At 41.5% G+C, this 144,179-nt stretch overlaps 1 protein-coding gene and 1 long non-coding RNA gene across 3 annotated transcripts; both read left to right on the top strand.

Annotated features, from left to right (window-relative positions):
- The first annotated feature begins 37,230 nt into the window (after positions 1 to 37,230).
- On the top strand, positions 37,231 to 109,660 carry CHST15 (carbohydrate sulfotransferase 15). Of its 2 annotated transcripts, none has more exons than XM_083439696.1 (8): positions 37,231 to 38,192; positions 82,717 to 83,725; positions 87,095 to 87,434; positions 91,444 to 91,581; positions 94,302 to 94,458; positions 104,176 to 104,332; positions 105,425 to 105,572; positions 109,045 to 109,660. In XM_083439696.1, exons 2-8 carry the CDS (start codon positions 83,180 to 83,182, stop codon positions 109,233 to 109,235), a joined length of 1,677 nt encoding a protein of 558 aa, XP_083295822.1. In that variant the 5' UTR covers positions 37,231 to 38,192; positions 82,717 to 83,179; the 3' UTR covers positions 109,236 to 109,660. The 2 variants fall into 2 exon arrangements, with proteins under 2 accessions (XP_083295822.1, XP_083295823.1); XM_083439697.1 differs by lacking the exon at positions 37,231 to 38,192 and adding an exon at positions 38,556 to 38,738.
- A 21,890-nt stretch (positions 109,661 to 131,550) lies between these two features.
- Positions 131,551 to 134,235, top strand: LOC310677211. The gene is made up of 3 exons (XR_014510990.1): positions 131,551 to 131,662; positions 132,704 to 132,964; positions 134,066 to 134,235. It is a non-coding gene; the product is annotated as an uncharacterized lncRNA (long non-coding RNA).
- Positions 134,236 to 144,179: the final 9,944 nt, after the last annotated feature.

The following is a 144,179-nucleotide window of genomic DNA, read 5'->3' as shown; positions in this document are numbered from 1 at the left end:
TCCCCTTCACATGGGAACATTACCTCAGACATAAAATAGCTCCCGACAAGCTCTGCCTAACTGCAAGCCATGCAAAGGGTAAAAAACAACTACAGACAGCTAACATGCAGTGCATCCAAAAAAACGAGATTCCACCCCCTTTTGGATCACAGCACCAAAGCTTTTGAGCTGCACAAACGCTGTGTGTGTGTGTTTTGGCAGAAACAAAATAACTTCTGCAAAATAGATATATTGCTGCACGATCTTTTCCTCATAAAAGAATGATGCCTTCATGAATAAGAAGAACAAAAGAGCAGAAGGCAGCTAAAAACAAAGAGGCACATTTCATTCTTTTCAGACAAATAGTAAGGAGAATCACACTGGGCTTGAGGCCGAGGCAGCCTTCTTCATTTTGAAAATGGTGAACAGACTGTTATGCATTAACGTTGAGGTTGTAAGCTGAAGAACGTTCAGTTGTGCCACGCTGGTAATGCAATTGCAATGTACTTATGCTTGCCAGTGGGGTACATGTAACTGACTACTTAAGAATCCCATTCTCTGATCTGGCAACAACCATTGTGGAATGAAATTCTCTGCCTGACCCATGTTATATTTGCCTCCATGCCACGGAAGGAAGAGAAGAGATAGCATTTAGGTTTAAATTGCACCAGAGCTTTATCAAACACTACATTATCTGCAAAAGCGTAGAGTTAGGCCAATTTAATTTAGTGCAACCTAGCATGGGCATCTGCAGATACCATATGCCTCACACAAGACAGTCGCTTAAACAGGGATGTGAGTCATGATGTGGTTTGCGCGTGTAGGTCCCCAGGCCACCCCTCAAATAACTTCACACATAACACGTAATTTAGTTTTGGTTTTTGGGCACTATTTTGGCCACAACTTTATTAAAATACAAAATCAGTGAGTGGTTGTTTAGACATTGGTTATGACTATCTGTCCCCCCGCCTGGGACAGAACTGGCATCCCGAGGTCCGATCGGTAGCCAGTAGAAGAGAAAGTCAAACTGGGGGGTCACCTGAGCTAAGCGTCGGACCCACGCCGCTCTCCCCAGCAGCTCCCCGAAAGCTTGCCTGCCCGGTCCTATAACAAGGATTCCCATAACAGGGATTGAGCGGCCCTGGTCCCATAACAGGGATTCCCATAACAGGGATTGGGCGGCCCTGGTCCCATAACAGGGATTCCCATAACAGGGATTGGGCGGCCCTGGTCCCATAACAGGGATTGGACGAAATCATGGCAAGCCCCAGGATTCCTTTAACAGAATTCCCTTCATCGCAATAGGAGGGGCAGGCACCGCCTGTTCAGCCCCCTCCAACACCAGCATATTATAACCAATGCCTAACCGCAACCTTACAAGTTGTGACGAATTGCAGAGTAGTAGGCAAAAACCAAATGGCACAGCCAATCACCAAATGGCAAAATTCCTACTAGGCCCCTGCGCCAAGGCAGACGACCCCCATGACAGGCAAAGCAAGGTCAACCGGAAAAGAGGGCGGGTGGGCGGGTGATCCGATGCACTCTGCAAAGAGAAAGAGAAACCAGAGTGCACCAATATTTAAAGACTATGGTCCCACCCACTCAATTTGCAACATACAATTTGCCCCAGCAACCCGGTTATCCAATCACAGATGCCAGGCAATAACTATTAACCAGCCTGGCAACAAGAGGCCTGGCCCGGTGGCCCACACCGCAACACGTGCTCTCATTTATTGGAGAACACGCTTTGTCACAATGTGGCTCCATCTTCTCACAGATTTTTATTGTCTGCTAAACTAAGGTTTGCTTCAAGTAGACCCATTTAAATTGATGAACATGGCTGAGTTGAGTTCACTTATTATTTATTTATTCATCCATTCATATTTATTACTTGCTACCTCTACCCCTTCCTTTTCTTCCAGTAAACTATAGGCAGCTGACATTGCTTTCCTTGTCTCCATTTTATCCTCAGAATAACCTTGTGTGATAGGATAGGCTGAGAGGTAGTAACTGGTTCAAGTACATCCAGGGAGCTTTGTAGGTGAGTGAAGATTTGAACCCAAGTTTTCTGGATCCAACTCCAACACTAACCACTACACTATGACTAACTAAAAGTATGTTTTTAAAAGTGCATAACAGCACAGCCCTGCACATGTTTGGTTGAACACTTTATATTCAATGGGACTTACTCCCTAGTAAGTGTATTTAGGTTTGCAGTCTAAACTACTAACCAGCTTGTGCTGTGGTTCATAAAAAAAAACCATTAAAAGCTTTCTGGGAAACAGACATATGGAAACTGGTGGACAACTGCCATTGAAATAGATACTTTACTGCAGGTTCCATGAAAATTAATTCATACTTTAAAAATTGCATTTATGATTATTATCATTGTAGGCAGGGATTTTTTCTTTCTTTCTAAAAAAAAGTTTAGGGGTACTCTCATTTTCCTACTCATATTGAAATACTGCCCCTCAATGAAGCCAAAGTTAGATTCACAAAATGTTTAGGGGTATGCGTACCCCTGCGTGCCCGCAGAAAAAATCCTAAGAAAAAATATAATAAGTTTTGTCTGAGAGGCATGGAAAGATCTTCCAGTAAGTCATGACTGACACCCTGTCAAAAGTAAGAAGACAGGGCAATGAAAGTACAGCATTTTACTCATAGCAAACTTTCAGGAAACTGAAATAAGCTTAACTGCTGACTCAACCACTGTCCTTCATGGAGGAAATAATAAACAGGAAATAGGGTGTGGGCAGATAATAGGAGATGGAAGAGGACAAAAATACGAAATAGAAAAAGGTGGAAAAAAACATGTATTTTTCAAGCACTTTAAACATTCAAATATTTCCAGCTTCCCCTGTTAAAAAATGCCCATCTCTTATCCTTGGCCAGTCACAAGGACTTTGTGAAATAGTCTACCCTGCAACGATATGATTGCCAAAACTGGCGTTTCCTCCTCCTTCACTCAGAAATAAGTTGTTATGATCTCACAAAGCCATCTTATACTTGAATTATTTTCCTGTAATAAAATGAAGGACATTTCAATGGGCCGAAATATCTCTTGTGACATAGACATATTGTCAGTGCTGGTTTTGTGTTGTAGCAATACACCCAAACAAAAGAAGTTCTGATGTCACTTGAAAGTTTGCATAACAATCTTTATTATGTTTCCTCTGTAAAGACTGGCCTATGGCTTCCCCAGTTTGCTTGGGAGATAGCGAGAAGAGATTGGTACAGCTGCTGTGTGCATTTGAGGGCAGGAGTAGGGCTTCATGCACTAGATCAAACTGAATTTAGTAAAATGGAAACAACCATTCTGACCAATATTATATTTGTATTTGGTGAATGGTGATCACAGTTTGGAGGGGAGTGGATGGCCCTGCATTAGTCTGAGCCCACATAACTCTAGGCATCCAAAAACTCCTAATTTGGAAAGAGATGATAGAGATGACTTGACCACTGTATTCCATGCACTGGTGACTTCCAAATTGCATTATTGCAATTTGTGAGGCTGCCCCCAAAGATGACTTGGAAACACCAACTGCTCCTAAAGGCAGTGACCAGGCTGCCAGCCAAGTGGCATGTAAGGCTTTTAGAACAAATGTTTTGAAACAGCTGCACTGATTTCCAGCTTGTTTCCACACCCAATTCAAGATACTCACATTCATGCTCAAAGCCAGATATCTGAAAGACTGCCTCCTTCCCTATGGATTCTCTTAGTTGTTAAGATTGGCAGAGGAGGCCCTTTGTAGTTCTGCCGTCTGCAGAATGGGGTCCTGGGAGAGGAAACTCTCCTTGAATTGTGAAATTTCCTGTCCACAGAGGTGCATCTAGTATCACCATTGTATATACCCTGCTGTGTGCTGAAGATACACCTTTCCCCCCTGACTTTTGTCACTTGATTAGACCCATCCTATTCTTCTGGTGGTAAATTGTTTTAATTGATTGTTTTAATTGAAGTTTAATTGAATTGCAACTTATTACCAAACTTAAAACCATGGAGAGACCTGGTCTGAATAGAGACATTGGATTCTTATCTTATTATGCATGATAAAGCTATTTTTAGCCATCTCACCCCTTACTTTTTCCTGTAAGACCAATTGCAGTCGTTAACAGTCATCAACAGGTTCACCACACCTATCAGCCATTCCCGCCACCCTTCTGAGTAATACCCCTCCCCACCCTCTCACTATATATACGGGTCTGGTGACTTCTGTTTCAGTGTATCTGAAGAAGTGTGCATACACACGAAAGCTCATACCAATAACTAACTTAGTTGGTCTCTAAGGTGCTACTGGAAGGAATTTTTTATTTTATTATTTTATTTTATTTTGTTTGTTTTAATTGAAGCTACATATTTATAATGTAACATGTCCTGGGACCATATGAGGAAGGGTGGGTATGAGTTGTTGTTTTTTTAAAATTGCATGGTTAGTGGAGTTTTACATGACTAACTTTTTCTCAAGTCCTAACTTTGGTGTGGTGGGCAAGGAGAAGCTCATAAGCAGGGATTTCCCCAGAACAGCAGGTCAAGGAGTCAGTATTCTTCCATTTCTTGCCAGTAACTATAGGCGCCTTCTACTGTTCATGTTGGCTTCTTCTCCCAATTTCCTCCTTTTCCTTCCTAGCTTAACCCCTGTAATGACAGTAATTGATGGGTGGTGGCGGCTGGCCTGATTGATTCACAGTCCTGCATCACTTCACATAGACACATTCAGGATGTGCTTTTCAAAAAAGAATGTATAGTGCACATATAATATTTTGGTTTTACAATATTCTATAAAAAGTTAAAATGAGCCTATTGAACTTGGGGGTATATTGTCAGCATTGAAGGATTTTTGTCTAGGGACTAAATAAAAATGATGAAACAAGATTTGCCAAATGGGATTCCTATTTAATGTAACAATTTGGGATGTGATTTACTCAAGTCGTCCATCTCATGCAGCACTGATTCTCACATTACAGGTAGAAGTTGGCATGTCAGAATTTGCAGCTCTGCATCTCCATTCTGTTAACAGTGATTCATGTATATAAAAGCCCATGCTCAGGCATAGAGATGCATGCAAGTGGCAAGCCTAAAACACTAAGTGTGGCAATACATTTTAAATGCCAAAATTATCCCTTGGACAGCCAAGTGATTGGCTTTGTCTGATTTGCTCTGTGTAGTCAGTAATTATGAGGCAAAGACAGCGGATGACCATCTGTGGTAGCATATGGCAATCAGTGGCCTTTGCCTCTGAATAACTCCAAGCTCAGTGACTGCGCATCTATCGCCTGTTTTCCATCTTTACAAATTGCTTCTTTGTTTGGAAAATTCACATAGCATGAAGTTAGACAGGGGCAGACCTTGGCAATATGGCACCCTGAGCATGGCTGAAATTTGACATCCAACCCTGAGCCCTCACGCTGCCTTCCCAAAGCTGGCTAAGTGAGGTAACTGGGCTTTGTGAAGAAGGTGTGAGGCTCTGACAGGGTCCTAGAGCCCTGCCAGCTCCCTCACGAATCTGGGAAAGCACTATCTAGGCTTTGGAAAGGATGAAGGATGACTCTAGGACCTCATCCCTCCTTCCTGAAGCAAGCACTTACTAGGCTTTAGGAAGGAGGCTGGAAGGTGCCCTCTCAGGTCAGTGCCCTGTGAGGGGGAACCGATCATGGTGCCCTAAATTTGCCTCCGAGTTAGAACAGAGTGCAGTCACCATTTGCCCACCATAAAATCAAACTCTATGTTCCCTGCCTCCTCCAAGTTCTTGGATAAGAATAACGTATCTGTGCTCATTAAATTCTTAGATCCTTTGGCATAGGAAGAAATGATGAGTCCGGGTCAAGTCATTAAAATGTCTACTGATTTATTAAACAGAAACTAAAAGCATTGGCAAAGCTGCAAGTTCTTCAGCAGACAATGCTCTGCAATGCTCGCCATCTTTTGGCAACAGACAGCATGTTCCGATGGCTCTCTTTAAAGCTTTATGACTGTAAACTACTTGTGAATACCTAATATTGGAGTGCATTTCGTTCCTATTTGGCACACAGGTCTGCTCCATTAAAGAAGCAATGTGGGTGCAGAGTACTTCCTTCATTGCACATTATGGGTGCTATCCCAAGTCATTTACACCCTACTGAAGATTGATTTTCCACAGGCATTATGTGGGAAGGTTATATGAGAGGCTGTCTTTGTGAATTTTGCTCCAAAATCTGTATCCAAATCATTTCAATTTCTAAGAGTTCTCCATTTCAGTTTCAAACAGGATCAGAGTAAATATTTGAAGAGGACACCACCTTTGATTATTTTAATAAATTTTCATAGCATGTAAATTTGGATTACATAGCATGAGTTTGGATTCAGAGTCATTACTAACCTGATATAACTAAAACTTTCTAAACACTTTGATCAGAATTTATGCATTTCAAATCCAAATCCAAATTTGTTTCAACAAAAGTATAAAAACACACACATGGAAATATAGGTACTTGGATACCCCTCCCCACACATGAGAATACAACCTTTTCTTGTCACAGATAGATCAAACCTGAGCTTTAAGGTATACAAACTAGAGTTACAAACATGGAGGGAATTGATGTGTTCTGTAATGACAAGCTCATGTGAAGGATCAAGCAGATCAACATAATACAGAGTCTGTCATCTCTGAAGTAGGGGATAATCTTAAAACCCTTTTATTGAAAAGAAGAAGCATTCTTATAAGATTACAGATTGGAAACAGATTTGTCCCTCTCTGTTCTTGTTGGATCAGTGTGCTAATTATCACAGATATCTACTATCCAAGTGTTTTCTGAAGTCCGCCTCCTCCATTTCAAATGTATTTTACTAGAGCCAGTGTGGTGTAGTGGTTAAGAGCGATAGACTCGTAATCTGGGGAACCGGGTTCGCATCTCTGCTCCTCCACATGCAGCTGCTGGGTGACCTTGGGCTAGTCACACTTCTCTGAAGTCTCTCAGCCCCACTCACCTCACAGGGTGTTTGTTGTGGGGGAGGAAGGGAAAGGAGAATGTTAGCCACTTTGAGACTCCTTCGGGTAGTGATAAAGTGGGATATCAAATCCAAACTCCTCTTCTTCTTCTTCTTAGACCAAAAGCTAAACATGAGTGAGCAGTGTGATGTGATAGCTAAAAGTCTAACACAATTGTAAGGTACATCAACAGTAATAGTTCAGATCACTAGCTTCCTAAGATTCTCCCCTTTGTATACATTGTTTGAACCTTTTAAATAAAAAGAGATTATTATTATTTTGCCATACTTCATCAGGAACACTATGTAAAGTTATGGACATCACAGTTGCTGCAGGATAACAGCAAATTGCATGGAGGCCGTCTAGAGGATGGAGACAAAGATGGGAAGGGTCTTAGTGTGACTCATACCTGTAACACTTTGACTTTTGCTATTTGCTTCCTGGTTTTGGACTAAGGTTACCAGATGTCCCCATTTCCCTGGGACAGTCCCCGGATTTACAAATCAGTCTCCATGCAAAATCCCTTGAAGTTGAAAAGTGTCCCCGGATTAATTGAAAAAAAATCTGGTAACCTTATTTTGGACACCATGTGTACACAAAAACAATCCTCACCCTTTCTTAGGACCCTTGTACATTGTTTCCCCTTCTACTAAAATTTGCACTGGCTTCCTGACATCCCCCACTTGGTCATTTCTAATAAAAATACTAGTAATACATTTTGTAAATAACTAAATAAAGAATGGTGCGTTATTCTGGCACAGTATCTGCTACTGCTACCCAGTTGATGTGGAGGATGTAAACTAATTTATGTCAGCAACAGTGTGATATGAATAAATTGCACTCCTTTGAAAATTAGCCTCTTACTCTAGCCTCAGAGCCATTTTGATAGCAGCTCTATTACTGTTAGGAAACTACCATGGTTACTAATGCCTGTCAAGAGACATTCTATGAATAGGCACCATGGAATATATTAGTAATGTTAAAAACTGCTGTTGTCAATTGGCGAGCACTTCCACAGCCAAAGGGTAAGTACATATATCATAGGAGTAAGGGAACAGGGGAACAGGCAAATCCTGACATATCCATTAATTGGCTTCAGGATAATGATCGCTACAAGTGAAATCAGAAAATAACTACCGGGCCTTTACACAAATAACGCTGAAAGGGGAACTCATATGCTGCTCCTGTGTTTAATCCTGGTCTCAGCACTAGTGTAGGCTAGGAAATGCATTTTTGCTGCAGCAGTAGACGAAAGGGACTTTTTATTCTGAGCACTTCTTTTGTTCCACAGTAAGAGTGAGCAAAAAGTGAGTCCCAGTCAAAGTGTGAGTGATGAGAAGCAACATGTTATAAAATGGTTGGGGATGAGAGAAATTGTTATTATTATTATATGGAAGTGAAGCTGTTAAACTCTCCTGGCTCCCTCCCGAACCAAGTGGGGATGGGACACAAGAATGGGGAGGAGACAGGGAAATGCTCCATGCTCTAGGGACTTCTTGTGTTGGCTCCTGCTAGTGCAACTATTATGTTGAATCCAGTGCAAAATAGTAAAAATATCTGTAAAGTCCGTAAGATAACTGTGGGGAAGAGACCTGCCAGAAGACTTCAGGTGACGCGATGTAATCAGCCAGTGATTTAACTGCGGTGGAGCTAAATATACCTCGGGTTAAGTTCTTAATTCATTCCGGAGGTCTGTTCTTAACCTGAAACTGTTCTTAACCTGAAGCACAACCTGAAGCACCATGCCGCGCCGCCAGAGCACGATTTCTGTTCTCGTCCTGAAGCAAAGTTCTTAACCTGAAGCACTATTTCTGGATTAGCGGAGTCTGTAAACTGAAGCCTATGTAACCTGAAGTGTATGTAACCTGAGGTACCACTGTAATCAGCTAATGGTTTAGTTGTAGAGATAGAAATTCTTATAAAGCACCAGTAACATCAGTGAAGTGAAAGTAATTTCTTTACAGCAGCTGTGGTATATTTAAGCAGTTAAGCAGTTAAGTATTGTTATACAACAAATCTGCAAACAAACATTTTATGTTACGGTAAGCTTTAATAAGTCATACCTGTTTGATTTTCAAACCCTGGTCTGTTTGCCCTATGCCTATAGCCACCTACTGCATGTGAAAAGACATTAGAACCTGGAATTGACACAGCACAAACCAAGTAAATAACAGGATGCCCCCTCTGCTCTGGCTGGGCAGTTCTGCTCATTCAACCCCACTGCTTCCTGGCTGGGAGTTAGGATTGCTTCATTAAATGCCATTTTTTTTTTACATAGCACAATGCCTTGAGGATACTGTACTTCCCTGAGATACAGTGATATTTAGCTTGGGAGAGAAAAATGTCCCCCAAAACTATTCATATTCTTTCTTCTTCTTCAGGGGTTTGAATTGCTGTTAAGCTTCTGGGAATTTGAAAGGAGCATGTGTTGCAAGATCACCATCTCCTGAAATTCTCCATCCTAAGTGCAGTAGGTGAAATGGTGCGGGGGTGTACATTCCACAGTATATTCTCTTGGGTCGTGGAATTCTTCTCCAGTTGCAGGGTGAGGGAGATAACATTCTCAGAAAATTCTTTTCTGAGAAGTTTTGGTTCAATACTGAGAAGTTTGCAGTAATGAAGGCAAAGAGTAAGTTCACTGAACTGTATCTTGCATGGGAGAATGCTTCATGGTTTCTTTGTTCCGGGCAGAGTCAGAAATGCCTGAAAACACCAAGGACAAACTTAACATGTTGTGTCTGTCAGCTTATCTAAGTTTTGGACATGCCTGAGCAAAACATTTTTGTTTTTCCCACTGCCGGGAGATTGCTTTTTGTACAAGACAACATGTGGTACTTCATCTTTATGGAGCATCATTTCTGTCATAATACACTTGGAGTGGGAAACAGGGATTAATTTTACAGCATGGTCGTTGTTGCTGACTAGCATGTATATGCATGCAACTAGCAAATCAAAATGGTACATATTTGAAGGCTGAAATACTCCCTGTTAAAAAGAGGCAGAGTAGAGGCCCTAGAGTAGCCCAAATTGCTGTCAATGTAAAAACAGACAGCTATGATGCTTGCTTTCTCTTTAGTGATGCTCTGGTTTCGATAATCTTTTTGCTTCACTGTCCCCACATTCAGGCATGGGCATACATCTCTTATTGGGTAAAGTACAAAATTCCTTACCCAGTAAACATCCAGGGACCATTCTCACAATGTGCTACAATTTGCACAGGAAAGGTGACAAGCAATCTCTCCCCATTTAGAGGCTGTAAGTAAGAAGATAAGCAGGTGGGGCTGGTTGAAGGCAGACCCAGCTTGGTGGGGCAGTGCCCCATTTGCCCAGCAACCACTGGGCAAACTAGGGATAACAATCAGGGATTTCCTCCCAATGCAGATACAAGTTTGAGATCCCTTCCAACGGTTTGATTCTATGACCTAGTGAAGGTATTTCTCTCCAGGTTGAAGCAGGGTTAAATTCCCTCACCATACCTGTTCTGGTCCAGCTAACAATCAGATCCACCAGTTGATGCAATTTCCATTTTTAAAAACCCACCATGCATGTAACATCAATTGTAGTTTGGCCCCAAAGCCCATTTCTGTTTTATATCTTTGACTGAAAAGAATGTCTACAGAAGATTAGTTGTACTGGGGAGAATGAAAGCTGAACCTGTAATACAAAAGCAGAAATGAATTCAGAAGGCTAACCATCTGGGATACACACAATACAGACATTTTTTAAAAAGTTATTCACCTGCATCACCCACCCATCTTATGCTTAATGTCATATAAATGTGAATCAGCATTTCAAAGAAGATGACCCTGCATTAAAATAGTTTTAAAATGTAATCTCCTCAAAGTATCATTTAAAATGAATTTAGAGATAGAAATACATTAGATGTAATATTTGGGGGGAAAATAATAAAAATGTTCATAAATTAAAAAGCTATTCCATTTCTCTGCCTTAGAGCTCCATAAACAAGAGCTGAATATAACAAATTATGGAAATATTTGACATGAAGATTGGCTATTTGGAAGCCAAAGCAAAAAATTAATGAATAAGAATAATGATCCAAGATATTGCATCTTTTAATTGCAGCAGTGTTTGAAACTGCTTACATTATTTGCAAATGGCTCATCATTGTGGCTATTCATTAGTGAGCAACTTTAGGCCCAGATCTTTTTAAATCAATCTGTCTTTGTTGCAGTATAGAGAAGGAAGCTGCACTTGCTTGTTTTGGGAATTGTACCAATATTCAAAAGAAGCTGAAGGCTACAGCATTGGGGCAGGAACCACTTTCCCATAGCTTCATTCCACAGTGTTTTTGTCCCATTCAAAAAGGCCAGCCTCACATGCCCCTCATCCAGCCTACTAGGCAATGATTTCATGGGGGAAGACCTGAGCAGATGGCATGGGGTGCTACAGCTGTGCCATCAGACGAAGGTAATTCCCACTCTGATGCTATAGGGACATTTTAATAGTCTTATCCACATCACAGCTATCACATTTAAACTGATTTGGCCTCGCTGAAATCACAAGGATCCCGGCTCAACTATGCTTTGGGGCTGAGCTGCATTAGCGGAAGTATAATCTACTTTGAACTGTACAACACCACCAATCATGCCATGGAGGTCCTCTTTGCTCTTCACTCATTACAGAGGATCATGTCACAGATAAAGCCCATAAAGTAGATGTAAGAGGCTGAAATCTGGAGAACAAAAAGCATCATTAGTTTTAAAAGAGCTAGATAATTGTACGGAGGGCATTGTTTGATAAATTTTAATCTGATTTCCCAGTAAGAGCATCTAGGATCCAGGAAACATTTACTTCCAAAAGATTTGCCCAGTCAATTCCCATCTCTTCATCTAAGCAGTAAAGAATGACGTTCTGAATGCTTAGCTTTAGGCTAATGGGTTTAGGGAATTTTCCATCTAGTGGTTTTAGAGGCAATGTTTCCTCCATGCTTTGCCTTCTTCTTGTGGACACTTCCCCATCCTTTGTCTATTCATAGCGAGGGAGTCTGCCCCTTTCAGGATCTCCTTCTGGATGCTGTTTACTTTGCCACATTTGTCATGTCTTAGTTGCTATGGAGCAGTGTTAGGGATTCCTCTCCTGCTTCCTAGTTTAATTTGGTTTTGTATGATATAGCTGATATAGCATTGATAAATTTGCAAGCTGTATCTACAATATGACCAGGGCTGGCTCAAGACACCTTGGTGCCTGCATCAGAAAATCAGAAAGATAAAAAATAAAAATAAATTGTGTAACTGGAAGTTTACCATATTGAATGTTGCCCATCATCTACTGCTTACTCTTCCTCATAGTTGCTTCAAGCCTGAATGTGATTGACAAGAGTGGTGAACTAACCTTCTTCTGAAACAGAGTAAAGTAGAGCAAGTCTAGTTGTAGTAAAGGTAAACGGACCCCTGACCATTACGTCCAGTTGTGACCGACTCTGGGGTTGCGCGCTCATCTTGCTCTATAGGCTGAGGGAGCCGGCGTTTGTCCACAGACAGCTTCCGGGTCATGTGACCAGCATGACTAAGCCACTTCTGGTGAACCAGAGCAGCACATGGAAATGCCATTTACCTTCCCGCCGGAGCGGTACCTATTTATCTACTTGCACTTTGACGTGCTTTCGAACTGCTAGGATGGCAGGAGCTGGGATCGAGCAACGGGAGCTCACCCCGTCACGGGGATTCGAACCGCCGACCTTCTGACCGGCAAGTCCTAGGCTCTGTCCTACACATTCTCTTATTTGTAAGCAAGCAGTGACATTTTAAATGAAATAATACTGCAGGACAGGTTCTCCCTGAAGTCATGGAAGTCATTGTCTCCTAGAAAAGGACCCCCCCCCCATTCAAGTCTTTTTCATGGGCAGCTTGAATATTCCAAACACTTGCAAATTCTGATGAATTCAGTTCGGTGTTATCTTGCTTGGCTCCTCTGAAGCTGCTGAAAAGAATGAGAAATCCATATTATTTTTCCTAGAGGCTCCTTTGCATTGTACTTTGCCATGTTCCATCATCTTACCAATTTGCTCTGTGCATGCTTTCAATGAATACGCATTGTTGAGAAAGATAGGAAGACTCTTATCACATTAACGACTTTGCAATAGTGTAAATGAAAATGAATACTAATAAAGTCAGAAGTAACCTTGATACAAAAGAAAATTCAATGTTGGGAGAAGTGTTCATATTCAAATAGAATTTGTGGCATTCTCCCTCCCTGTCTTCAGTACGCACATCGCATGTGAAAATTTGGGTGAAGATCATTTTGTTAGCTGTGAAAAGAATACAATGAGTATCTGTATGTAATGATTTCATGTGTGCAATAATGGAAATACCTTTGGGCCAGATTCTCTTGTAGAATAATTCCATTATCTTTCAGTGATTCCTTTAATATATTAGTGTCAGAAATGAAATTGAACTGATGGAATTTTTAATGGAAAAAATTGCAGGATGTCACCAGCACTCCACGCATCAGCATTGGTGACCACATGCTTGAGATGGTAGGCAATTTTGTCTGCCTGGTTCCACCATAACCAGCAGCCTCTCCATCGATGCTGAGTTGGACAAATGAATTGGCAAGGCAGCTACAGCAATGGCTCACCTCTCCAAAAGGGTGTGGGAGAATGTGATGCTAATGTCCAGTACCAAGATGAAGGTATACCAGGTTTACATGTTGAGCATGCTGCTTTATGGAAGTGAGTCGTGGGCAACTTACAACCACCAGGAATGATGCCTCAATGCCTTCCACATCTGCTGTGTCAGGAAAATTTTGGACAGTCTCCTACAAAGATGTGTTCTCCCAAGCCCCATTCCCAGCATGTTCACACACATGTCTCAGTGACATCTACGCTGGCTTGGTCATATTCACAGAATAGAAGATGGCACAATCCCCAAGGATGAGCTGTATGAGGAGTTGGCATCAGGCACCAGGTGAATTGGTGGACCAGCTCTGTGTTACAAAGATGTCTGCAAGCATGGCATGAAGGCTGGCAACATCAGCCTTGCCATGTGGGAGTCCCTTGGCTGAAGACAGACAGTCTTCTCTAGCAGTGACCAGAGAAGAAATGACTGCTGGGTGGAGCGCAGAGAGAAGAAACACTGTGGTGAATCTGCAGCAGCACAACAGGATGGCTTCATCTGCCCCAGCTGCAACAAAACATCTCTCCCGTCTCTACAGCCATAACAGGCCCTGCAACCTTCCAGCTGTTTGACTTCACCCCCTAAATCACACTCCTGTTGTCTTCCAAGACAGGTGGATGCCATCAACAATTGTGACATCATTGTGTTTACAGGTGGCTGTTGGGATTTTCATTCCTCCCGTCGCTGGATGTGTGATTGTTTTCATCACAAGTCTGTGTTGACATTCCGTACCATTGGAGTCATGAGAACGGAAGTTCAGTTACACCGTTCCGTTATGTTGTACTATTGTTTTTTCCTCTTCTCTCTCGGAGAAGAAGAAGGAGAGAGGGGCCATTTTTTTTGTTCTGTAACACTTGATTTTTGTACATAATAAATTAGCTTAGATTTCTAACCCTCAAATGCCTAGTTTCTGCTGCTTGGACTCTGCTACAGTATTGTGTGCATATATCTTTGGATGTGTGTCACAGAAGCGCATTGGGACAGAAGAGTGATGAATCATCCTGAGGGTGCTTGTGGGGGAGAACGCAGCTGCCTGGTGTTTTCCAAGTTGATTCAGAAGCCCAGTGTGGTTTACATCCCAACAGTGGCAGGGATGCCCACCAACTTGGATGGTTAGACATATTCATGGAAGATAAGGCTACTAATGGCTACTAGTCATTATGGCTATGTTCTGTCTCCACAGTTGGAGGTAGTATGCTTCTGAATACCAGTTGCTGGAAACCACAGCAGGGGAGATGCTCTTGTGCTTGGGTTCTGCTTGAGGGCTTCGTACAGGCTTCTGCTTGGCCACTGTGAGAACAGGATGGGTCATTGGCTTGGTCCATCAGGCTCTTCTTACATCCTTATGTAAAGGTCCATATATTCAAACCAGGCTCCCCATACCTGCTTTATAGGATGCTGATATTTGACCAGGTTCTGGCATTGCTACTGTTATTGCTTCTGCTTTTGCTTTTACCTGCTCCAGATTTTATGAATTATTATTGAGATGTGTAGCTTCAATTCCATTTTATTGTATCTCACTCTGGGATTGTGATGAAAAGAGGGCTAAAAAATCGAGCCATTTTACAAACTTTTTTTCAAGCATCCTAGCACAACCCCTAATATCAGGTTTTCAGTAAGTTGACAATAAACAGATTCTTTGCAATTTTTATGTCAGCAAATTCTTTAGATGTCCCTAAACAGTTTATTAGAGACCTGAGAAGCATATCACTAAAGTTCACAGCAAATGTTATAAGGTATTAATTAAACTGCATAAACAGACATCACCCAGTGTATTTCTGTACATACAGTCTGGGTACACAGTGCTTCTAAAAAGAGGCAACCATTAGAATTTACAAACATTTAAAATTATAGGGCAGATGAGAGCTTCACCATAAGTGTATGAAGTTTTCTTGGCTCTGCTTTCTTCACAAAAGATACAGCAAGCAAGATACTAAGCACAGAAGTTCAATTGTTTATCAACCTCATTTACCTTGAGATGGTGGCTACCAGTGTGACCAGATATCAAGGAGGACAGGCTACTTCACCTTTGCTGGAGTGGGGAGCTATAGCTCAGTGACAGAGCACATGTTTTTAATAGAGAAGATTCAGTGCTCAGTAGGCTAGATTCAATTGTTCTACTCCTGTGGCAGAAGCCAGCACAAGGACTCCTGCACCTCCCGCAAATCCACTCTGGATGGCCTAGAGAACTTCTAGAACAATGTGCAGGAGGAGGATAGGGGAGATTGTTCCACTGGGCAAACAGTAATGTTTGCACTGATGGAACAATCCCCTTAGTGCTTTGTTGAAGTCCATCTGGTGTCTGGCATCTGCAACTGAATGGGTCTGAAGTAGCAGAGGTGGGAAATCCCCTGGCAACCTGCTGTTGGTTGGAGTATACCTGTCTTCCGAAGCCTGCTATTCTCCTGATGTTTGGGATTACAACTCCCATCATCCCTGTAGATTGGTCATGCTGGCTGGGGCTGATGGGAATTGTAGGCCAAAACATAGCGTGGGTGCCAGGTTGAGGTAGGCAGCAATGACAATACTGGACCAGTAGTGCTTGGAGGTACTTGGAGAAGTGCTTCCTTCCATATCAACCAAGGCAGGTGCCTAACCCATGGTCCCACCGATGGGCTCCAGTTTCCATCAGCAAGACCAATGGTCAACATTCCACTGCCATGAGTGGCCAGGCTGCAGTTGTAGTGCAAGCTTGGTAGAGCTGTGACAATGGCAAGTTTGGATTGCTCTGCCAATTAAAAAAAAAGTTTTATGTTATGTATTTATGATTTCAATTTGTAAACTGCCCTGTGACTCTTTGGTAAAGAGTGGTCTGGGCGGTACTTACTTACTTACTTACTTACTAAATAAATAAATAACGGAGATCGGCTCATGCAGTTTGAAACTGACTGTAGTTTACCAGGATGGTATATAATGCATTTTAGGTACCTAAAAAAAAGTTATTTGAAGTTTCTTTTAAAATATATCTTTCTTTTTATTTATTTAATAAAAAATATAACCCAATAGCATTAACATAAAGAAGAAACTATTCAGTTGCATGAAAATTAATTGAAGCTTAGATAATGGGTGTTGCAATAATGTGCAAAGAAAGCATGGCACTGTGATTATAGCACATTCAATACACAATTACTGATGGAAGCAAGTGATGCATTTCACTTATGGGGTGGGAAATTGTTTCTGAAAGGTTCCAGGCACAGCTATGTTAACATTTGCATGGAAGGGAGGAAGCATTGCTGGTAACAGAGCACTATGCATGTTTCTCGGCAGAGACAAGTGAGGAGGACTAATATGATAACTTAAACAGATAGTAAGCTAGTATCAGTGTCAAAGTGTCATGTCATCTTTGATTGGAACACCACCCATGCAACATTGCAAGCCATAATTACTGAACAGCTAAAAAGAGTCACTGTACTGGGACAGGCAAATTGCATGTATGCCGTCTTCTGTTTGTATCTTAGTCTTTTAATATTGTCATCTTCAAAGCACTCTAGCAAACTTAAGTTGTGAGAGCCTGAACATGAGGACAACCAGATAAAATAAAAGAGATTGATGAGAGCAGGCAAATGTGTCTGACACCTTATGTTTAATCTGTATGTATATCTTATGTATACAAGAATATCCTCAAGTTGAGAACCTGTTCCTTCACAGGGAATGCAGTTCCAGCCAGAACTGATTGAATACCATCAGCAGTACCAGCCGTGCCAAATGGAAACTCCTCAAAGGCATTCAGGATCCCACTGGATTTATAAGAAACCTTCATGGGGAGGCTGATCTAGCTGGTCCTTCAACACTGTGCCACAGAAAAATACCATATGAGCAAGTGAAACATTTTATGCAGGAGATGGGGAACTCAACAGCTCCTTAAACTCTGTCTATACAACAGCAGCTAGAAAAGATTCCTTCTCCTCCTTCTCTGGTCACCCTGGCTTTCAGCTGAATTGCACCAGTAACTTGGAAAATCTCTGGTTCTATGAGAACATTGGTTACTACATAGCCTGGGAATCTGAGAACATGCATGGCAAAACAATGATTTTGGCTGCAAGTCAACCACTGTACAGAGGAAGCAATCTGACACAATCGTAATATCTTGCCCTCTACTTTGTCTCTCTGAAACCTCTACATATCCACCTGAATTGTATATGGTTTATGAATAAAGTCATAAAAATACACAAGTTTAGCACTTCCATGTTTAGCACTTCATGGGAATTTCGTCACCGTGGGTCCTGTTGCTTAGAAATCTAGCTGACTACACTCCTTCAGACACAAAGGACTAAGGCCCTCAGATTGAACTTTGCAACATCCTTATTCTTTTTATAGTACTGTTGCAATACTTCTCAGTATTGTGGCTGCAGAACCAACCACTTCCTTCAATGCAAATCAGTTAAGAAAACCTCTTGCTACTCTGATTCTTGACAAATGAGTTCATTCAGTGAGGTTGAATGCAATGCTTTTGAAAGAAAAAGAAGTCCCATGAAGAATAGCTATTGGACCCTAATGAAAATCACAGTTAAAAAAGAAAGATAGTTGTGATGATTCCAAAAATATGCTGGCTTTTTGCAGTCTACATATCAAGATATTAGGTGAGTATATATAGTGATGGCTCACTAAGGAAGATAAAACCAAAATCTTTTTTCTTTGTGACATCATAATAGCTGATTTTACTCTCTTTTTTCAAATCATGTTCAGACCCTCATGGACTGCTGATGTTAATGAGTGCCTATGTACCTATGCATATGTACCATAGTCTTTTATAAATTAAGGTAAATTAACAGAAGTTATATATGCAGGGCCACGGATCTTTTAAAAAACCTTCAATATCTGTGTTTTCATGGTACTCAATGTCTAAAAGGAGCCTCAGATTTCTTCCTGTCTCAACCAATGACAAGCTCCATGAAAGACCCTGCAAGAACATTTTAAGACAACATAGGGGGAGAGCTGGATGACCAACACACTTCCTGTATCTTGAATAGTAGAGATGAGCATATGTCACAAGGGCAACTTTTTAATGTAGGGGTAGAGAAAAACATCAACTGCTAAAACTGTAACAGAAAACAAACCTCTGTCATTATATAAGCCAATTTTCTGGATTCTCCTTAAAGTTCTGGTGACTTTCAGTCCTTTAAAAGTTATGCTGACATTGGACAAGTAAGAAAAGGCAAGACAATGCACATCACACATCTGGTGAACGAAAAAGGAGGGAGTCACATGAGACAGTCTGTGGGTGAAGAAGAGCCTCCATCTTGATTTGTATCAAACTTGCCTTTCCAAACACAAGGCAGTCACAAAGAAACACACTGAACTATTGTGTGTGTCTGAGAGGAGGCAGGCAGGATGGAAAGGAATACACCTCCTTTGCCCTATGAAGCCAGACCTCCATTTCCCTACTTCCACTTCTTATTCCAATTTCCCTCTTTGCATCGCTCATGGGGGCTGCAGAGGAACTGGACCTGGTTGACCATTTGCCAAGTTCAGATGAGAAGGAAAGCTGACTTTGGTCTGAGGGTAATTTGAAAGCACATCCTGTGGTTGCCTAGCAACTACAGCTCTGATTTCCCCGTCCCCCTCCTCCTCCCTTGGATGACCAAATGTCTAGCTTGGCTGAATAGAAGCAGGAGAGGCTGGCTGCTTAATATCTGGAATAAATATCCCATCCGTCTATTAGGCAGGGCATCCCTGCATTCAAAGTTCTGTTCAGCAATTGCCATTTCTCATGCAAGGTTGAGGAATTGCAGAAATTGGATCTATACCAGGCTGCCTGATTCAGCAAGAAATTAGCCACTGTGCAGGAGCCCTTCAATTCTCCTTTGTTCTTTCAGCCACTAAGTTTGGATTAGCACACGAAGCTGCATTATACTGAGTCAGGTCAATGGCCCATCTTCCCCAGGACTTTCTATTCTGAGCAGGAAGGGCTTGCAAGGGTCTTGGAGAGAGTGGGCTTTCCCAGCCACCATACATGGGAGATGCCAGAGATTGAGCCTGGAGCCTTCTGCATGTTGAGCTAAGGCTCCCTCCACCACCTTAAGAATTGTAAACTGCCTCATAACTTATTGGATCAGGCAACTGGTCCATCAAACTTGGTATTGTCCATATTCAGGGCCCATCTGTATATATTTCAAGCATCATCATACCACTTTAAACAGTCATTCCCCAAGCAATCCTGGAAATAGAGGTGTTAATGGTGTTGAGGAGACCCCTATTTCCCTCATATAACTATAATGTTCAGAGTGTTTTAACTATCAATCCCTCTTCCCAGGGAACTCTGGGAATTGTGGCTATGTTGTGGGTATAGGGGTCCCCTAACAACTCTAAACACCCATGGCAAAGTAGACTTCTCAGGGTTGGTGGGGGAGAGCCATGGTTCTGCAAAGTGGTGTGACACTGCTTTAAATGTATAGTGTGGATGGGGCCTGACTAGTAGGAGCTCTCCAGGGATTCAGGCAGGAATCTCTCCCAATCCTATCTGGAGGTGCCAGCGATTAACTGGTTATTTAATTTTTTTAATGTCTCTAATGGCCCAAATTATATTGTTAGCAGAGCAACAGGGTCCAGTCACACCCTCATCCAAAATCCTGCTGCGAGTCTCCAAACTAACCATCTCTCCCTCCCTTCCACCCACTTAGCTGGTTCCCACTCCCTCAATCAGCAAAGTCAGAAGGCAGGAAAGAAAGAAGACTCCTTCCTCACTCCCTTCCATCTCCAGGACCTCTGCAATACCAGTAGGCCTAGAGAATGTAGTTGTCCCAGGGCAACCAATAACCCTCAAGTGTCAGTAGGCCTGGGAAATTGTCATTCTCAGGGCTGGTGTTGTTGCTGATGCAGCTGTGCTCCAGATGTCAGGGATCAAGATGGCATTACAGTCACCAAGGTTTATCTTCTGAAGCAAGGCGGTATGGACTTCATCAACATCTCTAGTCTGTACCCAGGGCCTCTCACAGTCTAAATGAGAGCCAGGCCCCTCTCATGCATAGCATATACAAATAAGCCAATGCTACTGTTTTCAGCCTATTGATAGAAAAAAAGCAGCACTCCTGTCTATGCAACAACAAAACATTAGGCATTTATGGTTTAATCCATTCTCCCACAATCGCCCTGGCAAAACCCCCAACACTCCTAAATTCTTTCTCAATCCCATTTTGCAGTTCTCTGAGAAAAAGTTTAGCAAGAGCCTGCTTTCCCATGTTTCTATTAATATTCTAAAGAAACACAATTCATGACAACGAGGAATGATATCCAGAAATGACTACATGATTGAAAAGATGTGTCAAAAATTAATAGATATTCAATAAGTGCATCCTTGAAATAGTATTCAGGGAACTGTTGCAAAATGAAACTATTTAATCAAAGCTGCTCTTGGGTGAATATGCTGTTTGGAAGGGCAGGGTGGCATATAATGGGGGCATTTTTTTGTATGCGTCCACCATCTTTTGCATACAAAATGGGAGAATCATAGGAGCATATAGGAGAGGGAAACTGAATCTTCCCTTTGCTGTGCCTTCACTTTCCACAAATTGTTGCTTCAAGCATTTTTCTCTCTACCTGGTTTGGATACAGGAAGTGAGCTGGGAGCAGAGAAAAGGCTTGTTTCTATGTGTGAGGATAGGCTGTTGGGTCAGATTAGCCATATTGATTTGTATGCTGTTGGGGTGAGGGGTAGGTCATTGTCCTGCTGTGCTATGTACCGTATGTGATAAATGGGAACCATACCGGGGTGAAGCACTGATGGAGGAAGAGGTGTGCAGGGGGAGCGCACCGCCCTGGCAGCGCGATCCCGGTAGCGCGCCAGGCGGCTGCCCCCCCCCCACGCTGGGCCCCAAGCCCCCAGGACGCACGTCAGCCCCACCCCTGCCTGCTCTCTGCCCCTGGGGTGAAGGCATCCTCCTTGCTAATTTAAGTTTGTTTGTTGGTTAACTTCTCTAGGAGGGTGGTTTACCATACATTTTGGTAGCAGTGGTCTATGTTCACTCCTGATAGGTCCTTCCAGTGTCTAGTTACAATATTCTAATGTGTGTGTGTTGTCCTGGAAGATATTTAATAGGATCTCAGCAGATAGTTGAATCTTATTTCAACATCCTCCACTTCACCCTAAGGGCAGTGACCTGATTTAGTGGGTTCAGGACAGGTTGCAATGCACACACAGAACTGTCCCCACTCGCTGCCCTTCAATATTTACCTCCCAAGGCAGCTGCCTCACTCGCCTCATGTTAGGGCTGGACCTGTGTACAGCTCATGGCTGTGACTGGGTTTATAAAGTGGCTTATGAAAGGAAGATTGGCATCAAACCTTAGAAATGGAATGTACATTTTGCTAAGATTTAGTTTGGAGGACTTTTGATTATTGGGATGATTTGCACATTTTAAATCTCCAGATCCCTCATAGAAATAAATGGAAGAGTGTTCCAGCAGCAGTCAAGCCATGGAAAAAAGAGGCAGAAAAAAGACAGGACAAAAATTGTCGCAATACAAAGTAATATATAGAATGCACCACATAGCTATGACTTGAACAAGCGTGGGCAGAAGGGGTTAAGGAAAGATAGGCAAGTAGCAAGGAGGTGGGTTGGCAGATAAGCTGTGCGATTCAAGGACAACTCATAATACATCTCTGATCAAATTTTAAAGGCAGCATTTTGTATTCAGGAGATGGGGAGGAATAATAAATGAATTAGGAAGGACAAATTATGCTGGGTACTGAAGTGCACACAAAATGGCCCAATGACCTACAATTCCTTACCTGGGGCACAAGATTAAGTACATTCACATATATTACATTTCCGTGGAAATGAAAAGGCTGCACATATGAGTGGAACACATTATTCCAAAAAATGTTTTTTTTTAAAGCTGTACGTCTCAAATTTTGTATTGCTTTAAAAAAGTGTGTGTGTGTGTGTGTGTGTGTGTGTGTGAAAGAGAGAGAGAGAGAGAGAGAGAGAGAGAGAATGCCATGTGTATCCTTCCAGCTGTATTACTGACATAAGTGTTGGGTGTTGCTGTGGTATATTTCCACCCCAGAGCTGAATGTTGTTGTATCAATCCCATGTGGAGTGACATCAAAGCTTTGGGCGGCCCTTACAGAGAAGCAGAGATGGGGAATGCATTAAATTTGGTTTGCTTTTTAATGACAAACCACCTAATTTGCACTTCTCAAACCTTTTTTTTCTCGTGGAGAGAAAAACAACAACACCCAATTGGGAATGATATGAACGGATGAAAACAGAGAAGGAAGGGGTTAAATATCTTCCCTCCTCCCTCCCAACCTGAAGCTAACTGCAGCTGTTTTACATGATTAAATGAAAGCCCTCTGTAAACATGGAACTACATGCCCTTACTCCACAAACATAACAAGGAGGGTAGGGCAAGTAGTTGGCTGGTGTGATTCCTACTTGCCCTACCCTCCTTGTTATGCTTGCTGTTTTTGCTGCCTGGGGGGCAGAGCAGGTAGGGGAGGTGGGAAGAAAGTGTGCAACAAAAGTGTTTATGCTTTATGTGCAAGCAAAATAAACTGTTTATGATGTTTTACTAAATTTCAATCATGCACAGTGCAAAAGATAGGTAGTGATACACAGCTCCCGATCACCGATGGGTGGAAATTGCAGGGAAGCACAATTCAGCAAAGTATCAGGAGAAACTTCCTAACTGCAAGAGCTGTTTGATTAGAGCAGAGCAAAGAAGTGGTGGACCCTCCTTTGCTGGAGGCATTTAGGCAAATGCTGTATCTCCATCTCTCAAGGATGTTGTAGCTGCACCCTGTACTGCAGATCTTGCCCTGAGCACATGACTGGAATAGATGGTCTCCAAGTTCTGTGTTTCTGTGATGGACTTAGCAAGGCAGACAAACCGGTTTCATTCTGCTAAATCCCTTGCAAGTTTTCCCGTTGGAAGTGCAGGAAAACACCTGTTTAGGAAACCATTCAAAGCCACTGCGAACAGCCTTTTGAAAAAGCAAGGGCTGTGTTGTTGAACATGCAGCATTTACAAAAGGTCACTCCACCCTCACACGTGTGCCGCTGGAAAATTGGCAGCGTAATTTTCCCCCAGACTGTTTTTGAGATTGCCATGCTCGCTTGGCCAAAGGAAAGTTGCTGCATGTAAAGGGTTCAGCAGACAGACAAACAAAACCCGCTGCTTTATTCAGACTGCTTCTCTCTGATTAACAGCAACAGAATATAAAATGTTTTGGGATGAACCATCTGTAGGACTTGTTCATACTAGAAACCACCTTGGGGCAAGGAGGGGTCAAGAATCTGAGCTGGTTTCCTCTGCCTTTGTAACACCATCCTGTTCCCAAAGCTTCAGCAAGAGACTGCAGCACCCTTCCCTTCCTCCTTCCAGGCTTTTGGAGAAAATGTCTCAATGTACACGTGGCTGGCCAGGGTCCACAAATGGCTCACAACCAGGTGCTTTAAGAAAAGAGCATCAGCATCAGACAGGCTAGGCTTCTTCTTCACTGGTCCTGTAAGTACCATTTCTGGACAGTGATAGAAGAATAGATCCTTAGGCTTTCATATGCTCCCCCCTTTTATTTTTTAACACAGTCTTGATGTTCTCATAATTGTCCTTGGCCACCACTATTCTTACTTTGGATGGCCAAAGTAAAATCTAGGTTGATGCCCAGACAAGTGAGTTCTTCATTACCACACTGCTTCAGATAGTTGAGGAAGACCTGGCTTTTTAAGAAAGGCTGTAATAATAATAATAATAATAATAATAATAATAATAATAATAATAATAATAATAATTTATTATTTATACCCCGCCCATCTGGCTGGGTTTCCTCAGCCACTCTGGGTGGCTTCCAACAAAATATTAAAATACAATAGTCCTTCAGATATTAAAAGCTTCCCTAAACAGGGCTGCCTTCAGATGTCTTCTGAAAGTCTGTTAGTTGTTTTTTCCTTTGACATCTGGTGGGAGGGCGTTCCACAGGGCGGGTGCCACTACTGAGAAGGCCCTCTGCCTGGTTCCCTGTAGCTTCGCTTCTCACAGTGAGGGAACTGTTGGTTTATTATGCAATTTTTATTGGCTCAGGGCCAACTTTGCTTCTCATGTAGGATATTATTAACTTATTAATCTGAATGCATATTGGGGTGGGGGGTGGGGTTTGTGTGGAAGCAATTCACTTTAGCAGAGCTCTGCTTTAGCTTGCCAGCAAATGGGTTGCTTTTGCTTAGCAGGAGGGGCGAGTGTGTCAACATGATGTAAATGCACCAGCAGGAGCACTCAGTCAGTTCCACCAATGTGTTTGCACCATGCAGACCTCTTCGCTTCTCCTCCTCTTTCCAGTAAGCAATAAATATCCATCGACTGGCATGCTAGTGTAGTGGGTCTGCCCCAACCCACAAACCACTTCTAGTTTTTGTTTTTAAGGAATTTTATTCATTTTAGTCTATCTAGTCACCTTTATTTGTGGGTCAAAATAGCTTCAAAATAATAAATGAATAAGCAAAAAAGGCCAGAGGAAGACAATAGAATGAAACAGAGTCTTTCTCCTTTTTTCTAGCGCTGAGCAAGAGTCCTGCAAGTGAGCATCCTGAACATTCTGTGGTGCAATGGGCCAGTGTGTCTGGCTGTTAACAAGAAAGTTGGTGGTTCGAGCCCACCTAGGGACAGCTGTGGGTAGAATTCCTGCATTGCAGGGGTTGGACTTGAGTTCCCTTCCAATGCTACAATTCTATGTCTGAATGGAGGTCTCTGGCTATTACAAAACATTCCATGTATTAGTCAGGAAATCCTTCACAACCATTGCTTCTGGTTCTTGGACTAATACTACATCTAGGGACAATGTAATAATCGTACATTGCATAGCAACTACTCCTTCTGCTGGTGCCCAGAGTGATAATAACTGACACAAAGCAGCTGAGTAAGTGCTTGTCTCATTACATTCATCCAATGGAATTAGCACATCTACTTCAGGAGGGCTGTTGATATGTTATTTTGCCACCACTGAACATCTGGAATGGGTTTTCTTGAACCTTGAGGAATGCAGCTTTGCCCTGGCAGGCATTTGGCTGGCCATAGTTGAAGGAAGAGTACTGTACCAACCAGATGGAGCGAAAGCAATGCTTTTCTCAGTCTTACCATCCTGAATATGCAACCACAAAATTTCTATCTGCCTGTGTTGATTTGGTGCCAATTGTAGCTCCATATAGTAACTATCGATATTCCTTCAGATGGTTATTCTCAATTTCTTTGGGTTATTTCTTAAGAAGTAAGTAAGGGTGCTTCCAGAAATCTCATAAGTGGGTCTTTGGCGACAAGATGTATGTTTCACAACATTTAAATGCCTTTTGGTTGTAATGAAACGCACTGTTAGCTTCATAGGAGAAAACATATTGTTTCCTTTTATGTTTCCACCTGCAGAAATAACAGAGAGCACCTGTGTTGTGTACGTGTTGCTAGAGAGAGCTGGGTTCAAATCTCCACTCAGACATGATCTTTCGCCAGTCATGTTCTCTCAGCTTAACCTATATCACAGCATTTTGAAAGGTTAAAATGGGGGGGGGGGGGGACCAGCCAGTACATTAAGCTCTGTATTAAGCAGTCAGTTATGATAATGTGATGAATCTTAAATATATAATTTTTCCTTGATTGACTGACAATTCTATGGTCCTGGATCACGGCCACTGCCGGTATAAGTCTACGCACTTAAGTCTGTAATGATGCCATCAGCACATAATAATTAGAATCACTTAAATCGGATTTAAAACCGAGATTAAAAAAAAGAAAAGAATGGGCTTTTCTATTAATGAAGTTATTAAGGCTCCTATCTCTCAACTTGCACATTAAAATTTTGTTTTTAATAGTATTTTATGCCACTGAAAAAGGAGTGTGCAGTGTTCCTTAATATAAGCGGAGCCCTTAAATCTCTACAGCATTTATGCCATCTTTATCGCTTTGAAGCTTTCTGGATCAATTCCCACTGACTCTATAATTCTAAAACACTGATAAAATTCTAATAATTAATTAAAGGTCTCTTGAAAATAATGCTCCCTGTCTATAGTGATGTGATGAGATTATGTCAAGTATGTCTTATTTTACTCTGGGAACTTTATTGCCTGCAAGAGACAGACAAATTGAAGTGAATTCATGGAGCAGCAATAAAAATGATTTAGGGTCTGAGGACAGTGGTTTATGAGAAAAGATTAGAAAGGGCTAAATATGTATAACTTCTCTCAGTGAGGGCTATGAAAGAAATGATGCTGATCAACAAGTTGTTGAAGGATGTAAACATTATGTCAAAGCAGTTATTTAAGCTGCAGGTCTATAGCCCTTTACCTGGGAACAATGGGCCGGACTGACGTAGACGTGTATAGAGTTGCAGCTTTAGTGTCATTGTTATGAATAAGGAATAAAAGGATGAAACTAAGCACCATATCATGGAAAGTGAAAGCTCTTTAAAAACAAGTGATGGATTTCATATTGGATTTTCCTTGTTGCATATTGCCTCAGCCTTTGTTTAGAACAAACTTGCACAGAGTTTGGATTGAATATCTAGGCTCCAGGATTCAGTCCAGAATTTACGAGCCTACAAATGTGATTCCCAAGGGCAATTTTGTAAGGGAAAAATCTGGTTTTTAAGATTTAAAACATTTCCACTGAAAGAAGGCTAGTAACCTGTCTGGAGTTTGCTTATTACATTTCTCCCTGAGTGAGGCATAGGTAGTGGGCATAATTTGCCTCAGTGCTATGTAACTGTACTGAGAGAAGGAAAGATAGACAGGAATTCCCTTTCTTTCAATTTTTGTAGCACCAAAACATACGTAGGTCTTGGGCTGCTTCCAATATACCGGTATTAACAATTTTCATTCACGGCAAGTTATTTCCTTGGTGTACATCATAGCATTCGGAAGGCTCTTAGGCTCCATTTTGGCTTGTAAATGAGACATGGGTAGGCTGAGGCACCTGTGGGATTCGCACTTTGCTCATTTCTGCTCCACAAATAAATCTGAGATATGAATCCTTTGGTTGTTATTTTCTTTTCAGAAGAAAAACAATCTCTCTCTGTCCCTTTCTCGCTGTCTCTCGGTCTCTCTTGTGCTAGATTTGTTAGCCATCATTCAGTGTGATGAAAATTTGGTTTAAAGGTGGGATGCTCTCCTTTTCTGAAGCATATTAGTATGCTTGTGTCTGTGGACAAACAACCTAATGAGAGTTCTCCAAGAATACAGATAGAAATAGTTGGATCTACATATATATTTTTTACTATGCTAATCACTTATCCCTTGGCAACTTAATTCACATAAGATAATTAATCTGAAATGTGTAATTTTGAAAACACCCTCCGGCAGCCTAATCATACAGAGCAGGCTTCATCAGCCAGATGCCTTCCAGATGTTTTGGACTACAACTGCCATTGGCCCCAGTCAGCAGTGACTGGGACTGATAAGAGTTGGCATCTGACTTCAAAATATATGATGAGCACCAGGTTGGTGAAGGCTGATATCAAGTTACAGGTTGCAAGAAAGTGAATGGCATGTGCTGCTGCAGCTGCTAGTAAACTTGCCTCTAATCACTTAATGTCACCACTGGTTGATGGAGATGTGTGTTAGAGTTATCTGGCTCCTGTTAATTTGTTTAAATGTTAAAAGCATACTTATTCACTGAAATATTCTCACATTGGTATCTCTCCTCTGTCTTTTCACGCCTCTCCTTTTCTTGAGTATCACTTGTTTCAAACTGTAAGTCTGAGAAAAAATTCTTAAATTTTGTTTCATTTTCCAGTACCTTGTTAATCTATGAACTTCAGAAATAACAAATAGTAATTAACATTATTACTCACATATTTGCTGTGAGTCCAGGGAGACCTATTCCCTGCCTTGCTGGCCTTTTCCCACCTGGCTGTGGGTGGTGGGACCCTAACCGACTCCAGCTACAAAAGCTGAGGCTACTTGGGTTGAGGTATTGTTTAGGGTTTCTTTGTATATTGATTTTTAGATCATAGAACGATTTATGTGGAAATTGATTATGGTTGTGTACTTTTTGATGTGTTTTATTTATTGTTTAAGGCTACTTTTGTTATGCTTGCAATTATGTAAATTGTCTCATGTTGTGAGCCACCTTGAGCATGCTTTGATATATGGAAAGGCGACATACTGTACATACAGATGAAATGTTGATGGTCATACTAATAATTAGTACACTGCTGATACCAATGTGTACACTGGGTGTTTTAGTTGAGAGTTGCAAAAGGTGGCTCCTCTCTTAAGTGGATTTCTTACTAGTAAGTAATTTAAATTAAAGAGTCACTAGCTGCATTGGGATTATTGTATCCTGGCTTAATAAACTGAGATATGGATGATACTTTTGCCCATGTGCACAACCCTTAAACTTCTCCCTTTCATTCAAGCTGACAAACAAACCAGGGGTGAAGCCACAGTCATTGGTTATAACGTTAAAAATGCATTATAAAAATGTGACATCAGAGGCACTGCAGAGCAGTGATTCGTCGGCAATGGGAAATTGCTTTGAGAGCTATATAACTTTTTTTAATAGCCTTTAATAGCGTTTTTACAAATCAGTGTAGATCCAGCCCAGGAACCCTTTAATTAACTGTAGTTTCCTATTTCACCGAAACTGATTAACGACTTTAGAGCATGCCAGTATAAACCAGCTGCAAACTGCTTTAACATCCTAGTTCATTCTGAAGTTTTTAATTATTGCTTCTCCACTTGTTTGCCTGCTTACATGAAGGGAGGAGTGAAGGTGTTGTATGCATGGACAAAAGGATTATTAGGCAGAGGGATGATCATTCACTCTCCTGCTATGGTGTAGTGGTTAGAATGTTGTTGTTTTTTTAAATAATTTTTATTAACAGGCCAATCACATCACATTAATTCCAAATCACAATAATTCCAAATTACACAGCCAATTTTTAAAAAATTTTGTTGGGGGTACCCATGCTTCGAGCTCCGAAAGGGATCCGATCATCTCTCTTGCTGCTGCTTTAGTTACACAGTTCTGTCAAAATAATATTCACAGTTCTGTTCAATCTTCTGTTTGTTGTTTTCCTCATCTTTTTGTTGTTATCTCCTTTCTCTGTGATCTCTGATAATCTCCACAAGCGGGTTGAAGACAAACGTTATTATATCCTGTGTGGATTTTACACTCATCCAAGAGCCATAAAAGTAGACAGACGCCATTTCAACACTTCCGTACAAAACATTCCGACAGTCTGTCCTGATCTCCCCAGGCCCGCCGCTTCCTCATAAATTTTCTCAGGCGGCTCTGCTAGGCCGAACCCACACTCCAACATAGTAACAACCATAGTCCTCCTCCCCCTGGATTCCTGCGGGCAGGCCTGCCATGGTAAATCTCTTTTTATGACTGCGTCACAAAGGACTTACTTTCGTTTCCCGATGCTCCCATAAGCCACATCCTTGCATAGTAATTAATTTCCACACAGTTCTTATTCCTCCTGCTTGTGATCAGTAATTGCAACGATTCTTTTTTTGGGGGGATTATTGGGTACTCACATAAGACAAAAAAAGAAAAGTTTTTCTCCCCCCCTCCTTTTCAGTCTCGCTCCGACAGAATCTTCTTCTTGCTTTATTCTTCTTCTTGATTTATTGTTAAGTCCAGCCCGTCGCTCCTCTTCCCAGAGATCCCTTTAGTTAGCAGTCCTTACTCCCGATCATTGCTTGAAGTATGTGTGTTTGCTTCTGTTCTGATTGTTTATTTTGAGCTCCTGCAACTAGCTGCGCAGATCAGAGACAGCGTCCAGGAGAGCCGACCCACACGAGGGCTTTTGTGCCTAGTGCCCTCACCCCCTTTCGAATCTGGGGCTGAATTATGGGCACAGCAGGCAAGGCAGCGTTCTCCATTCCTTGGGGTAACGAGGGAGGCTGCATACTCCCATAACAGCCTCTTAATTACCTCATGTGAGCCGGAGAGATGGTATTGTCAGCCATCTTCCGATGTGCCCCCTAGCACCCCCCCCCCCGTTAGAATGTTGGATTAGGGTTGGGAAACCAAGGTTCAACTCTTTACTCAGCCATGAAGCTCTCAGCCTAAACCACCTAACAGGGGTGTTAAGAGGAAAAAGTGTGTGTTTGGGGCAGGGGGAGAAAGGAGAATAATTGATGCTGCTTTGTGCTGTTTGGAGGAAGAAAGTAATATAGATAACAAAACAGAATTAAATACATGTTCCCAGGATTGGTACTAACAACCTTAAGTGGTATTAAATATTTTGCTCCAATATGATTTAGGGAAAATAGACTTTATATCATCATTATTTTTTAAAAAATAAATAAATCAGAAAGTGTGTGCTAAAATATGTGTACATAAGTTGCTTTCTAAAGAATAATCATGTTCATGATTTATTCTGTGATGCACACCCTTCTTTTGAAGAGGCAACATATCTAATTCAAAGCAGGAACAGAAAAAAATGTAAGTTTTTCAAATTACAGGTTTAATTAGTGTCGCAGTCAGGTGTTTTACTGAGAGACGAGAAACTCGACTACACAGTTGAAAATAAACGTTTTAAATGTGTTGTGAAATGCCATATACAAATGTGAAACTAGATGGTGAAAGTGAGAAATGGCAAATTCAATATATTTTTCAAAATGTTTTTTTAAAAAAGCATTTTCACAGCTTTTTAAAATATGTGTACACTTAAAGTACACCCAAGTACACTTAAAATCCACTGTGGTAAATGTGAATTTGATCCTGCCATTTAAACCTTTTTTTAAACCATGAGAGTAGGTGGTAGCTACTTTTCAAACAAAGTTCGTCTGATCTTGATCCACCCAGAACTATACATAACCAGAGGAGGATGAAAGCTGAATTTGTGAGAGTTGCAGTTACTGCAAACGATTCTTTTAAGCAAAACACTAACTTAAAATGTTGATTCTTAGATCAATGCTGTAATAGGAAACAAAGCAGTGATAATATCAGTGTTGTACAGTGCACAGCATTTTATGAGATGGGATGAAAAAGTTCAGGTTTCAAATCCATACCCATCTCTGCAGCTCAGTGACTGACCTTGGGCAATCTCTCAGCCAACTCACTCTCAGTTGTTTGTGAGGATAAAGAAATTTGGTGATGTGTTTTACACGCTATCAAGCATGGTGGTAGCAAAACAACATTGAAGGGAGGCACCCACTTCTGCCACCAGTACCTGGTAATCTCCACCCCATGACTGAAACACATTTTGCCCTGCATCCTGGAAAAAGGTTTCTGAAATGTTTCTGCAAATTTACCACCTGCAAAGGGGATGGTGATTTTGGGAGGGGCAAGAGGAAAGCAATGAGGAAGAGATGAGGGAATAGGAAGAATGAAGCTATGGGGAAGAAGATTTCCAGGTTTGTGCAGAGCAGCAAGGACTTGGATGGAATAGTGGGATGAATGCTGTGAAAAACAGAATGACTACTGTCTGAGCAGAAAGAGTTATTGCGAGAAATGATAAGAGAGAATCGGGAGCACTTCAATCATTCATTCTGCTCTGTTCCATAGCTGCCTCCCTCCCATACAGTTCCGCTGTATTCTTTTACAGTCACTTCCTGGGATCTGTGAATGATTATAGGGTTTATTTCCACATTGGCATTGCTGCCTCATTCATTTCTTTCAACGGCATTCCATGGCACTAATTCCATCATGTATCAAATTCGTATTGGACATTTGTAAAGCATCAGCTTCTTTCCTCTAAACCTGCAGAGAGAGAGAGAGGAATGGAAATGTGTGCAAATGAAATATATAAGGAAAGCAGGGGGTGATGGTGGTTAGGAAAGGAAGCTGAAAGTGCCTACTGTCCCCATGCTCACCCTAGCCTGCAGAGAAACAGGATTGGAGCTGAAAAACCAATGCAAAGTGTAGATACATGGAGCCAGGGCAATATGTGAGATGGCTGAGTACTTTTATCAATCACTTGATGTGCAGATTTAGGCAGGAGTCCTCACATTCTCTGTGAGCAAAATGGTAAGAGTTTTAAACTCTTTGCTGCAGCAATGGGTTTTTAAAAAAGAAAATGTGCTAGAATTTGTAAAATGCCTTTTTATGCATACCATTGCAGAAATAGTTATAATGGAGCTGGGCCGCACAATTCCCCTTGTTCTCGCCTCCTATGTAGAGCGAACTAATTTTAGTCAGACTTGTGAATTGCATAAAGAGAAGCCTTAGGAGCCTTCAATGGAGCCAGCTGTTTCCATCAAGATTTCTGGGATGCTTTGAAAGTCTGCGTCTATCTACTCTATCCTATGGCTATTGAGAAGTAGATTTATCTCTATATCTCAGTGCTGCATTATACCTATTACAGCCCTCTTTAGGCATCTTTCAGAAGTGTGTTAAAGCATGGTGGGGATGTGGGTGTGGGTGCGTGTGCGTGTGTGCCAGCCCCATCCCAGCATTCTGGTCCCATCCATTTCATCCCTGAACTTTCTGCATTGCACAAAAAAATCTGAAGGGATCTTCTACCTGGATTCAAGTGAGTGTGCTTAGGATCCTTCTAGTGATCAGGAACTCTGCATTATCAGGGGTGATTCTAAGCATGTTTGGCTACCATACAAAGAATCGCCCTTCAGACCTTCCTACCCAACATGCAAAGGAACCAGCAGGAACAGAAACACTGGCCATGGGCTGCTATATGCAGCCTTGCACTCCGAGACTCTATATTCTCACACGCTTATGACGAACACATAAAGAAGGCTCTGGATGCCTTGAATTAAACAGAAAAGCTATTTTGGCCTCAGCCTGAAACAAGATCCCTTAGATTGGGAGTAAGCCCCATTGAACTTAGTGGGACTTACTTTTGAGTGGACATGGTATGGGATTGCAGTGTTGGCAAGGCTGAAGCATATGTTCTCTGATTAACAGTGATTTGCTTTGTTCTAAGGAGCAAAAGACTCAGACTGGTAGGTTACAACTTGAGCATGTGACACAATCGACTTTTATTGTGCTTTGCTTTCCACTGAATTGCTGCTTTTTGAAGAAATGTTAGACTGCTTTGTTTTGAGTGATCTCTAAAGCCAGAGGTTAAGTTTGCGGTGTTCTGTTCTGTGTATAGTTATTTGTTACTAGCTCTTATTTGATAAACACTGTGGTTTTCAAATTATGGTCTGGTAGACCCTAAATTTCCTTAAAAGCGTATTGGAGTGCTTGAAATTCCCAAGGTGCCGGGCACATTTTGCAACTGGTGCAGGTCCAGTAGAATAGGTTATTTATTTCATTTGTATCCCAGCTTTTTCTCCAAGGAGTACATGGTTCACCCCTCTCCTCAGTTAATGCCTACAATGACCTTGCGTGATAGATTAAGAGGCTGTGATTGGCTCAAGGTCACCCAGTGAGCTTCATGAATGAATGGGGATTTGAACCGTGATCTCCCAGGACCTAGACTGACACTCTAACCACTACACCACACTGGCTGCCTAGAGTACTTCTGCTGTGGGGCTATATAATTTAAGTAGGTAGGTAGGTAGGTAGGTAGGTAAGTAAGTAAGTAAGTAAGTAAATAAATGGGGAACAACATGTCTCTTAGAGAAGGATCTAAAATATTTTCCTTGAAGCTTGAATTTGTTTTTATTCTGGATTGTTTTATTTGCTGTTTCAATGCGTTGTGAACTGCTTTGAGTCCGTCCCCCCCATTAAAATATAAAGTGCTATAGAAATGAATCGAATAATAAAAATAAGAATAAGAAGAAATTCTACTGCAAAACGAAATGGCACCTAGACATTCCATTGTGATGACAGTAACCTAGCTTTAAGGTCCCATTTGGCAATGAGCTTATACACCTGAGTTTCTAACACTGGTTCATTGGTGGTGGACATGCTTCCTTGAAAGAAGCTGCAGGGAAGTGTTGAGCAGGTATACTCTCAGCCGATGAGTGGCAAACAGTTGACAGGTGAGTTGCTGCTGCTTACTAGCAAAGAGAGGGGAGCAGTATCGACTCATATGTTGGGAAGATGTGAGTGCCCAGAGGTTCTTCATTGGAAAGGGTTTTCAGAAGGTTTACAATTTCAAAACTGGGCCAAGAATTTGGGTAAGGCCCAAAGTTCAAATGGTTAGACAGAAGCATGGAGTGAATAGATGGCCAAATAAAAGCCTTGTGTTGTTTCACTTTCTAGGATCAGATGCTCTTCATAACAAGTACATCCACTTCTGTGCTTTTACTCAATCTTTCATGCTGTTACTGTGCTTTTCAAATTATAAAACGGAATTGATTTTCTTCAGAATGGAGACATCTTGTTTCTTATAAGGATTACATTTGCTTTGCTTTCAAACGGTAATCCCTGAAGCAGGAATTTAAAGCAATCCAAGAAACCACATTTTATGGTATATGCAGCTGGAAGTCACTGGAACAGAGACATATGTATTCATCAATAAGAAAGTGGTTTATAATCAAAAGATCCCATTGGACTGATGGCTCTGTAGCAAAGGACCTGAGGTATACCTGTAAGACAGAAATACTTCCACCTAGTAGAAGATCTGAAATGGGCTTGAAGTGAAGGCCTATGCTGGGTGGGGATTTACACTCCTTGAAATATTCAACATTTGGGAGTGTTGTAGGATGGCAAAGACCTTTAAAAAAACAAACCCTCCAAAAACCCCACTGCCATGCTTTTAACATGTGCTACCTGCTGTGGCAACGTATGTATTTTTAAACCGACCTATTTGTTTTATGCTCCTCTCTTGCAGCTGTTTTTAATGATTTAAGTGGTGTATTTGTTTTTATCTCATTACTTTTTAATGTGTTTTTGCATTTTTAATCTGGAAGCTGCCTTGGGCGCTGAAAGGTGGGGTAGAAATTTAATACAATAAAATAAAGGCAAGGGGTCCATTACGTGACAAACTGGTTGGAAGCCATTGCACTTGATCACCCATATTTTAAATAAACGTTTTGCAGATTTCACTTTTCCTACCACTAGGGTAGAGAAACAAGGAAAAAATAGCAAAGGTTTCTGCTTGTTTGAATAGATATGACATGCAAAGGCAGCTTCAGGTGCTCTGAAAGTTATTTTCAAACTGCAGGTACAGAAGAGTAGCATCCAGAATGGTCTATGGATGCTCAATGAAGTTAGTCTGTAAGGCCATAGTTTGGCATGTTGCTTGGTCTTGATGAAGGAGATTTAGTTAGCACAAGGATGCCTATCTTTCTAACTAATTCCTATGCATGTTTCTATGGAAATAAGTCAAACGGGGGCTTATTTTCTAGTTAACCTATTATTGCAGCCTTAGCCATTAAAAATAAATAAATGACATCCAAGAAAGCGGCAGGAATTTTCAATTTCCTTTACACACAGTTAAAATTAGGAAACAAATGCTTTAATAAACACTGTTGAAAATAGTGGATGCAGTTTAGAGCAGTCATTGATGTGTGTCTTGGGCTGATTCATCTAAGATAAAGAGTTGGTTGTTATTGAATGACAAATGGCACCTACAACAAAATACTAGAGTGTGAAATACCCTTTTTTCAGGATTCAAGCCACTAACCGCAGCCTCCCCCCAATGTTCTGTGGCCACTTAGCATACTGAGACCTTAATAAGATTTGTTAGGGTCTCTCTATTTGGGGCTTTTTTCTAAGGATATTTCACACTTCTGCAAACCTTGCTGTTCTCTCAGGCCTACTGATTCTTTTGTTTAGTATATGGATCTCAGCCAGCGTACCAGATGGAGCTGGTAGACAGCTGCCCTGGACACAGAGTTAACCTGCGCTTCCACGGACAGCTGTGAATCCAAAATGATTCCTAGGCTGTGCACCTGAACGTTCAGCAGCACATGCATTCAGGACCAGGGAGTCCCCCACACCTGCCTGCCTCCTATCTCCCAGAAACAGTACTTCTGTCTTGTTGGGATTCAACCTCAATCCTAGTCTTTTACATCTGTTCAGATGCAAATTCAGATAGAGGGTGACTGAAGAAGAAGAAGAGTTTGGATTTGATATCCCGCCTTTCACTCCCTTTAAGGAGTCTCAAAACGGCTAACATTCTCCTTTCCCTTCCTCCCCCACAACAAACACTCTGTGAGGTGAGTGGGGCTGAGAGACTTTTTGTTTTTCAATATGGGGACAAAGTAATATTGAATCACTCAATTAATGAATCGTTAAAGAGGGCTAATCATCAAGAAACTCTGCTACTAAATCAACAGCTCTAACTGAAACGAGTGTAATTTGGAGAAATGGCAGTTCTCGGATGAACTTTCTTTTATTTCTTGAGTAAAGATAACATCTGAATGGATTTTCAGGTTTTGCTTCCAAAATATGCACTAAGTTTTCTCATGTCCTGGAAACTTGACAAAGCCGGGCATCTTCCAGAAGCAGTGTAATACATTTCAGTCCAAACTTTTGGTGGTTCAGAATAGAGAGGCAGAGCCAGAGAATTCAGGAATTACTGTATTAACCCCCATGGGATGGGGCTGGCCATACCTTTGGTTGAACTAAAACAAACAAAAAAGTGTTCCTTTTTCTGTTCTTTGCACTGCACAACCTAAGATACCTTGTACCCCACTGCATTTCCTGCACAACTGTCAAATGCACCGAACAAGCATTTCTACACAAATAATTCGCCTGCATGCTGCATTTAGATCATTGCATATGACAGCAGCACACTTAGGTGATTTTTTTTTTGTTGCCTGGCCGTTCAGCAACATCTTACACATGTGATAGTGAAGGCATGGGTTGCATGCCAATTCCGACTTTTCAGTAAGGATCTTGTGACAGGTGAAGCAGCCTTCAGATCTGCTCTCCTCAGGCAAAGATAAGGAAACCTCTTTCAGGATTTTGACACTGCAATCGGTGAGTGGAAGTGCTTGAAAAGAAGAAGGGAGGCGGCGGCGGCGGCAGCGGCAGCTTAGGTTACGCGGCGTGTATATCTCCTCGCACACGCGCTGGGAAGAGGTATATGGCGCTAGGAACTGGATTGGCCCAGGCTCCCAGCATCTCATCTCTGTAGGGAGAAACGTGCCTTTGCTTTTCTTTCCTCAGAGCCCGGGCTTCGGCGCCTCGAGGAAGGGTCCAAGCTAGCCTCTCCTCTCCTTCCCTTCGCGGCGGCGCTGTGGCGAGGGTGCCACCCTGGGTTGGGCAGCTGCGGCGGCTGCTCCGAAGAGCGCCAAGGAACTTTAATCAAACTTCTTTATTTTTAGCCTCGTGGAGACTCACTCGCTCCCCGTCCTCTGGGGACTCGAGAGCGGCGGCCGCGGGCTCGGAAAGTATCAGCCCGCAGCTTTGGGCTGGGCTCTCTTGGCGCTCGGCTCGTGGCACTCGTCGCCGCCGCCGCCGCCGGTAACCGCCTGAAACGCCTTCATTCTTTCAGCCCGGAACGAGCGCGAGGGAAGCAGCCCCAGCCGCCGCCGCTCTCCCTGTAACAGCAGGCAATTAGCTTCGCGCCCGTTCGCTGAGGAAAGGCGGCAGGTCCGAGGCACTACGTCTCCCTCCCTCCCTCCCTCGGGCTCCGGCTCCGCCCCGCCCCTCCTTCCCCTCAGCCGCTGCCCGGCGTGTGGTGCAGAGCGCGGCTTCGCGAGCGAACAAGCGGCTGGAGGCGCGACAGCACCGCCGCCAGCCGGAGCCGGGAGGCTTAGGCTGCGCTGCCTGCGAAGCGGAGCGAACTCCTCCACCACCCTCCTCCTCCTCCCCATCCCGCCGTCCCCTCGTCAGGAAAGTGTGAGGAGGAGAAGAAAGGGGCGAACAAGAGCGAGGTAAGTGGAGGCGAGGCGGGGCGCGGGCGGCGAGAGATGCTGGCCGTGGAGGCTCGACGAGGCGACGCCGAGGGGAAAGAAGTTGAGGGGAAGGAGGCCGCGGCACGTGCCGCCCCCCCGCCGCCGCCGGGTCTCGTTTGGGACCCGCATTGGTGAGCGCGCGGCGCCGCCGCCGCCGGGGAAGCGCCCCAAGGTCAGCGGCGGCAGAGAGGGGCCAGCAGGCGAGAGCTCCGGCGTCCGCGTGAACTGGGGCTCCACCCCGGCTCTCGTCTCCACTTTGTGGGAAGAAGTTGTGTGGAGCAAGTCGAGAAGGGGGTGGGGTGCTGGGCAGGAGGGGGGGGCTCGGCCTCAGTGCGCAGGCGTAGGAGCGCGAGACCTGCCCGGGAAGGTGGCAGCGCGCGGTGCCCCTCTGGAGAGCCCAAGGGGCACGGAGGGAAGCGGAGCCAGGCACCGGCGGCTGGGCGTGGGGCAGAGGCGCTGAAGACGCCCGGGGCGCCTTGGGAGTCGTCTCTGCACCCTCCTGGCAGGAGGCGCAGTCTGGCACAGGTGTAGCAACAAAAGGAAACTTTGCCCCTGCTGTTTTGATTGTACTCTGCCCTCCTTCCCAGCAGCTGAAGGCACTTTGTAGGATCTTAGCCCCTATTTCCCTTCCTCCAGAGCCTTTTGCCATAGGCTGGCTTTTTGAGAGACTGGCTTGCCCAAAGCTACCCAGGGAGCGCAGGAATTTTGACCAGGGTGCCCTCTAACCACTATACCGGGCTGACAGTCAACAGGCTAAGGAGATGTAGTAGCTGAAATCCTCAGAAATTAAGAGACGTTAGAATAACCGTGCACTCATCCAAACCGGGTTATTGGGGTACTGTAAGGAACATGGATCAGTTATTTTGGGAGAACTCTGTCATAATGCACTGGCTCTTTCTGCCTTTCTTCTCCTGCCCGCTTAGTGCCGCTGATAGTTGTACTTCTGACATCTATTTAGCACCAGCCATATCCAAGGCAGGCTATAGGGCTCTGATAAGTGCTGCCCTCTCTTTGGACTTCCAAGGTATATTAGACCAGTATGATAAGAAGGGATGGGAGCAAAGGCATAACGCATGCACATGGCACATTACCAGAAGCACAGTCGTGATTGGGATATTTGTCCTGACACTCTCAAACGCTGAGTTGGCGTGCTGCAGGCTTGGCTGCTTGTAGGAGTTCTTTGTACAGGAGTGTGGTGTGGTCGATAGTATTTGTGTAAAATCCTTGGGAAGCATGTAGATTAGGCATTCTGTCAATGCAGTAGCATATATTTAAACAGGATCATATAAGCCCTCGCTGCTTCATAAACCTATATGACTATATTTTACTGTTATATATTAGAACAAGCACGAAACATACTGTATTGCTAACTGGAAGCATTTACTTCTTTTTATTGCCTTGAGGGTGTATAGAGATACACACATTTTTGGATGAAGTTTTGCTAAATCATTCTGGCTTTTGAATGAATGCCAGCTTTTATAAGCCTATCTGAAATAATAATCATTCTAACGTATCGTTTGATCTGACAATCCTATTATAAGGATATGGAAATTTCTGTATGGACCCATTTATATATGAATGCATATGTGTTTGAGTTGGTGAATGTGTCTATAAGTGGCCTTTATATATTAGCACAGTTTGTGGAGAACTGTGTTTCTTGACATAGTATCATTCGGTTGCTTGATTAGACTGCTTGCCAAAAAGCTTTCTGCCATGACAATATCGGCCACAGCATCTGTAGAGGAGACGATTTGTGGATTCATCTGACACAGAGACACTGGTCAGTCATTGACTTGTGCTTTCTGCTAGTGGTAGTCACTGTTCAGCAACAACTTGGTGATGAACTTGAAATGCTTTTAACTTTCCCCTCATTTCCGTCTTCTCCTGTAAAGCAACACAGGATAGCAATTTCCTGGGGGGGAAAGCATTGAAAAGTCAGAAAAGCAGGCACATTGTTTTGCATTTGGCATGTGAACCTTTAAAATCCTCTTTTAAGCAGAGTTTTAAAATTGCCCTTCTCACTGCTTCTTACGTTATTGATAATAACAGTGAGGCGTGCAGTGCGTTGTGTCTGTTTCTTAATACACACATCCATTAATTCAGTAGACAGGCTGTGCTACTCAGCATTTACACTCTGTGAAATGAAAAGGATACTTGATTTTTCTTTTTTAAAGAAAAAAAATTGCCCTTTCAAAATGTTGTGTGTCTGAATCAAGGCCTTAGAAGAGTTGCATAATAACTTAAGATAATGCAATTTTGTTGCCACCTCGCTGGGTTGCCTGTTGGGCTCACCACTATAAAACTGAGAATTGCTGATTGGCTAATTACAGCATTTTTATGGTGATTTGTCAGGAAAGAATTGTGAAATAGCCTGTATCTCAAGTGCGGCTTGGCTGTTCTTCCTGCTGCCACCCTCATTTAACTCAAATCAAGATAGATATGTCTTCCAGAAAAAGTGTTTATGGGGATAAAACTAGTAAATATATTCTGATAATAATGAAATATTCACATCAAACTGATGAACTTAATAGTTGTCTGTTGCTGCTGAAACTGGCTTCAGAGTTCATTAACAAGTTCTTATGTACAGTGGTACCTCTACTTACGAACTCAATTCATTCCGGAGGTCCGTTCTTAAACTGAAACTGTTCTTAACTAGAGGCGTGCTTTCACTAATGGGGCCTCTTGCTACTGCTGCGCCACTGGCACACAATTTCTGTTCTCATCCTGGCACAAAGTTCTCAACTTGAGGTAACTCTTCCAGGTTAGTGGAGTTTGTAACCTGAAGCGTTTGTAACCTGAGGTGTTTGTAACTTGAGGTACCACTGTAACACAAAAACTTTAAGCATCTAATCACCATTAAATTTAACCATTGCTATATTGGTGATAAATGTTTTCATTTTACTATTATGATACTTTGTTCTGTAGACATCTGACCCTTTAGATCATAATTATTGGTAGACTTGAAAGACAAATACTGGTATCTTTAGCAAAGTCATTCAAGTCTTCACATAAAGAATACTGTCACTTATTGTTCATTTCATAAACTATGGCTTCAATACTTCTTCCAACAGTTTCAGATCTTATGTCAGTGAATATCCATTCTGAATTTATATAGCAGTGAATTACCTTCATTAAGTGAAGCATATCTAAGATATATATCTCTTGTTTCTGACATATAAAGCCATTGGCAACTTGTAAATCTGGGCTAATCAAAGAATGACTCAATTTTGCACATTACTGGTTAGCAATGATTTTTCATGAAGAGTAAATATTTTGGAGAGATGACAGAATAAGATGTGCTTGTTTATTCATTTCTGTAGACAAACATTTCATTGAACAACATTAGTCTTCTGCTTACCGTAATTACGGAGGGGAATTCCTGAAATCACCAGTCACTATAATTACCAGTTTTCATGAAATGTGCTGAATATAATTGCTCAAAACTGGCTGTCTTATGATATCTTAAAAGTTTCAGTCCTACTCTCTGCCACTATCTTACTTTTTCCTACAGTTGGGCACTGAGTCAAAATAGTCATTTGGCTTGTTACAAGCCAAGAGAAGAAAATTAATTTACATGCTGAAAAGAATGCTTTGCTTATATAAAGGTCACTGAACACAACAGTATTTATTGTGCTTGGACCCTGAGGGTATCCTGAAAACCATTCCAGTGTTTATAAATATACTCAATATGGAGCCAAAGCCTAATGTCTGAAGTCAGTAATTGTACAGTTTGGAACAGGGGTAAGGAATTTCAGGCTGGATGTGTGGATAAATGTGCCCCCCACAATCCTTTCTGTCCAGCCTGAGGGTATCCTGAAAACCATTCCAGTGTTTATAAATATACTCAATATGGAGCCAAAGCCTAATGTCTGAAGTCAGTAATTGTACAGTTTGGAACAGGGGTAAGGAATTTCAGGCTGGATGTGTGGATAAATGTGCCCCCCACAATCCTTTCTGTCCAGCCTTTGGGACTCTTAGGCCATGCCCCTCTCTCCTGCCCATGGTACTCACTGGCCCTGCTCTTCATTCTCCTTGAGTATTTTTGCCTGACTGTCAAGCATCCTTGAAATGGTGATGTCTCTTCCTTGTCTGGATGGAAGCTGGAGGTGTGTGGGTGTAGGAACCGCTGACTTTTGCATGACTGGAATGTAGTCACGTTCAAAGATAAGAATCACATCTGTTGCTCTCGGCACTTTTGGTTCTGGCTGCCTTCACTTTTGCCTTTGGACCTACCCACCAATGACATATGGCTCCCGAAAGGTTATCCATGAGAAAATGTGGCCCCAAGGCTGGTAAAGGTTCTCCAGCCCTTGTTTAGAAACTGATACAAAATTTAACATCAAAACCAACTTTTATTTACCTTAACTGAAATAAGAATAGGTTAAAACTTCGAATTTGCATTATAAAATGCTTCCAATTGCAATATGAAATCCTGTAACAGGTTTTGTTATCTTTGCCCAACAAGAAGTGACTTAAGGCTAGCAAGTGAGCAAATTAAGAAATTTCGACTATGATATTTCAAATATTTCTTAACAGTCAAAGAAAAATATGAAACTGTATAACTCAAAAGCATTATACAGTAAATAAAAGCCACATTTTAAATATACCTCTTATTTGATAGAAATATGCATTTACAAATAGTTTTAGTTAACTTGACTAATTCTCTGCTGCATGTACTGCTTTTGTTGACATTGGCTTTTGATACAATTGATATATTGATAACTTTGCATTTAGTTCTTTGTTGGGGAAGACAAGAAAGTAACAGAAAATGTGGAAACACTGTGAAAATAACATTCAACATTAGGGTAGTAGTTGTTTTGAGAAACAAAATATTGAAAGTAGTTTCTGCATTGCAGAGAGCATTTTCCATGTCTACCAATATGTTGAAGACATAAAACAGATTAAAATATAAGTAACTGAACTGAGGACAGGAGATCCTGATGAAAACTGCTTATCATCAAGTTGGTGGGGAACAGTGACCTATTCAGTCTTGCCTGTGTTCCACTTGAAATGCATATTTTGTGAGAGAATATGCTCAAAATACACATTTAAATGTAGTTTTTCATGCTGGCCAAAGAAAAGCTCTCCGATTAATGTGAAAATGAGACAGAGAGGATTTGTGGATGAACACATACAAAAGTGACATGAACTGGAAATAGCTTGATCCATCCACCTCTACTTTCAACGCTCAGAAAATACTATATAATTGCTAAGTGGTGTTATAATTATAGAATGCCCAGTAGTTCCAGCTGACGAAAAAACCTGCTTGTTTTGAGGATAGTAGTTCTCAGCTGGCAGCCATCATCATCAAATTCCAAAGCAGCAGCTGTGACAAAACACCAGGGATTGATACCTTTTTTTTTGGGGGGGGGGGAGAATTATTAGGAATAATAATTTACTAGCTTCATCCAACATGATTGCAGTGTGCTTTATTGAGGTGATAATGATGCCCCTGGTACCTTTTGGCTGAGCAGATGCTATGCCACAGAATGTTCATATATATTCTGTCTGCTGAGTAAAATTGTCTGTGATTTCAGGTTTGGCTAAGGAAACCTCATTTCAAACCCAAAGGACAGGCTGACCTGTTTGGACAAGGCAGGTAGACTGAGTACTAGGAAGCTCAAAAGAAAGAGGTTTAGGAAGAAAGGGAAGGTAGTGGCTGGGAAAAAAAGGGAGTGGTGGCTGGAGGATAGAAGTTCAGCAGGCACTGAAATGAAAAATAAGAGCTGGAAGGAGAATATATTACAGGGGTACCTCGGGTTACAGATGCTTCAGGTTACAGACACTTCAGGTTACAGACTCTGCTAACCCAGAAATAGTACCTTGGGTTAAGAACTTTGCTTCAGGATGGGAACAGAAATCGTGCAGCGGCAGCGGGAGACTCCATTAGCTAAAGTGGTGTCTCAGGTTAAGAACAGTTTCAGGTTAAGAACGGACCTCCAGAAAGAATTAAGTTCTTAATCTGAGGTACCACTGTACTACTACTACTACTTACTACTACTATATTTAATTATTTTCTTACCCATTCTCCAACATGAGCTCAGGTTAGAACTATTTAAAAATGCAGTATTAAAACCTAGAGGTTACCAGAGCATAGGCAACAGACATTAGGCTATCCCTGTTCAGATGGAAGTGTAGCTGGGCCACCAGCCAAGGTGAATGGAAGGCACTCTACACCACTGAGGTCGTCTGAGCCTCAAGAGACAGCGATGGTTTCAGAAGAAATGCCAAGCTATGTACCTACTCCTTCAAAGGGAGTGTAACCCCATCGGGAGCAGGCCACCTGCTAGCCATTCATTCTAGGGAACCACTCACTAACACTGCTTCAGTCTAGATTGTGCTTCAGTTTATTGGCTCTCATTGTGTCCATTACCAAGGCAATACATTGGTTCAGCACTCACAATTAGGTCCCCACTTCTCTCCCTCCCTCCCTCCCTCCCTCCCTCCCTCCCTCCCTCCCTCCCTCTCCCTGTTAATATCTTCCCCTGTCTCCATAAATCTTTCCCTCCATTTCTGTTGCTGGGGGGACAGATTACTTCAGTGGACAACCCTTTTCTGGCTCCCAAAGAAGTCAATAGGAATCATTGACTTTAGTTTTAGGAGAAAATGTACTGAAGACATAATTTTGATGAAGACTGAATTTGCACCTCAGGTCTGTGACCTTGGGAAGTGTCAGGAACACTCCCTCCTTGTAAGTGCCCTCAGTTGCATCTCCTTGTGCTTTATCTGAAAAGAGTGACTCCCATTGATTTATGGGCAAGAAAATAACGTTAGATTGGCATACGGACAATTAGTTTGCTATTTTTATATATGTTTAGCTGCATATGTCTAGGTATAATTAGAATCCATCCAGTGAAAACCTACTTATATATTCAGACTAATGACATAATCTCTCTTGCATCCGTGCAGAACCTGTGCATGTTTAGCTCTTACAATTACCCCCCCTTCACCCTAAGGTCCCAGGGCTGATTACAACCTTGAAACACAGTTTTAAAACACCTTGCAATCTGAAAAATAATGTGACCTAAAGTGTCAGAAGCCAGGGTAAAGAGGTGCACTTTAAGTATTTACCGGAAACTGTATAATGAAGATTTGGGTTGGGTGTGCCATAACTCATATGTCCATATATCTGATGTGGATCTCCCTCCTTCCTACCTGCCCTGAGCTTGGTTGGCTGTCACTATGCGGGGTCACATAGGATTATGCTCAGTGCTTCACTAATAACTTTGTACCCTTCACGTCCAACCATCAAGCAGCTCAGTTCTCTTCAAATTCCCAATACATGTTGGCTGTTGGGTTGCTGAATGTGGGGGATAGGAGTACCACGTGCGCACTGGCAGGGTGTGCTGCATTGCCCTTGGCGAAGCAGCACACAGCTTCAGAATGGCAACAGGGAGGGGAAGGATCATGCTGTCAGGTTGTCAGCTAATTCGTAGCATTGTTGTGTTTATAGAAAGGTTGCTGATTCTAATCTGCCCTTTGTGTTCCAAGTGCAAGTGATCCTTGAGAAAGTAAATCTGTTAACCTTAATGAAACAATTGTTTTTCTTGGCAGTTCCATAAAAACAGTTTTTCCACATTGCATTTATTAAAGGATGCTTTCTTTGGGAAAAAATAATTTTAAAATAATAATACAATGGAAATCATAATTATTTAGATTCCTTGAATATCATCATTACTGAAACATGGAGAATATCCATTTAATTGCTTGGGCTTTAGTACAGCAAACACATTTGATTTCCTTGTATCTCCTGTAATAAATTATAGTACAACATTTCGTTCAAACACTACAGGGAATGCTGCTTTGCCCTGCTAACTATGATTCATGATATGGTGTTCAAAATTAATTTTATTTATCTCTCAGGATAAAAGGAAGCACTTTATAAATGAGTTTTCAGTCTTAGCTTTTTCTTGATTCAAGTCATCTACTCCTACTCTACATTTACTTCTAACTTAACTGAAACATCTCACTTCTTACCTTCCTTAGTGCTAACTTTTCTGTTGTTGTGTATTCAAGGCATAATTACCCGTAATTTTGGATAAAGGGAGTAGGTGTGCTTCTCCTAGCAGTCATGAGAATCAATTGGGTCTACTTCTGATGTTCCTTAGTCAAGTTAGTTTTAATGCCATACTTGGTTGGTAACTCAAGGTTGGTTGGCTGTTCATTGGAACTGTTATAAAATCAGTGTGGTTTTCCCCCTCGGTGCTTGTAAGCATATATCATAGACTCATAGAGTTTATTTTTTTCAAAATGTTTAAGTTGAGAGGGGTGCTTCAAACAGAACTCCTGGGGCATTGCCTAGGGACGAATCATTATGAAAAAAGTCATATCAGTCTAATCTGCAGATTATTTTCTATTTCCCATCTTGCTCCTTGATCTTGGTTCAACCTGTTCTGTTAAAATACACAATTTTAATTAATAGTTAAAATAGTAGGTTTGTATACAAACATTTTGTATTGCATTTGTCCCTGTAATAACTATTTTCATCACCTTCGACTCCTAAAAAATTATTGGCGTATACAGCAGTATTGGTGAATAGTCCTTTTCTGTATGGACCTTGTTTTAAATTAAGAAAATCTTACTGAATTAAGTGGATATTTTGTGTTGAATAGGCCTTTCCTTGCACTACCGGAATATTCTGAAGATAACCAGCTACTTAGTTTTGGTGTGAACTTCTAAGGTGCTATAAAACATAACCTCAAGATTAAAGGTAAAGGTAAAGGGACCCCCGACCATTAGGTCCAGTTGTGGTCGACTCTGGGGTTGCGATGCTCATCTCGCTTTATTGGCCCAGGGAGCCGGCGTACAGCTTCCGGGTCATGCGGCCAGCATGACTAAGCCTCTTCTGGTGAACCAGAGCAGCGCACACAAACGCCATTTACCTTCCCTTATTTACTTGCACTTTGACGTGCTTTCGAACTGCTAGGTTGGCAGGAGCAGGGACCAAGCAACGAGAGCTCACCCCGTCACGGGGATCTGAACCGCCGACCTTCTGATCGGCAAGTCCTAGGCTCTGTGGTTTAGCCCATAGTGCCACCCGCGTCCCTAACCTCAATATTACTGTAATGTTATTTCATTACTTGAGATAAGTGGCCTAGAAAATGGGTTGTAAGGGTCATTTGTCCAACACCTGCTATGGAGAATCTTTTGACCAATATGGGGCTCCAACCTTGAAATTAGGATGGGTTTAGTGTTCACAATGTTGAATGATTTGACAAAGATTGTGAGGCTCATAAGCAGTCCTATTGTTTATTAACTTTGAATTTCTGCTTGGTAAGTACAAAAATTACCAGTAGGTGCCAAGAAGGCCTCTCTTGATTTTTTTTTTTTTTGGTGTCATTTCCCAGAGCTGTTATTGCTCTTAGTGCTATTCATGTCTCCCCCAAGTTTAATTGAGTTGTTTCTGTAGTTGTACTGTGTCATGGTCTGTGAAGGGCAGATTGTGTCATCTTATGACTGCCTGCATTGTTTCCTTTGGTGTATGTAAGGATCTGGTAGTTGAACTTTCTCAAGAATAATATGCAATCACATAAAAATAGGCAAAAAGGAACGATTTTTGCTGGGAGTGATGGGGAAAGCTCTAACTAACTGACTAATTATATGAGCTTACAAAGCAGCCTTCTAGCATTCAGAAGACACATGGAAGTTCATTAATTACATTCCTGTTTTTGACATGTTATTGATCATGGTGTGTGAGACACACACTTAATATAACCAGGGCACAAGCTGTATTAGTTGCACAGGCTTGCTCAATGTTTTGGTTTAGTGCCAGCAGATTAGGTTTGTGCCTTTTTTTGCCACTCACATAGCTATTATGTGAAGGCAAACTTGCGCCAGATGGTAAATGTTATTTCCTGTGAGGTTAAGGGTGGGATCCGTGATGCTATTATCATGGACATTAAGAGGAAAAGACAAATGTATACTGCACTTTCCGGGGATTACTTTTAAGAAACACATCCTGAAAATTATTGGCAGATCTCTCCCATCCCCTTCTATTCCTGAAATGCTGTGAAAAATTGTGACTCTTTTAAGAAGAATGAGTTCTTGAGAAGACACACCAACTCTAATGGCCATAGCTTTAGAGAATTAACTGTTTGGGATCTAGGAAAGGTAAAACGAATAGATGAAAATGGCTAAAAAGTAAACGTATGGTGTGTGCCTGTAATGCTAACATCTCACTTGCTATATACTGTATGTGTTCTGCTTTCAAAGGGTAGAGAAGCACTCACACCAGTGCAGTAGGCAAGCATTTGATTTAACAAAGGTGTTGCCTTGTCCCCATCCCTGCTATCTGCACACTAGAAATCATAATCACATAAATTGCTTATTTTCTTCAAAACGCTTATATAATTCATCAAAGTTTCCAGTGTGCTTCACAAAAACCGTGGTAAAATACAAAACTGAATTACAATAAAATAAATAACAACACAATAAACAAATACAGTTAAAAGCCTTGGGGAATACAAGGTGCTGTGAGAGGTAAGCATGTTGCAGCCAGGCAGGTCTCCCTGGGGAGGGAATTCAGATTGAGTAGATTCAATCTGTGGTCACCCAATAGCCTTGCCTTATCCTTATATTGTTTAATCCCTATGCTGCACTGAACTTTGTAGCACTGTATTTGTGTGGAATTGTATTGAGTAGTGTCTGTTCTTTGCTTGCTTAAAATAGAATTTCCCCCTCCCCAACTAGCTTACTGGCTGGTTGTGCCCTTGAAGTCTTCCTTGACATATTGTCAGAATTTAAGTTTTAAAAGTTGTAGATTCCTAACTTGACAAAGAAAACAGAGCCATTTCCTGAACAAGGAAAAATGAATAGTTCAGTTAAATTGGGGCAGCCATTCCACTACTGAGGAGATTATCCAGATTATGATCTTCTATCACATTTGCAGTGAACATGAACTGTTTCTCTTTCTAACTTTGTATAGTTACAAAGCATGCATGGCAGTTCTTTCCTTTATGCTGTGAAAAAAGATGTCACCAGTTTCTGTTAAGTCTTCTAGATTTGATAACAACAGTAGCTGGAATCTGCAACGTCTTTTTGCCAGTTTTTGACAACAAACTATGTTGGTTCGAAATGTGATAATTTTTGCATTGAGTTGCTGACTTTTATCTACCCTGTAATGTGTGCTTTTTGGACATTGCCGTTTCATGATATGAACACATCGTGCAATTCCACTCCTCCTTCCTCTGTTTTTCCTACCGTGGGGAATGTGTGTTTTGACCAAACAAGAAAAAAACAAACAAATCTGGTTCAACCATTAATTTTAAAATAGATTCAGGAGCTGATATCACAGTTATTTCAGATAAGGCCTACACAAGGTTCAAGGATCCAAGTCATGCATATGGCAGAAACCATTTTACATAGTTCTACATAATTCACCACAATACTTCTTGTAAGGCTTTTTGCAATACATTCTCCATCTGTTCAAATAGTTTCGATATTATAGACACACACACATACATTTAGAAGGCCACAAAACACAAACTATCTCAGGTTGAAGAAATGAGTCAGAATAAATCTGGCTAGCAGTAAAGAGTTCACATTTGTGAATACACTGTCACACTTGACAGTTTTCCCTTGTAGGTGTTTCCCTCCCCTCTTTCCAAAACTATATTAGCTTTTAAACTGTTTCAGTCAATTGCTAGATGTGTAATCAAGTAACATGAGCTTCAGGTGACTCAGAGATGCATAAAAATAAGCATTTTGTAAGGCTATTTTAAATACATATATTGACAGTAATCTGCAAGGAAGTCTTCAAACATTTTTGGATAACAAATTCTGAAAATATGCCTAAGAAAGGTATGGCTGTTTTAGTGCAAAGTAAAGCATCTTGGCATGCATATATGAATCAAAGTTTCCTTCCACAATGGTGCTATCACCACATACCCCAAAAGCATATGGTACAGCAGTGGCAGATCTTGGGGTCTCAAATTTCAGCAGCACCCTGTGCAATGCCAAAATCCAGCACCCCCAACTCTCATTCTGCCTCTCACCTTCCAGTCTATATAATAGTTGTGGTGCCCCTGTGATGCCCCCGAAGCTCTAGGCCCAGTGCGACTAAATCGGTCATGCTCCCCTCAGTCTGCCTATGGGTACAGACCTGCTCCCACAGTACCTCATCTCCAGCAATTATCTGAGGTTGATGAAGTGATGAGGCTTCCAATTGATTTTTTAATTCAACCCCCCCCCCCCCGGATTAACCTGACCCAGCAAGGAAACCTTAATATCTGATGCAGAGAGAGTAAGGGAGTATGGGCTGGCATTTTGATGATAGTGATATATCATTACTGTGAAAAACGTTTTGAGCACGAGCCACACCATGTCCACAATAAACTGCCATGTGGAAGACCATCTGGAAGACCGCTTTCTGTATCCTATACGCAGACAAAGATACTAAGCAGGATCACTTGTAGGTTAGGTCTGTAGTCCCATACTATAGAACAAAGTAGGATGAAAAGATAAAGAGAACGGAGTGAAAGAAACAACAGAGGGTGAAAAAGAAAAAAAGTGGAGAGTTATTTTTTTATGCATAGGAGTATGCAGCTATAAGTCCAGTAATAAGTAACTAAAATACATATTGTGCAGTTACAATGTTTAACTTCAGAAGCCAGATATGGTGTTACCTTTCAATGTAGTCTGATAGATGGCATAATTCACTTTTCGCTACAGAGCTTAGCAGTAACACTTAAAATGCCACTTTTCTCCTTCATCTCAGTCCATATGTCTTTTGTTTCCCCAGTCATCAGAGATAGTCATTTTCCATAACAGAATTTACAGCTGCTGTTGTTTCCCAGGTACTATTTAGTTAAGTAGTTGTAGGACGCGGGTGGCGCTGTGGGTTAAACCACAGAGGCTAGGACATGCTGATCAGAAGGTCGGCAGTTCGAATCCCCGCGGCAGGGTGAGCTCCCATTGCTCGGTCCCTGCTCCTGCCAACCTAGCAGTTTGAAAGCACATCAAAGTGCAAGTAGATAAATAGGTACCACTGCTGCGGGAAGGTAAACGGCGTTTCTGTGCGCTGCTCTGGTTCGCCAGAAGTGGCTTAGTCATGCTGGCCACATGACCCGGAAGCTGTGCGCCAGCTCCCTCGGCCAACCCCAGAGTTGGCCATGACTGGACCTTTACCTTTACCTGTAGGATGTGGGTACAAACTATTGTGGGATTCCTACTTGGCGGGGGGGGGGGGAGTTCTCCATCTGTGCTATGGCCAGCTTTTGATTACAGAGACCTAAAGTCTGTGTGCAGATAATGTGTGATGAATTTATAGACGTACTATGTGTCTCAGAAACATCATGGATTCAGTGGCAGCTGATAAGGTGGGGGCAGTAAACACCAGTGACCAATATCTGCAGAGACCGAGCGGCAAGAGAGTTTGGATCCTTTCTGATAAGCATCTGTTGGAGGAAGGAAGTGTCTTTTGCAGGATGACACAAGAGCACAGCTGGTGAATAGCCAGCAGCACCCTGAAATTGTATCTTCCAATGGTCTTGGGGACCTGTGGCCGTTCAAATGTTGTTGGACATCAACTCCCATCAGTGCCAGCCAGCATGGCCAAAGGCTCATGACTATGAGAGTTGTAATCCAGCAACAACCTCATCATTGGTGTATAGGGTGCTGCCTGAATTGCCACCAGCAATTGGTTCCCCTAAGGTTACTGGCAAATTCATAGGGCTCCTTCCCCCTCTTATAGCCACTCAGAGGCTGTGGCTGTTTACAATTTTCTGCCCTACCTCATGGGCTGCCACTGCATGAGTAAAGTGCTTGTCTTTATCAGCAAGGTAGTGAAAGCATAAGAGCAGTGTGTTGTAACTGTTCCTTTAGGTTTCTTGATATTTTATGAGTAGCTTTTATCTGAATGTCACTGCAATTCAGTTTTGTTAAATCAAATTTAAGTAATTTTATGATTGAAGCATTTTCCGTGAATGTCTCCTCCACAGCCACTCACTAACAATTATCCAACACAGTTTTAGCACATCAAAATGTTCTCACTAAATAATATATAATTTTTGGATGGCACAAGCTACAATTTGGAGATATCTCATTCTGGCACTATACAATGAAATGTATAAAAAGCTTCTGCCAGGATTTAATAGTTACTTAATAGTAGCCTTTTAAGTGGGCACAATAATTTCCTAGTCTTTCAGGCTTTTATCCTCCAGCACTGGAACATTGGGTTGTAAATTGCAAAAGCATTCCAGAATCTGTTCTAAAATATTTTGTGTGCATTTGTATACTCATCCCTGAGGAGGTTTTTTTCTCGTTTAATTTGATCCCCTTTATTTTAAAGTTATTAGGGGTGGGGGTGGGAGATAAATGTAAGATAAAGACAGAGCACATCATTGTCTGCATCAGCTGGAAGTACCACAATAATGTTGTGCTTCTGTTACACAGTTGCAATTATCAAGATAATTTTTAGTTAATGTACAGTTATACCTTTAAAAAAGATATTTGCATATATGTTAGGATGTAGAATCATTTCACAATATCTACACAATTTAGAGTGGTAGAACTGTGCACTTTCCAATTGAATCAAGATTTCTTACATATTAGGAATATAGGAAGTAGCCTTCTACCAGGTCAGATTATTTGTACATCTGATTCAGTGCTGTCCCCTTGACAAGCAGCAGTTCTCCAGGGTCTCTGGCCAGGGATATTTCCCATCATTTGAAGAAGAGTTTGGATTTGATATCCCACTATATCACTACCCTAAGGAGTCTCAAAGCGGCTAACATTCTCTTTTCCCTACCTCCCCCACAACAAACACTGTGAGGTGAGTGAGACTTCATAGAAGTGTGACTAGCCCAAGGTCACCCAGTAGCTGCATGTGGAGGAGCGGGGACGCGAACCCTGTTCACCAGATTATGAGTCCACTGCTCTTAACCACTGCACCACATGGCAGTTCTCTGATCCTTTTAAGCAGAAATGCCAAGTATTGATCTGCATGCAAAGCACATGCGACTCCATTAAGCTATGGTCCCTTGTCCTGTTGTATCTTGAAAGAGGAATAAAAATATAGCCACAACACATAATATATGTGGAATTATTAACAAGTCAGTACAGTATCGCTTCAAGCATTTAAAGGCAGCAGACTGTAGGTAAAACCCTGGTCTTACTGAAATCCAGTGTGTGCTACCAAAGGAAATAAAGGCAAAGGTAAAGGTACCCCTGCCCGTACGGTCTTGTCCGACTCTGGGGTTGTGCGCCCATCTCACTTAAGAGGCCGGGGGCCAGCGCTGTCCGGAGACACTTCCGGGTCACATGGCCAGTGTGATGAAGCTGCTCTGGCAAGCCGGCACCAGCGCAGCACACGGAAACGCCGTTTACCTTCCCGCTATAAAGCGGTACCTATTTATCTACTTGCACTTGAGGGTGCTTTCGAACTGCTGGGTGGGCAGGAGCTGGGACCGAAGACGGGAGCTCACCCCGCCGTGGGGATTCGAACCGCCGACCATGCGATCGGCAAGCCTTAGGCACTGAGGTTTTACCCACAGCGCCACCCGCGTCCCAATAGCAAAGGAAATAGGGATGTGTATATTCCAAGGACACAGAGAGTTTGCACATCATTAGCCATTACAGAGGGTGTAGCTATAGAGTCTGAAATCTGTTCAAAGCCAGAAATTGGGAATCCATGAGCATGGCATGTTTAGAAAGTTGGCAATGCTTGGGTGTACCAAAGTTCATACATTGCTCTCTTTTTCAGAATCTGGAAAAGCAAATCTTTTTTCCAATATCTGGTTCTAGAGCTCATGACTACAGATTTAAAGGCCATTTATTTTAAACAAACATAAAAGTGGCCTAAGTGTAGGTCTAGTCCAAGATAACTACACTTAGTTTCCATTTGAAGCAATGAGATTTAAGATGATGCTAATTTTCCCATTGATTTTATTGGGACCTAAGTTCAACTAACTCCCTTTGAACCCAACTTTAGATAAGAAGACTAGCCATCTGGCCTGGTTCTGACCAACACTTAGAGCAACAACCAGTTGTCATTGGACTCCATCTCCCGTCAGCCCCAGTTAGCATGGGCATTGGTTAGGGATATTGAGAGATGGAGTTGGGCAACACATGGAGGGCACTAAAGTGGCTGTCCTTGAGCTATAGTACGGGAACAACCATGGATAAGACTATTTGGTTACATGCTACACCAGTGTTGCTCTGTAGAAAATGAGTATGTCAGGAAAAAGGCTAAGCCCAGGTAGGTCCAAAACATGCTATTTTTTTGTGTTCCCAGATGACTTATTTATTTTGGTAAGGGTACATTTATATATGTAATTCCCACATGTAGCCTTAAACTGGAGGTGGCCAATGTGGTGTCCTCCAGATGATATGTACTACAACTCTCATCATCTGTGACTATTGGTCATGCAGGTTGGAGCTGTTGGGAGTTGTAGTCCAAATTACATGGAGGGTACCTTATTAGCTACCCCTGCCTTAAAGAGTATAGGCCAGGAAATGTTTCACCTCTTGATTTGCATTAATTCACACATGATAATCTGCACAACAGCCTGCTATCATCATCATCATCATCATCATCATCACTTTTATTACTACCATCACCACCAACTGAGTTCATGACTGAGGTAAGATATGACTCACAAATCTGCTCATATCTTAGTGTCTATAACATAAGGCTGCACTAACTTTTAGTTTTTGCTGCACTTTTATTTAGGACTAGTTGTGATTTTACATTTAGTATGGTTCTAGTTAACATCAGCAGTGAGCAAAGGAAATAACTGTTGTTTTTGTGTTTAATCAGAAGTGGAAAGATTGTTCCCTCTTTCAGGAATCAGGAACATTCAGCACTGAATGGATATTCCATGAGGCCGGCTGTTAATTTGCATATTTTGGTTCCATGTGGTTTTGCACAATTTGCATATTGATGCAAAGCTGGAGATGGAGAACATGTTGTACCATGTTCTTGTTCTAATTCAAGAAAGTGAAAAATATGAGTCTCTCCTTTGAGAATCTTCATATGGGTTTAGAGATCATGCATTTATTTGAACTTTAAAAACTTTTCAGACCTTTTAGTGCCTCCCCTGTTTTATTCCAAAACTTAGCTCTGTTATTCTTAATGTACGTCCCAAAGGTCATCAGTTGTTCAGTATCTAGGTGGCAAACCTCTTGCATCTCCTTCCACAAGGATATTTGTAGAGCTTTTATTAACATTTAGATATTTATTATATTATTTTAAGCTAGACGCTACCATATTTTAAGTAAGTTTGAATAGCTGACCTCTCTCCCTCTTCTGGTTGAACTGTTTAAAGACAACTTTGCTGTTTTAACTATATAATATAATATAATTTCTATACTAATTCCAAATTGAGTCTTCCTGTGCTTATGTACCGTATTTTTCGCCCTATAGGACGCACTTTTTCCCCTCCAAAAATGAAGGGGAAATCTGGGTGCGTCCTATGGGGCGAATGCAGGCATCGCGGACCTCTCCGCAAACAGCAGGAGCGCTCCCGCTGCTTGTAGAGAGGTGCCTGCATGCTGAAGCCTGCGCGCGCTGAGCTCAGCGCGTCCAGGCTTCGCGAACCTCTCCGCCAGCAGCGGGAGCGCTCCCGCTGCTGGCGGAGAGGTGTCTGCATGCTGAAGCCTGCGCGCGCTGAGCTCAGCGCGTCCAGGCTTCGCGGACCTCTCCGCTAGCAGCGGGAGCCAGCACTGGGCTCCCACGGCTTGCAGAGAGCTGCCTGTTTGGGGGCTGGGGTCGGGGGAAGCTCGGGCTTCCCCAACCCCGCGCCTGGGGGGGAAATAATTTTTTTCCTTTATTTCCCCCCCCCAAAAACTAGGTGCGCCTTATGGGACGGAGCGTCCTATAGGGCGAAAAATACGGTAGTTATAACTGCATTAATTATGGACAGGCGAGGCAGACCAGAAGACGTGGGGTAAGTTTGAGATACTCACAAGTAAATAAGACTTGCAGGAAAAATTCCCAATAAGCAAGAGAGACCTGGTCTGAATAGAGACATTGGATTCTTATCTCATTATACACGATAAAGCTATTTTTAGCCATCTCATCCCTTGCTTTTTCCTGTAAGACCAATTGCAGTTGTTAACAGTCGTCAACAGTCATCAATGTTTACCACACCTATCAGCCAATCACCCATCCCCACCACCCTTCTGAGTAATACCCCTCCCCACCCTCTCACTCTATATAAGGGTCTGGTGACTTCTGTTTCAGTGTATCTGAAGAAGTGTGCACACACACGAAAGCTCATACCAATAACAAACTTAGTTGGTCTCTAAGGTGCTACTGGAAGGAATTTTTTTACCCCAATAAGCAAATTACTCAAAAGAGTCCCATGATAGCTCAATGGATTGGAAGGTTGAGAGATGAAGAGGGGTGGGTGGAAACTGACATCTTGATGGGAGGGAAGATACACTGAAGCTGCTAGAGCAGGAGAACAGGGGCATTCTGAGTACCATCTCATTATGATAAATAGCTTCCTGGTTCACATCAAGAAGCTGTTTTTATTGTTCCCCAGAGGTGAAAAAGGGAGCTGACATAAATAGAGAAATTAAATAATTTAATGTATTTGGGAGCATAAGTACGTTCATCTTACCTTATGCTCTCCCTTCCACATACAAAAAAAACCCAAAGAAACCCAAAATGGGGGTGGGAAGCGACACACATGTTCAAATGGCGATCACGCCCTCAGAACAGTCCAGTGAGGACCGAGCATGGTCTGTGTGCATGGAATGCTGGCTGCTTGACTGCAGGGGAACAAAAATATGAGAAAGTAGGGATGGAATGGAGTGGCTTGAAACCTGAACAGAAGCACTCAAATTTCAGCATTTTGTTGCAGGGTTCCACTTTTAATTGCTTAGTGTGTAAAAATACACTTGACTTTGGTGCCAGGGTTCAAGATTCCAGTTTTGGTAGGGGTATATGATTTGAAGAGAACTAGCATGCCCATATGAAAAAAACAGTAGCAAAGATGTATATGTTCCCAAAATATTCACATTTTGCTCACAAAATATTGTGCTAGTGGTGTCAGCATGAAAATTGCAGCTGCTGTGTATGTAGGAGTTCTCAGAAAAGATAATAGTGTTCTGAAAACATGAAATTGGTATTAGATTAATTAAATTCCTAAACTCAATGTTCTAATCAGGATTATTGTTGCATATCTTCAGTTGACTTTAATTGGAGTTGCATGACTGAGATCCAGTTTGTAATATGTTCAAAAATTTAACTTACAGAAATTGTATTTACTCAATGAGTAAATGCTATTCCCATTTAAGGCCATACATGCCATTTAGTTAGCATTTTAAATAATAATTTAATTAAGCTTCACACATAAACATGCTAAGCTCACCTGCTTACACTATTCCATATTATGCCCACATTCACTTTGTCGGACATTAACATCTTCAGTAGGGCTTTGGGGGTACTCAAGAGCAGGTCAAATTCTAGAGGTTGGTCTGAAGGCACATGAGATGGCCACCTTACTGAAGCTAAGCAAGTCTGCATATGTGTCCATATGTGGAATCCAGATGTATGCTGCTTTGGGCTCTATCGCAGTAGAAAGGTGGGATAAATGTAGGAGATGAAATGAGAGGCAGCTCAGGGAGCTACAGGGGCAATGAATGATTGGTGACATTCGCTTCCATGCTTCCTCTAGCAGGGAGCCTTTACTCTGTATCTCAGGAACTTTCATAAATAGTACACAAAAGGAATCCTTCTATTGCCAGAATGGCTAAACTGGATGCAACGCATTGTTTTGCACAAGTTGCTATATTTTCAGAATATTAAAAATCACATTTATGTCTGGAATCAGGAACAGAAATATTAGTCATGTGTCCCTGTGGTGCCAGGATTATGGAGGTGGCATTTCTTGTTCGAATCCTTGGCCTTCACTATGAGCTTGGGGGACTTCAGCTCCCTCAGTATTGTTTGGCAGACGGCTGTGCCCCCCCCCCCATATTGAGAGGGCTGACACCCCTCCATGTGCCACAACCCCAGTTTCCACCAAGTAACCTGGCGGTGGCTGGGACAAGTGCGGAAGATCTTTGCTTCACTCGTCCCAGCCATAGCCCGGCTTCTGAGCTGCTGGGCTGTGATTGTGACAAGCAAACATGGCAGCATGTGACATGACATGTCACATGACCACACCCTCTCAATGTGGGAGGCAAGTCGGCACCCCTGGCCTTCACTGTGGTTTTCCTTTTACTTCCTCTGCCTGCTAGGTGGCAGAACCCACTGAGGTCATGTGAGGCAAGGGGTGGGGCTGAACAGCTAGGATTCGCTTAGCCCATGATGGAGGCTGATATTTCCTTGCAGCCATTTGCTAATCTCTATCCTCGAAGTGCCAGGTCCTTCAACAAAGTTATGGTTTTATAAATCAGATTTTAAAATGTTTCACTAAGTGGCACCTGGATTTGCTGACATATCACTCTTGACATTCTCTCTCTCTTTTTCATCACTTTTCTTTTAATAATTCTCCTTGTCAGCTTCTCACCTTTTGTGCCCTGCTATGGTGACTATATACAGTGGAAAACATATGCACATAATTTAGACCTGCCTGTGACAGCACTAAGGAATGAGACATTAATTTATAGACATAGTGCTCCAGAACTGATTGTTGGTAAAGTGTTTTTTTTCCAAAATGCAAGGTAAAAACAATTCCCTGCTTCCACTGCAGCTAAGCCTGTGAAGTGAGTGGGAGGTTGCTGGGAGAGCAGAAGTGGCGGATTTGGATGTCCTCTTTACATTTTGCAAGAGCCAAGGCCTGGTCCTGTGTCTTGCAAGTGTTGGGAACAAGTGGCACAACAGGGACTTATACAAGCCCACTTCCTGCCTTTTCTAGACATCAGTTAGTACAGGCAAGCTTCAACGTAAAAATGGTAGCTAATCCCAAATAAGTAGACATCAATCTAAAGCAATAATTCTACACTTTTGGGCAGTCCTCTTGGAGCTGCCATACAGGGCTGCTGTGATCAGGCTTGGGTTGGTAAGCTTTGACATAGGAGCGGAAAGAAATGGTGGGAAACTGGTTTGGAGTAGTCCAAGAGGAACAATGTGGTATTCTTAAAAATACAGCTTTATGACTGGGTTTAAAATTCCATGTGGCCAAGTATTTGAAACAGGTGAAATAGAACAGAGAAAGAGACAAAATGGAGCAGGATATTGGAAGAACATCAGGTACTTTCTATGCTAGATTTGTACACCTTGCCCCCGCAAGAAGGTTCCAGGTGGATACAAACTCAAACACCAACTCTCTCATATCTGAAGGCATAATTTGTTAATGATGCCATAGATCAAGAATTATAGCTATGGTGCATGTGTTATGCCCAGTGCTCTTATGGCAGAATTTGGATAATATAAAATCTGCTTTCTCACTTTTGATTTTGAATCCTGAGGACTTTGATCATCTGTGATTTGCTTTTAGAATAGGTTTTATTTTGAAAAGTGCTCCCAGTGGGAAGTTCTATTTCTCATTCAGCCTTTGGGCAATTTAGTTTTTTTTTTTTTTTAATTGAGTTTGAAAGAAAGAACAGGGAACGTGACTGTGGGCACATTTATTAGCTTTAGATTTTATGGTTGGTGGTGGAGAAGGGACTGTGAAATCAATATAGGGAATCAAACAGGGATTCAGGGGGAAGATCAAGAAAGAGAGGAAAGAGGAGCAATATTTTTTACCTTTGTGTCAGGTTGGTTGAGGACATTAGGGGTTACCTAGTTCAGGAAAAGGATGCAGGGACTGGCCACCAAGAAAGACACTCATAAGGTTGGAATGGGGTTGCTATTCATGGTTGTGGAGGTTTGTCCAAAACAGAAGAGTTGCAGCTTACTTCAGCTTCCTACAGGTCGATTGTGTAATCTATCTAGTGTAGTTTTGGTTTGATCTGAGTAGTGCTGCGGGACATCTTAACTAGCAGCCAACGCCAGTCTTTCCCAGCATTTAGCAGGATAAATGGCACCCACTCTTCCACATATCAGTTTTAGTAGGTAATGGTAGTGGCCCTACCATTAGGGAGAGTGAGGCAACTGCCTCAGGCAGCAGATACTGGAGGTGAGGATTGCAGCAAGGTGTTGGAAAATATGGCTGTTCTGTATCCACTAAGCCTGCCCTGCATCCTTTTAAGCTGGGTGCTGCCTGTAGGAATATGATCTCTTGTCCCTAGTCTGATACCAGTGTGGTGGTGGAGACAGCGTTCCAGGCCTCAGGCAGCAAAATACCTATGTTGCTGGTGTATTTTGCCATACTTCTTTATCAGTCCCACCTGTTGCTTTCTGCCCTTTTATTCCTCCCCCGCCCTTCAAAGCAATTCTCATTTGATTTGTAGCAAAGATATTTGTAAGCATGACAGAAGTCCTTGTCTCTTAGCTGTAGCCTTTGCTCTTTTTCTGTGTAATCAACACCACCAGTTTTCTTTTAATCATTGCCATATATTTAGATTTTTATGTTGATAATTGCTGCAGAACAAGCTATAAGTGACAGAACATTTTGGTGAAGATATCTTTCAAAAGACAGATAATGTTTGCAAATACTAAAATATATCTATAAAGTGAGCAGTATGAAACATCACGTTTCTAGGATATCAGATGAATGAACACCCTGTTTCTTTCCCCATCTCTGCTATAACAATACCACAGACACGCCTCTTGATCTATTTATGTGGCAAATCTATGAAGAAGCTAGTTTCTGCATCTGCATGCATAGTTGAGTGATGGTGTTCTTGCACAAATGGGTGATGCAAATCAGTGCCACAATTAGATACTTGTATACCCTGCATGGGCTACCAATTTTGCACACATGTCCTCTTGGTAAGCATGGCTTCAAAAGGACTGAGAAATTAATAGAAAAAGTGTACAAGTTACAAAAGTCTAAGTTTAAAGTGTACAACTAGAATTAAGCTTGGTAAAACCTGTAGCAATTAAGGAATTATATATCTTTAAATGTACTGCTGCTAAAATCTCAAGGTCAAACTGCATATGATGACAGCAGGTGTACATTTGCCAAATTACATGTAAAGCAGCAGTTGTGATTTATAGCTCAAGAAGTGTATAGATAGTGTTGTTCTTTCTCCACCTGCTGCTTACACACTTCTGGCTTATCTGCTGAAGTCATTTGTACCTTTTCTGCTGGTCTCCAGTGCTAGAAGCGGACAGAAGAAAAGTGGCTGAAGGGATGGTTTCAGAGAGTGGTAGTCAAAGTGCCCAGAGTAGACCCACTGAAATTAATGAATGTAAGTTACTCGTGTCCATTAACTTCAATGAGTAGGATTAGCATTAAGTATTACCTTGTATAAGTATGTGTGATGTGAGGAAAGGCTCATCAGCTTCCCTGACATGCTGTCCTTACTGCCACTGGTATACTTGGTTCAGTTACTGCCATTGCATTCCTCCCCAAGATATAGCTCAGTATTTCCAAGAGCACAGCCTCCCCCATGGCCACTGGGCTCCTCTACCTAGCTGAATCCACATTCTCATCCCATTTATCTTTCCCCTCTGACCAGTTTCACCAAGATGTCTCTATAGGAGCCATGACTCGCATTCCCATTTGCACTGTAAATCTCCCCATATTCAAGTTACCAGGGCAGACCCATGATTAAAGAGCAGGGTCTCTTGCCAGCATGAAGTTTGGCTCTGAATATATGAACTTAGAAGCAGACCATCATCTGATACAATACCTAATTAAACAGGTACTGGCGGGTAGGGGGAGTTCAATTTTAGCAGCGGTTTCAATATATACCACTTCATACTTTGGAGCAAGATGCATTCCCACATGCGAGGACACCTTGCTACAAGAAGTGAACAATTGGTAGCTCACTTTAAGCTAAAAGAATTGTTCTGCTGCAGCCATGTTGGTAACTACCTTACGCTGATGTCACTTCTGAATTCATTTTCTTTCAAAAGTGAAGCAATCACAAAGTATATTAAATCCATCATTCCACATCCTTTTTTTATTCTTGTAAGGAAAACATCTTTGGAACCTTGAGAAATGTTTTATGTTAAATTGCTTCATAAATTGTATGCTTTGGAAGGAATTCGGGGACGTAGTCTCTCAAGGGGTTCCAGAAACGAGGTTCATATAAAGTGGGATAATAGAGGTACATGGGACTATAATTATTACAAGTGTTAGTTTTGAAGCTAGCTCTGCAGAAGTGGAGAGTTAAGTAACAATGAGAACGACACTGTTGACAATAGTAGCTTAAAATATATCCCATGTTTCAGCTAAGTATAGTGAAAGTTTATTTTAAAAAGAAAAGAGTAGAGCAATTTTCACAATGCTTGAAGATATTCTTCTGTCACTTTATATCCATGTAATAACATCACCAGAGCCTGTTGTTGTTTCCATTATCTGCCACTCTTTTTTCTGATTGTTGCTCTTTTTACTCACATGGGTGACTAGTGCAGCCCAATCAGGGATTATATGGTGAATGTGATGACATCACAATGCTATAAAGCCAATAAATTTGGGTACCTGCTGAAATAATTAAGGATAACTATGGACAACTCAAAGTGAGAGAGTAATACTTTGATTTTAAAGCAATTATGAGGAAAGGTCAGAAGGGAAGGAGACAAGCTTTGAACCTGTCAAAAATGTTCACAAAAAAATCTATACAGGACAGGACATTTACTATTTTGTAATATATAGAGTGTTTGGCTTTACACTTCTGCATATCAGTGCAGTGGTTCTCTTGCATGAGTTAAAGTGAAGTAACTTATTATTAGCCAGTTTAGTTCTTAGTTCAGCTCAGTTGAGATTAGTTAGAAATGTAGTTGCAGTGTCTGGTTTGATTTTATTGTATGTTTAGTGCTAAGAGGTTTGGTAGCTTTTAAGTGTTGTGAGTCTACAGAAACCGAGATTAGTGTGAATGAGGCTACTGCAACTACGCATGTTACCAAAAATGTAGTAAGTATAACCATTGTAGGCCCCACACTGGCCATGCCTGAATGTTGCACTAAACTATAGGTTGTTTAAAGATGTGACAATTTGTTTCAAATCTATTCACTTGTTTGAAACAACTACTAGTTAACATTAAACATGGTTTGTTGGGTTTGATGATGTGTGTGCCTAAGCAAAACTGGAAGTGAACACTTCTGAACTGTTCCTTGTGACTGTACTGGAAGAGAAACATAAGAGCACATAAGCCCGAGGCTTCCTGAAGTTTATTCTTTTCATAATAAACTGGTTTTGCATTATAGACCAGTGACTTTAATTGCTTACTTTAGAAATGTGTTTGCAAATGCCTTTCTGCTATTATTTGTCATATTTTATATCATGCCTTTTCTGTTTGGATATTGGATGAACATGGATCTTGCTTCAGCTTTCTCTTCTTTTCAGCAGTAATGTTACTGTTCTCCCCTGTGACTTCAGATGTGTCTTTTTCAAGGGGGAAACAAAACACTTTCTTGAATTCCTTTCCCTTTTAAATTCGATTCACATTAGTTATTTCTTGCCATCCCCTAGCTCCATTAAATCAGTTTTTTTTTTAAATAGAAAGGGAACAAGGCTTCTTCCCTTTCTTGCCTTCTTCAGAGTCACAATTTCAGTCATCACATGACTGGTTTTGTCCAGCTACATTCTATATTTTCATTTACCAGTTAGTCCTTATTTGTGAGAACAAGATACATAAAGTTCTGCATCTTCAGACCATCTAATACAGCACCATCGGTGTGCATGGCACTTTGCAGAGTACAAGGGAAAGAGGAGCTTACAATCTAAAATTCAGAAAAGTCAAGCTATAAAGGGAAGGGGGAAGCAAGTGGTGGCAGTGGTAAACAGTGGGCTGGACTCACTAAATGGTGGTACTATCAGGAGCCAGTGGCACAAGTCCTGCTAGTGCTACAGGGCTGCCGTCCTCTCCTCCCCCATGCGCCCCTATTTTGGTTCAAGGGTACACATGTGAACACCCTCTGAACAGCATGTGAGGGGGGGGGGAGAGTCCATTTCATCTGGTAAACAGAACTGCATGCACTGAGGAAACAATGGTAATACTGTGGTATTGAATTCCTCCTAGTGAAGCAATCTGTTTCAGCGTCACATGCTTAGAATTAGTTACAGACCAATTTACAGGCCAGTTTGCAGCAGAACATGGGGATTTAGGGGGTTGTGCCAAAAGCTTCATGAAAAGTGGGTTTTGAGGGAGGATTTCAAAAAACGAAGAGGTGGCATCCTGCAGGTGTTTTAGGAGGCAGATGCAAGTATATGAGGAAACAAGAGAAGGCGTGGAGTCTTTTGAAGGAACAGGGCATGGTGGAGAGCATGGGCATTGTGGCTTCAAAATGACAGAGAAAAGGGGGCGAGACAAATGGAGTCTGTGAGGTGCAAATGGCAAAGACAAGTAGCTTGTGCTGAATCTAGGAATGGACTGGAATCCAGTGTAAGGAGGATCTTCATGTAATTAGTGCAATGTGAAAGGTGGGATATTTTGGAGTGTTGGACAGATGTGAGGTGACCAAGGTGGGACTACTCAAGTGCCGAGAAGATATTAGTAGGTGATATATGACCAAGGCAGTAGCAGTCAGTGGGGTGGTGCAGGTAGGGGGGGTGACATTGAGCACCTGCTTTCCAAACAAGAAGTGTCAGTGCTGATTCCTGAGAGGGAGATGGGGCAAGGTATGGAGAGATCAGTGTGGTGCAGCAGCAGAGTAAATATGATCCTTGTTCTGCCATGCCTGCACCACCCTGAGCTCCCTGAACCTTGCCCCTATCCTTTCCCTCACAGGAACTGATGTTCTTTGCTCAGAAGCCAGGAGAGCAATATAGCCCTATCTACACTGCCCTACTGTCTGCTACTGAACTAGAGCATGAACCATATCTTTTTAAGAGAATGGAGAAGAAGGGTCATGTCTGCACATTTGGAATTCAGCATACAGTATAAAACATCTAGTATGATTTGGCTTTTATTGTATGGCTTATCACAATAGCTCATAATGCTAAACCATGGTGATTGATTGATTGATTGATTGATGGTACTTCTAGACTGAATTTCATTCCATAGGATTCCAGTATGGCGTAGGATTCCAGCAGTGTACATTAAAGTAGCCATGCCTCGTCTTAATAATAATAATAATAATATATATATATATATATATATATATATATATATATATATATATATTTGTGACTGTGCAAAATCATCAGCTGTGCCTTCAGAGGGAGGAAGTTGCACAAATAGTCTGCCACCAAAGAGAAAGCCCTAACACAAGTCACAGTGCAATGAGCCATACCTTTTGATGGGAAGTGCCTCTTCTGCAGGCCCCAAGGCTGGCTTGGCAAACATGGAACTCCATCAAGTGCTTGTGTCCTAGGTCAATCAGGGCTTTGTATGTTCAAAGTTGACACCTTGAATGGGGCCTGGTTGCACATAAGCAGACAGTGCAGCTCCTGGGAAATTTGTGTTATCACTTTGCTGTGTCACTCAAAATTCTTGGAGAGGTTCATGGGTTGGGGGGAAAGACTTGACAAGCCTGTATTGGTGTAGACATTTTTCTGCATTAATAAGAGTGAAGTGGTTAACACCACAGGAAAAGAATCATTTTAAAAACACGTTAATGAGCTTGCCTTGGCTTAGTTACTGATGACAAAATAACTCTACCTGATCTGCTGTTGTGGAATTTGTCTTTTCAGCAAAAGGGCAAGCCAGAATCTTTCTGGCTCATTAAAATCTGTGCAGAATTAGTGAAGCTTTTCCTCTGGCTTCTATTCAGCTGCACTAAGTGTGGAAGAGGTCAAAATATTAATAGTCTGTAATTAGCATTTATTGTCCTGTAAAGTCATCTCTCTTAGGCTTCAGATCATGACATGCCCAGATTTAATTCATAATGCTATTCCATACATGTAAAGACATTTAATTAGACACATGTAAATGATGTTACTCATCCAGAGGGTTTACTTCTGATGGAACAAGCCTACCCCCCCTCCAAGTGTTCTGAGAATTGTAGAAGGTGACATTAGGACCAGAAATGTTTGATAGTTGTTTTAAAAATAGGTGTGTGTTGCAGGATGCAGGGAGAGGCAGGATAAACTCATGTTTGAACATAAACATAAAATTGCAGCCTGAATGTGCCTACCAGCTTTCAGGATAATATGTTAGTCTCTAAGACAGGGGTCAGCAACCTTTTTCAGCCATGGGCCTGAAAAATCTGTCTCTCAGATCATGTGGTGGGCCAGACTATATTTTGAAAAAAAAATAAAAATGAACAAATTCCTGTGCCCCACAAATAAACCAGAGATGTATTTTAAATAAAAGGACACATTCTATTCATCTAAAAACACACTGATTCCCGGACCATCACGGGCCGGATTGTGAAGGTGATTGGGCCGCATCCGGCTCCCAGGCCTTAGGTTGCCTACCCCTGCTCTAAGACATATATCGTACTACAACATATTTTACATGCTTCGTTTCTGTGCCTTTGGAAAGACATGCATAGGCCAAGCAGTTATGGAAAATTATGGTTCTCACAACATGGTAAGCAAAACCATGGTTTACTTACACTGTGTGAATGTGCAGAAGCTGCGACCAAGGCTTATCCTGTCATGTGGATAAGGCTACTTTAAGTGAAATTTTGCTTTGTGCTGCAATAAACTGTCCCAGTTTATGTTGCAGTTCATAGCTGGAATGAGTATGATGCCTTGAAAATGCACACCATATTTTATTTTGACTATTCAACATTGAGGGAAGTAGTGCATTGAATTTTGTTTTGCCTTAAGAATGGATGCAGAATTGGGGAGAGGTCAAAGCTTATTGGCAGAACACATGCTCTGCATGCATGCAATGACTCTTGGCTGAAACCCTGGAGAGTCACTGCCAGTCAGAGTAGACAATATTGAACTAGGTGTACTAGTGGCCTGACTTGGTATAAGGCAGCAGCATGTGTTCAAACTGAAGTTTTCACAAATATGGAAAGGGTATTGAGCATGTACTTCACCTTTTAATTCTGACCTTCAAGGCAGGTCTGGCATTGCATTCTATTTTTGGATTACCACACCACTTTGAAGATGCATATAGAGGCTAAGGTGGTGATTGAATCTGAAATATGTAATTTTGTCCTGAAAATGTTTACTAAATGTCATTACAGTATCTAAGTTTTCAACTGAGTATCATTGCATTGCAGACAAACAGAATGTTAATTACCTATGCATGTATAGAAATCAAGCTCAGGATTCAAAAAGGGGGAGAGGGAGATTTATAAAAAATACTGTATCTTCAGGTCAGGAAATGCCTTGAGTAACTTAAAGTTTTTGTAGCAAAAACGCAAAATGAGCACAAGAAATTGTTCAAAGCTAATATTACAATATGTCAAATCATGGGTACTACCAATACGATGTTGGTGCTGTTATATCACTTACAAAGCTAATCATTTTTGTTACATCTTGTTCTTGCATGAATTAAATGGAATCCAGTTAGTTGAAAAATGGAAAGAAATGTATTTCCACAAATTCATTGTAATATCTTCTCTTTCTGTCCAACTTGTGTTTGGACTTCATGTACATATGCTAGGAAGAAAGGGGATAAGAAGTCTATCATGTACGACTAGGTGTCTATATAATTGTCAATTCAAAATTGCCCAAGCACTTCAAGAGCTGATGGCAGCTATGGATTGTATGCTTCACATATATCATTGTAAAAGGCATGAGTCTAAGATCAAATGCTATCTCATTTCCCCAGCTATTAAAAGTTTATGTATTCAGTTCATATCATATACTCATATCATATGAAGTCAGTCTAGGTTAAAAATCCCTTGTTAGCTGTCTCCTGATCTTTATTCTTAACAATTTAATGGTTTATTGTGAGACTAATGAATGATAATTCTGTCTCTTCAGAATTTTCTTTTTTAAAAAATGGAATTAATACCCTCTCCCGGTGTTCTTCTCCTAATGGCAAATGCAAATGAGCAAAACTGCTCTGCATTTTGGAGGATCTAGATCTATGTTGCGGGATTAAAGCATACACCATCTAGTCTCCAAGATTCAAATAAAAAACAATGTCCATAGGTCCCACTGCTGTCTTTCTTGCTAATTAAAAAAAAAAAAAGATTTAACAATGCAACTAGAACCTGTATGTAGAAGAAGACACCATTGCATATGCACCTGCAACATTTATAGAACAGTGCCAGGGATGCAGGTCTTCAAAGATTCTAGTCTAGAACACAATAGGAGATCCACAGAAGAAATGGGAAATGAAGCAAGAAAGAGGCAAAATAATAGGATTCGGTCTAGAAATACAAAAACCAACAGGCCAGTAAATAATCAAGATTCGGAAGGAATATAGAAAAGGTAGCATGTTCTGTGGAAGGATGCATAGAAACTGCAAAGGCTTATAAACACATATACTTTCAGGAAAATAGACTCTTGTGCAATTTTAATACACAACAGTGTATTTTCCCACACACAGGAAAATATATGTGTAGGCAATATGCAGTATATTAAGCAGCTCTAAGTTCCAAAAGTGCCCCCCCTTTCCACCCTTTGTTAAACACTATAGGCCCTCTTCCTTCAAATCTTTTGTTGGATGTATATATCGGTCATTGATTTCCCACCCACTGGCCCAACCCAGGTATAGATCAAGTGGAAGCCCTTTGAGCTCAGATAAAATGAAGTAATCATCTTTCATATGAAAATGAGTTAAGTAAGGGGGAAATGTTATATTTTGTCCCAGTTCCTATAGAAGATGTCCTTTAGCTCTCCTAAGGAACTGTGTTTGGAGACTTGAGAACTACAGTGCTCTAGAAACCTATTGAAATTCACCTACTATAATAGGTCTCAGAAGATGCAAGTGATTTTATTCTAAAAGTGCTTTGCAAAAGATTTGCAGTGGGCCTGGCCCATGCAGAGCTTGGGTGAGGTCCATGGAAGGAGTCTTGTTAGAAACAAAAAAAGCAGCCAGTCCCTGGCAGTGTCTGCCAGCCAGCTGAGTCTTTTGATGCCAAAGGCAAGTGTACCTGCTTCCCCCACCCTGCCCTGCATGGGCCTGCATGGGCCTGCATTGGACCACTGTTGGTTCTTCCCCCTCCTTCAGGCCAGACTTTAAAAGACCCCCTATTGCCCACATACTACTGAAAGGCATAGTAAGCATACAAGGAAAGGAGTGAAGTGCTGCTTCTTTGCTGCCTTCCCTGCCACTGAGTAGACTCAGTAGTGGGTTCTTACCAGTGTTCAGTTGCATTCTTCTGGAGTTTTCCTCCACTTGTTTTCTAGCCATATCCTAGCTTGTTTCATTGCTCTCCCCGATGTGTACCAGGTGCATACCAAGGAGACGGTTAGGCTACATCAAGCGGGAGAGGGTGCTCATGAGTGATTGTGTAAATGGCCCAGGTCATCTGTGTATTCCACAGATCAACCCGGACTTCAACAGCAGTGCCAGTTATATCAGCCAGAAAATCCCCCCAGAGCCAACTGAAAATCAATTAGTTCCATCAGCTTCCAAGGATGAACCATTCTAATATGTCTCCCAGCTCCGTAGAGCAGGAAAACCACCGAAAATCTAAATCTTACTGGAAGGTGATCTGACCATGACAAGGGATAGTTGCTAAAATCGTTCACCCCAGACCACTTTCTTCTATACTGATGGAGATTATAATCACAGAGTATAGGAATAACAGGTTCTGAGTTTATATATCACAAGTAGGTGATAGTATTTTAGTGACCTTTCAGAAAGTATTGCAACTTCACAGTGTTTTTGTAATGGATCAGTTGTGCCATTTCTGTCCATTCCAGTTTAATCTGGCTTTTGGAAGGTCTCTCTATCATTTTGTTACATTCCAAAAAAAAAAAGGAGATAGATTTGCTTAAAACAGCAGCACAACCCTCGGTAGTACTAAACTCATGAATATGCAAATTACTTTGGTATAATTTGTATCATAATTTGTTTCCAGTTGGTCTCTGTGCATTTTCTAGCTGTCATTCTGTATCAGTTGAATACTTCAATGAGTAGGGAGTGAAAATTAATTACCATAAACAGCATATTATAACATTTAAGCCTGTGGTGTATTTAGTTTCCATTGAAGAGGAACTGAAATATTGCAAGCTTTCAGCACTATTTAAACAGACACAAAGTTTGTGCTGTAAAAATGTATGGTTTGTTATGAATTTGTTGCAGCAATATATCCAAGCTGTCTTTGTGAGATTGCAGATGGAATGTGTTTTTAACCCCAACCCCTAGTTTTAGTGTATAATCTCCAGGGTAGCGTGGGATGCTTGGGAAGATTGCTCAGTGTGGCTGCAGAAGTAGAAAGTCTATATATATTTTCAAACACACATAATTTTGAGCATTTTTACCAACATGTGCCAATTGTGCTCTTTCGTGAATTTACAAGCTGAAAAAAAAATCATGCAAGAGGTGAATATTTACTACACTAAGCATTTTTAATGTTTAGTTTTAATTTTGTAATTTTAATTTTAATTTTTAAAAATAAATTTTTATTTTTTAAAAAAATGTACCTTTGATGCCAGGGTCAGTTAGCTTAGTTTATACCAGGCATAGGCAAACTCGGCCCTCCAGATGTTTAGGGACTACAACTCCCATCACCCCTAGCTAACAGGACCATAGTCTCAAAACATCTGGAGGGCCATGTTTGCCTATACCCGGTTTATACTTTGGTATCCTGGGTGAGTTTTAATTACTCTATCAAGCTACTGTGTAAGAGACATGTAATCACCCTGAATCACAGGCTGATATGGCAGCTGCCACAGAAGGTTGCGTTACTGCGGCTTTGAGGGAGTAGGGCAACAGTTAAGAACTAGTTCATTTTGGGATGTGTGAGGAGAGGTAGTACACACAATGCTCCTTCTGGGGTAGTTTGTCCACCTCTGGTCCTCATTCTGCACTCAGCTCTTACCTGTGGCTCCTAGAAGCTGTCAGCATGTGACAGCAGCTATGACGGACCTACTAAACCAGGTAAGGGTAGCTGATGGGTCTCAAACCCTTACTTTGAGTGTGGTTATTACAACACCAGGGTCACAGGTTCGATCCCTATATGGGACATCTGCATATTCCTGCATTGCAGGGGGTTGAACTAGATGATCCTCAGGGTCCCTTCCAACTCTACAATTCTATGATTCTCCTGCATGTGAAGACAGCTAAATCTGGTAGATTGAGCCAATGAGAACAATAGTGGATCCAGTTGTGAAGAAGGCAGTTTCTGCTGCAGACGGTAGTGAGGGGTTTATCAACCTGAATAGGTAGCCCTTCTAGGAGAAGATAAACTCTTGCTCTAGCAGTTCGAAAGCACATCAAAGTGCAAGTAGATAAATAGGTACTGCTCCGGTGGGAAGGTATACGGTGTTTCCGTGCGCTGCTCTGGTTCGCCAGAAGCGGCTTAGTCATGCTGGCCACATGACCCGGAAGCTGTACGCCGGCTCCCTCGGCCAGTAAAGTGAGATGAGCGCCGCAACTCCAGAGTCAGCCACGACTGGACCTAATGGTCAGGGGTACCTTTACCTTTACCTTTAAGAAACATTTGCTGCCTTGTGGGATATCTTTGGGAGAAGAAAAGGCTAAGGAGCAAAGGCTGCATAAATTCAGAGTGGAGTCCCTAAAATGGCTTGATGGCACCTTGTATGCCTCTTTCCAGCAGCTTCTGCAGCCAAGCTGGTGCCAAACGTATTGCTCTGCTTTCCTTTAGACCACATCAGTGAGACCAAGGGGGGGCGGTCTTGTCGTCTAGGCAGCCCAGGACCTCCATACGCACTGATCAGGCTTGCACCCTGGGGAGGTCCCTACGATGCTGTTAACTCACTTCATTGTTTCTTGAGACAGGAGGATGCCAACAATAACAACAGTGCATTTTGAGTGTTCAGAACATGAAAATATAGAGCTCAATTTCAGAGGTTTATAAGCCTGATATTACGTAGTTAGAAAAACTCGAGCTGAATTTCCACTTAATCTGACCTTTCTGACTTTGGGTGTGCCATTAAAAGTACTCATTTATATCCTAATAGGAAGTATATTTTTTGAAAATAAAACCAAGTAACAGATGAATGGGTTCTAGAGAAGTATAGCTGAATAAGAATTTGTGGCAAACAAGAGTAGTTAGTAATAGAAACTTCTGTAACTTCCTCTAAAAGGAATGAATTTAGTAACAATGATCCTGAGTAGCAGACTTAAATAGCTGTTTTCCCTCTTGATAACCATGAAGCTATGCTGATTTACACAGATGGCTTCCTGTTCTCACTGAATACAGCAGTGATGGTAGGTTTCAACATATTTGGACTGAATCGTTTAGGACAAATGTAACAAGTTACAGTGCAATCCATAAAACTATTATTTAAGCGAAAATGCTGTGTTTTGTAGCCTTTGTAAAAACTTAACTGTGATGGCAAGTTTATATCTGAACAACTGTTAGGCAGGCTGTGTATATATTTTCTGACTGTTACCAAATGTTCTTTTTAATAGCCGTCTTAAAACTCCACTAGCTGTTAGTTTTGCCTTCAAGGAAACTGTTTGACAGACATGTTACAAATGTCCACCCTCCCCCGGCTGAATTTTGAGAAGTTTTATATCGAGCCAGAGTGCTGTAGCTGGAGAAGGTCACTGACCAGCATAACATGTCATATGGGCTTTCAAAACCATTACTCAAGCCTTTTTGTGGCACGGTCACAGAGGGTAGTGATTTCTCATATAATTGATTTTCTCTTTTTGGCAGACTGTTGATTGCTCAGAAGTAAATAGCTACAAGTTCACACAAAGTTTATTAACAAAAAGTTAATCAGGGAAGCCCAGTACTTTAAACATTCAGCTGAGTATTGGTCTACTGATCTACGACATCACATTTAAAAAACACACCATATACAGCTCACTTTTATTATTCCTGCAGTTCATTTGCAGAAGTTGCAACTTGAATAGCACTTAAACTCTTTCAAATGGTGGTGGCTGGTTCTGCTCCACCCCCTTTGGAAGACAAATTTTTAAAAAGCTCAGGTCTTTTTGAATGGATGAATTTCTGGGAACCATATAAGCTACTTTTGAATGGGGTACGTGTAGAATGGAATGGACAACGCCATCAGGGAGGTCTTCTGTAAAGTGCAGTGAATGTATTGTAGCTGCTCCTGCATCTTGGAATGGGCCCCAAACACTTGGCATCCATTATACTGATGATGTAATACAACAGAACATGACGACATCCTTCATTGTAGGATTTGGTCTACAGCTGTTCACAAATGACTCTTGAAATTCTCCACCCTGTTTGTGAACAGAGAAATTGGGGGGACCATTTCACCATTTTTTCAGGGAGATGATAAATTCTCTAACAGTTTTTTTGGATGTAAATTAGTAATGGAAATAGCACAGCTTCTTTCCCTAAGGTTCTGGCTCCACCACTCCTCCTCCTCCTCCTCCTCCTCCTCCTCCTCCTCTTCTTCTTTAGGTGGCAATGGCAGCAATTGTGCCGAGTCATGATTTTGCATGCTCTACAGTGCCCTGGACCTAGAGGCATTGGCCGGGGTATGGTGGATGGCAATCTTCACAAATATTCTGACAGTATTCTTCGAAGCAGGTATTTTTTCTAGGTGTGTGTGTGTGTGTGTGAGAGAGAGAGAGAGAGAGAGAGAGAGAGAGAATTGTTTTTCTGAGAAGTATTCACTCAGCTTGGTCTCCAGGAACATATTTCACAAGTTATCCATGTGTGCATTTCACATATACTATGGCCAGTGAAATTTCTTCCACATTCAAGCCACAGTTTATTGTCATACGTGTTAAATATCAGGCTTATTTATTCACAGTAGGTAACAGTGCTATGCCATGCTCTAAACCTAAGGCAGGAATTTGGAAAATGTAAAAAAACTCAAACCCAGTCTTTAATAATACCAGTTTCAGGTCTTCCAATTTCTACCCATGAACTGCTATTGTTAAAGGACTAGCACTAGTGTCCTTTGCATATTATGGCCTGGGAAATACTTGTTATGTGGTCAAATAGTCACAACAATACAGATTAGTAGCCCACCACATAAAAAGGTCAGAGCTAATAGCTGGTATCAGAACAACTTTTATCATATGGCTCTCCCCAGTCCCTGGGATTAGTGAAGTTCTCTTTCATATTTCACTGCAAAGGAACAAGATTCCTCCCCCCTTTCTATTTCTGCACCCACACTGTGGGACATACTCCTAAAGGAAATCTGCTGGACACTTCCCTTTTGACATTTTGCCAGCATCTTTTTTAAAAATTGTTTCAAAAAGCTTTCTTTGATGGATGGCTGCTGAGATTACCATCTTGGAATGTTATTGTTTACTTCTGTTACTATTACAATTGATTTTTTTTTTTTTTTTGAAGTCCAAGAAACTGACACAGAAGGAGCTTAGGAGAGGCAGGAATGTTGAAGAAATGAAGCTAACACAAGATTGTAAAAGCTGCAAAGCACACTAGGAGCCAAGAGCTGGAGTGAAACAGTAACACCAAAGTGCTCAATACATTACGGAACTGATTAAATTTCTGGTGAAATACTGCTGTTTGTATAGGCAAAGCCCAGATGATCATGAGTGAAGGGGTGAGTCAAGGAGAATGTAATCTAGAAACATGCCCTTTATAGAAGCCACCTTTAGGGTGCTTGTGCTCTGGCCAGCATAGGGAGGGGAGAGGCTTTATAGCTGGCTGGGGTATGCAGTTCTGGGTCTTCTTTGTGGAGCTTCAGCCAGGCAAGGAAGTAGAGTTGGAGTTAGCTGGCTGGTAGCAGCAGGAGATACCAGGTAATGCTGAGGGGAAGAAATGGCTGAAAGGGCCTAACAAGTGTGCTCCTGACCATATCTACTCAGAAGTAAGACTTGTTGAATTCAGTGGGCTTTACTTCTGTGTAAAATGATATAAGAGTATGCCTCTGTATACCAGTTGCTGGAATTACAAATGGAGAGAGCACTGTTGTTGCAATAGAGGATTGCCATATCAATCAAAATTTGTTTTACTCTAAAGGGGTAGAGCAAGATGGAGGAGGCATGTGTTGGTAAATTTGGTCTGGTTCAAGGAAAATGTAGGTTTATAAAAGAAGAGTTCCTTGGATAGCAAATGTTGCTTTGCCTTACATCAGGAGCCTAAATATTTCAGAATTCATAGACAAATGTGAACAAATTCCATCACCAGTGACAACTGCCACTCCATATTTGGTGCTCAGCAATGTCCCCCAATGGAAAAAGCAGTTCACAAAAATACTGTGCAAATTTCAGAGAAATTGGGGTGGGGGACGAGGAGCTTTCACCACTTTTGTAGAAAGGTGAAGCCACCTTTCTGTATCAGGCATTGAGAGAGAGACCCACTGCTCTTGTCCTTTTCCCAAGTATATTGTCTTTATCTGCTTTCTTGGCTTCAGAAAATAATATTGAAATACTAAAGAATGTAGTTGTACCTTGGATCCTGAACGTTTTGCTCTTGAATGCCACAAACCTGGAAGTGAGTGTTCCAGTTTGCAAATGTTCTTGGGAACCTGAACGTCTGACACAGCTTCCGCGGTTTCTGATTGGCTGCAGGAGCTTCCTTCAGCCAATCAGAAGTTGCACCTTGGTTTCCAAATGTTTTGGAAATTGAATGGATTCCGTTCGACTTCTGATGTATAACTGTACTAAAAACAAGCTTGCATGTTCCTCCACTCCTTTTTGAAACCAGAATAACACTAATCAAGCAAACTTGTTATTCTATTTAATTGACATAATTTATTCTGGTCACACGATTTGAACTTGAAAGAATTCATTATTCATACTCTAATATAGCTGTGAGAAACCTTTTCACTTAGTTACTCATATACTTTTTGTAAATTTATTATCACACTGAATTCACAGTAGCTCTTGAGGGGAAAATATTAATAAATGGAGAACATTTGCTACTCCAAGAGAGCAGTTGATGACTACTGTATAACTTAAGGGACCTCTGCACAGCAATCTGTAGTATAAATACTACAGACTGGAATCTTAATTGCACAAATATTTCTGAGTTGACATGTCATACAATAAGGCATGAATAAAATTTGCATTCCTTGCATAGGACGGTTAAGAAACTATTGACAAACAGTACATTTGAAATCTGGCAAAGGGCACCAGTTGAGCTAATTAAGAATCGTCTATTCTTGTGGGAGCTATTGAGGAAAAAAAATAAATGTTTCATCTCATAAATACATAACACTCACATCTTAGCTAAAGGAACTGAAGGCAAGGGCTGGAGAAGCAGTCATCTGGTCCTACTAAGTGCACAGTTTCCACACTAATGGGCTAGAAGGACATGCTTTATAAGAACTTCCTTGCTGGAACAGCCCAAAGTCCATATGGTCTGGCATTAAATACAATAGTGGCCAACCAAATGTTTCAAGATCAGCCTTCACTAACCTGGTGCCTTTCAAATGTTTTGGACTACAGTTCCAATCAGCCCCAGCTAGAACTATATTTAACCCATTGCAATATTCTATCCTAGAGGTTACCGGAGCACAGACAGCAGAAGGTGGAACTATCCCTGTCCAGATAGAGGCACAGATAGGACACCAGCCAAAGCTGGTGGAAGGCTCTATTGTGCCACTGAGCCCATCCAAGCTTCAAGTGACAGAAAAGGATCCAAAAGCTGTGTATCCAGTCCTTCAGAAGGAGTAACCCCATCAAGAGGGGACAACCTTCCATCCAGTCCAGGGAAACGCCCACTAACAGTGCCCCAGTCTTCTCTGGATTGAGTCTCAGTTTATTGACTCTCATCCAGTCCATTACTGAGACAAGACATCAGTCCAGCACATGCACTACCAAACCTGTAGATGTAGGAACAGAACCACCACAAAGTGGTGTCATCCACCCCTAACTTGGACAGCTGCTCCAGAAGGATACCATCACAGATGGTATTGAAAGCTGCTGAGAGGTCAAGGAGAATCAATAAGGACACATTTCACCTGTCTTTCTCCTGACAGAGGCCTGGTTGAAAATGAATGATTTTGCCTAAATATGTATAATGAAGGTACTAGGCAAGCCTCCCTTGGGAGAGCATTTCACAAACCTAATAAATTAATATAAATCACCTTCTAGGTCAATCTTTGCCTGCCTGGTGCCCTTTCAATGTTTTGGACTACAACAGCCATCACCAAAACTACACCTGCTGTGCTGGGTGGGATTGATGAGGGTTGTAGCTCAAAACAGCTGGAGAGATTTGGACATGTACTGCCTCCCTGTTATATTGCATCATTCTACTAGTGTAGCATTTAATGGGGGCTCTCACACCGGTTTGTAATATTCTATATGAATGTTTCATTTTTTAAAAAAGCACTCTAATCAAGCTAAGGAGATCCACATGTGTATCTGAATTAGAACTACAGACACAAATTAGATCCATATTGAAACAAGCTCCAACTATCGATGCTATCTATCATCACTACATTGCATGCACATTCAAATGGTATAGTTCGTCAAATGCAAATACCTTTCAAAGCATTCCAATAAATTCCAGTAGAGGTCTAATAAATTATTATTCATTTTGTTTCCATGTGAAGTGTCACAATAAATTTGCTTGTGTGGGGAACGGGGGCAAGGCTTAGAAGCATTATGCAAGATTCATAGCTCTGCATTCTTTAATATAGTTTTGACAGTTCATTTTTAGAAGAATAAGAATTAATGTCAGTCATGGAAGCTTTGTCTGGCTTCAAGAATGGAGCTTCCTAACAAGTGTTGCATTGATGGGCCTTGAAGAGAAATTCCAAATCTCCTCTTTAACAAATTGTTATTCATAGCATCTTCGTAGCTCCAGACAAAGTTGAGAGCAGGCTGATGGATCAGGGTGAGAATTGAGTTGCTTGGATTCCATCCCCAAGTCAGTCAGATACCCACTGACATCTTACACATTAAAAATAGCTCTATTCTGGTCTTCCTCCCGTTTGAAAGACTTGGACCAGTTTCTGAAGTCACAGCTGTATCTTCAGGTGTACAAAAACATAATATCAAGAACAGTTACGTAGCTCAGTCTGTAAAATATAGAATATTTGCTGCTGCTGCTGCGTGGGGGGTTGTCTGGCTTGGGAAGGAGTGTTTAGTTGTCCCTATTCCATTAGATTTGCAGCTTGGTGGTGCTACCCAACTGACTTCTGTGGCCTATAGCATATTTCACCAGGTATAGCTGATGTACCAGCTTTGTACTTTGGTAATCTGATAACATCCTTTATCACATTTACATTCCCCTCCTTTCCCCCAAAAACTTCAAGATGGCATACATGGTTGTTCCTTCTCCACGTTAATTTCCACAACAACCGTGGAAGGTAGGTTAGGCTAAGAGCCAGCGACTGGCCCAGGGTCACCCAATGAACTTCATGGCTGAGTGGGGAATTGAACCTTAGTCTCCCAGATCCTAGTCCAACACTCTAACCACTTATCTACACTGGCTGTCACTGCCTCTCTTACTGGCTACTCTTACTCTCTTGCTGTGTTATGGGAAGTGCTGTTGGAAAACTACCCAGAAACTTATGTATTAATGTGTATGCATATATTAATATTTGCAAAATTACTCTTCAGAAATGTAGTACTGCATGGGGCCTAGTCCTTTTATAACACACACACACACGCACACACAGCGCATAATTTTGCATATAATTGATTGGGCTACTTTTAATAAACTGCACAAGCCACTCACACATAAATGGGCACTCAATGCAAGATGCAGCAATGCTCACTTTGGTATAAATCCAGATACAATGGATTCTTCCTTCATCCTGATTTCAGGTTATTAAAGTTTTCTGCTGGGATTGCTACATACGGTTTGCAAGTGCTGTATACTAAAACACCATGATATTGAACATGTAGAAAAAAATGTTACATGTCACTGTTAAAGTTTGCTCTTAATAGTTAATTTTAAAGGGTAAGTAATTTCCTATTCTCTAGCTACTATAGCAGTTTACAGTATTTCATCATTCTTGGTGGGCAAATATACTACTTGATCACAGTGAAACAAACCCTTGTAAAATGTGAATCACATATTTGTCTTGTTAATTTAATTAATTCATCCCATTTATTTAAATGTTCCATAATCATATTATGCAATCATTATGAAGAGAGCTTACTATTTTTGCAATTCTCTTTCTTTCCCTTTTCTTAACATCTTAGTTTAAAGCCTTCAGGGTCATGTTCCTTTTACTAATGTGAGTAATCCTATTGAAACTTGAAACTTATTTTCAGGAGTTGTTATATGAAGGTTCTTATTTATGCACTGGCACATATATCTCTAATAATGCTTTTGAACATTTCTGAAGGCTCCTTCTGGGTCTTCTAATTCTACTCAGACATAAGCCAGTGCTCAGCACAAGAAGCAGTTCAAATGCTCCACTTTCTGTCATTTGCTGATTTTAATTACAAACTTTTTTCAAACATACAGTAATTATGCCTGTAAGTCAGTGTTAAGCCCTTAGGGACTCACCTGGTTTTCATAAGAACTGTATAAGAAAACATTGTGCACTTCAAGCAGCAACTGGTAGTTGAAGACTTAGTTTGGTAAGAAGACTTCATGGTAGTAATTTTCTTTTATATATTTGCTAGTTTTACAAAGTAAAAACTGGAATGTACCTGTTTCCAGTGCCAATGATAACATGAATCTGTGTTCTTTATATTCTGTGTTCTTTGTCTCTTTCTCTTTTTTGTGACAAATTGCAGACGGAAAGATTTTCTGCGAGTCAAAAACACCTGTAAATGCAGGCGTCTAATAACATGTATTCTATAAACCATATTGAATCTTATCTGATTTCCTCTGTGTCCTATTTAGCAAACTTTGTTCTCGCTACTGTGGAACCAGAATAATTGGTTGAATCAGAAAAATGTAGTCTTGAAAGGAGGTTTACAAATAACATATAAATAGATTCTTCGTGAGCTTGGACTGGAGATTTCACTGATCTTACTCCGACAAAGTTAGGAGCACTACTTTAACTAAAAATTTGGGTGAATAACAACTTTTGTACCTGGCATAGAAATTTCCAATAATGTCTTGACTTGAGAGGCCACTACCTTCTCGATCACCGTCTCATGGAAAGGGACACTTATGACTGTGTTAATTATTAAGATCTGGGTCCAATCAGTGTTCAAGAGTTGGCACAAAAAGGAGGGAAAAAGCTTGGTATTTGCACAAGTTGTTTAGGTGTCCCTCAAAAGGTTATCTGTCATCAAACATATGATTTAAACTCCATAGCCAATTAGCCAGCATAGGGAACCCTATTTGTAGACTAAGTTCTTATGTGCACAATTTTCATTTTATTTCTGTGGTTCAAGAGTTGGGGATAGATGGATGTCTATTTCTGGTCCATGTGTATTTTGCATCCATAAGCCCATTCCTAAATCTAGTCCACCCTGTTTACATGTCAATCTGCATTTTAAAGCAAGGTATGAAAATTCATATTTACTGACGTTTTCTCCCCAACAAAACATGCATTTCTGTCCGTATAGTCTCCTAAAACACATTTTATATGCATTTTGACATAAACTAAACATGTTCTTATATTCATCTAAACATTTTAATGCATATTTTGATACATTTTCTGAGCCAAGAACAGTATCCCTAATGAAAAACGGAAGGATATCTCTAATGCAGGCATCCCCAAACTCGGCCCTCCAAATGTTTTGGGACTACAGTTCCCATCATCCCTGACCACTGGTCCTGTTAGCTAGGGATGATGGGAGTTGTAGTCCCAAAACATCTGGAGGGCCGAGTTTGGGGATGCCTGCTCTAATGCATGCATTAGCAACTTAATACAGTTCCCTACATGTGCCACCTTTAGAGAAACATCTATGAGTCAGAGGTGTCTTCTGGCTGAAGGAGCTGGTTACTGATCAGTGTAGGCTCCTGGGCCTCATCAAGAATGAAGTTTAATTTGCCATTAACTCAGCTTGTAGAGTTCCTGTAAAAGCAGCAGAAGACAATGCAACAAGTACATTACAATCTTATGTATTCATCTGGGAAGTGGGGATCAGGCTGGTGTGCTTAATAAATGTTGAATGAAACCGTAGCGTATAGCATCCCTAAGCAGTAGCAGTGTGTGGTTTAATGTATATGTCTTAATTTTCCATTACAGTGATTTCTTGGTTCATTTTTTTTCTTGTAGCACACATAATTTCAGTTATGTTTTGTAAAATGTGATTGGCCAAAATGTTTACATCTCTGAAATCCTTCAGGATATAAACAAAATGCTAGTTGATGCTGTAGATACTTTAAATATGTCCAAATGGAATCAGAGGCTTTTCTATCCTGCTGAAATTTAATTGCGATCAACATTTTAATTTAATAGAATGTAAGCAATTAAGGCTCTGTTTCAAAGAGTTGTGCTGCTGGCTCTGTGCGCTTAAGTGAGACTTTGGATTTACCACAAATACCACAACTGTTTCATGGGGTGGGGAAGAGAAAAAAATCCCAGTGCTATACATACCTAAAGGTCCAAGTGTTTCTTCTTGAACTGCACATTAGAGAAAGGGTTAATGCACTGGTCTGATATAGCCATATTCTCATTTCCCCTTGAATTCTTGGAATATGCTACCTCCACAGTATTAAAATTTATTTGCAACAGTTTAATGCATTTTTTTGGTGCTGCTGCTTAATATTCTTTATCGATCTTGAAAAGGAGAGACATTCAATTACTTTCTCTCCAGAAGTATCCTACTTATTACCCCTTTGTTGCTTAGGTCAGTAATGAGTATGTCCAAGCAAGGACTGGAAAACAGAAATAAATTTGTGGCCACAATTCATTTTTGGGAATCTCTAGGGGCTGCTGTGTTCCTGAACCCTTAACCATGGCTTTTTCTTCCTGCCCAATACAAACTTGGTAATTTTTGCTACTCCAAAATACACTGTGCTAGTATTATTCTTTGCTCAAAATTTGCCTGTGGAGCCTTCACACAAACCACAGATGCTGCTCCCTTTCTAAACAGCTCTCTTGCCCCACAGATCCATTAGATTGGCCTTTAGAATGTCCCACTGGGTAATCTTGACCCAGATGATTGCTTAGCTTAATCTTATTTGTAATCTGTACCATAGTCTTCAGAGTATCCCAGCATAAAATTGTCAGTTGACACGCTCACCACCTTTCCCTTCCATGTACCTCATCTTTCTATCTCTTTATCTCAGATAGCTATATCCTGCCTCTTAATCACGGGGATTCTTCAGATGGCTCACAATACCACAAAACAATCAAGGAAAAATCAAGCAGATAAACACACACAACAAATTCAGTTCAGAAGCATGCACCAGATGCTATTAAAAACTAAAGCAAAAAGCATAAATTTAACCACCACCCCCAATTATTGGGGGGGGGGGGGGAAGCTTTATGGTTTGGTGAAGGCACTGACTCTTGTTGCTATCCTCCTCACCTCAGAGGATGGGGCACTGGATAGATACCACCTCAAAAGGGGCTGAGTACTTCCACAAGTTCATGCAAATCCTTCAACTTCCTGTCCAAATCATTTCCAAGTCATCTATACTTATTCCCAGTACTCAGAATTTACCTTTCCGCTGAATATGCAATTTAGCATAGATTCATCAACCAGGGTTAATCGTCCATTGCCTAATAAAGTGAGTAACACTTTGATCTGACTTCTGGACAGATAATTTTATTCACGTTTTCTCTTTGTTCTCTTCTAGGTTACACAACAGAATCCTCTGAAGTGATTATAAAAATGAAGAACTCCAGGTCATTTCCCTGTCTTGGAACCTACATTTTAAAGGAATATATTTAAATCTCAAGAAGAACCTATTCTCTCACATACCTAAATTTGTTTAATTTTGATGAAAGGACAATGAGCTCCTTTTGTTTTTTGTGTCTCTTCACTCTGTACAGTGAAATCCCACTCTCCTCATTTTGTTCAATGGGAAAAACCTGAACTCATCATCATCAACTTAAAAAGAAAATTTTGTATTTCCAGATCAAGTATAATGTGCCTCTAATACATTGCTATATTATTTTCAGTAGTTGCCATCTATTTTGGTTAGTCTGATTTTTAAAAAAATATATATACTGATTTGACAAAGTTTCTTAATCGCTTGTAGAAAGTGACTTTCATCCATTTGAAATGGCTCCTTATACCAATTCTTTAATGGTACTAATATGAAGCATTGCATTCAACGTTGCATAGCATTGTTATCAAATGACTTGCACAGACAGTGTTTCAAGTGCCAGCGGCCAACTCACAATATTAAAGAGTGTCCTTCTCTGTGCAGAGATAAAAATAAAGTTCTGTTGCACGTGGATAGCAAACAGATGAACTTGCTTGCAGTGCTAGAAGTAAGGACTTATCACAGTGAAAGCTGGACTGGATTGTTTTGCCTGAAGAAAGGAAAACTATGCAGTTTAATGTTTGGATTATTAATAATGATGCTAGTGATGGCATCCTATATACTGACTGGAGCTAAACGTGGCCTCTTGCTGATGCAGCCAGCACTACGATATGGAGCTTTTACTAGCAGTTCAAACTTAATGGACAATGAGAGCCTCTGTGATATGAAAGACCATTACCAAACATCTAAAATGAATATTTCATATGCAAAGGATTATCCAAGTATTAAAGTAATTATTGACACAATTACTACAAACATTGAGTTTATAACTAGACATCTTCCAGACTTAGAAGATTTGAAGAAACAAGAGATGCATGTGAGTATACAAGAGGGAGAACTATTTATTAAAAAATGGTAACCTTGACCATTACTCTCTGTAGTATCTATTCAACACCAACACAGTGATGCCATTATAAGCCAATGCACTCTTAAGTTAACACTCACTGAAGAATCAAGGCAGATGCACTTCAGTTTAGGTTAACACTGACATTTAGCAAGGTGCTGGGACTCCCTATCACTTGTATAGGTGTATATCTCTTCATTCATGCTTTTGATATGACCCAGTAGTAGATATGATTGAGAACAATAGATAGTCTCAGAAGCTGGAACACACATGTTGGAGCCTAGGGAAAGCCACTGTGGTGCTTTCTAAGTTTCCTCTGGAAATATGGGAAGATCAGATCAAACAGTGAGGTAGTTACTGTAGCTGGATGATCATAGACATTCTGCTAGTCAGATCAGACCCTTAAATGAAATGTTTTTATCAACTGTATATACAATAGACTCACAAGTTGCACAGGTCCGTTCTGGAGGATTGCGAGTAAAGCCAAAATTGTGTATAGTCAGAAAAATCCCAAAACTGCCCCAGTGTGACGCTTCCTACCATTCTGAAGCTGGTGTTGCAAGTGGGCCTGGCCCTCCATGAAACCAGGCTTACTGGGTTGTGGGAAGGTCTCATGCAGGCTCTGGGAGCTTCCATGGAATCTCATGACATTTCAGATGGCCCCATGGAATCTTGAGGGAGCCTCCCAGAGCCTAGTAAGCAAGTATGAGAACTTAAAAGCTCTTTTCATGTCGACAAAGCCCATCACGGAAAGAGATTTTAAGATTTCCTCCTTGCATGCATCTAATTTGTGCAATTGCTGCTATATAAATACCAGACATGAAAACTGGTTTATCACTACATGCTTTCTCATAATTTTACTGGTGTACAGGAAACAGAGATGTGGTTGCCACTGCTATTGGTAAATCAGACCTGAAGAGAGTGAACACAGAAAGTTCTAAGAATACTTTATCTAGATAAGTCTAATTCTTCCAAGGAGGTTTCTTATATGCAGTTTGTAGATGCTCAGGAATGTAGAGTGTTAACAGATGTTTGGGAGTATGTGGGAAGAGAAAATTATTGGATGGAGACACGCTTAAAGGTCCATATGAACACTTTGAAGCACAATCTACTCCTTAGACTTTTAGGACTCTAAAATGCTAAAATAATTCTGAGGGATTTCAGAAGGTATAGAACTTATGTTAAACAACTGGAAGTCAGTGTTTTTTTACAATGAAAGTGGTTCAGTTTTATTAACTAAACCTGAACATTAATTTGATCTGTTTATTTCATCTTCATTTAAACCAGTGTTTCCTAATTATTAATTCATTGCATGCATATCTTCCAGTTTGCATAATATTATTGGACTTGCACATTTCAATAACCTTAAGCCAGGTTTTCCAGTGTTCACAATACCAAGCTGAGATACTCTCTTAGGTGTGACTGTTTAGGTTCACTATTAATATTGGTGAACTATATACTTCCTATGCGATATCAAGTGAAGCTCAATATGTACCTCTTTGGTTCACTTAGATAAGCATTGAACTAGTGTTATTGTGAGTGATTGCCTGGGAATTGAATTCCTGGAGACCTGCGGTCAGTCAGTAGAGACAGAACCAAGCTAGATGAAAAAATGGTCTGATTTGGTATAAGGAAGATTCCTATGTTCCCAACCACTCCATACATCTCTGAATTAGTTCCATATAAACCACAAGAGTCACTTGGTGATCTCCCAAGGACTTCTATTATTGCTTTGGCTCTGAAAATTCACCTTGGTTTTCCTTTACCCTATAATTCATCCAATAAATTAATCTATGACTATTATTGAAGCCATTGGTATACTGTCCAGTAGTATCATAACCCTATACAACACAACACAAAACACTTGTGTCTTTACTAGGTCCAGTTATTGCTGTAGGATGCTATAGTGGAAGCAACATGAAAGTGACCTGTGTGAAGTCAGACGCCCAGGTGGCAGAATGCTTGATGATACTATAGAACATTATGTGGTGTTTCCTTTACGTTTGTGCAGGGATATGACCATGTTGGAAGCAGTGTGTGAATCGCTGTGCAAACTCATTACAGATATAGCTCAGGGTGACAGTTTCTACAACTGTAGCATCAGGTCTTCTGTTCTCAGTTGCCCATGCTAAAACAAGATGAAAAGCAGAAATGACAAAAGCAAAATGTGAAAACTGTTGCAAATAGTCTTCAATATGTCTTCTACTGTGCAGGAACTAAAGACCAGACTCTCATTAAGAATTCACTCTGCAGTTAACTTACAGGTACAATGAAGTACTGTACAGTGTCTACACAGAAATAAGTCTCTTCATATTTAATGGGGATTACTCCCAGGTAAAAGTAGTACATGATTTCAGCCTAGGCTTCGCTTATGGGCTATCATTGGAGAAAGCTGTGTGGAAGGCAAAAATTCAACAGATTAAGTGCAAGTATGGGGAAAGATATTCACATTCTAGCTGTCAGACATTTTATCACGCAAAACATATACAAATCTGTGGTCTCTTTTGTGAGTAGGTCAATGTGGCCAATCCATATACAGTATACTGGACCCAGAAAATCCTGTTGGCCCTTCTGATTGTAGTCTAGGGGTGTATGATCTCAAGATTTGAGGGCTGAATGCAGCATTCAGGTCACTCTGCCTGTCCCTCCCACATCCCTTTTCTAGCCACACACCCCACCAGTCCTGGTTTGCACCCTTCTTGAATCCCTTTCCCTGCAGGAAATGCATCCTTGAACTTTGATAATTCTGTTTGCTTGTCTGGATGGATGAGTGTGTGTGTGAATGTGTATAGAAACTAGCCTACTGTACAATGGTAAAATTCACATTTGTTGCTCCATCTACTTTTGCACCCAACACTGGCATGTGGGTCCCAGAAGTCCCTTGAGCTAAAAAAGGTTCCCAACCCCCCCTCATATTTAATAGAGTGGTTGCTATGCAGAAGCTTTTGTAGAGAATTGCTGTGTTATGTAGTGTATGCTGCTTTTCTCAAATTATTCCTTCTGTTGATGCATTATAATTTTGTTATACATAGATGAATTCCATCTGCTCTAGGAATTAATTTCTTAAAATACAATTCTATCTATGGAAGTCTGCATAGATGCAATATTTAGGTTTAGATAACCATATTACTTCTTTTTATGTTTAAGAGCTGGGCTTTACAAATATATTCCTCTTCTCTGCCAGCTCTACATATCCTCCTGGTCTTATATCTGTGCAACAGCATAGGCTATCGGAACATTAAAATGTCTAGAATGTGTAAACAATAGGATTATCATAACCGGAAGTGCTACCATGTTCTTTGTTTCCTGCCTTAATGAGAGCTTTTATTCTCTGTTTTGCAGATGTTCTCCGTAATTCCTAACAAGTTTCTTCCAAACAGCAAGAATCCTTGTTGGTATGAAGAATACAAAGGAAACACTACTAGGGATCCTTATGCTACAAACTCATATGCGTTGTATTCCAAACGTTTCCGGACAATATTTGATTACCTTAGAAAGGTGTTTTGGAGCCATTTGTATCATTACAAGGAGAAGCACTACCGGCTACGCTGCCTTCCCCATTTCTACATCATAGGCCAGCCAAAGTGCGGAACAACAGACCTTTATGATAGGCTCAGGTTACATCCTGATGTGAGATTCTCAGCAATTAAGGAGCCTCACTGGTGGACAAGGAAAAGGTTTGGTGAGTAAACACACTATCTGACACAGAGTTGTGTTTGCAGTAATGAATCCTTAAGTCTTCCTTTCGAAGCAGCATCTCTTCATTTTTAAGTTTCTCCAGTAGACCTAATGCTGGAAACCAATAGGTCTAGCCTTAATGTCTGTATCTATGGCAAATTGCCTTGGATACACACTGGAAGTGCACGTAACAAGCCCCCAATCAGCAGCCTAAAATAGAGAAGCCTATCAGCTGGATTGGTATAAACAAATGAATTGATCTATATAATGCCCAGGTTGCTTGTCAGCTGTGTGCAGAGCAAATCTTAATATTGCACAAATTTATAATAAGCTGTCATCAACTAGAAAAACCTAGGATGGGTAGCACTGTTTGTTGTTTGGCCATAAGCAGATGTCTATACAAATCTGCCTTTTTGTGTAATTCTTTCAAAATACCTGCTCTGGCTTAGGTAAAGGAGTTGATGCTAAAAATCCATTTCAGGCAGTGCCTTGCGGTAACATGAGAACTGCTTTTCTTTTTGACAGTTCCATGTGGCTTGATCAATACCAGGTTTAGTGGGGCTCTTGGTTTCCTGCCCCCAGGGATTCTCACCCCTTAACCTTGAAAGTGACAGGTATATGCAGCAGCATCATAAAGGGGGGGCAGTTTAGTGAGCAAGTTCTGCTAGTCACCACTGTTTTAAGCAACCTCTTAGTATGTGAGGTCCCTGTGTAGGAGTAGTTTATTTTGTGGAGTTAATATGCTGGGTGCTTCAGCTGCTAAGGCTGTAGTGTTGGAGAGTCAGCGGTTTTCATTTGCCCAAAGCAAAGGGCTCATGTCATGGGCAGCTGCCCATGGAACTCTGGTGCTGGGCCTGTGGCTGATATATGGACGATGCAGTCACAAGGATAAGGCAGATTGCATGGGTTTTCCCTTGGAGGAAAGGTGCCAGTTGCATAGAATAATAGAGTTGGAAGGGACTGCAAGGGTTATCTAGTCCAGCCGCCTGAAATGCAGGAATATTTTGCCCAACACGGGGCTTGAACCCACAACCTTGAGATTAAGAGTCCCGTGCTCTACCGACTGAGCTATCTTAGAATACAGGCATGTGTGATTAGCCTGCCCAGATGCTTCAGCTGCATAGTGTTGTATAACAGAGCTTGACTCCACAGTCTGTATTGGCCTGGTTTGAAAGGTGAACAGACTTAGTGCTAGTTCCCATCTGATGATGAGCTCATTCAAGGACATAGTGACAACAGTTTCTAATATCTACCTTGCTTGAGTGCCAGTTTGGCAGGAGTGAGGGTTGGAAGCAATTACAATGATTATCTGAAAGCAGGACCAGCGTCAGCACCTGGAATCCTTGGGCTTCTGCCCGTGGATGTTGACACTGACCCTGCTACCATTCTGCTGACGGGTTTCCTAGGATTTTTAGTTCAGGAAACAGATTTATTTTTATTTGCTTTCAAGAGTTGCAAGGATTCAAATCTTGAAATATCAAAGCAGTAGAGAATATGTTTTCATTATTGAAAACTGAGCTCCCTCCCTGCCAAGCCTGGTTGTAGTCACTTCAGTCTGGTTCTGCTCAGTATGTCTCAAGACACAAGGGAACAGTTTAGCCTCTATGGATTTTAACACCAGTGTTTTGGCTTATGATTAGTGATATAGATGGCCTAGTAGCCTGAGGTTTATACCACACAGGGGATAGGTTCAGTTGTGTACGCCCTCCCCCTGCTTCAGATAAAGCCTTAGAACGAATACACAACAGAGCTTCTTCTCTGTCTGCAAATTGGTTTGAATAGGAAACCACTGCTTTTCAGATTATATATGATAATGCCTTCAAGTATGAGTGAAGTCCCTCTAGTTGAAATGGACTAAATTGGTACAACTGGTTTCCTCTACTAAGGCAGTTGAAGCAGCAAACTCAATAAAATTGAGCTGAACTAATTTCAGAGGGATTTTAATTGGTGTGCAGTGTTCTTTCAAGCATATTCTTTGTGGTTTGTCTCTTATAGGAGTTCTATACTTGGCCCAATAAAACAACTTCTGAATTTATTTCAAATAAAATTCCATGTTCTGAGGCCAAATGCAAACAACAACTGTTTTAGAATTATTTGAAAGGACCAGGCAGGTACATCTCCAAAGCTGAGAAACTCTGGGCTTTGCCATCTGGCTGAGAAGACTATGTATGCCACTCTGAGTGGAACACAGGCATGCTAACAAGTTACATGTAACAGCATGGAAGAATACCCATAAACCAGCCTTCTTCTTCTGCTTCTTCCTCGTTAAAGTTATATACCACCCTTCATATGAAGATCACAGGGTGGCTTACAACATAAAAACACAAAATAAGAGCATGAAACTCATTAACATAATAGCAAAAAATACACTTTCCCCCAGAATTCCAAGTTATATTATAAGTAGGCTTGTTTCCATATTTTGCAAATATTTGGCATTTAGCTGTGGATTTGGAGTTCTGACAGGGCAGAGCACCCTATAAAAATTGGGAGGAACTATTAAATTCTAATGCAATGATGATACAGCTTGATACAGCTTGGGTTGCCCACCATGCCATGCCTTGTTTTATCTGTCTAGAGACCTCCAAGGCCTTTTGAGGTATATTGATGTCATCACTGCTATACACTAAAAGCAAGAGGCCTTTATGCCTACTGTGCCTGGCACAGCACAAATAAGGTCCTTCGGGCTATTGCTCCAGCAGCATCCAAAAGGAAGGAGGCCATGAAAAACTAATTCAAAGCATGCAGGCCATACCATGCTTATGTACAGGAGCACTGTGAAGTTTGCAGCCTGCTCGATATGAATTAGGTACTCACTTCCTTGCCTGACTCCAGGACCCAGTCTACATCTTTGTAGCAGCCTCCAGTCTATTCACCATCAGGCCTAGATGTGCCAGGACCTAGATATTTTGGAGCAGCTTCACAAACACTGGCATGATAATAAATACCTGGTTAAAACCAGAATCCTCTGGGCCTTCTACATAATTCTCTTGGTTGCATTTCCCGGTTCTTTGCTCTGAAGTCTTTGTAGTTTGCTCTGACCTATTAATATCTCCTTATTCATTTCTACAGTGGCAGACTGTGCTTTAGTATAGAAGATACTAGGCAGACTTTCTTTGACTCATGGTTCTCGTGCACTTTTCTGCCCAGAAGCACCAAGGTGGCTTCTGTTACTATGTGGCCAGGATGTAAATAGTATTTACACTCATGTGAAATAAATACACAATTATCAATGTCCGTATTTATGCACACATATGTATAATTGTAATTATATATTTATTTATAGTGCTGCCTTTTCCCCTGACAGGAACTCAAGGTGGCTTAAAGAAAAAATAAGAACAATTTATTCATGTTCATGTACATGTAGACTACAAAGAACTTACTACATGGAATAGATTATGTAGAAATTAATCATGCAACCATTCTGACTCTTTTTATCATATCCTTATTTATTTAGGGTTTTGGACATGTTTTATTACTGTTAATTTTACAATAAAAAAGAACTTGAAAAAATAATAGAATATAGTGTTTTATAAAGTAAGTTGAAAAACAAAATGAGATTGATATACTGAGAGTAAATCAGTTCTTTAAATTTCAGAACATTTCACAGCAGTAGTTTATAATTTGGAGAAAATAAGTTCTTTTGGTGGTACTTAACCACATCACATCAAATCCAGTTTGCTATATTGCCATTTTGTCTCTGTCCTGGCTCTTTTGACTTCATTAAAAGAAATTCCCAAATGTTATGTGTCCACTAATTCAATACCAGGTGTTATTTGAGAGCTCTGTTTCTATGCAAGCAGTATTCCTGCTGCAGCTACCATGCAAGAAAATAGTTGTTCATGTTACTTCCTTGTTGAACCATCAGTATAATTGAATAACTATCGTATCCTATTTATGATTATGCTATTTGAACAGGGTCTTCCGCCAAATAGTCCAAAAGGCAGAGCAGTAAACATCTCTACTATACCACTGTAGATTCCAGGCTTACTTTATTTATTTATTTTTGCTTTCAGGGATAATTCGTCTGCGGGATGGATTTCATGATCGCTACCCAGTGGAAGATTACCTGGACTTGTTTGACTTGGCTGCTCATCAGATTCAGAGTGTGTTGCAGGGGGACACTGCAAAAGACTTCAACAAGATAATTATTGGTACAGAAACTACTGCTTATAGGGGTTTATGTTGCTGGTATGAGACTTGCTTTAATAACATCGGTAGTTATCTGTACTAAGATAAGAGTTCACTGATCTCCTCTGTATCTTAGCAATGTAAGCTAAGTATACGATAGCAAAAATGTGGATAAGGCATTTTATTAGAACAACTTCTGTTGGCAAAAGGGTAATGCAAGCTTTACAGCATCATGAAAGTGTGCCTTCAACTAGTAATGAAAAGTTGAGCAAACATCTGTCTGAAAAGAAGAGCATTATAAATCTTTAATTTTGCACCTTGTTTTCAGTGTAAATAGAGGCTGTTTAAAAATGCATTAATATTATTGAGTTATTTATAACACTTTATAGCACCTTGGCAACAATATAGTGTTCAATGCAACATGCTGTCCATCTAAAATAAAAAATAGCTGCAAAGAAATACAAACATGCAGAATCGGGCAAAAACTTTGTGAATAAAAAATACCTTCACTTGCTAGTGAAATCTAGATGCATTGCATCACTATGTCCCACTGATTTAACCACAGCAAATGACATCATATGAAGCAAATAAGTAATCTGATTAACTTGATAGGCATGGAAGAATATATGAGATAACGTATATGGGACTTTAGCTCTATTGTTTCCCTTAGGATCCATTCAGTGCAGGGTTGACCAGACGCCAAAGAGGACAGAGTCCTTGCACCTTTAATGGTTGGGTAGGAGAGGCAATTTCAGGTGGTGTAGTTTGCATGAGAAGCTATACCTGCTGAAATATCTGTTTCTACACAATGCTAAAGGCACAGGTTTCCTCTTTTGCATCTGGTCACCCTAATTCAGCAACAGCACTTTGTTTTTTTGGAAGACAGCAGAGGATAGTTGCAAGTGTGGCATCAGCAGGTCGGAAACAAAGTCTGCTCAGACTCCACAAATGCCTTGGGAAACTTTAGGAAATAAAACTTTTCATGGGATGGAGATGTGGTGTTAATAGGAACCTCCACCTGTAATTTCTGCCTGCTGTGCTGCTGTTTAGTTACATAAAGGAACCAAATATAGTGACAATAAACATTTGCTAGACATAAGAGATGGGATAGGTTGGATTTCCTTCAAGGGACCAATTTATTCTACTGTCTACTGAGACTGGGGAAAGTCTAAGCTGTTGTGACCTATGAAAGTTATTATGACATTATTGACATATCCTGACTTTTTAAATCAAGAAGCTATTAGGCCTCATTATTTTGTTGTGATATGAGCAGGTTCACTGCTCTTTCTATAAACAAATATTGTGCCTCAAGTGCTTTTTCTGGATTTTTATTATCAAGGACACATACAAGCTACATTTTTTATTTTATCGGTCTCTTGTAAGGGAAAGAATGCTAATTCAAACGGCTAATGTACTTTTTTTGAGCAATTGCCTTTGCAAGGAGCTGAATTTTTTGTTAAGGAAAATGTTTACATGGCCTCTTCTTAATAAAGTTTACAGGAAATCAACTGAATTAATATGCTCATTATAATGAACTTTTTTTATTACCTTGTTAAAAATACAATTTAGTCAAGAATCCATCTATAGGAAATATGAAAATCTGAGATTTTCTTTGGGAGCCACATTATTAAACGTCAGATGATTAAAAAGGAGAGATATAATTAAAACTATAAACATCCCTCTAACTTTACCAGGGAAAGTAATTTTACAATCAAAAACATCTCTGAATCAAATCTTTATTGGGTTGTAATTATATTGCCAGATGAAGCCATGGAGGTTTCAGAAGCCCTACACAAGACATTACCCTTGCAGCTCCAGGCATTTTAGACAGGGTTTATTTATTTTTGATCCTTATTATGATAAATTTACCAGAATGGTTTATGAAATTACAACATGATTTTTTCCCATTAATCTCTGGCTAAGGACATTAAAGAGCCATTTTTAATGAAAGTAGGCAGTTTCATCATATGTTGTATGCTTTTAGCGTCTATGAAAAATTGGTATATTTTGGAATATGCTGTTCTCATTTGATATATAAATGCAGCAGCATTTAATTCATCATGGGTCAAATATAGATTCCTCCTCACAAACATTAATTCGTGTTGTGGTGCTATGGGGTGGGGGAGAGAGATTATGAAACAATAGAATCATGGAATTTCTGAGTTGGATGGGAAGTCAAGGGGTTATCTAATCTAACCCCCTGAAATGCAGAAATAATAGCTAAAGAATCTGTGACAGAACACCATCCAACCTTTGTTTAAAAACCTCCTTTGAAAGAGCGTCCATTACCTTTCAAGTTGTCTGTTCCACTATTGAATAGCTCTTACTGTCAGAAAGTTCTTCCTAATGATTTGTCAGAATCACCTTTCTTGTAATTTGAAGCCATTGGCTTGGGCCCTACCCTCAGAAACAGTGGAAAATAAGCTTGCCCCCTCTTCCATGTGGTAGCCCTTCAGATATTTGAAGATCATAGAAATGTAGAGTTGGAAGGGATCCCGAGGATCATCCAATCCAACCCCCTACAATGCAGGAATCTCAATTGTATTTCCTTTCAGTCTCCACCCAAGACATACCCAACTCCCTCAACTATTAAGAAGTGTATTTTTGGCTGCCATAGCCAAGAATAGGAAGTGACCTAGCATATTTCATTTAATGTTCTGGTCCTGCAGTGCATTTACAACAGTGCTCAGAATGAGCCAGTCATCTAGAGTGACACTGATCTGCAGCTTTTTGTCATTCCTAGGAGAGGCGAGTGCTTCGACAATGTGGGACAACAACGCTTGGATTTTCTTCTATGACAACAGTACAGAAGGGGAGCCTCCATTCTTAATACAGGACTTCATCCATGCCTTCCAGCCAAATGCAAAGCTGATTGTTATGCTTAGGGATCCTGTTGAAAGGTTAGCAAGCAATATTTACATAGTATCAAAGAAATGTATTTTATTCTTTTTATTTGTTTTCATGGATAGTTGACAGCTGCCCCCAAAATTGGTAAGTTGAGAGCAGCATAACTCACCCCCGCAACTCGACTCCATAAACACTCGTACCACCTCATTGAATCCATTGTTTTAAAAACTTATTTTTTATATGGCTGATACAATCTATAAAGCAAAGGTGTTTTTAGTGTAGAAATGGATTCTTTAGGAATCTTATTCTAGAGCTAAAGAATATTTAGAATTATTTAGCTCTAGAATAGAGATGGCTTACCTGCAGCCCAGTAGCCCGATGCAATCCCCCAAGACTTCAACAGCATTGGTGACTGCAACAGAGAAAAGAAAATTCAAAGTAGACATGGTATGACAGTGGGCAAAGAGATTTGAACCTCTCTACCCAGCCCTGATGCAAATTGCCCCCTCACTATTTACCAGATTGATCATTTGATGAGGGGGGCAGTAACACACCTGCCTCTCCCTGTCAGCTAATTCACTTAGCTTACCTTAGGAAGGTGTGTGTGTGCATGCGAGAGGGTGGAGTAGCCACACCCACCACTGGCATGTGGCCCTGGACCAAAGGACGAATGTGGCCCTTGGACCAAAAAAAGGTTAGTGCCTCCTGCTCTAGAAAATTCTACCTTTATTAGAAGTCCCCAGAATGTTTAAATTCCAGTAAAAAGAAAATGTTCCTTGTTTTGCTTAATTTCAGAATAAGGTGAATTACAGTCCATGGTAGCTTTGACTTCCCATTCTGAATTAATTAATCACATTTTCAATCCTCATTTCCATATATTGGAGAAACTTTGAATACCTTTAATTCTTGAGCATGATCTGGGAAAGAGTTAATACAGTATGCAATCTGAACTGATACGAGTTGTAAAATTGAACAAGTAAAACTCCCATAACAGATAATCTTTCATCTTGTTGACATTAGCAGAGATGCAGGTAACTATGGAAACCGGGAGCTGTGTGGAGATCCCAGTTGCTTAGGGCAATTTCAGTGTGAAAAAGGCAAATGTAGCCCATCTGCTATAAGGCATGGAAATAAAGGTCAACAGGTTTTCCTCCCCTGCACAAGGTAGTGTGTACCTTGGTCAAGAGTCCACTCCAAGTTGTAGTGAAAGAAAAGGAAACACAGTTCTTCAGGCTTTGCTGACATGTACTCCCTAGCAGTAATATGGGAATAAATATTTTAACCCTCTTCACAGGATTCCACCGGCTTCTTAATATCCCTGTTTTTGGTGAGATATAAGGACTTGTTTGCCTTGTATTGCATGGTCCAATTCTCACCTTTTTTAAATGGTAAAGTGATTTATTTCAACAGTCACATGGTATTCTATTATTATTATTTATTCATAACATTTCTGTCCTGCTCTTCCTCCTGAAGGAACCCATGGCAACTGGTAGACAGTTTTATGGAACAATATAGCACCATCTTTTCCTAAGGATTTAAGTAAAAAAGCCTTGATGATATGGTTAAGTTGAGGTCTCATTAACTATATTCAAAAGACGTCTCATCATATGTAAAATGACAGATAATAGTAATATTATCTTAAGGTCACCACATCCAGGCTTGGCATTGGCATTTGGTGCTCTTACATCCTGGCAAGGCCCACTAGTGCTGAGGTCTGCTTTTTATAATTAGTTTGGGATAAATCAGAACAAAGCTTTAAATTTCAAACAACCATTCCTCTGAGTATATAAATCATTATTAGGAGTGGATTCCATGACTTTCATCCTTTTACTGTTACGGCAGAAAGAGGTGAAACTATAAAGAACTTTGGACATCTGAGGAATGCAGGACAGCTGAAATTCAGTTCCCAACCCCCACCTGTTATTCCATTGGTTTTTGGTCACAGTATTGCTTATTTCTAGCTTGAAGTGATAACATTTGTTTTCTGGAAATATTTAAGTTTCCTCAGTTTACTAAAGGCATGTTCAGTTCTTTTCTTCTTTTGTGTATATTTTAGGCAGAGGCTAGCAACATATATTGGAAGGCAATATATGTTGTTCTGCAGGCCCCAGGCAAGCATAATAAAGGAAAATATTATCCGTAATACTCAGTCACATCTTTTGATGTGAGCTTATGCACTCAAAGGCAGTGGTTTCCAAACTGTCCACACTCCACCCCTTGAAGAGACCCCTTGAAGATTGCCCAGGGTCTTGGTGGATCACTTAATTATTTTTTCTGCCTGTTGTAGCAATTGAAATGTGCTGTGCTAGATGCTATATGATTCTTAATTGTATTTTTATTGCTCTTTTTTCTCATATATTGTACTTCATTGTACTGCAGTTTGAATGCCATAGGATTCAGATTGTAATATAATAAAATGCAAAATGTGAAACAAAAGAAGCAATAAAAGTACAATTCAAAAATCAATACTTGTATTTAATGTGATGAATATGTCATCTTCAACTGCAAATCCACAGACCATCTGGGTGAAGTTTATGGACCATAGTTTGGGACCCCCAACTCTAAGGTGTATTTGTATTTGTGATTGTGGTTCTTTTTTTGGTTCTGTCAGCTATGATTTCCATGCCTTCTCCATTCCTACCATAATGCTATGCAGGCATTTGAAAAGAAAAAGTGGTGCAAGGGAGCACATAGTTGTCTCCCACAAGCCTATGTGCTCCTCCTTTCTAGCCTCATGGCACATATCTCCCCTTTTTGTATTTAAAAAGAAACAAGCAAGCTTCCCTACCACTGCAATATTACTCACTGTTGCTTACTTTTGTGCAATGAGAATACTACAGTTGCAGGATCAGAATCTTATTCTGCTGCTGCAAAGATATGCTTTTCTCTAAGGTGACTTGAGCGAGTCTCCTGCATCAGTTCTGTTCCCCTCTTCCCCCAAGGCTTTAATGTGCTGGCTTCAGTTCCCAAGGAATAGTCCTAAAGTTTCTTAGATAGTGCACTGCTTGTTGCCCTCCTGCCAGGTGTTTGAGAGAATGCCACAGGTTTATATCTGCCTGTTGAAACATTAACATATCAGACCACTGGTCCATCTAGCTCAGTCTTGTTGGCAGCGACTGATAACACCTCTCCATGATTTCAAGCAGGAGCTGCTCCCAGCTGTTGCGTGTGTAGGTCCCCAGGCCACCCCTCAAATAACTTCACACATAACACGTAATTTAGTTTTGGTTTTTGGGCACTATTTTGGCCACAACTTTATTAAAATACAAAATCAGTGAGTGGTTGTTTAGACATTGGTTATGACTATCTGTCCCCCCGCCTGGGACAGAACTGGCATCCCGAGGTCCGATCGGTAGCCAGTAGAAGAGAAAGTCAAACTGGGGGGTCACCTGAGCTAAGCGTCGGACCCACGCCGCTCTCCCCAGCAGCTCCCCGAAAGCTTGCCTGCCCGGTCCTATAACAAGGATTCCCATAACAGGGATTGGGCGGCCCTGGTCCCATAACAGGGATTGGACGAAATCATGGCAAGCCCCAGGATTCCTTTAACGGAATTCCCTTCATCGCAATAGGAGGGGCAGGCACCGCCTGTTCAGCCCCCTCCACCACCAGCATATTATAACCAATGCCTAACCGCAACCTTACAAGTTGTGACGAATTGCAGGGTAGTAGGCAAAAACCAAATGGCACAGCCAATCACCAAATGGCAAAATTCCTACTAGGCCCCTGCGCCAAGGCAGACGACCCCATGACAGGCAAAGCAAGGTCAACCGGAAAAGAGGGCGGGTGGGCGGGTGATCCGATGCACTCTGCAAAGAGAAAGAGAAACCAGAGTGCACCAATATTTAAAGACTATGGTCCCACCCACTCAATTTGCAACATACAATTTGCCCCAGCAACCCGGTTATCCAATCACAGATGCCAGGCAATAACTATTAACCAGCCTGGCAACAAGAGGCCTGGCCCGGTGGCCCACACCGCAACACGTGCTCTCATTTATTGGAGAACACGCTTTATCACTTTTTGTTCTTCATCTGCCATTTTGCAGTACACAACAGGTTTCAATCTGTCTATTAAAACTAATGGAGGCATCATGTCTGTATTGAGTTCAATGGGCACACTGGATTTTTGTGAACATTTTATTTTCAAGCATTCACAAAAGCTCGAAGGCTTTTGCGAGTACTTGAAAATAAAATGTTCTCAGTGGAAATGCTTGGAAAACTCAAATGATTTTCAAGTGGAACATGGGGACTTTTGTTCATCGCTAACGCAGTGGTGCTGGTTAGAACAGAGCTGGAAGGTCAAACTCAGCAGACTGAACAAGAGAGACTCTATATATAGGAGGGCAAGCTTACCACATTTGTGAAGTAATACACATTAGCATCTAAAGAGAAGGGGAGTCGGGGTATAAAACTATTAAAGAGGCTATAATTACTTGCACCACTGGTTGAAAATAGTAACTTGTGGAATTTAGGACTGAGATTATTTTTGTAGGGAAATGATAACTTTTATCCCTATTTAAAGGTTCCGTTCATATGCTGCTTCTGATCAGCTTATACTTAGGGAGAGCTGTGGATTTATGCAAGATTACATGTTCTTTTCCTCACACAAGGGAAGATGTAAATCTTAAACTGGCCCATTGTGACATTAAATTCCTTGTAAGAAGTTTTAGTCATGCCATATTCAAATAAATGGATGAACTTATGGTTCATTCATTTCCCCCCTGTGAAAAGGAGGCACACAGATGTGAAGTAGGGGAGGAAGTAAAATCTGATCAGGCTCATAGACTGTTTGCCTTGTCTCATTTGATTTGTGTCCATAGGCTCAGCCTCTTTCCAGATTAGTCATTTTTACAAAATGGGAGAAAAAGTGGTAAATCAGTTTCCAGTGCCATCAGCATTTCCTGCATCATGGCCACATATATAAAAATCAAATATTAGAATGTAAATTGGCTTTTAATTTTTTTTCTTTTTTGAAAGATAGTCATAGGGAAAACACACTAGCGCCTGATGTGAATGTTTTCCTTATTAGAATTCTATTCTCATCAGCAGCACTACATAGAATAAGAGCTGTCAGCAGTAGTGCTCCCCATTGCCCAAGTCACCTCATGGCCCCCTGCAAGGCAGACAGTGCACTGTTGACTTGATAAATATATTTTGTGGCCTCTGAATGTTAACAGATGGTAATTGTATGCAAGAGAGCTGGATGAAGTGGCTTTCTTCTGTAAATGATCTGGAAATGCTCTGCAATATGACTCTAATATTCACCAGCTGTTGCTTTAGTGTCTGTCTCATATCGTAATATACCCCTTAACTTGGGAGATACCAATTTTGTCTACTTGTAATGGATACAGTTTCCATTACAATAGATTGTGCTTTTTCTCTCACCACGGGATAAATCTAACCCTATATATACTGCTGAATTGTAAATTCTTTATTCCTGACAGCCAAGTAGCATAACTGTGCCTTGCCATAATGTAAATATTTGATGGGTAGAGTAAAGACCCACATGCTGGTTTCATCCTAACCTAAGGGAGGTTTCACCAATATTATTGTCACTATTTATTTGTTTTGGGGTTTTCTTTAGAGGAATGCTGTAGGGATGGAGAAAGAAAAGCTAAGAGTCCTAAACTGGACTGGAGTTAAATGTGTGTTTTATGTCTAGAAAAGTTGTGCACTGATATACAGCATTGCTTCCCCCTGTAAACTAATTGACTTCCAGTCATTTTGAGCCATGGAATTCTATAATGATGGATCACGTAGCTCAGCTGTAAAATATCTTCAGAGATACTAGTATTTGGCCAAAAGAGAATCTGAGTTATCTTGGGTGCTGGAAGAGAATACAATGGCCATGGTTGTGGTAATGCCTAGATATTCCTCATTGGTGCTGTTCCCCTTAATATTCCAGCAGTAGCTGCAGTGCACATATTTTCCTTTCCTAGAATCTGCACGAACAAGGGGATTCATACAGCAATTTATTTAAATTTAGGAATGCAACAGAACACTACGGCAGCTGAACTTGCAGTTGCTCTTCTGCTGCCCTAGCACTACATGTGACTGTTGTGCTATGGCATGCCTGCTCACTCACTTTTCCTTTCCAATGCCTTTGTTTTCCTTCTCTTTTCCTTCTGGCATTAGAGAGACAAGCAGGCAGCTACCATGCAGCTGCATGTTTCCTTAGTTGTGGAAAAACACATTTCTGTACCATGACAACACAGAGGGAAGAGGAACAGTCACACTGTTGAGAGCTGCAGGCCCATGTGACCACCCGTGAACATTTATTTAAAGCCTGGTTCAGCCTTTCATTTTTGCTATCATTAAACAGCTTCCGCAAAATTGTTAACATAGGGAACACATCAAGAACCAAGTATTTATGCTGATAGAATTGAAATAAGGAACTGTGCTTGAAAGAAATGGTTCCACTTTTTATGCTAGGTTCCATTTCCTCTGCAATCTTTTCTGATGAAGAGGCAGTCATGTGCACCTACACTTAATTGTGATAGATTATGGCAGCCGGTAACAGCATCAAGTGAGCCATAAGTAGCAAGAGCAGCTGGAATCCTCATCAGTAAAGATTTGGTTTTTAGAAAGATGTCCCACAAAGCAAAATAAATAAATAAATAAATAAATAAATAAGGAAATATCCTACAACTTATACAGATTTCATTAGAATATAAGAATCTCCTGACAAGGAGTTTGTGGGCACTCCACTGTCTACATGGAGTTCCCTTGCTGTACCATAGTATAATCACTAAACCGTGTAAGGTGTGCTTCAGCCTTGCACACTCCCATCTCTTCTCCCCTGCATCTGGGAGAAAGACTACCTAAGCTTTTCATTTTAATCAACCCTTTAGTTAGCTAACAGTTTTACCCTTTAGTTAGCTAACAAGGAGGTTAACTCTAATTATGGTATGTCTCAAAAACATAGGAAGTTGAAACCTTGGTTTCTGAAGCTGTACTGCTTAAATAAACCATAGTCAATGTGAACCAGGTTCCCTAGTTCAGCAAAATCTTGCAAAGTCCCCCCTCTTGGCCATGCAGAGGTAGGGGAGTTTTGAGAGCTAAAGACTTGTGCATAAACCATATCTTATCTGGGCATACAAACATGACATATGTCTCTCTAACAACTCTTGGGAAAATCAATTTCATTCCCTCTTTGGAGAAATGTTCTACCAAGAGAAACTAAGGCTGCAATCTTAATCCATACTTACCTGGGAGGATGTTCCACTGATCTCTGAGACTTAATTTTGAGTAGACATATATGTGATTCTGTTGTGACACACATACATAAACAGACTGTTCAGGAAAAGGTCATCAGAAAGGAGATTGATTTCAGCTAAGGGGTTTGGAGAAGGAGATAAGACCCTTTCTAAAGGTCATTGTACTTAACCAAGATATAGGCATTAGTTTCCTGTAATGGGGAAATTGGTTATAAGAATTTGATTGGTCTTTTAAGATATACATTTTAGTGAATTGTTTTTGTTTTAAAAAAGTATAACTGATAGACCATTGACAGAGCATACTGTGCTGGGCATAGTTCTGCTAATTTTCAAACAAGTTCTAACAACAGAAAGCACACAGAGAGAAACATATTTGAAGTTGATTATAATCAAAATGAATGACAGATCCCAAGTTTTTTGAGGAATGTCCCTTGGTATCAAGATAAACCCACAACAGCTAATATTTTGCTTCAGTGCAAAGATTAGCATTGCATAATAGTAATCACAATTTAGGGTTGCCATATTTCAGAAAGTGAAAATCTGGACAGGAAAGTTGTTAAGCTCCCCCCCCCATTTTTTTTAAAGTTTTTGATCTATTTTTAAATGATACTCCCAGCACAGGTTGCCTTATGTCCAGATTATCCCAGATGTTAAAGCGATTTCCTTCCTATCACAATTGTGGCTAGCTTTAGTTGCAATTCTTATTTCTTGATCCTAAACTCTAGGGGGTAACTTCATGGTTATGTAAGTACAGAAAGCTGCTGCCCTCCTATAAGATTAGGTTTTAATTCTGAGACAGAATTTCATACTCGTGTTCTATTTTGGAATGGATATGTATGATCATGTTATTTATTTTTATCTGTTTAAGTTTCCTGCCATCTTGAGCAAGCATAGAGAAACTGCAGTCCTCCAGATCTTGTTAGACCATAACTCCCATCAGTCCTAGAAAGCATGATTGGTAGCCCACCAACATCTGGATGGCCACAGGTTCCCCACCTCTGATCTAGAGAATGTGATTAAATGGTGTTGGCAAGAAAGAGCCATCTAAATGAGCTGCATATGCCAGCCATCCTTTTGGCTCACTTTCTTGGCCACCTTCTCGCCTGTCTAACCTAGATAGCAAGCGCTATTAGCTAGCACTGATGTTACTCAAGGCAGAAATTGCAAACTTCACCTTTCTCGATTTCTTTTGATAATGTGCTTTTAGTGAGCTCTAACCTTCTTCTACACACACATTTCTGCAGGGAAATTGGGGGGAATTGTTTATGTTTCAAAGTGCCGCATTTAATGAATCGTCTGGCTCCATCCTTCCTGTTTTTCTCATATCTTCCAGTTTCACAGCCAACTATTTCATGCACAGTAAAACAGGCGGCTGCCTAAGGCAGCAAAATATTAAGAACGGCCAAATATTCAGCACGTCTGTATTGTCAGTGAAATAGAAGCTGGGAGTGGCACATTTTTCTGTTTGTTTTCATTATACCTACAGACAGAGCTTCCCATTCGTACATGGCTCTGTTGTTATAACATACCACACAGAGACGCAGCAGTTAGTGAGATCCTCCTTTCCCACCTCTGGCTGTTCTGACATCTCTGCTGCACTCTCTTTTCCTCCTTCTCATGAAAATCAATAGAGTTTTTATTCGTCACATGAAAGGAAGGGGGGATATCTTTCAAAGTAAACAAGCTTGAAGCTGCTAGCAGGTGTTTTACCTTAAAACATCTTTTAAAACAAAAGGTGACAGCGGGCTGAAGTAAAGTGTATCAAAATTCTAAGGTCAAAGTGGTTCCTAGGGATGAGTGTGACTTTGTGTAGCAGGCACAGGTCAGGGAAGGGGCCACGGCAGGAGGGAATGAACAGATAGTGAGACCAGAGGAGAGGTGGCTGAAAAAGAGTGTTCGGTGGACACTGGACTGGAAAAGAAGACCCCGAAGGAAGGGTATTTGGAGGTGAGGGAGGCTTGAGAGTAAGATAACTGAAGATGGGGAATCAAAGAAAGGAGTGACTAATAAGCAAGCAAGTGGCCATGCAACTGGGATAATCAATATAAAAGTGGTAGCAAAAGCTACAAGAATGAATAAGCGCAGCAAGGAATATAGTCTACAATGAGCAATATGGAGTCAAGATCTGAATCGTGTGGTTCATATGGCTAGTTTGAGAGATAAAAATGGTAAGTTAGCAAAGAGAAGACAAGTAATAGTATTATTAGATCTTGTTCCTATAATATTTTTTCTCATCTGACACCCCTGGCATGACCAAAGAGATGGTGGGAAGATGTTTGGGAAGTACGCTCCACTAAGGTGAGGTACTTGTAGGATTCCTTTGCCAGATAGGCAACTTGGATCACCCTGGCATTTCAGTTTAATTTTCTTTGGAATGGAGCTGTGAGACTTCTGCTGGAATAAACAAGAAATTAAAGCACAGCCTTACTATACAAATAGCACTCTTCCTTTTCTTTTCTTGCCTGGACAATAGCTATTGGTTTATTACTATGATGATGTGGGATGGCTTAGCTGCAATTGTGCTTCAATTGTTCCTGTGTTATTTCATTTACAGATTGTATTCTGATTATCTTTACTTTGCAAGTGCTAACAAATCTGTAGAAGACTTCCATGAAAAAGTGGCTGAATCACTGCAGCTCTTTGAAAATTGCCTGGCAGATTACTCCCTGAGAGCCTGTGTGTACAACAACACCATTAACAATGCCATGCCTGTACGTACATTTCAGTTCTCACCTGATATGATTCTTAGGCAATAGAATTTCATGAAGCTGGTATTATCACATATTAGAATATGTAACAAATACATTATAGAATGAAAAAACCCCACTGTCTTCATAAACTTGGGTTTGAACCTGGTGGTTCATATAACAAAGTCTTTCTGCTTAAAAATAAATCCATCCACATAGAAGACAAAAGGCTGGATCTTCTTCTAAATTGGGGATTTAACTGTTTATCTTTGGTAAGATAGGAGCATTCCATCAAGTGAGCACCCAGCTAGAGCATTAATGGGTCCATTCATGTACTATCCCCTTTCTCCCCTGTGAGGAACCTTTACAGCATTTGGGTCTTTTTAGTCTGGAGGGAAAGGGAAGTAAAGAGGAACATGATAGAGGTGTATAGAATTATGCATGGCACAGTGAAAATGAAGACGGGGGCATTTTTCTACTTTTCTCATAACCCTGGTCTAGAACAAGAGATTATCCAATGAAGCTGAATGTTGGAAAGCCAGAAGTACTTCTTCACACAATGCATACTTAAGATATAAAATTTGCTGCCACAAGATATGGTCATGGTCACCAGCTTGGCTTTCAAAGGGGATTAGACAAATCCAGTATTGGAGGGCAGCATAACAGCTGAGGGAGAACTATCACCTCCCCACTGGGCTTCCCTGATGCATGTATGCCAGGGTTGCCAACCGTTATGGTTCCGTGGGCACATTTGCAAACCAGATAAACTGTTGTGGGTGCAATGGATGTGCTGCAGCTGTACACATGAGCCCTGCAAGGATGCACAGCACATACCCACTCACTTTCTCCCCATCTCCATTTAGGCTTTAAAAATGTTTTTTGCTGTTTTTCAAGCCTACTATGGGTGCAGAGGCAGAGATAAGAAGTTAACCTTCCAAAGACTAATTTCAGGAATGGGAGTCCTCTGCTATAGCACATACGGTGACCCACGAGCATGTCACATTCCTGCAATAAAGCTATGCCTTGCATAATCTCACTTATTATTGTCTGCCTTGGCCAATTCATTTGGAGTGTTTTCTTAAAAACAATAATTTATTTTGTTTTTCATTCTTTTAGGTAAGGCTCCAGGTTGGGCTGTATGTTGTTTTTCTCTTGGACTGGCTGACAGTTTTTAATAAAGATCAAATACTAGTTCTCCGCCTGGAGGATCATGCATCCAACGTTAAGTTTACTATGCACATGGTGTTCCAGTTTCTGGATTTAGGTAGGAAATTTTCTGACCTTTCTGATTAAAGCACATTTAATGAATTTGCCCTGTTTTTCTAAGGTTTCTGTTTCAGCCCCCTTCCTAAATCTGCTCTCAGACAGTCCCAGGTAATTGCTCTGTAGTTAGATCACATATATTCAACCTTAAAGAAAAACAAGTTGCTTAAATTTAGCCATTCTTTGTCTTTTAACCAAGAGGTATGCTATTTTAAATTTAATTTTAACCCACAGGTTCATGTTACCTTTGGGTCACTTGCCACATGCTTTCCTATACAGATAGTATAAGAATATTGTATTTAAGACTGTTGCATGTTCATTGTAAGAACTGGCGTATTTAAGAATGTTGCATGTTCATTGTAAGAACTGGCATATGTACAGACTTATGAAGTTGCATCAACTTATGGCTGCACACTCCCCCCCTCCACATGGAGCAATTTAGTGATTATCTATATAAAAAATCGCCTTCAGTGAACCATTTCTATGTGGAAACTGATCAACATGTGCTGCTATGCTAAATACCAGCCTTTAGGTCAGGCTTGGGAATCAGGCATGGGGAACTGTGGCCCACAGGCTAAATTAGGCCCACCAGGGATTCTAATTTGTCCCATGAGGCCATTTTTTCTTTCGCCGTGTCCACCTGCTGTCATCTATGGGTAAGGGAAAGCTGCAACTGCAAAGGAACAATCGGGAGCATTTGAGTGTGGTTCCAATTGTTCTCCTACAAATGGGACTTGGGTTTGGTGTTTTTTGGTTTTTTTTGTTTAAATGGCACCGATGCAAATCCTGCTGGGAACTGCTCCACTTAGGAGCTCCAAGTGGAGCTGATTCCTGGGCTTGTATTCAGCTCCACCCAGATGTCAAAGTGGCCTACCTCTGCTTTAGATCATCAAAAGGTTGCAGCATGTAATGTGTTTCAAAAGTGAATTGCTATCATTTTTGCATGAGGGTGTGCTGGACCTCTATGCATGAGTGACATAAATGCTTCCTGACATCAGGAGCTCCATCATAAGAGGATAACTTTTAAGAAAAAAGGAGAAAGAATGTACATTCATGATTATTTTATGCTAAATTGTTCCGAGAAAACAATCAGCCATAAGGATTTATTCTGTTTGGATGAAGGTTGGTTTAGACATTTTAAAAATAGATGAACAATTCATGCTGCTTACGATGCAAAATGATTTAAGTGATACATGGGGGACGGAATCATCTTATGTTTTAAATGCAGTTAACTTTTAAGTATTTAAAAACTGTCTAAATACTACAGAACATAACCTGGAGTAGAACAGTTGCATTAAACTTGTATTAATATGTGGGAATTAGGGTGTTGAGCTAGAACGATCCAGCACCAGCAGGGAATTATTTTTTTTTACATTGTGTAAAGAAAGAAAAGAACATACCGTATTTTTCGCCCTATTGGACGCACCGGCCCATAGGACGCACCTAGTTTTCAGGGGGGGAAATCAAGGGAAAAAATATGATTTCCCCCCCGCAGCTCTGGGAGCAGCGGACAGGCTGCATGCAGCCTGTGCGCTACTCCAAGACCTTCTCCCTGCTTTTGCGGGAGGTGGCGGAATTCCCCCACATCCCGCAAAAGCTCACAGGAGCTGTGCGCGACTCCTATGGGCTTTTCGACCAGGAGGGAAAAGGGACTGAAACGGCCAGTCAGTCCCTTCTCCCTCCTCGGGGAAAAGCACCCAAGAGCGGCGTGCTCTTTAAAGGCTGTGCGGCTCCTACGGGCTTTTCTACGAGGTGGGGGAATTCCCCCACCACCTAGAAAAGCCAGCAGAAGCCGCGGAGCCCCTTTAAAGAGCGCACGGCTTTTGCCTGCTTTTAGGGAGGTGGGGGAATTCCCCCATCTCCCGCAAAAGCCCACAGGAGGGTTGGAGAGTAGCGGGATGGTGTCGCGCGCCTCCCCGCTGCCCCCCATCCTCTGGGGCTGGCGAAGGGGGAAGCGCTGCTTCCCCCCCCCCGCCAGCCTCGAAGCCGGGTTGGGGAGTAGCGGGAAGGCGTCGCGCGCCATCCTGCTGCCCCCCATCCTCTGGGGCTGGCGAAGGGGGAAGCGCTGCTCCCCCCCGCCAGCCTCGAAGCCGGGTTGGGGAGTAGCGGGAAGGCGTCGCGCGCCTTCCTGCTGCCCCCCATTCTCTGGGGCTGGCGATGGGGGAAGCGCTGCTTTCCCCACCGCCAGCCTCAAAGAGCAGACTCTCCTGGCTCCAGCGGAAGCAACGCGAAGCCTCCGGAGCGCAGGCTTCGGAGGCTTCGCGTTGCTATCGCTGAACCCAAGGAGCCTGCATTCACCCCATAAGAGGCACACACATTTCCCCTTCATTTTTGGAGGGGGAAAAGTGCGTCTTATAGGGCGAAAAATACGGTATATTTACTTAGAATGGCTTGTACACTACAGCTTGCAAGTGGAACAGGAGCCACACTCCTCTTCATGTTTTCACATGGTCCCTTTGCACTAACATACCCAGGGTTGTATCCAATTAAGTTCTATTCAGTGTAGACTCACTGAAATTAAAGGCCCAAAGTTAATTATCTCCATTCTTTCCAATGGGCCTACACTTGAATAGGACAAAATGGTTAGAATCCCTATTTCTGCATCTCAGGCTCACGCTCCTACAGGGCAAACAATGTTCTGAGGTTAAATGCATGCAAGCATTCAATATGCATGAATTCCCTTCCTTAAAGAGAGGGAATGTAAGTGAACATAACCAGAGCCATTGTGCAAGAGAAGGGGAGAATTAACCCTTTCCTCACATAATGGAGTCGCACTGAAAAAGGTCCTTAATGACAACTTCAAGGCGCATAAGGCTTTCAGTGGCTACTAGCCATGATGACAGTGTTCTATCTCCACTGTTGGAGACAGCATGCTTCTGAATACCAGTTTCCGGGAATCACAAGTAGGGAGAGTGTTGTTGTGCTCAAGTCCTGCTTCTAGGCTTTCCACAAGCATCTGGGTTGCTGCTATGAGAACAGGGCACAGGACTAGATGTGCCTTTGGCCTGATCCAGCAGAGAGCTCTTCTTCATATATGTTCTTTCCAAAGCTGCTATATTAGCCCTAGCAGAGAAGTTTCCATTGGCATCAATAGCAGTTGTGGGTGGGGGTGCATCACAGCATGTACAGAAAAGGCTAAGCTTCCTCTCTACATTCCATGGGGCTGTATCTTGCTTATCCCTACCAGCCGAAAAGAACAAAAGAACAACAATTAAAAAACCAAAATCTTGTATAGTAAATGCTTGCAAACATTTCATGCCATGTATAGTTTGGTCCTAATAGAAGGGATGGTGTGTGCTTCAGGCACTGCCAAGAAGTCATGCTCCCTGTTCAGATAACAAGCTATAATGTCCAAAAGCCATGATTATACATATCATGTCAATTAACTTGGAAATGTTTGAGGACATGCATAACGGAAAGTTATACAAGCATATTTTGTGGTTATCTTTTTCCTTTTCTTAATTTTACTATAGGTGCTCTAAGTGAAAAAGAAGAAGCTCTAATTACCAAAAGTCCTGCGTCAAACACTAGGAGGCCTGAAGATCGCAATTTGGGCCCTATGTTACCTATCACAAAGGAAATTCTACGAGATTTCTATCAGCCTTTCAACACAAAACTGGCTCAAGTTCTTTCTGATGAAGCTTTTTTATGGAAAAAATCCTGATGTGTCAATTCCGGTGCCACAAACACAGTGCTTGGGATTATTTTTAAATCTTGTTTTCAGGTGCAAGCAATTGCCCACTCTGAGGCCAAGCAAGCCTACTGCAGTTAAATCTTTGTCTCCATGTTCAGCATACAATATGTCAACAAAGTTATATCAGATTTGCCATAGAAGAACATAAAGCTCTATCAATGTCTTTTGTAAACTTTTCTCTCTCTCAGCAAACAGTGCACCAATAGCCTTGATATGAAGCAGTCTCGCATTCTGTGGTTATGGTTTTTGAAATGCCATTTTTAAGCTATTGTTACAGTACAGAAAGCACTAGCCACCTAAAAATGCACATTCATTCTAATTTTTAAGATATGTCTCGCATTCTTTTGAAACTATTCAAAACAGCTTTTTAACCATTAAAAGTTAATTGATTTTCATCTGGAAGTCTGTTTTTAATTTCAACAAACTCTTCAATATGTGTTCTCTTTGCCCATAATAAACCTATTGAATCTGCCTGAGCTGTGTAACTTAATTCAAAACCAAGTAACTTTTTAATGGATGATTGTGTCTTAGTAAGCCCAGAGCAGAATGAATCCTTCCTCTGTAACAGTGATCAAGAGAAGAATTTTCTCAATGGTGACGTACTCTAAAATATTAATTCAAAAGAGGGCTGACTTTCAAACTGATGTATAAACTGATCATAAAAAGTTTACAATCGAATAAAATAAAAGAGGGAGGGAAATTATTAGCTTTGCTTTTTGTTTTGTATAGTTATGTGCTGTTGCTATCCCTATGCAATATGGGCCTCATCCAAAAGCTAAGAGCAGATCTAGCTATAGAATTACAATATTTCACTGAAGTACACAGCCTAAAATCCTGATGATTAGGCCTGATGATTAGCTTAGGCCAGTTGTGGTTAATATTTTCAGCCCAAGGGCAGCATTCAAGAATGGCCACATACTAGCACAAAGTGGTTTGGGCCACCAAACATGCACTCGCTCTAACTTGTGCATGCATACACACAGAATACAAATTCCACACACATACTCATACACACACAAATTCATGCATACACATATTGAGTTGACTTCCCTCACTATCCATTCTAGACCAATGAGTTTTTTTGATTAGCTCCTTGAGCCTTCCAGCCAAGGCACTGCTCAAGGTCCAAGTAATTCATTCTGAAGTAGTACTTATTCACATTATCTCCCCCTCATGCAGGGGAAGCCCCTATCTGAACAAGGGTTTAAGACCCATTGGCTACCCTCAACTGGTTTAGTCGGCAAGTCAAAGCAGTTTCCTGGGATGTGGCCTCTGTCACATGCTAACAGCTTCCAGGAGCCACAGGTGAGAGTTGAGTGCAGGGTGGGAACCAAAGACAGACAAACTACTCTAGAAGGAGCACGATGATTCCCCCACCAGAGGTACTACCCCTTCTCAACACCCCATACACCCTTCTCAATGGCTACTAGTTAAAAAAATGTTCTGCATGAGAAAGAAAAGAAAGAAAAAGAAACTTTCCCCAGGAAGGACTCAATGGAAGTAACACATCACAGCCCACAGTGAAGCAAAATGGTGCTACAGCTTTCCCATGGAAGGCGGCAGGATGCTTATCTGAGATGTGTATCTGATACAAGCTGTTGTGACTGCAGTAGCAACAGGCGACAGACCTATGATTCTGAAGCCGACTCTGTTGTTGGCTTCTCAACCACAAATGCTGAGGCTTAACTACTCTGAAAACCTCTGAGGGTTGCTTTGCACACCTTGCCAGTCAATAGCAGAGTGGTTCCTCCCCCTTCTCTTTTTGCCACCACAAACATTGCATTATTGGAGGTCTTGTGGACCACCACATATAACTTAGGCTAAATACAGCCTGTGGGGTAGACACCCCTGGGCTACACAACCAATCAATGTGCAAGCTAGGCCCACACTACAATTAAGATGGCTGCCATGAGACCTAGCTTACATCAGCTTAACTAGTTTACTGTATAATCTATGCTCTCCCAACAGCAACATCATTAATAATCATATAAAAAAGAGAGGAAGTATAAACACTGGCACCCACCTAGTTCTCCACTTGGCTTTCAAAGAGATGGGGATGAGTGGGACCAGGAGGGAATGATCATCAGCTGCCTTCTCATACCGCTCCCTCAGAAAGTGTTTCTTGTCCCCAAGAGCATCCAGGAAGCTCAGCCCTAGCCAGTTAGCTGGCACCTCAGTAACATACAGCACATGAAAGTTCTGAAAGACAAAAAGAGATGGAGAATTTGTCCCATCCCCCCTCCAAAGGTATTAATTCCAAAATGTAAAGGGAATATTAACTGTAGCATTCAAAATACTAATGCAAGCACATTGGGAAGATCAATTTTAACTTAACACATAAAAAGTATTGTTGCCATGCAAGCACAGATAAAAGCATATCTCACACTGCAAAAACAAAACAAAAAAAACATACAAAAGAAAACAACCACCATCACCATTAACTCCAAAGGAAAACAGCTCTTAGGACCCTGGAGCAGTGTGATGAGATCTTCATTGTAGACATTCATTCTTGAAGCCTTCCTTCAGTATCTCCCTCCATTACCCCTCCCCTCTCCCTCTCTCACACCCCTGCCCAGGAGACTCTCATCCATTTTGTTATATTTTTATTTCCATTTTCTCTCCTACAGTACCCAATTTGCTTCTTGGAGACCTCTTTGAAAGGCCTCTTTCCTTCATTATTATTGCATAGAAACCCAGGGATAGCTAAGAGCATGGATCCCACTCAAGGGGAAAAGCAAAAGCAGACAGGTAATATTTCTTGGAGTGCAGCTGTGGATTAAAGTTATGGGAGGATGTTGAGGGTAATTCTCTGCAGATCTCACACATTCCTCCGCATCTTTGTTAGCCATGACGCTAGAGAGCCATCATAGGGCCAAACTACATGTTACATAAAGTCCTTGTGCAACACATGTTTATGACTTGCCTGTTCTCCTTTGTAAGAAAAGGGGGTGGGGGTGGTTGGGTCAAGACTAGATGGAGTTGTGGCATGTGGGGTAAGGGGGTTAAACCCTCCCTCCAGTTTCTTTACCACCAACAAAGACATCTAGAATGTGCTATTTGCTTCATCAATACCTTACGGGGCAAAGAGCACCTGGAGGGAGGGTGATTTTAGAGAGGGAGCAGGAAATGGTGGAGCGGGGAGGTTAATTCTGCCATGGCCCTTCTGCATTCATTAAGGAGAAGAAGTGGCAGATCCTAACTGAAAGTTTAAACAGTGTGCTTCATGTAATGGGCAGTTTGGCCATTAGGCTGCGGTTCTATTTTTCTGCCAAATCTCACACCAAGTTATGTGACGCAGTGAAGAGAAGTGAAATAGATTAAAGGCTGAAAAAATAGATGGGCCCAATGCATAGCGAGTTCTGATGATGCACCGCAAAACGTAAACTCAGGGGTGTGTATTTGCTTAGGGATCTAGTGTTATAGGGAGCAATAAGGGGGCAATCCTAACTTCTAGGCCGACAAGCAGCAGGGCTGAACAAAATGGTGGAGCCACTGCCATATATGAAGCCCCACTGCTCATGCCATCTAGGACAGAAGCCTCCCTCCCTGATTTTTTTGCTGTGCCAACTCCAGGCTTACGATCCAGCAGATCCATGGGTGGCCCAACTCTTCCTCTCCCTGCCTCCATTCCACTGTAGTTCAGACGCACGTCCTGCTGGCAGAGCTTAGTGGAGTCAAGTGGATGTATCCCAGATCTCTCTCTCTCTCCCCCCCCCCCACTACTGGTCAGGATAGTCTGCCCTATATATCTCTCTATATATATATTATTTATGAAGGGATGCGGGTGGCGCTGTGGGTTAAACCACAGAGCCTAGAACTTGCTGATCAGAAGGTCGGCGGTTTGAATCCCTGTGACGGGGTGAGCTCCCGTTGATCGGTCCCTGCTCCTGCCAACTTAGCAGTTCGAAAGCACGTCAAAGTGCAAGTAGATAAATAGGTAGCGCTCCGGTGGGAAGGTAAACGGCGTTTCCGTGCGCTGCTCTGGTTCCCCAGAAGCGGCTTAGTCATGCTGGCCACATGACCCGGAAGCTGTACGCCAGCTCCCTCAGCCAATAAAGCGAGATGAGCGCCACAACCCCAGAGTCGGTCACGACTGGACCTAATGGTCAGGGGTCCCTTTACCTTTATATTATTTATAACATTTCTGTGAAAGAATTATACCTAAGGCAGTGTACAATCAAACCAGCACTAATGAGTAATAAAACACAGCAAACAAGAGCAATATTTTCACCAAACACCAACAAGCTGCTGAGTAAAAAGTTTTAACAGCATGCCTGCAATTACGAAGTCCAGTTGCGTAGTGAGGTTCCTCAGGGAGGTTATTCCTGTGGCCACCAGTGAAAATGTGTGACCCAGGGCCTGTTTGCTCTCCTTTTACAAAGAGATCATAAATGTAAGGGAAAACTTCCCCACAATTTCTTAAAACTACCTTCCCAACATTATATGTCCCATGTTTTGGTACTTGCTTATGGTCAAGGATCACGTTCCCACGAGCCTCAGAGTTTTGACCGTACTGTTCTCAAGGGTAAGGAGATAATGAGTAACCTACAGGGCACTGCAATCTGGTTTGGACTAAGACCAGTTGAACAAATCCCAAATATTCCAGCAGCTTTATCATTCAGAGTGGCACTTTAGCATAAAAGACCAGCATTTCCTGGATCAAGGTTTTGCACCATTGCCAGAGTACTTGTCAAGCTTCATACGTTGTCAAAATACAAATTAATTAGGACTTATCATTTAGTTCCACTAATTTCTCTTTAACTGTGGGAATCGAGGGGAGGCTGAAGATAACATAGATTCAGGAAAGGGTGGATTTCAAAACATCCTCTAACCTCTTACTTTGTGCCTTTGGTAGCAAAAAATATTTCAGTAAAGCTTTGCAATGTATCTATGAGTTTTGGAAAGCTGGAAGCAGAAACAGAGTATAATCATACCACAAAGGAAAAATTAGCCTTGAACCAAGACAAACTGACTTTTATATTTATGTAGAAAACAAGGCATTGTTGTCTGTTGATCCCAGGGCTCAGGCATGTCTTTTTCAACCTAATAATCTCAAGATAAACAAAGAAGTTCCTTCAGGCTGTGTATCTGTCACCTTGCCAAGAATTAACCAAGTTTCCCAACTAAGCCAGAGGCATTTTGTGTGTATGTATAAGAAGACACTAAGCTCTTTGCAAGAAAGCAATTTACATTAGATACCTTGTGCAGATTGAGAACGTACATGTGTTTAACGTTACCCTGAACAATGTCTGTCCCTAGTGAAAGCACTTTCTTTTTCTGCCGGTCTTTGAAATAATAGATTCAAAAGAAGAAAAACTAGTGCTGTGCTGCCACCTTGCGGTCATGCATAACACTGTTCTTTGCTATAAGTTTGCAAAACAGAGGAGTTTCTTCTCTGTTACTTCGAACTCTTTTTTGACTTTCTGAAATTATTTCAAGTAAGTTTAGATCTGTATGGTGGAAAGGAGGTTGCTGTTTCGATATTCTCTGGACTCTTCAACCTAAATATAGGACATTTTTGTCACTGAAAAGGGTGGATCTACACTACAGCCATGAGTACTGAAAATTGCTGAATTGCCATGTATCATATTAGTTTATATTCTGTTGGTTGCATCCAACTAAATCAGAGTAGGTCCACTAAAGTAAATTGATCTCACTGGGTCTACTCTTAACTGTGATTTAGATTAAAGGGGGGGCTGGTGCCATTTCCAAAATAGGGCCCCCTATTCCCAGAAAATAACGCATGAAATAAGGTAACACAAAATACCTATTGTAGTATCTAAACACTAACACATTAATTATGATGTAAGCTTTTGTGGGCTACCAACCAACCAACCAACAAATTGTGAGCCTTTAGAGTTTCATAACTGTCAGCAAAACACACACAGTGAGGATATTCAAAGAACAACTGTGTTCTGATCAGCTGCTCTTTGTTTCAAACCATGGCAGGAAATGGTGTGATGCCATATGTATCCCTGTATAGTTTCTTTTTATTTTAATGGTATCTCTGTTGTCTATTGATCTAATTTAAGGGAAAGACCAATAGCTCAGTGGTAGAACATATGTTCTGCATGCAGAAGTTCCCAAGCCCAATCCCTGGGAAGTTCTGCTTGCTGCTTGAAACCCTGCAGAGCTGCTTCCAGTCAGTAATGGCAATGCTGAACTAGGCTGACCCATGGTTTGACTCCATATAAGGCATCTCCCTATATTCCTATGCTTAGAACATACAAATAAAGCGTCAAGGCATGGACAGTGGCCTGGATCGAGCCTGTAACTGGGAACTAGGAGTCAGGACTAAAGAGCAATCCAGAACAGAATGGAAACCCCAAGGCAAGCCTGGTAGAACGAGCCAGGAGTAGGGACCAAAGAGAAAGCACAACCTGAGGAGCCAGAACTGAACAAGTCAGGACTGAAGACCAAGACCAGAAACACAAAACACACTAGATTTCACGTAGGACTGAGCCAGTTTGCCAGTGGTTTAAAACGTGGAGGGGAGAAGGGACTGTGCCTGAAAGTCCTGACCCCAACATGAGGGTTTGTTTTACATTACATGCAAATGTCTGAATACAGTGGTACCTCGGGTTACAGACGCTTCAGGTTACAGACTCCGCTAACCCAGAAATAGTACCTTGGGTTAAGAACTTTGTTTCAGGATGAGAACAGAGATCGCACAGCGGTGGCATGGTGGCAGCGGGAGGCCTCATTAGCTAAAGTGGTACATCAGGTTAAGAACTGTTTCAGGTTAAGAACGGACCTCCAGAATGAATTAAGTTCTTTACCCGAGATACCACTGTATAGCTTTGGTTGAATACATGTAGAAACCTCCCCATAATCATGCACCGTGATCACACAGAGTTCTGGACGGCTGGGATTTTTGAGTGCATTCAGCACATCTAGAAGCCCTCTTCAGACTGAACATGTCTGACAAGGACTCTGCACACTTGGCATAAAATGGTTTCCCCGTGGCTTAGTTAGCTTTATATGGGTGTTGGACTGGATTGTGAGATGTTTGAAACTGCTGTTTAACATGGCTGCATTGCAGTGGAACAGGATGTTGTCGTGCAATGTTTTATGCTCTGTGTCAGCAGGGTTTTTCTCTGAAAAGCAGTCCAGAGATGCTGAAAAGGAATTAATGGATGCAATATGAGCTCCTGATATTGTATAAGAGCAAGCATAAATTTGGCTTGGCAAGATCAGCCCCCTTTTATCCTCCCAGTCAACTGGAGGGCTCAGCTAGCAAGAGATGTACTGGGAGATTTCCCTGGTACGTTAACAAAAAGTGGCAATCTTGCCATGGCCTCTTCTGATGATGATAAGTAACTAAGTTTCCAGTATGGCTCTTGGGTGTGAAACTACCCTGCCCTAGGCTGATGGTAATGGTTATTTCCGATAGTGACAAGCTCCTCTAGCCCCTATCCAGGCTTGCCTTTGAAACATTAACATTTTATGAAATGGCTGCCTTGTCCCTGTGCTGTATCAACATAATGGTGCTTAAAATGATTCATACACAAGTCAACTTGGTGGGGGTTTAATAGACCGCTGAGCTGAAAGCTGCTAGAAGCCATTGGGATCCTGCAGCGTACAAGATCAGAATTTTGGAAAGCAACAACAACAAAGGGCTTTTTTATGAATCTGTGGCATTGGATTGTTCTGTGCAAATATGGGGCATCTGTTATTTTCTACAGGACTGTGGCGCAACAAGGCAGCCTGTAATTAAAAGACATACCTTAAAGGCACAATTGGAAATCCTGCTATTAAGGCGTCATAAATTATGTGTCTTGGATAGACTTGCCTTTAAAAACCTTTTTAGCAGACGTGGAAAACAATACAATGAAGGCACCTGCCTAATCCTAACAGCCAGGGAGCTGCAGAACATCGGTGCTGCTACACTGAAGGATTGGCCAAGAAATAATGTTATGTGGCAATTGCAAAAGGCACATTGCCTATGCACTACACATCTGCACTTATGACTGTATATTGTGACTTTAACTACCCTGAGCTCCATTTATAAAAACTGTAAATAAATAAACAAATATGCACCATGGCTACATTTTGAATACTAGAGAATATCAAAAGCAGCTGCTCCAAAAGTTTAAGACCACCACCTTTCAATTTATTGCCTAATGACAGACCTTTGTCCCAGAGGGGAAAGAACAACATGCTCAGCACCCCTCACTACCCTAAATTGGCTTCAATAGATTCCATGCCTTGTGCATCACCTAAAATTAAACTTCAGATTTGCTAATATAAAGATATCTCCATTTTTCTTTGCTTCTGTTCTCTCCTGGGCTCTGGTTAATGCTAGTGGCAAAGCCAAATTGCTGCTGGCTTTTATATTTCGAGAGGGAAAACAGCTGTTGCTCCTTCATCCCAGCATGCCTTGCTGCAACAGAGATCTTTTTGCAATAAGCAATGGTCTAACTCAGTGTTTTCCAAACTTTCCTCTATAGACCACTTGAAAATTGCCGAGATTCTTGGCAGACACTCAGTATTACTGCCTGTTGTAGCAAGATGCTGTACGATTTTCAATTGTATTTTAAGGGACATGCCATGGACCCTCTGAATGAAGGGGTTCATGGACCACAGTTGCATGATATTCTGCCTCCATTGTTGTTGGCAGTTTGCCTGAATGGCAGCTGCTGGGAATGACAGGTGGGAAGAGTAACCCTGGTCCTGCTTGCAGGCTTCCCATTATCCTATAGGCACCTGGTTGACCACTCTGGGAGCAGAGTGATGAATTAGATGGGCTACTGGCCTGATCCTGATGAGCTATTCTTGTGTATTCTTGTAGTGTGTGCTGTTTTGGCTGCTCCAGAAGGGTAGACAGAAGGGAAAGTGTTAGTTTGTGGGTGAACATATCAGACAACACAGCGATTCTTCAAACAGCTCTTGTTTATTCACAGGCCAGAACAGAACTGAACTGAAGGGTTCAGCCAGCCTGCTTATATAGAGCTCCACTAGAACGCAACAGTAACCATTTTCTGTAACTATCCAATCACTGAACGTCACTTTCAATCCCTTATTTGCATATGTGAACCTGAACTATCTACAGTATCCCCCTGCTGGCCCAGGGTGAGAACTTCAGTACATAACAGAAAGGTGCACAACAGGAGAACTAAAATTGCCATCATCACTGTCAGGGAATGTAAAGTATTTGGATGGGTTTTAGTCAGGAGGGGGGTTGGGAATCAACTGGATTGGGGAATAAGGGAGGCATTTTTGATGAGGAATAATCAGGGCATGTGGATTTGCCAATATCTTGATCTACTTGATCCTTTTTATTTTGTAGGTCTGGGCTTCATCTTTAAAGGCCACATTTCCTAGTTTTCTCTGATCCTCAGTCAGGGAGGAAATCTTCAATGTGCTGAAGAGAAAAGTCCTGCCATCATCGCCAACCTTGTTAAAGAATCTAAATTGCAGTCCAGCCCACCAGCTGGCTAGAGAAGCAGATTTGGCAACCCAGCTCACTGCCTCATTCACTACAGGGGTGTCAAAATCTCTGGAACGAACCCTCTAAATTTTACATATGCCGCTTATTCTAAATACTTAATTATTATGAAGCATCAAGGATAATTATGAAAGTGAATCAAACTAGTGCAGTCAAGAAACATTAATTATAGGGTTTGCAAATAATCTCATACAAGAGTGAATTTTTTGAATTGGATATAGTTTACATTGGAGTTATGAAATATAATCAAATAATAATCATTATGTTAAGAATCTTTGAAATGCCATCAACTTTCCTGTATATAATTTACTACTTCTCCTCTTCCAATTTATGTATGTGCACACATGAACAAATACTCCTTTAAAAATCATGTGCACAGTATTTAGGATTGGGATGGAGGAGGCTAGGCCCAAATTAACACAAAATGATTTTTTTATAGCACAGGAACAACTTATGATTTCCACATAAGCACAATTTTTTCTGTGTTCCAGTATTTATTTTTAAGTGCCTATTTTTCATGTATTCATCTTCTTGTTGCTTAATTGATTATTTCCTTTGGTAGGTCAATTTAGTTAACAAAACAATTTCCCAGGACTTCTTTATCCACTCTCAATGTATGGGGTCTTTCTTCTTTCCATAATTGTGTGATATACGGTATAGCTTAGCTCTCAGAAGTAAGCTGGAAACAGGCTGCAAGTCTATGTCTCTCAATTTTGTTTTTAGTAAACAAAAAAGTAAATATTTTGGATTTATTGATATGGTCTGTTCTTTGTATTGTGTTAAGGACTTTGCCCCAGAAATTTCTTATTTTGATGCACCTTTTAATTTCCTGCATCTCCAACAAAATAGATTCAGCTGATATCTCTTATTTAATTTATGAGGAGTGAAATACCTTTCATACCTTTCATATATGGATTTGGAGGAGGGGGGAATCTTTCAGATTAGCACTTGTAAGTGTTCTCAGAACTGATTTGAATAACCAGGATGGTGATATAGACAGATTGTAATTTGACAGATCACAGTGATATTCTGCAATTTATGAAAGATACAGTGCATTGAGAATTGCACAGTCCTGCTATCTGTTATGCAACAAATCAGTAAATTCTAATCCATTTATGGCCCTAGATTAAATTCCCTGGGATGCATTATTACACAGCTCTCCTCAGTGCTTGGCAAATCACTAGAGGGCACTATTGCTTTTTTAAAAACCAGTTTAAAAAGTTTGCTGTTTTTAACACAGAGGGACAAGAGTTTTCATTTATGTACAAGTTAGAAACATACAGTATTCAAGTCAGTGTGGGGAAAGGCATTCCGGTATAACGGAGACCTACAGCATTAGATATTCTCTATTGCAGGTGTAGACACATGTAAGAAATAGAGAGATTGAGGCTGTAACCCTATAACATTTAAAGGTAAAGGACCCCTGACAGTTAAGTCCAGTCGCGAACGACTCTGGGGTTGTGGCGCTCATCTCGCTTTACTGGCCGAGGGAGCTGATGTTTGTCCGCAGACAGTTTTTCCGGGTCATGTGGCCAGCATGACTAAGCTGCTTTTGGTGAACCAGAGCAGCGCACAGAAACTCTGTTTACCTTCCTGCCAGAGTGGTACCTATTTATCTACTTACACTTTGATGAGCTTTCAAACTGCTAGGTTGGCAGGAGCAGGGACCGAGCAACGGGAGCTCACCCCGTCGTGGGGATTTGAATCAGCAACCTTCTGATAGGCAAGCCCTAGGCTCAGTGGTTTAGACCACAGCGCCACCCACGTTCCCTATAAAATTTAGCTTTGAGTAAATGTCATCGAACTACGTCAGAGTAGATATGCATAGGCTTCTGCTGTGAGAGAGACGACCGCAAACACGCTGCTACATGATCAACCATTCCATGCAAAGCCACCTCTTCAGACTATTACTTCTGCAGCTCTCCAAATCCCCCAACCTATTTGCAAGTGGCAAAATAGGTTTAGTGATGGACTAAACCCCAGCTGAGATAAGCATAAGCAACAAAGAAAATTCTGTTCTGCAAAACTGGCATCCAAAATTCTCTCCTCTATTTGGGGACAAAGGAATTGTGAGTTTGAGGTTTTGATGGAAGTTGTAGTCCAACAAATCTGAACATAGGAAGCTGCCTCACAGTAAGTCAGACCAATGAGCCCTCTAACTCTGAACCCTCTAACTGTTGACCCTGACTGGCAATGGCCCTCTAGGGCAGGGATCAGAAACCTTTTTCAGCCATGGGCCGGTCCACTATGCCCACAAATAACCCAGAGATGCATTTTAAATAAAAGGACACATTCTACTCATGTAACAACACGCTGATTCCCGGGCCATCCATGGGCTGGATTGAGAAGGTGATTGGGCCACATCCGGCCCCGAGGCCTTAGGTTGCCTACCCCTGCTCTGGGGTCTGAGGCAGGAGTCTTTTCCAGCCTTCACTGAGCATGCTAGGGATTTATTTTTACTTATTTAGATTCATAAACCACTTAATCAAAAAACTCTCCAAGTGATGTGCATAATAGAATTACTGATAAATCATAGCCAAAATCCACAAAATTGTTTTAACAATTACATAAAACAATCATCAATAAAGCACAAATAAAACTAGTAATACTTTTAAAAACAAATATTGACAACTCAATTACATTGAACCTGGGACTTTTTGCATGCATAACATATGCGCCAATCCCAGAGCTATAGCCTTTCCCCTTAAGAGCTATGCTCCTTCTCTGGAAGACATCCCATTGGCTAACTGTGCTCTAAGGTAACCTTCCCCAACCTGGTGCTCTCTAGATATTGCTGAGCTGCAACTGTGGCCATTGGGCAGGCTCAGTGGGGCTGATGGGAGTTGTAGTCCAAAACATCTGTAGGGTATACCAAGTTGGAAAAGGATGTGCAGAAGCCGGTTTTCCACAGTGGCAAGATGAGCAGCTGGTCCTTTCAGGAACATACCTGAATTTGAAGGACTGTCTCTTAGCCTTCAAAACATTTCAGCTCATTGGAAATCGTGTGTGTGTGTGTGTGTGTGTGTGTGGAGAGCAGTGGCGTAGCGTGGGTTGTCAGCACCCGGGGCAAGGCAAGTAATATGCGCCCCCTAACCCGTGGATTTTAGCAGGGGGCAGAGAGCTGCGAGTGCGAGCGCGCCCCCCCCCCCATGTTGCGCCCGGTGCAGCGGCCCCCCCCTGCACCCCCCACGCTATGCCACTGGTGGAGAGACACAGACAAAGAAATAGATCACTGGGGAGAAGAAACAGAGACCACAAATATTTACCTTAACTGGCATTATGTTTTGCAGATACTTTAAAGCTTCTTGCAGAGAACATCCAGGGGTAGACGCAAACAATTGTTTGGGAATCCTTGTAGATGACAGTGATTCCTAATGGTTAGACAAAGAAGCAAGTCATTGAATAAGCAGCAGCAAAAGCACACCATTTGTCTTTTAACCCTCAGCTTGACTTTGAAAGGACAGCCACTTTGCTGGGGCAAATTAAAGAAATAAATGTAATTTATGTAATTCTTAGTGCATTTCTGCTGAGCCAATGTGGCTTTCAGATCCCATCTCTCTCTGAGAGGCTGGATTGTTTTGCTATTGCTCTCCTGAAGTTTCCACACAGAGCAACGAAGTCCAGACACGTGTTACAAGTATATCTTGCAGTTCCCCCAAGACTCCTTAACTGATTTTTCTTCTTTGTGTATAGTACAAAATGAAGTTAGCCGTTAGTTACACATTACAGGCATATAGGAAATTGACGAAAACCTGTGTGCTAGATTCTAGGAGATCTCCACTTGCTCCTTGTTACTGAAGTAGCAGTTGCCATGGTAAATGCTAAGCACGTGTTACTAATGGTACCACAAAGCTCTTCTACACGGAACACTTTTATATTGTATGTAAAATCCAAGTTCTTCCTGTAGAAAGCAAAGTTGTGGTTCGAGGACCCGACCCCCGCGAAGTGGGAATGAATACACAAGGACACGTGATATATGGTTTATGGGCAAGGAAAAGGCCACAACTTTATTGGTTACAGCAGTGAAAAGGTATTGGCTTAGGCATTGGATGTCCAAAACAGGGAGTTGATTCACCAGTAGGCGGAGCCTGTTGATGCTAATCCAACTATAGGCTCTCCCCTGATGTCACCGAGGGTCGTGCCATGGCCTCCCGCCAAGCAGGCATCGGACAGAATACACGGCCACCAGATTCCTTTAACGGAATACCCAAAATTGAAGGCTTAGGCGATGGCCACACCTAGCCTTCCAACACACCACAACACATTATTCCAATGCCTAACCTACCCACCAATACCACAAAAGTTGTGACGGTTGCTACGAGGTAGGCGAAAAAACCGAATGGCCTAATGCCATGCGGAAAAATTCCTACCAGGCCCCCCGACCAACCAGGGCGACCAACCTAAGGTCCATAGCAAGGCCAAAGAAAAGCTTCAACCCTGAGCTAAAGGGAGTGGAGGGTGGGTGACTCTCGACGAGACGAAGAGGAATGAGGCCGAGGAGAGGGCTGGCACTGCAGGATATAGGTCGCTGGACACACCCCCTCGGCGGCACCTGGTTGGGTGCCGGCCGGTGGGAGTGGCGCCAGCCAGGTGAACTAGGGAGGCAGGGGGTGGTCGTCCCCTGCTAGGGGCGGTGCTCGGGCTCCCGCCCACAACCACTCCCCTCTCTTCCAGGAAGGAGAGTCTTTATTACAATTTTCTCAGATTCATGGGGGCAGCTGCTCTGCTCTTCATTTTTAAAATACCTATTTGCTATGCATTTGCAGTGCTTTTATTTTTTAAAAAAGAAAAGGTGCACAAGTTATATTTCAGTAAATTACACTTTCATGGCATGTGCCAAAGATGTTTTAAGAGAAGGGAAATGACTTCTGTTTATATTGACTATTGACTTTAATTCAACCATGCTTTTGAACATTTTGATCCATTTTTAATTAAAAGGGAGAAAAAATCATTAAAAGACAAAAAACATGGAGAATCACTCCTGTTGTTATTTGTCAAAGCAAAGCTCAATGATAGAGCCAATACATTTGAGAGTAGTGGCCTTGTCACCTGGGGAAATTCAACGGTCAATCTGCTGGCTTCCCACATTCTAAGGAAAAAGCTATTCTTAGATAGGAGATCTCAATCTCTGACAACACCTAAAATGTAGAGTACAAATGCAACAAACAAGTTTTTGTAAACACAAGCGTCACACAGATATGCTCAGCCAGTGTGACTTAATTTGCTTCAGCTCTATGTTTGGGGTGCTCTGTTGGCTGCAGCTCTACATTGCAATTGTGACAAACTTAGGTTTGCTTATGTAAGTGGAGGTGAGGAGGGGAAATGCCTCAGTTTTTCACTGATATCTTGGCTCACAGCAGACTTTGTATGAAAGGATGAGTCTCTTGGGCACTTTCCGTTTGCTCCTATTTTGAGCCACCAAGAATACATGGAGCCCAACTTTTTGCGTGCAATTTACTAGTTGAGTGGAAACTTCAAAATGGCTTCCATGCCCAGCAGCTGAATTTAATTATTTAATTTGATTTGGTTTGTTAAAAGTATTTATAATCCATCATTCACCCAAAGGTCCCAGGGTGCGCAAATTACTGTATATCTTATCTATACTGTCACTTGGGACTTCAATCTGCAGATTTCCCTAGATTCTGTGGTAATCCCCAGTGAAGATGCTTTGACAGTGGAGAGCAAGGGGAGATCCTTTTCAATGCAGAGAAAATAGAGTGAAAAATCGCTTGAGGCTCATGAGGAGCTGTGATATTTTACTCATGTGGAGAGGAGGGAGAAAGGGAGCATGCTGTAGGCTGTAGAATATTCCCAAACTGAGATCTGGTTTTCAGGTTTCTCTGATTAGGACCACTGGGATACCAAACAACTTTTCCAGTATTCTCAGAGATTCATATATAGCCTAAAATAATTTTATAATGGCCATCAGCCTTAAAAAAAAATGTTGTCAGGGTTTGATTAGTGACACTTGACATTTGGTATCTGATTCTATTTGATAGGAACTAATATTTAATATTGGATCTTTTACTTGATATCTGGAAGTCAGTATGGCCACAATTCAGGCTTTTCTGCACATATTGAGAAGTGGCTAGAAGGGCTCTGTTCAGGGATCTTCAGCAACAGAAAAGCAGCGCTCACGTCATTATGCTGATGATGTTGAGAAGTGACTGTAGCACTCCCAGAAAGGATGAGTTCTTCGTGTCTATTTAATTTCCTGCTAAAATTAAATCATATGCAACTTCCAAGGCTATGTTTATGTGCATAGATCAAACCAGATTAAGTGCTTGGTGTTACAAAACTGCTCAATTCATCCAATTACAGAGGTTTCTGGGTACTATGTTGATGGCATGATACTAAGCTGGAATATAAGCAATGCCCCAGGGACATATTATTTATACAAAGAGACCTAACCTCTTTGGCCAATGTTAACCAACATCCTGTTATAGAAAGAGAATATTTCTTGGAAAACACTTTATTGGATTAAGCTAAATTTAATTTGAAGAGGGACTTAACTCCGCTGAGACTTCAACGGATGCACTCTGTATTTCAGTAGATGAGTGAGACCAAAAAGTCACTTTCTCCTCACATTTCGGAAGCCATGGGGGGGGGGGGGGGGAATAATTAGCAATATTTCTCATGGTTTTATTATGTATTAGATGTATTTTATAAATAAATAGGTCTCTCCTCTCTTCAACATGACAGCTACTTTTGAAAAGCTATAGATACAGGTCTGTTACAAGTGTGTATCTGTAATGATAACAGGTCTGATGTTTTATTTTTTATTACTGAGAAAAAGAAGATTATGTGAGCTATTATTATTTATTACATTTGTTAGTCTCAAATCTTCCATTCTTGGGAAAGGTGATTGAGCGAGTGGTTGCTGAACAACTCCAGGCATGCCTGGAAGAAGTGGACCATTTGGATCCCTTCCAGTCGGGATTCAGGCCTCAACATGGGACTGAAACTGCCTTGGTTGCACTGGTTGATGATCTCTGGCAGGCTAGGGTCAAAGGTGAGAGCTGTTTCCTAGTTCTGCTGGATCTCTCAGCAGCTTTTGACACCATCGACCATAACATCCTTCTGGACCGTCTAGAGGGGCTGGGAGCTGGGGGCACTGTCATACAGTGGTTCTGCTCCTTCCTCCTGGGCCGTGTTCAGAAAGTGGTGGTGGGGGGGGATGAGTGTTCAGACCCCTGGGCTCTCACTTGTGGGGTGCCTCAGGGTTCCGTCCTCTCCCCCATGCTTTTCAACATCTACATGCAGCTGCTGGGAGAGATCATCAGGGGGTTTGGACTGGGTGTTCATCAGTATGCGGATGATACCCAGCAATACCTCTCTTTCGAATCAGAACCAGTGAAGGTGGGGAAGGTCCTGTGTGAGTGTCTGGAGGCAGTTGGAGGATGGATAGAGGCTAACAGATTGAGGTTGAATCCTGTTGTATAAATGTAAGAGCCATATCTGTCCCACTTTTGCCTATGGCCCCAGCCACTATTAGCATATGTCCCTTGCAAGGTTGCTCAAGAGGCTGGAAAAAGTTTCCACCTCTGCCCTACAGGAACTACAACTAAATCCAGATAAGATCTTCCTGCTCAGAGGAGGGTCCCATTGTTGGCCCTAATTCCTATATGAGAACCAAGAAGGGGCCAGTGGAGACTCATAAACCTCCTCATATACCACCAAGGAAAGTGCCACACTTGTAGGAATTCCAGATTTTAGGGGGCAACTGCATTCTGGCTGGTTCCACCTCTCATCCCCAAATTAACCCCAAAATCCTGAGAAAAGAGATGAAAGGGTGTTCAAGCAGAGTCTTAGACCACAAGGAACAAGACTTTTGGGAAAGGGGGCAATGGCCAAACACATTGTCTTGATCAGGGCCCAGCTGATGTTCCAGGAAGAAGTTGAGTGGCAGAGTTAGTTGGGGGGCCAGAACTAATTCAAGTGGTGCATAGACAATCCTGGTGTACCATCTTATCTCTCTCAGCTCCATGTGACTCTATAGCTGGAGAGCTTCCTGCTCTCTTAGCAACCTTTTCTGACCTATTGGAAAGCTCCTTGGTCTTGCTAGTTAGAGGATAATTTAATCCACCCACCTGTGTTGGCAAATGCAGGACAGGAACAAATCTATTTTAGTCACATTCCAGTCTGGTAGTTGGCTAGTGAGTGGTATTCAAAAGTAGCTTTACATACTGTTACACAGTATGCAAGCTTAGATACTTTATTCGTTGTTTTTAAATGTCTGAGATACTATGTACTTTATCGTCAAGGGTTTGAAACAAAAGAAAAATCAGTTCTACCAAGATTAAGAAGATAAATGCTATTGCAGAAGGAAATGGGGATATTTGCTCCTCCCTTTCTGCATGCAAGAGAGTAACACACCTATTACGAGAACAAAAAAAGAGAGAGTTCTTTTTGAAGGCTTAGGCTGTGCATGACATACACAACTTTGAGTTATTAACCCCACGGAGAAATTCCACTTGCCATATTCCACACATATGTACCACGCCCTTCAGGGGCTCTGCTCATAAGATTAATGACCCTATGGACCCTTTCCTTTCATGTACTGATTCTGACAGGAGGCCCCATGCAAACACCTGAAGGTACAGGTGGTTCTGTATAGGTGAACAGGCACCCAATCAGTGGCATACAGTCATACCTCGGATTAAATATGCTTCAGGGTTGAGCGTTTTCAGGTTATGCTCCACGGCGACCTGGAAGTAATGGAACGCGTTACTTCTGGGTTTCACCACTTGCGCATGCGCACTCAAAATGATGTCACATGCATGCATGGAAGTGGCGAATCGCGACCCGCGCATGTGCAGACGCGGGTTGCATTCGCATCCAGAGGTACCACTGTATTTGCCATTCATGCAATAGAGGACTATGTACACATATCATTCTATGAGTGGGGGCTGCTGCGATTTCTCCTCACTTTTTTCATCACACGAGTGGGACACCAGAAGAGGAACTATAGTCTTCTCTTCAGGACCAAATCCCAGAAATCTGATTCTTCCTGTTTGCAACATAAGCCAATTGCAAAGGGCACTGGTTGGCTGACCCCTGTGATGTGACATGTTCACCCCCTGCCCCCAAGCACTTATGGTAGTTATGACTAAAAACCAACACCAACAAACCTGAGCAAACATGCAAATGCAGGAAGATGGAGAGGCCACCTGAAGCTCAGGTGGAAAGACATCTGTATTAGTGCTGAGTTTGTTAGTCAGTTCACCTGCTAGAAGGGCTATAAAGTCAGTGAAAATTTGGCCTGGAGCTTTTGGAGAAAGAAGAGTGAACATTGATTTTAAAGTGTATCAGGATATAACCTAATTGCCAGATGAGTTGTCAGTTCTGAAGCTAAGAATACCACAAGAGGGCAGGCTAATGCAAGAATATGTAATTTACACACACAGATTTCATGCAAAGCAAAGTATGTATATAGAGAATGATTAAAATGAGAAACATAGGACGCTGCCTTCCACCAAGTCAGACCATTGATCCATCAAGCTCAGTATTTTCTACACTCCTGCAGCTCTCCAGGATTTCAGATCAGGGTTACCCCCAGCCCTACCTGACCAGCAAGAAAATCCTTTTTCTAATAACATGCACTTTACACAGGACTGCCCTTGAAAAACATTTGAAAACAGCAGCCCCCCCCCCCCAAGCAGCAAACAGGCTTTTAATAGGAACCCAAAATTCTCAGTACATACCTCTGGTGATGAATGATATTCAATGTCTTCATGTTGGTTTCTAAGTGCAATTCAATCCCTGACACTGATCTTTGAAGCCTTAAACAACCTTAGCCACATGTGGTCTCCTTGTCCCATGTAAACCTAACCATAATGCTGATTTCTTTAGGAGAGGATCTGCTCCAAGAGATGCCACTATCTGAAGAAAGGTCGGCAGCATCAGGAACAGAGTCTTTTCTGTGGTGGCCCCCAGATTTTGATTTCCCAGCAGAATTCATTTGGTTCCTTACCTTCCTGTTGCTACAGGTGAAAGCAATTCAACTTGCTCAAGCTTTTGAAAGGGCAGAGGAGAGTTTATTTCCCTCTCTCTCTTAGTTCTGATATTTACCCCTGACCTCAGCTTCAGACCTATAATGCAACATGCTAGAACTGAGTCTTAAAAGAAAAAGGCAAAATACGGGTCCATGGAGTTAAAGTTGTAAGCTAGAAGAAGCATGTGGCTAATTGTAGACATTAAAGTTAAGGTCTTCACTTGCTATTTCCATATTCTTTGGAGCATGAATGATCACATGCTTTTGCTTTTTTCTGAAGAGCTTTTGAATTTTAGAATAATACTAATGCGAACATGCTTGATCTTTTCTACAATTAATTCAGAGTGGAAGAGTTGCAATGAGTATACAGCTCCTGCAGCCAATAGATTAGTAGTGGGAAACTCCCCCCACTCCCGTTGAAGGCCACATTCAGGCAGTAGGTGGGATCACAGCTGACTCTGTGTGTGGGAAACTACTAAGCAAAGATCACAAAACTCCTACCATTGGAGATGGTACTTGGAAGCATCTCAGCAATTTCTCCATATTTGAGGACTTCCACATTCCCAGGTTAGAATGACTGATGTCCCTTTTTGCTTGTTTAAACTTTAGGCACATGTGGGCTGGTTTCATCTATGGAGCAATTTTTATTTTATTTTATTTTAAATGAAACTTGTTTGGGGCATGGTATGCTATGCTTGTTCCTACTTACACTGAATGATATCACCTACACTGAATATAGGAGTGCAGTAGGGAAATAAACAGGATAGTTAAAAATTTTCCTGGACCCTAGGAATAAATGAATGGTAAGCACACTTCCAAAGCTAGAATTTAAAGGAAAAAAGCAGCACTTTTCTTAGGACTTAAGGAAACTATTTTCTTGAAGTTCAGAGACTGGAGATCAAATCTGGGGCAGTGATAACCGCTGCAAGCTAGGCATCCAGTTTTGACACTCTGCAGCCACACTTTAATTGCCTGCCATAAGTTGCTGTCACCTGCTGCCATGTCGATTACCAGGGAGCAAAAAACATGTGCGTGACAGCACAATGTGCCATTCTGTTGCCGCGTTCCTCTTTTCCACCTCCATTCTCACCTACCTAAGACCAAGATAATTACGTGCAGAACAGTTTTGGTTTGCTGTGGAAAGTTCGGTTGATACAGATGGCAATGTTTTTAAAAAATGATCCCATTCAGTCCTGTGAAAGATATTTCTTTTGCACTCATCCTTTGGTGAATTCGTTTAATGGTTCAAGTAATTTCCTCTCAGTGAGGATAAGCTGTCAGACTCTGAGAATCCCTAACACAAGTTTGGCGCCAGTGAAAAGATTATTTGATCACCCAGGCAAGATGGTTGTTTTATAGATTCTCAAAAGGGAGCCATAGTGGACTCATGCTGCACAACCCCCCCCCCAAAAAAAAAACAGGCGTACAAAAACGGCCTTAAAATGGAATAGTAGTTGTGATGTTCTAGTCAAGCACTTTTGTACTTGAATAATGCATCCCTTGAATCATGCAGGCCTCCCTGCCTTAGGGAACCTTTCTAGCTTTCGCCTTATAATACACCACGCTCATCATGAGGTGGAATGGGAACGTCCAAGAATGTTTGGAGGAATCTGCCTGAGGGAAGAGGTTGCGTTAAACAATCTTTGGGGACCTTCCTGGCCTGTGAACCGTTCCATAGCATTGACAGGATAATTTGAGAGGAAGCGAAAGATCTTCAAGGAGCTGACCAAAATCGCAAGGAAATATCAGCCCTGTGTATTTGGGATTTCAGAGTGCTATAGCCGACTACAGCATCTTTGTGACAAATTGGTTTTAATTTAGCATGAGATTTCATGGGCAACAGCCGACACAAGCAGTTTTGTCTTCAAAGCATCTAAGCAAGAAAGTTAACCTTGTTCTGTTTGCTTCCCCAAGGGACTGCGCTACTGCTTTAAGGAGCTTCTTAACTAATGCTGCCGTGTTTAGAATGTGCCCAAGGAACAAAATTCATAATTTACTTATGGTCTGCAACTTACAGAAGTGGAAAAAACCATCACCTCTAAAAGAGATTGCCAAATCCTGATTTCTGCTTATGCGCATTTTATTCATGATACTTTTCTCCTAATTTTCTTCAAAGAGTCCAGAGATAAAACCTACTCTTACTATTTTTTAGGTTTTTAGATTTCAAAGTACATTGTGTTATTTTTGAAAGATCCTTCACACTGACCTAAGGCTAATGAGCAAAACACATCCAGATAACAAACTGTCAGGCTTACAAAAACAGGCTCCCAAACAGTTGCAGAACACGAGTGTTAATCAATAGCTCTCTCTGGTTGAACTCAGAAATTGTTAAAGAACCTGGGAAACTTTTGTTAAGCCACACTTTTTAAATGTATTTCTGGGTGCTTCCAGGTGGGTGTTTCTTGTGGGATAGGCACACTTCATGCATTATTATTATTTTTTGTAGGCTTCACATGACATCATTGCCATCAAAATGCCAGCCTGGATTTCCCCCATTTTATCTGGATTTACTCTTTCTGCAGATAATTCAACACTAACACCACACCCCATAGCTGCTGTTGTGGTGACATTTGAACAACCCATTTGCAATATGAAACCCCCACCCAGAAATGCCCCGGGACAGATGACATAGGTATAGTCATATTTTCATTTAACATTTCTGTTTTGGTTTTCGTGTATTTCATAAGGCTAGTTGCCTGGGGAAAAACAGGGGATAGGTGTGTGTGTGTGTGTGTGTGTGTGTGTGTAACTAGCTGAGGGCGAGAGAGTTCTGGGCAGTCATGGCAACTGTTGCCAAGGGAATCGGAATGTTGGGAAAGTGACAATGGGGCAGTTAGGCAGGGGAAGGGGGAAGAGAAGAGAAGAGCCGGAAGGGTGGGCTAGGAAGGAAGAAGAAAGTGTTGCTGTGAGTTTGTGAAGCACATTCAGTGAGGGGACCCTGCAGCCAAGTTCCAGGTGTGACTGTGGTAGATAGAGGCAGGGAGGAAAAAGAATGACAGGAGAGAGAAGAAGCTGTAAGGTGAATTGGGATTTGGCTAGCAGCGATGCCAAGGAGCAACATCACATTCACAGGAACAGCCAGGGAACGTCACAACATCCTAAGGAACTGGACTGGGGAAAATGACTGCAGTATTAGTTTATTGCACAAGACAGGATTTGGTATTGTAAGGGCATTTTATGCTGGAGAAAAGTTATTCTGTTCCTCCTTTATAATAAAAGTCATTTTAACAGACGTGGTTTTCGTTGGCTTCCAAACGCCTTTCTCTGAGTGTGAATTTGGAGCGTGGTCTCCCACTCACCATCTCTTCCTGTCAGATTCTGACAATGAGATGAACGCTTGCTCTCTCGCACTCATTCACACATGATTGGATCAGGCTCCCCATTGATAGGAGAAATAAAATATGTTGCAGTAAAGTCATGCCTTTACCTCAGTGATGGCCAAACTTGGCCCTCCAGCTGTTTTGGGTCTACAACTCCCATCATCCCTAGCTAACAGGACCAGTGGTCAGGGATGATGGGAACTGTAGTCCCAAAACACCTAGTTTAAAAAGGTGTCTATTTTAGAGGTGTGGGTTTTCAAAGACGCATCTTTTGCTGCTTTGACAATGTGCTGTACACAGGCTAGCGTACCAATATGGCAAGAAGCACAATAAAAATGAATTTATAAATATTTGGGGTTTGAGACTTGAAATAACAATCACAGAATGAGTCAAGCATTATTTTGAGAGAGAGATCATATTTGCCGGATTGCTATTTCTAATTCATCTGGTCTGCATGTGAAAGCTATAAATTTCAGTGGAACATACTTTTTATCAAAGAAGTCTACCTTTCAAACGTATAAACATATCATCATCTTGTAGGCATTAGCAAAGAGAAGGATGCTGGTAGAAGGGGCGTGTATTTCCAGCTGTCCAGCTGCAAATAATCTGAATTACACTTTCATCCTGAGCAAGGTGGAAAATGCAACCCCAAATAATCAGCTTTTTTCATTTGCAGACTTACAACACTTGTTCAGCTTGGAAACAACTTTGCAGATAAATAATGTTTGGAAGGGACAAGCTTCTTCTCTATAGGATCTTTGATGGGTCAACTGACAGCACATTCTTTGCCATAATCTCCAAGGACCCTAAGAAACCTGTCTGGTTGCATGACAATATTCATGTGACTTGATTAACCAAGATCTATTGGATTCAAGAAGTCTGCTCAAGAACATAGAACACATGATAACTTTCAGCATAAATGGTCAAGGGCACACCAGTAAGTCCTAAAATTGATCCATTACATGCATGTCCTAGTGCAGTGCTCGGGAACCTGTTGCCGCCAGTCTAATGCAGTTTTCTGGGACACTGCAGGTTCACCACAGCTGCCCAGCTCACCTCCTTGGGGTCATTTCTTCTCCTGTTTTGTGAGTGTGAGAGAGGTAGAGAAGATGTAGCTGCTACACAATAAGGCTGGGCGAAAAAAAACTTGGCAGGAAACTGGAGGGTTGGGGAAGCCTGGGATGGAGATGGGGGACGGTAGAGAGGGGGAAATGGAAATGGACGAAACAATGGAAGGAAAGCCAACTGCAAGCAGTCACTTGTAATCTGTGTTAATGGAGGAGGGAAAGGCAGTATGAGAATGTAAACTGGATGGAGAGAGGGAAAGGGAGTAGAGAAAGGAGGAGAGATATGGGGTGTCAGTGAGCAAGTTTGCTATGCAATCCTGCAAACTGCCCACTTTGGGCTCTCATCCTATACAAGTGGCATGTGGCCTTTGACAGATTACTTCTGAAGGAAGTAATATAAGACCTACCATGAGCAGCTGCCTCTGACTCTCTGGGAAGTAACTGGGATCAAGCCTGGATTTTCCAGGATCAGATCCTGATAACCTAGTTTTCAAGTAGTGCACAAACTACAGTTTCTTGGTTCAGACCTCACAAGGTACTCCAACTTAACAAACCACAATATAGATGTCAACATCAAGCAGCTTGAATAGAAAATATTTTCATGAAACACCTTGATTGAAGACACAGCACGGTTGGCCAAAACTTCTATTTATAAGTTACTGTTTTTCAGACTTCTGTTTTAAAGGTGAACTGTGGAATCATTTTACTCCCACGGGAATACAAAACCTCATAAAATGTTAATATAGCCTTGGGAGACTGGTGTTTCTAACAACAACAACAAAATCAGTTGGTTGCAGCCACACAAATGGCATCAGAGAGACAAAGAGGTAAAATATAATGGGAAGTACAGTATGAAGATCTGAAAAAGCATATTCCACAGAAACTGAGAAGCAAACAAATTTTTTTTTTGCTATTGATTTTCACCCTGCTGCAGCTGTCCTTTTGATTCCCACTTTCTTCTTGTCTTCCAGGAATGTATCATGTGGTGGTGTGTTTACAGAATACTTTTGCCCTTTTGTATTGGTTCAGATAAGTGCTGCACAAACAATTCTTCATAGTTACACAAGTATTACAACACAATGCTAGAACTCTGACTTCTCAGAAAAATTTCCTGCAACTTTTGTTCATTAGTGAAATATTGCAATACAGTGGTGCCCTGCAAGACGAATGCCTCGCAAGACGGAAAACCCGCTAGACGAAAGGGTTTTCCGTTTTGGAGGTGCTTCGCAAAACGAATTTGCTATGGGCTTGCTTCGCAAGATGAAAATGTCTTGCGAGTTCCTGCGGGGGTTTTCCCCCTCCCCCCTTTTCCCCAAGCCGCTAAGCCGCTTAACAGCTGATCGCTAAGCCGCTTAACAGCTGATCCACTAAGCCCGCTAAGCCGCTAATAGCCTTTTAGCAGCTAATCCGCTAATCCCTTAAACCTTTAATAGCTGCTAATAGCCGCTAATCCGCTAATCCCTTAAGCCTTTAATAGCTGCTAATAGCCGCTAAACCGCTAATAGCGCTAATCCGCTAAGCCGCTAATGGGTTTGCTTCGCAAGACGAAAAAAACCGCTAGACGAAGAGACTCGCGGAATGGATTCTTTTCGTCTTGCGAGGCACCACTGTACCTTCCATTTTGAGTTATGTGGCACATTAAATATCTTTTTATTATTATTGTGGCATAAGCCAGAGGTAGTCAATGTGATGCCCTCCAGATATTTTTGGGACTCCCACCATCCCCACCATTGACCATAGTGACTGAGGCTGATGGGAATTATAATCTACTGCTGGCATAAGCTTTGACGGATGAGATTTCTTGGCACCGGATGGACTCAAGCCTACAAAATCTTGTATCATTTAAAATAGTTGTTCTTTAAGGTGCCAAAATATCCTTTATTGATTTTGTTGTAACTAGGGATGGACAAATCTGTCAATTTTGGTTCCCCCAGTTTCACATTTTTCCAATCTTAAATTCTGTTTTAAGGGATGCAGTTCCCTTTCCCCTTGGGCAGGAATTTAGTGCTTAGGTGCAGCAAGTCAGATATGGAATCACTAGGATCATATCAGTGCTGATGGCACTTCCGTTTGTATTCAGATGAATACAAGAATTGGTTTTCCTGAGAAGATGGCTGCTACGGTGGCTGCGCTAACAAGCTTGCCCTTCATTACTGCTCCAAACAAATCTGAAGCCCTTGCTGCTCATGGTGCCCTAGTTGACCTGAGTGGGCAATGAATTCTGTGACTTGCAGGCGGATGAAGATAGCTTAAGACATCCGTTTTCTGGGTTCTGGACCATGGTCTGGTCAAGGGCATCTAATATTGCCTGAAAATGAAACTGGAAGCGGCATTATGCCAGAAAAAGTGAACCCTACTCAATGTGAAGCCATAACCATGGTGGCATCTCAGGTGATGGGAAATCATGTTGCTGTTACAGTAGAGGCAGCTCTGGCCACCTTGAGTTGCATATCTTTAAGCCCATGATTAGTGTTACTCTTTTAGAGGCATATGCCTCAGCTTCACTTGTTATCCTTGATTTGTTTTGCATGTTGATTATTGATGTGGCCCCCTCCCCCTCAGATGAACAGTAGAAGCAGACTGATTTAGAGATCTCTGACTGTCCTGCCAGATGAATGCATCACAATTGGCAGCCTTCTCAGATGCTTTTCATTAAGTTCCTTCTTGCTGTGCTTTTCAAGGATAGGCTGTGCCAGCTTCCAGCAACACAGGCCCACCTAAGGCACATTATCATAAGGATGGTCTAGTAATCAAATCAGAACTTCCCCAAGCCAATTTACACAAATCAGAAGAAAAGAAGCATACAAAAACTTGCCAAGTTTTCTCAAATGAGCATGCCATATTTTTTGTTCCAAATTTCTATATGTAGCAATCAGTGGGGTTCAGGACACTTTGATTCCCCGCAATGAACAATATATTCAGTACTATTAACAGTTCCTGGAAGCAGAAAACTTGTTTTGGCCATGGTATCTCCTCAGTGAGCTATAGAAAATAAATCTCTTTCAAAAAGGCCTGTCAGATATTAAACCAGAAAAGACTATTAAACCAGAAAAAGGGCAGAGGGAGGGAAAAAAAAAATGACATCCTTTAGATTTTGATCCAAAGCATTTGGCCTATGAAAAGATTTCTAGGATTTTGTCTAGACTAGGAGTTAGAGACACATTCTTAGAGATATGCAGTTCCAGATGCTAAGTAATATGTTCTAAAAGAACAATATATGAAATGTGATCTTTTACATGTTGTATAAAACATACTAATGTTCTCTTTCCAAAAACAGTAGAGGCCAAAGCAGACATAACAGATAAGGCAGATCAAAGGGAGCATGATTGGTGAGGTGGGTGCAGAGCTTCTGGAATGCCACAGGGGGCGTCACAATTGTGACATCAAATGGTAGGTGATAGGTGAGGCATGGGGTGCTGGTTTTGAGCATCACACAGGGCACCACTGAAATTTGAGACGTCAACATACACCACTGATGACAATGTGGAAATGTGTGAACATCTCACTTGTCTATTGAAAACAAGCTAATTTTTCAAGATACGTGTGTCATGGTATATGAGTATTTTTTTTTAAAAAAACACATTTTTGGATATATATTTTTTAAGGATCACAAAAATCCTTCTGGCGGCCATATATAGCCCATGGGTCCCAAATTAGTCACCTCTGTTATAAATTATTGCTCTTTCTGAGAAACAGTTTCCTGAAAAATCACATTTTAATTTTAGAATGATTAAAGCTCCATAACACGCAGTATGTTTTCCAGACCCTGCTGACTAACTTTACATTGCTATAAAAAGTTTAGAGACAGATGAACTAGAAAAATCTAGATGAGCCTAGAAAATCATGGCCACACAACATGTTATGGTAGCTATATAGCTCTGTCTTTAATATTTCGCCTCCCAAGAAAATCCCCTCCCCAAAGACTTTGCAATTTGTCATTAAAAATGACAGTGTATTGTTGCTTTTAGTTTTTCATTCCTTTACGCATTCCTATGATGCCATTTTGCACTGTGGTGCCAAAAGGGTTTTTGTGTGTGTGCGCCCCCTTTCCACATAAATAAAATAAAAACCTAAAAACACAACAATTCAAATAGGAGACACACAGCTAATCAAAAAGCAGGACTATAAATCCCACTCCTTTAAAACAGGCCACAATATCTTTCAGAAGAAGGCCAAAATCATGGGGGGAAACTAAAGTTTTTGTCTGGTACCTATAACAGGATAAAAATGGTTCTAGGCATGCCTCCCTGGTGAGAGCATTCTACAGGCTGTGCTAGGGAGCACCAATGAAAAGGCCTGTTCCCACCCATCACCCTCCAAACCTCTCATGGAGTGGGTGGATGAAGAATGGCCTCAGATGAAGAACAGAGGATCCAGGTTGGTTCATGTGGAAAGAGGTGGTCCTTGAGGTACAGGGTTCCTGAGCAGCTGAAGGCTTTATAGGCCAAATCCAACTCTTTGACCTGAGCCTGGAAACTAACTGGTAGCCAGTGCAGTCATGCCATAATTGGCGTTATAGGTTCTGATCATCTGACCCCGATCAACAATCTGACTGCCGAATTCTGCACCAGCTGCAGTTTCCAAACAGCCTTCAAAGGCAGCCCAACATATGACCTATTAAAGAATAATTGTCTTCCACCAAATAGCTGTAATGTTATTATCTAGAGTTTTAGACGTATTTATAATTTCAAGTCGTATATTTAGTTGGGGTATTTTTTTTATCATCCACAAAACACCACCTTTTCTTTGCTAGGAAGAAGCTGCATTTTCCACTTTTGCTTCAGTGAAAGTGTCTGTTGCTGCTTATAGTGTATATGGTCGTTTTCCTCCTAGGGTTATACTTTCCATACTGCAACACCATGCTGAGAGGCTGATTGAAGATCCAACCTCCAACTTTATCACCCCCAGATGATAGAAGATGGAACTAGAATTTTAAACAGTTGAGGCAATTTTTTCCTCGGCTCTTTCTTGCACAAAAGATCACCCTTGTTCAATGCCTTATCCTCTCTCCTATTGTGCACTGCAGCCCCCTTTGCACACAGTTATCACTTCTACCCCCTTCATCCTCTCTCCTTTTTTCAACTCTCCCTTGCACTCAGATCACCCCCATTTCCATGCATCCTTCTCTCTCCTATTCTGCAGCCCCCTTTGCACATACACACCCCATACTGATAAATGTTACTGTATATTTAAGATGAATAGAGTCTGAAAAGCAACGTTGCCAGTTAGCTTAGAGAAGGTTAAGTTCAGCTTATGTGTATTGTACATTGTTCCATATTGTAACTATGGAAAAATTGCAAATAAATAAATAAATCCTAACCTCATGTTGGGAAATATCAATAAAATTGAACAAATTAACTCAAGTTTAATAAATAAATAAATAAATAAATAAATAAATAAATAAATAAATATCTTATTTCCATGCCAGCAACTTAATTTGGAAATAATTTGTATATACTGCATATATTGTTTATATTTTTAGTTTTGTGCTGTTGTTACATTAGAAGCTGGCTAGTGATTCTGGTGTTTTATGCGTTTGTTTCCGCAAAATGGGTCATACTAAATCTTGCATTCTATACAGTATTTGTTTTTCTTTTTCTGAGAAACTAATTTCTTTGCCATTTGTTTACATCTACAGTTCCCTCACAGTGGGCTGCATCTGATTAAGCCATAGCCAGAGCAGATTCATTGAAATCAATGGACTTAATGGTCCACTCTTGATTATGACTTATGATGGTCTGATTTGCAATTCAAAATACACATATTCTGCTAGCTTGAACAATGAAGGCTCAAAAAACACAGTTAATAAACATATATCAACTAAATGAGCCTCAAAAGATCGTATTCTGGCATATTTTAATTTAATATATTTACCACATTTATATTTTGTTGTAGTAGATATATCTGCATAGTCCAGAATTGCAGAATGAGCATTTTGTGGCAGTACCAGACAGCTAGGGATGGCTGCTTTGCCCCCTCTCACATGTCACTGCTCCTCACCTCATGCTACTACATTTCAAACACATTTCAAACATACCATCCCTGCAAAGTATCCAGGAAACCATGCTAGTTTGCTGAGGATTCTGGGAACTGTAGTTCCCTGGATCCTTTTTGGGGGGTGTGTGTACTTTGAATGTGCTTCGCATATGCAGTGTGTACATAGCCTTGATCCTCTTCATCAAGGTACTATAAAAGTGTGAGCTAATGTTCTAGAGTAGGCAGAGACCGGAGGCTCAATTAGAATTCTCACTCGGACCTGCCCACCTAATGCTTAAGGAGCCTATTACTCAGTTAATTCAGCAGGTGGCAGGGCAGCTTTAAGTTATTTGTATACTTCAGGGTAGATCTAATCGTAGTGGTAAAATGAAGTGGCTGGACTCCCATAGTACTCTACATAGTACACAGCAGCACACATGACCTTGGCCTCATCTTGTTATTTTAAATTTCAGTGTCAAAAACATGAGAACAAAAACATATTTTGACAAGATATATTCAAGTGCAAGACGCTACTCCTTCTTCTACATGTCCAGACCCGCCAAGTCTCCCTATTTCCCAGGGACTGGTTTCTGATCTGATCTTGGAATGTCCTGGTTTTCCTTAGGACATCCCTCATTGGATAAATGTTGGAGGGTATGGTTGTTGTTGTTTAGTCGTTTAGTCGTGTCTGACTCTTCGTGACCCCATGGACCAGAGCACGCCAGGCACTTCTGTCCTCCACTGCCCCCCGCAGTTTGATCAAACTCATGTTTGTAGCTTCAAGAACACCATCCAACCATCTCATCCTCTGTCGTCCCCTTCTCCTTGTGCCTTCCATCTTTCCCAACATCAGGGTCTTTTCCAGGGAGTCTTCTCTTCTCATGAGGTGGCCAAAGTATTGGAACCTCAGCTTCACGATCTGTCCTTCCAGTGAGCACTCAGGGCTGATTTCCTTAAGAATGGATACGTTTGATCTTCTTGCAGTCCATGGGACTCTCAAGAGTCTCCTCCAGCACCATAATTCAAAAGCGTCAATTCTTCGGCGATCAGCCTTCTTTATGGTCCAGCTCTCACTTCCATACATCATTACTGGGAAAACCATAGCTTTTACTCTACGGACCTTCGTTGGCAAGGTGATGTCTCTACTTTTTAAGATGGTAGGACGTCCCAATTTTCATCGGGAAATTTCTGGAAGGTATGAAGTTATGTGACCTCTGAGCCAAGCAGATAAGTAACTACACAACCTTTAGAAGACCTTTGAAGGCAGACCTGTATAGGGATGTTTTAAAATGATTAATGTCTTACTATGTTTTGTATATGTTGGAAGCCACCCAGAGTGGTTGGGGCAACCCATCAGGTGGGTTGTTGTTGTTCTTAATAGAAATGTTGGAGTGTATGCAAGTTTGCAGTTTTGTTTACATGGAGGGAATTCTCTATAGAGTTTACAGAGATCTCTCAGGGCTCAGCGAAGTACAAGGCAATGTACTCGGCTATTCTTGTTTGGGCCTATCCTGCACCAAACATCCTGCTGTTCCTCTGGCCCCAGGTGCAGAGGTTGTGCCTCAGAGAATTGCACATATGCTGCACACCAGGGGCTTGGAGAGAATCAGGCTGATGGATAGCTATAAGAGAGAACTGTCAGAGGCCTAAGGAGAGCACATTGCGTTGCATACAATGATGTGCTCTCAAGATAATTCATGCATAGTCATTCTTGAACTGCAAAGCGTTAGTCTGTGATGACATTCATCTGAAAACCCTTTTGACCAATTTAGATGGGCCTTACACAGTAAGTTTTGCTTCTTGGATTCACACTTTGGGCAACGCATCAAGCTTTGGAAGCTGCGCAGTCAGGAAATGCTTTAAACTTTACTGCAGTTCTGAGTCTTTGTGGCACCGTGTGAGAGAACCGGAGCTTGCAGCTGTGTTTTTGTTCCCCTTTTATCTCTTTCCAAATGGCGTTATGTCTCTTCCCAGCTGCTCAGTGAGGGACAGTTTGAGGAAAGATGACAGCCATTACTAAAGGCTCTGGCAACAGTTGAAAATGAATTGAGATAGATCTTCAGAGCCCAACTACAGGCTTATATGATTGTCTTCCGGAAGGCTTTAGTTGCAGTGGCACTAACACTGGCATGAGACATTGTGACTGGAGAAGGGCTGTAGCTTAGTGGTCCCAACTAGCAGGTCCCAGGTTCAGTCCCTAGTATGAAAGCTGCCTGTCTGAAACACTGAGAAGTCACTACTAACCAGTGTAGACCAGGCACAGGCAAACTCAGCCCTCCAGATGTTTTGGGACTACAACTCCCATCATCCCTAGCTAAGAGGTCAGGGATGATGGGAATTGTAGTCCCAAAACATCTGGAGGGTGGAGTTTGCCTATGCCTGGTGTTGACAATACTGAGCTAGATGGACCAAGAGTCTAACTTGGTAGAAAGCAGCTTCCTATGTTCCTATGACTTGCAGGTAGGGTAAACCTCTCTAGCTGCACCCTACTTGCCAGAAAGCCACATCCCCAGGGGCATAGCGTGTGTGTGTGTGGGGGGGCACAGCCCTGGATACACAATTTTGAGGGGGCATGAACCAGACACCCCGACACAGGGATGCCCACAAACATAGAATGGGACAAAACAGGATAGAACAGCACTCAGTGGATTGATGATTAAAGGCCAGTGAGACTGAAATGGGAAAGAATGAGCTCCTTAGCCTATCTCTCCTTTTCCACCACTATAACTGTTGTATTTACTGCCAAATCATGAAGTTTAGTAAGACACTGTTAGAGATTTATAGTCCCCCGCACCCCGAATTGCAGTTTGTAGTATTCTCTGCAGAAAGGGAATCTCCGATGTATTAGTTAATGCCTGTGGTGTGGATCTTCCCAAAGTCATTTCCCCCCTTTAAATATTTTAATGTCACAATGACTTAAAATGGCCCACGGAAATTAATTAGGAAGAGTAATTAGGAAGAGCACTGTAGACCCATTGATTCCAAGGGTCCCCTAGATCCCACTGTGTAAATAAAGAGGGCAAAATGTTTTGACCAAATTCTCTCATATGGCTAGAATCTACTCCAAACAATTTGCCGCAGAAAATAATCTCAACCTCATGTCAACACAATTAAGATAGAGAACATATATACTTCTACTTGTATTCAAGCTTTCACTTTTTATTACAGTATTTGTTACCAGTACAATAAATAGCCCTATAGACCCAGGTTATAAAAATATTACTGCAGAGGGCTGAGAATTGAAACTGTAGGCATTATCATTACCCTTGCTTGTTCTAATAATTACCATGTTACTGATGTGGTAATTACTTTTTAAGTAAGATAAATCTCATGTTCTTGACACTGAAACAGCTATAAAATTCCACAGCCTGTTCACACTGTATAATGTAAAAAGAAAATAATTCCATTAGATCTTGGGAATATAGATTCTGGGCTCCTAGTTAACTCTTCCTCAATTGAAATCAATGAAACATAGTGCTTAACTTTTACTGGATCGTGCCCTTTATTTGATCCACATATAGTCAATTTACCACTCACACATCTCAGAAAATTGTTTTCTTGATGAAGTCATCCAACCTAGTATCAATGAGTCCAGGTATATATGCATTTTTCTGATGTGAAAGCATACTATTTTCCTGCATTGGATATAATATTATGCCTTATACTGCAAGGCTATATGTCTGTACTCAAAAGGAAGCAGCACTTTGTTTAATGGGACTTACTCCCAGCCAAGTGGTTATAGGATTGCACCTTTAATCTTCCCTTCTAGATTGTACAACATGTGCTGACTGCCAGTAAGTTTAAACTTTAGATTTATGTAGCACATTTCAAGTGTTTAAAGTATTTCATATCTAGTGATTTATTACACCAAATTTCAAAGCAAATGCTTGGTTCTATTACTGCTGTTGTTTATCTGGTTGCCAAATGCATGGATCTATAAAAGTGTTCTGATGCAGATCACTAAAGTTCAATTCTGTTTAGTATCAGCAAACAGGAACAAAGAAAAAATTGCTTGAAATGAACATATGCCTGGAACTCTTAGGAACAGGAATCTAGATGAAGAATAGTTATTTACCATTTAATAGTTATTTACCCCACTCTTCAACCAAAGGGGGAAAAAGGTATCCCAGACACTGGCAGAGGAACAGGAGTGTGGGGGTGCGCACCACCCCCAGTGGCATGATCCCGGTGGGGTGACATTGCGGCTGCCCCCCTTGTCCTGGGCGCCACCCCCCCGCAGGCAGCGCACCACGCCCCCACCTGCTCCCCCCCCCGGAGCTCGAAGCTCTGCCACTGCTCCCAGAGTGGCTTGCAAAAGTCAGTAATAAGACCATCTCTGTCCTGAAGCTTACACAAAAGGAGAAGGGTTTGGGAGGGAGGACAAAACAAACAAACCAAACATGCAAAGGCATTCATTAGTTCTTTGCTACAGAGTTCTTGTAATGATCAGCTGGAATAGGCTTAAAGGTAAAGGTAAAGGTACCCCTGCCTGTACGGGCCAGTCGTGACCGACTCTGGGGTTGCGTGCTCATCTCGCTTAAGAGGCCGGGAGCCAGCGCTGTCCGCAGACACTTCCGGGTCACGTGGCCAGTGTGATGAAGCTGCTCTGGTGAGCCAGCACCAGCGCAGCACACGGAAACGCCGTTTACCTTCCCGCTATAAAGTGGTACCTATTTATCTACTTGCACTTAGGGGTGCTTTTGAACTGCTAGGTGGGCAGGAGCTGGGACCAAACGACGGGAGCTCACCCCACCGCGGGGATTCAAACCGCCGACCATACGATCAGCAAGTCCTAGGTGCTGAGGTTTTACCCACAGCGCCACCCGCGTCCCCGAGGAGTAGGCTTAGTAGATGTCTAATTTAACATTCAAGTTCTAACTCTGCATATACTTTGTTCCTCCTCCTAGAATGCTCTCCTCATTCTAATGTAAGTTTTGGAACAGATTGACATAACTCAAATATTTTGGATCAAGGAATGGCTCTACTACAAACATTCATTCACACACACACAATCCTCTTAATGATGGAGCACATATATCCAAGCCCTTCCTTCACCTACATCATTCTCCAAAAGAAGCAAGAATATTTCCAGAATTCACTTATTCTCTT

The sequence above is a fragment of the Podarcis tiliguerta genome (assembly GCF_965153285.1).
Source record: "Podarcis tiliguerta genome assembly, chromosome: 5".
NCBI lineage: Eukaryota > Metazoa > Chordata > Lepidosauria > Squamata > Lacertidae > Podarcis > Podarcis tiliguerta.
This window is presented reverse-complemented; position numbering and strand designations above follow the sequence as displayed.

Excerpts from the sequence above, each read along its gene's own strand:
- CHST15 (XM_083439696.1), top strand. The coding sequence starts at position 83,180 with ATGAAGCATTGCATTCAACGTTGCATAGCATTGTTATCAAATGACTTG. Across the intron at positions 94,459-104,175 it reads CTTAGGGATCCTGTTGAAAG|ATTGTATTCTGATTATCTTT; the intron begins GTTAGCAAGCAA and ends TTTCATTTACAG. Across the intron at positions 105,573-109,044 it reads GTTCCAGTTTCTGGATTTAG|GTGCTCTAAGTGAAAAAGAA; the intron begins GTAGGAAATTTT and ends ATTTTACTATAG.